Genomic DNA, 144,179 nt, shown 5'->3' on the forward strand with positions numbered 1-144,179 from the left:
ACAGGGCTGAGTTGCGTTAGGAGCACAAAAGAAGCATCATCATCATCATCATCATCATCAGCCTGGTTACGCCCACTGCAGGGCAAAGGCCTCTCCCATACTTCTCCAACAACCCCGGTCATGTACTAATTGTGGCCATGCCGTCCCTGCAAACTTCTTAATCTCATCCGCCCACCTAACTTTCTGCCGCCCCCTGCTACGCTTCCCTTCCCTTGGTATCCAGTCCGTAACCCTTAATGACCATCGGTTATCTTCCCTCCTCATTACATGTCCTGCCCATTCCCATTTCTTTTTCTTGATTTCAACTAAGATGTCATTAACTCGCGTTTGTTCCCTCACCCAATCTGCTCTTTTCTTATCCCTTAACGTTACACCCAACGTTCTTCTTTCCATAGCTCGTTGTGTCGTCCTCAATTTGAGTAGAACCCTTTTCGTAAGCCTCCAGGTTTCTGCCCCGTAGGTGAGTACTGATAAGACACAGCTATTATATACTTTTCTCTTGAGGGATAACGGCAACCTGCTGTTAATGATTTGGGAATGCCTGCCAAACGCACTCCAGCCCATTCTTATTCTTCTGATTATTTCCGTCTCATGATCTGGATCCGTCGTCACTACCTGTCCTAAGTAGATGTATTGCCTTACGACTTCCAGTGCCTCGCTGCCTATTGTAAATTGCTGTTCTCTCCCGAGACTGTTAAGCCTTACTTTAGTTTTCTGCATATTAATTTTTAGACCCACTCTTCTGCTTTGCCTCTCCAGGTCAGTGAGCATGTATTGCAATTGGTCCCCTGAGTTACTAAGCAGGGCAATATCATCAGCGAATCGCAAGTTACTAAGGTATTCTCCATTAACTTTTATCCCCAATTCTTCCCAATCCAGGTCTCTGAATACCTCCTGTAAACACGCTGTGAATAGCATTGGAGATATCGTATCTCCCTGCCTGACGCCTTTCTTCATTGAGATTTTGTTGCTTGCTTTATGGAGGACTACGGTGGCTGTGGAGCCGCTATAGATATCTTCCAGTATTTTTACATATGGCTCATCTACACCCTGATTCCGTAATGTCTCCATGACTGCTGAGGTTTTGGCTGAATCAAACGCTTTCTCGTAATCAATGAAAGCTATATATAAGGGTTGGTTATATTCTGCACATTTCTCTATCACTTGATTGATAGTGTGAATATGGTCTATTGTTGAGTAGCCTTTACGGAATCCTGCCTGGTCCTTTGGTTGACAGAAGTCTAGGGTGTTCCTGATTCTATTTGCAATTACCTTAGTAACTACTTTGTAGGCAACGGACAGTAAGCTGATCGGTCTATAATTCTTCAAGTCGTTGGCGTCCCCTTTCTTATGGATTAGGATTATGTTAGCGTTCTTGCAAGATTCCCGTACGCTCGAGGTCATGAGGCATTGCGTATACAGGGTGGCCAGTTTCTCTAGAACAATCTGTCCACCATCCTTCAACAAATCTGCTGTTACCTGATCCTCCCCAGCTGCCTTCGCCCTTTGCATATCTTCTAAGGCTTTCTTTACTTCTTCCGGCGTTACCTTCGGGATTTCGAATTGCTCTAGACTATTTTCTCTTCCATTATCGTGGTGGATGCCACTGGTACTGTATAAATCTCTATAGAACTCCTCAGCCACTTGAACTATCTCATCCATATTAGTAATGACATTGCCGGCTTTGTCTCTTAACGCATACATCTGATTCTTGCCAATTCCTAGTTTCTTCTTCACTCTTTTTTAGGCTTCCTCCGCTCCTGAGAGCATGTTCAATTCTATCCATATTAAACTTCCTGATGTAAGCTGTCTTACGCTTGTTGATTAACTTCGAAAGTTCTGCCAGTTCTATTCTAGCTGTAGGGTTAGATGCTTTCATACATTGGCGTTTCTTGATCAGATCTTTCGTCTCCTGCGATAGTTTGCTGGTATCCTGCCTAACGGAGTTACCACCGACTTCCATTGCACACTCCTTAATGATGCCCACAAGATTGTCATTCATTGCTTTAACACTAAGGTCCTCTTCCTGAGTTAAAGCTGAATACCTGTTCTGTAGCTTGATCTGGAATTCCTCTATTTTCCCTCTTACCGCTAACTCATTGATCGGCTTCTTATGTACCAGTTTCTTCCGTCCCCTCCTCAGGTCTAGGCTAATTCGAGTTCTTACCATCCAGTGGTCACTGCAGCGCACCTTGCCGAGGACGTCCACATCTTGTATGATGCCTGGGTTAGCGCAGAGTATGAAGTCTATTTCATTTCGAGTCTCGCCGTTCGGGCTCCTCCACGTCCACTTTCGGCTATCCCGCTTGCAGAAGAAGGTATTTATTATCCTCATATTATTGTGTTCCGCAAACTCTACTAATAACTCTCCCCTGCTATTCCTGGTGCCTATGCCATATTCCCCCACTGCCTTGTCTCCAGCCTGCTTCTTGCCTACCTTGGCATTAAAGTCGCCCATTAGTATAGTGTATTTAGTTTTCACTCTCCCCACCGCCGATTCCACGTCTTCATAGAAGCTTTCGACTTCCTGGTCATCATGACTGGATGTAGGGGCGTAGACCTGTACAATCTTCATTTTGTACCTCTTATTAAGTTTCACAACAAGACCTGCCACCCTGTCGTTAATTCTATAGAATTCCTGTATGTTACCAGCTATATTCTTATTGATCAGGAATCCGACTCCTAGTTCTCTTCTATCCGCTAAACCCCGGTAGCACAGGACGTGCCCGCTATTTAGCACTGCATATGCTTCTTTCGGCCTCCTAACTTCACTGAGCCCTATTGTATCCCATTTACTGCCCCCTAATTCCTCCAATAGCACTGCTAGACTCGCCTCACTAGATAACGTTCGAGCGTTAAACGTTGCCAGGTTCATATTCCAATGGCGGCCTGTCCGGAGCCAGTGATTCTTAGCACCCTCTGCTGCGTCGCAGGTCTGACCGCCGCCGTGGTCAGTTGCTTCGCAGCTGCTGGGGACTGAGGGCCGGGGTTTGATTGTTGTGTTCATAGGAGGTTGTGGCCAAGTACTGCACCAGGGTGGCCAATCCTGCTCTGGTGAGGGAGTGCGTTACCGGTTCTGGTCACCGGGATCAGGCCACACTCCGGGCCTGTTTGTGCGATTTTATCAACACGCGGATTTTTTTTAATCCGGTGGAAAATTGCCGGCACCGGGATTCGAACCACGGACCTCTTGCATGCAAAAGAAGCATATGCAGTGCTAAAAAGTGGGCACATCCTGTGCTACCGGGGCTTATCGTATAGTTTATTACTATACGAGGGAAATGCATATCTTCGCCATGACCATCCGCACGGGGACCCTCTTAAAAAAATTATACTCTGTTATGTATGGCCACTCATGTGCAGGTCATAAACTACCAGGTTTCTGCAGTTGAGTGCCATCTGTGCGGTTTAACCGGGCTCAGACTGGTCGACTTTGACGGAACGAAGATGGCACCACAGTATGTTAAACGAGGCGTACAACTCCAGAGGTGGCGAAGAGGTAGAGTATCCACCTCGCGTGCAAGAGGACCGTGGTCAGAATCCCGGTGCCACGCAATTTTCCACCGGAACAAAAAAAATCCGCTTGTTCACCAAATTGCATCAACAGGCCTTGAGGGCGGCCTGATCCCGGTGACCAGGACCGGTAAGGCACTCTCTCACAAGAGCAGGATTGGCCATCCTGGTGGAGTACATGGCCACCAAACTCATATGAATACAACAATCAAACTGCGGTCCTCAGTCCCCAGCAGCCGCGAAGCAACTGACCACGGTGGTGGTCAGATCTGTGACATAGCAGAGGGTGCTAAGAATCCCTGGCTCCGGACAGGCCGCCATTAAAATCTGAACCTGCAAACGTTTAACGTTAGAACGTAATCTAGTGAGGCGAGTCTGGCAGTGTTATTGGAGGATAGTAAATGGGATATAATAGAGCTCAGTGAGGTTAGTAGGACAAAAGAAGCACATAACTGCTAAGAAGCGAGCACGTCCTGCGTTTCCTGGGCTTAGCGGAGAGAGGAAAAATAGGAGTCGGATTCCTGATTATTAAGGCTATAGCTGGAAACATAGAGGAATCCTGTAGCATTAACAAGAGGGTGGCAGGTCTGGTTGTGAACTTAATAAGAGGTACAAATTGAACCTCTCACATCCAGTCATGATTACCAGGAAGTCGAAAGCTTCTATGAAGGCGTGGAATCGGCGATACCTAAAGTCAAAACAAAGTGCACTATACTGATGGGCAACTTCAATGCCAGTGTAGGCGAGAAGCAGGCTGCATGCAAGTCCGTGGGGGAATATACATTGGTTCTAGGAATGGCAAGGGAGAGTTATTAGTAGAGTTTGCAGAACAGAATAATATGCGGATAATGAATACCTTCTTCCGCAAGCAGAATGGCGAAAGTGGACGTGGAGGAGCCCGAATGACGATACTAGAAATGAAATAGACCTTATACTCTGCGCTAATCCTGGCATCATACAAGATCTGGACGTGCTCGGCAAGGTGCGCTGCAGTGACCATAGGATGGTAAGAGCTCGAATTACCCTAGAACTGAGGAGGGAACGGAAGAAACTGGTACATAAGAAGCCAATTAATGAATTAGCGGTAAGAAGGAAAATAGAGGAATTCCAGATCAAGCTACAGAACAGGTATTCAGCTTTAACTCAGGAAGAGGACCTTAGTGTTGAAGCAATGAATGACAATCTTGTGGGCATCATTAAGGAGTGTGCAATGGAAGTCGGTGGTAACTCCGTTAGGCAGGATACCAGCAAACTATTGCAGGAGACGAAAGATCTGATCAAGAAACGCCAATGTATGAAAGCATCTAACCCTACAGCTAGAATAGAACTGGCAGAACTTTCGAAGTTAATCAACAAGCGTAAGACAGCTGACATAAGGAATTTTAATATGGATGGAATTGAACATGCTCTCAGGAGCGGAGGAAGCCTAAAAACAGTGAAGAAGAAACTAGGAATTGACAAGAATCAGATGTATGCGCTAAGAGAAAAAGCCGGCAATATCATTACTAATATGAATAAGATGGTTCAAGTGGCTGATAAGTTCTACAGAGATTTATACGCTACCAGTGGCACCCACAACGATAATGGAAGAGACAATAATCTAAAGGAATATGACATCCCACAAATCATAGGAGGAGGAGGAGGAAGAGGAGGAGGAGATTACGGAACATGTTGCAGTTTACGCATTGTGGTCGTTGAGTTACCGAGCCGAATCTACTAAGAATGAGTCTCCAGAACGACGTCAGTTCGCAAATGTGCGGCAACGAACTACCGTAAATGTACACTGTTCTGCTACTTACTTTTTTCACAAGATGCTTTTTTTCTGCACTGAAGAACAAAGTACCCAGAACGTCCTTGTGTTTCATTCCACACTTTCTCAAATTATATCCAGACTAGCACTGTGGCGGCACGACTATCACCTCCAAAGCAGGCGAAAAAGATGGGCTCACGTGCAGGTAGCGCGAGAAGAGAACACACTTGTGCGCTCGACCTGAGTGGCCACGGTGTTGGCTGCCTCCGAGATGTCGCTGCATCTTGGCTGGCCGGCCTAAATAAATCGTGGCTACGGTTACGGGATACGAAATACAAAGAAATGCTTACGAAGCTGCACCACATGCCACATGCGAAGGTGTCATCCGAAGAGTGGACATTAGAGACTCGCAAGCTATGATAACAAGAAGTATCGTGCATGACTTGAACCCTCTTGCGCTGGCTCTTTGACTGGTTAGCTCGTCTTAATTATTTATAGACCACGAAGTTTGAAGTTGGTTGTCATTGCTAAAACATTTAATGGGCCACCTCGGCCACCGCATGCCTCGTCCTAAGGAACACACCTTGAAGCTAACATGAAGGCGCCGATGCATTGCCACGCTAGCCGCTGGCTTCAAGCTTTGCAAAATCATCCGGTCTTGCGCTTTAATGCTGCCTCGCTGAAGCTAGCTAGCGTCCAGCCACATTTTTCTCGCTCTACTGTGCCGACAGGTACAGGCGTATGCTCATTGAACATCTGAATTGTGTTACTCAGAAACATGCGATGCCAACTCGACAAGGTCGGGCTGCACGATGGTGCCGCTCTACTTCGGCAACTACTACCAAACTCACCACAAATGGCTTCATGTCGTAGTTGGTCTCCTTCGCCTCGACATTCGAGCTGCTTTTCATGATGCTGCAACTTATCTCACCACGGTCATTACAAGACACACGACCATAACACAAGTTTCTCTTGATCTCACCAGTGAACGATTCTCGCCAAATACAATGCGTGGTGTACCTTGATTAACATCGCAGACACTCAATATGTGCTCCCACCTGTTTGCTCCAGCCATTTCCGGGAGCCTCTTGTTTAGACCGCCTGGATTATCGATATTTTTCTATACGGACTCCTGAGGTTGACCCCAGTGGGCTACCACAGGATTATAACCAATGTTAGGCTTTGACATGTTACAATAAGGTGAGGCCTCGTTTTTTCAGTGCTGCCTCTGATTGCCACTTTTTCTTAATTTTACTGTCTTCCACCATGGCCAGCAACCACTTAAAAACGTTTTTCTAAGGTCTTCAAAGAATTTGGGCCCGTGCGCCACAAGAAGAGGACTTCAATGAACCACCCACACAAAAACAGTCTAACAAAGTTATTGCACAGCCAGTGACATGACATCCACCTACATCAACTCCGAGCATATAATAATTGGGATATTATGCTTTTTATTGTCGCATTTGCCTGCAGAATTACCGTTCCGCGCCTTATTGCTCGTATATTGAAGAACTTCTACTACTACACTCGACACTACCTTCTTTATTTTTCCAATTCAGCGAGCACATCCCTTTCTGAAATATTAGTTTCTCGTATCGCTCACTATCGTGTGCTAGCAAGGCGACATACAGCTACGGCTCAAAAAGAGTGGCAGGCTCTCTGCGAGGAGCGCCGTCGTGTCACCTTGTCCAGGCCCAGCCGATGAAGTCTTTCTGCGGACTCCTACCTGAACAAGAGGTTTACATGAGAAAGCCAATCACGATTACCTCGACCCTTCCATTATATTCGAAAGACATCCCCAGTGAACTATCGCATCTCACTGGTCTACTCATCCTCAACTCACCATCGTCGTGTATATAGTGCAGATATTGCTCACGTCTCAAGAACGAAATCTTTGAACCGTAAGTATTAAAGCAGCTGGTTGCGGACAGGCACCACGCATCAATTACAAGGGGAATTTGGTGTACACGCTGTTTAGGTAGTTTTTTTATTGAGGCACTGAGCCATGCTCCATGAAGCGCACTTCCGGAAGACAGCATTTCTTTATGTGAGCTTCTCGTTGTATTTTAATCATTATGACCACATATGATATTCATCATCTGACTTAGTCGTTGAGCTCCTGAATAAAAGCCTCATATGAAATAATTCCTTACTTGGTATAAGCAAGCGGTAAATTCAAACCGAGGAGTGGGCAGACATTATAGACGTGTGTAGAGAGGCGATTCATTAAAGAGAGCCGGTCGTGACCACAGCGTTAATAAAACCGCCAGGAAATAAAAAATGCCTCCAAAAGAGCGTCTGCCAGATACATCCAATTTTACTGCAACCAATGGGATGCAGGGAAAAGACGAAGGGAGGGGGGGTATCAGAACAGGTTGCCTCGCCGACCCTTGCTGCTTCACGTTATGCCAGTTCAGACTCTTTATTGCGATAGCAATTATATGGACCCTCAAAGCGTTATTTTACCCTCAGCGTCGGTGTCGCCGTGAGGTTCCGCATAAAGATTAGGCGCGCTAAATCGTCGCTGCGTGCCGTGTACTCTATGTGCGAACGAAAGTGCGTGGGGTTGAGCCGGTGATCGTGGCTTATTTCGGCTGGCCGCGCCTCCCGTTGGACCGTGCATCAGCGCACGCCCGCCGAGGCCGCTGTGCCTTGAAAACCATCTGCGAAACGTGCAATATCTGCCACGCTCTCTGTTTTCGCTTAGTTCACTTTGATGCATGCGGCAGCACGGAGTTTAATTCACTCGCTGCTGCTGACGCGCTTACTCGCTTCGACGTTCTGACAGCCGTTTTGCTCTGTGATCGAGCGATATGTGTTCATGTTTGCTTGTGAGCGCGCGATACTACGTACGTTATTTAGTTAGTATGCCTATGCTTACAACTCTACACGGTCAATAAAGCTACTGTGCTTAATTAGTACAGCTGTCCACTACCGCAATCGAAGGTTCGCCTTTCGGGCGAAACGGCGACTTTTTCCCTGAGTAGATTTATTCGCATGAGCGCGAACTCAAACTGCAGATAGAATTTTACCCTGCGAAGCTCACTGGACAGTGACCGACCGTCACATGCAGTGTTAGCACGTGACGATAGCTTGGAGGTGTGAGCGTGTCATTACATTAAACTGTTCACCAAAATAGCGTGGGAAATCAGGTCACTAGTATGTTCTATGAGCGCAGTGTTCCCATATCGCACTCATGTTTGGCTGACCCTCCACTATACCCACCCCATTACGAAACCAAATGCTCCGGTTGCTGCATGAGCTGCAATTGCACATCGGCAATGACGAGAAAAAATTAAAGACTAGGTATTTGGAGCCAAGTATTGTTACCGATATATGCTTACAAAACAATTCCTTTCGTGGGTCACCAGACGGGTCATCTCTTCCATGAACATGGCGATGGCCTCATTGGGTCGTTGCTCTCGTGTTTCCAGCAAAATTTCGGCACTATCTTTTTAGATAACGCTCGTGAAAGTCCTCAGAAAGTTACTGCCGAACAGGTCCCACGCTGAAATGGTGGACTCCCGCTTTTTGAACCAAGTCCTTGAATCAAGTCCCTGCAAATCCTCTGAAGTACACATGACGTAGCTTATCCTCAGAGGTGCAGTTGTTGAAGACTCGGATCCCCTCGCAGGCTTTCATCCACCTTTCCGGATCCAGCGACGAAACTCCATGGAAGGTAGGTGGCTCCCTGGGTTATGAAAGCACGGTGACGATCGCTGAGGCTGCTATTGTGGTTGTCGAGTTGGCCACTATCTTCCTGGTCGTATCGGGCACATGTCCTTGCTCTAAGGGCAGTCCTTGCAGTCTGCGAATAAGTCGTTGGCCCTTGGCGACGTTGGTATTGCATTCGGGGTTCGGGCTTGGATCGCTGCTTTGCAGGGGCGTTCAACACATGAACACACTATCATATCCACAATATGTAAGGTAGTAATGGCGGTAAAACACACAGCAGCATAACTGTGAATAATACTACGCAATTCGCATTGGGTATGCAATCAGATTACACACGCGTCGGTAACAACAGACAACACATAGAACCGCCAATTGCATTCCAACAGGTTCCAATCATGCCAGCATGTCTTCTGCTGAGATATAACTTCAAGTTATTAGCAGCTCAAATGTAGACCCGAGAAACGGATAAATGAGTACACGTGTCTATATTATCTCATCTTTAGGCAATCTATTTTCCTTGTTCATAGTAAACGGCGCTAGCGCAGTGCCGTTCCTATGATATGTACATTTTACGTAAATTACAGCAATTGTTTTAACACCCCTTAACAACCATGTAACATTTTTCTCTCGTAATAAATTGCTATATTACCAACTCATTAACACTACACAAGCGCCAAGTCAGCTCGGGCCAACGTTCGATACATATTGGGAGTTCCTGGCCCAATGATTACGTACGTATAACAGTGTGGTTCCAATATGGGCTGTGCGATTTTGATTCCTTGTCCAATGATGACCTAAGACAAACAGCGTGAATCGAACATCGGCTGGACTACTGTGATAGAGATCTAAGGCTAGCACTGTTTGCAGACGCAACAAACAAAATTAGCACTGTCATTCAAAAAGGCGGGAATTATTGCACAGACATAGAAGTGGATTTGCCAACATGAGTTCATAAGCTGGCTTTCTTTTGAAAAACACAGGGCTTGAAGTGAGGAAATGGGTTGTTCCTGCTCTATTTAGAAGTATTTGTCTACGACTTACTAAGCTAAAGTTAAGTTTTAAACAGTCAATACAAACGAAAATCTGGGGGTTCATGCGCCTAAGCCGCAATGTTATAGTAAGGCGAGTGGTTGGGGGGGGGAGGAGGGGAAGGCTATGGATTTATCCTAACCACGTGTGGTTCTTCACGTGAACCCCATGCATGGTACACGTTCGTTTTTGCACTTCGCCATCACCGAAATGCGCTCCTTTAAAGAGAAAAGTCAAAGCACAACGTAGCAAGCAAAGGAAGTCGTATATCGGACAAACTAGCCGCTGCTTTATTGATCGTGCAAGGAAACATGCGTTCTCAATAATAATCAACGGTACTGCGAATGCGCCTGCACGTTGTATATTTTGCACGTAAGTTCCGCGGCTTTGGAGGATCAAGATTCTGGGGAGAATTGAGAATTGCCCTGCCACAAAGCTGATTTAACAGTTTTATATCGCCTCAAGATGAATCGCATATGTATTAGTGAAACTTCTATTTTTTTGTTCAGCAGCGCAGAAAGGTATCGTGTGGCGACGTAATCATCACGCTCCTATTCCAATAGATTTGCTTGTCTCTGCAGGTGTAGGAAGCCCCTCGTATGGATGTTTCTGACAGAACGCAAATTTAGTGAAAAATTTGCTCTTGTACATGTCAATACCCTCTCATCCTTGCCTGTCTTTCGCATAGTGAATTTACGCTTTCTTTCAGGCTAGCTTTCCGTCTTTCAGCCCCAACCTCCCCTTACCCCACACATCCACGTGAGCCTATTCAGCGTTATGAATGAAGCGCTCTGGCAGCTCTGTCGAACTGGCTGCGAGGTCGGGTGACCATTGTTCCTCCTGTCTGCCTCCATCGCTGCCGCCAGAAGAACGCGGAGGGGTTAGATCCGATGGGGCAGAGTGTGGCGTTTACGTCGCTCTTTTTATTCACCCTTTCCTTGTACCATTTCCTTCTAGGCATAGCTTCGCACACCTACTTGGTGGAGTGAGTGTTTGCAGTCTTGTCCTTCTTGTCAGCGCACTGCTATCGACAAAAATGCTCGCTTGCGGTCGTCATTCCTACTGCGGAGCCTACATCTTGAATTACGCAGCGAAATTGCCAAGAATTTTTTGTTAGAAATAATTATAGCCAAAGGCAACATCTAGAAGAAGGGCGACGCTGGTGGCCACCGTCTTCAATTTGGACGAACTGGGAAACACAGAAGCGTAGATCTTGGAAAGAAGCACCGATTGCTTTTGCGCACGCTCTAAGTTTTCTAAGCGCCAGTTAGAGCGAATTAGGAATTAGTGGCTTCAGTTGTGCGTTCTACAAGCAAGATCGCTTTAATGAACTAGGTTTCGCGATAGTTTTGGCTAAAGATTTATGTCCACCTACTCAAGCAGATTATAGTGTTGCCTTAGTTCCATGATTTGTGTGCATATTAGTGTTGAAGTTCTAACATTTCTCATAGTTTCGTTAGCGCTGAAATTTTTTTCCATTCATGTTGCTCTGCACTGCATCTATCTGTCACGGCATGATGGATAGTGGCGATTCCAACATTTTGTTGCGTTTGCCTACTGTAATCTTGTGGCGATGATGTGCGCATTATAAATTTGCGGTGACTAGAAATTAAAAATTTTTATTTCTACTGATCACCTTTCAAATGTGACAATACATATATTCGAATACCCTTTATTTAAGTGAATACAATTTCATAAAACCACTAGATCATTCGCGAGCTCTCTGTAGTTGCGCACCGCAATCACTTCAGGAATAAGCAGGCAGTCAAGAATAAAATAGTCGTCTTCAGTGCTGGGCCATGCTGTTATCGCATTAAGTGAGCGCGAAGCCGCAATAATCACTGAAATAGACTGTCTTACTTTATTCTTTTCCTGCAGGATTTTAGGTGTTGATAAGTTTCCTGTGCAGATTCATGAACTGTTCCTGAACAGAAACGCTGTTAGCTGAATTAACCATTCTTTATGCTGTACTAGGATGAATGGTATAAACCGCTGCCAACCCAAGCATTATTACGTGGTATATATAATACTGAAGCAGCTCTGTCCTAATGTGGATTGCCTGTAATTACCTAACTTCTTTTATTAACAGCTTTTGAATAGTGTCCAGCGTAAGAAGCATGTAAAACTCTGTGAATTTCAACCAGATTCCACGACTCTGATTTTATCATCCCATGCGTCGTTCCGCATTCAATGCGGTCGTTTCGAGGAACCGCGCTTGAACTCCCTGTTCTATGTCAAGTCTCACTTTCAGCAAGCAAGCGCGGCAATATTATCTTCTTTCCATGTAATAAATGCCTATTTTCGCTAGTGATTCCTGATGCAAGTTGTCGGATATCGCATGTAAAATTTTGCACGAACACCGCGTTGTATCTCAGATATTTAAAACTAGGCTTTTTTATCTGGTAATAGGTTTTGTTGGAATTCTTTAAGAATAGTGCTACGTTGACTAGGTTTGGGTGTAAACGATGCGGATGGATCCTGTGCATTTTGTGTTTTCTAAATATTATTTGTTACACCTGCACTAAAATATTCTATATATGTTGAAATAGTAAAGAGTGTTCCCTGACAAATATCTTCCAGCAAAATTTTTTTATTAACCACTTCGAACACTCGGCTCAAAGTGCAATTCTTGCACTGTGGTGATTTTTCAACACGAAAATATTGTACGTCCACTTGTCATACCGACACCTCTGATAAGATTTCTTTTTTATTTTCAAGCGCAAGAATCTCGTCCAAGTAGGGGGAAGCCGCTCGGGGAAGTGGAAATAAATGCAATGAAACCGCTGCGTTTTCGCGGTCCTCAGGGGCTTGACCCGCCCGCTCTCAACTGAGCATTGACCAACCGACCATTGACCGACGTCAGCTCCCTGCCATGAAAGCCCTGGCCAGCCTACTGTCCTGGGCACCTGGCCTAATATCAATCCTCAGGGCCCTGCCTTATTCACTACCATCCATCTAGCTTCACGAGAACTGACTCGTTGGTGCTTGCTTGTATATAAACTGTTTCTACATAACACAGTGTCACGCATTTAGCCCTATAAAAAATCCGTTTGTGCTAATTTATCGGTAAAAACTGTTATACAAGTGCGTTCCACTTTTAGTTTATTACTATTGGCTAGTACTGAGGACTTCCACATGTTGGCAGAATATATTTCTGTAGAGTTTTGCTAGTGACAAGTGATGTAGAAACCATGGGGAGGATTGCTATAAAAATTTCACTAACAAAAGTTTTGCCGTAATAAGGACTGTGTACACTAAAGCCACCGTATTTGCAATATTCGTAATGCAAAGGCCATTGGCTGAAAGCTGGCATTCATAGTGGCAACGATATGGTTCAGCGCTGGTACAACGCTAGCAACACTATTAGTGCTGCATTGGCGTAATTTTCGTCTAATCTTGGCTTTAAGTATGTTCCACCATTGGATTGGGTTGCATTTTGCCAATATGCCAATGTTGGTTGAAAATTCGTGCGAATTTCTGCCAGAAATGGACCGTGCTTGGACCATTGCTGGTGTGCTGCTCAGGGAGCATGGGGTCCTTGGTCATACTGGGGTCTTGGGTCAGAATACAGGTAATGAATCGTCACCTTCATGTCTTGTCCAGGAATTTGTTTCATTATTCTTGTGATACTTGAAGTCACCGTTTCCATCCTCGAATGGTTAAGCCTGTTAAAAAAAACTGGTGTCTGCAATGGCTCAAGCACTACTCTTCAGGTAATATACGCATTTTATGTGGTCTTAAGAGGGAAAAAATAAATAAGTTGGGCTCTCAAGCAGCGAGAATTTCACGCTTTTAATGATTACCTAATGTTACTGAACTTTGACAGGGATGACGTGTTGCTAATTTCGTCTGCCCCTTAGGCTTGCGGCACGGTTTAAAAAATACCTTCATTCGCTCAAACTCATGTGAATTTTCCATAAAAAATTTCCGGCAATTTTTATATTTCATTCCATTTCACATCACCACGTTTACTCAAAGAGGCGACGCGAGCCAGGAAACCCACTGTTTCGTTTGCGTCTACCCGCGGTAAATCGGTAAAGGCTCATTCACACTAGGGAAACACGACACCGATCTCGGTCAGCCAACTGTCAGTGACAGCGTTTTTTCCCCTTTGTGTCGGTGCCTCTGTTACACTGTACCGATATCAAGCTCTCCGCCGACCATCAGTAGATTGTTTGGCGTCGGTACAGTGTGACACAGGCGGCGACACGAAGGCAAACACGCTGTCGCCGACAGTTGGCAAACCTAAGTCAGTGTCTTGGCAGCGTAGTATGTATGAGTCTTGAATACATAAGTAAGCTGACACAATCGGCACACCTGCAAGACGAGCTGCAGGCGTGCGCAAATTATGCCCAACAGGAAGCCTACGGTATTACCGCAGCGTGCCTGTCCCTGATGCATGTCTGCAATGCATGTTTTCTCGAAAAAAATTGTAGATGTAAATAGAAATGGCCACATGATATTTTCCTAGCTCTCAAAATACATGTAGGAAACAAGTGAGAACAGCCACAATAAAATTGTGTTCATCATGAAATTTATTTTGGTGCTAGAAATATCGTATGATTAATCCTTAGAAACAATAATTATCCCTTTTAATGAAGAAGAGTACTCCGCTACAACTGTGGCAGTGATCAGGGCAACGTCCACATTGCTGAAAAAAAGAAAGAAAGCACGTTCATAATATTACCCACATATTTAATACTTTTGGAGCCGAAATACGGCATTTGTATTTTACAGAGATTATAAGATGATAATTATTTGCGCTATATAATTCCGACATCCTCCACAAAATTCAATCGGCTTTTTCACAAGATGACCGGCAATCGCTAGAAAGACAGTGCTAAGGAAATGTTTGAATTAAACTACTGTTGATATTGTAATAATATATTGGTGGATGTAAGTAAAACAGTCCGTCATTCTATTTCTGCTGAACAGCACAGATTTATTTTCTTCTTTGTTTTATTTCGCAGTGGTATATGTGCCGCAAAGTTTGCATCTATTATTTTCCTGAAGAACTGTATTTCACGAGGTGCATTGTACTTCACACGCAGAGAAGAAAACTTCCACTTAGCCGCTAAAAACTGGTTTTTGTTTTTCTCCAGGCGGGAAAGCTATCGAAAAGTTATCCTTAGGGGCAACTAGAGAACGTAAAGAAATTACGGTACTAGCAATCTCAGGGTTGCTCTCCAGAATAATGCCATTAGCATTAAGACAATTTAGTGACACATTCTATTGTCATTGTCGACGTGCGCCATGCCGCGCTCATCTCCATATTGGCCACGCCACCTATCGACGGCACGGATAAGTCGGTACTTGGCACGCGTTTCTATATATATTAAAATAACGCCATCCGGATATGAAGAACTAAGGATAAAAGCAGGCCAATTCAGGCTGGTACTTCCAAACAGATATGCGGCGTTAAATTGTAGAGATGAGGATGAAATAGCGGCAATGAATAAAACCTGACAGGTTGGCGTCAAACCCAGCAGTTGAAGTGGGAGGTAAAGCACGAAGACAGCTGGTGGTTAAGGTCTCCTAAGTAACGAACGACTTAATAAAGAAGCAACAAAAAATCAAGCACCCAACTGAAGAGATCACATAGAATTTGCGGCATTGTCAAAAGTAGTTACCAAGGAGAAAGTAAGAGATATTCAAAAATATAACGCGGGAAAGACTGAGAAAGCAGTAAAAACATGGACGCAGCACGATATCCGTAAGACGAGAACATGGCATAGTACAAACAAGATGTATACACTGAAAGATAAGCAGTGTATTATCATGATCAGTTTCGAAGATCCAGTGAAAACAGTGGAAGAGATCTATGGTGACCTGCAGAGTACCCAGAGCAGCCACGCTATATCCATTCGTAGTACTGATGAACAGGCCACAGGGACCCCTTCTAAACCTACCAATGAAGGTACATGGACCTTACAAGACATGAAACGGAGAGAAGACGGAATAGGGGTTCATTTACCTAAAGATGGAGGAGATACGCTTGAAAAGCTTGCGGCGCCTTAAACGGAATGTCTCAAGACTTGAAGCGGGCCAGAGAATTGAGGCACTATAACATAAAACTATTCCGAACTTTTCTATTCTAATTCTGCAACAGACCTCCGCGATTGGTCAAAAACTTTTTGGACCAACCACACTTCACCCGCCTGTCACGTGACGTCAAAAAACCGCAAGAACTCACGCGTCAAAGTAACGTGTACGCGTTAAAAATCCGTTAATATGCCGAACAAAACCGAATTTTCTTCTGAATAACCGCAGGCTGCACTGTTCCGAGAGGAATAAAAGATGGCAGCCGCTGATCGCTCTGGCACTGGCTACTCGCACCTGCCGGAGAGAATAGCTTTATTTGTGTATTATAAAACTTTTTGCCTGGCTGTGTAACGTTTTCAAGCACTTTCGGCATGTTTATGACCCCGCTCTGCCAAGTTTTCTTTGATGAAGATGCGTTTTAGCGTCATTCTTAAAGGGACACTAAAGCGAAACAATAAATCAGTTTAGACTAATGAAGCATTGTTTGAGAACCCTGCAGGCAGTCATTTCAAGAAAAATTGCTTGAGTATTAGATGAGAACATGAAGGTCCAAGTATCAGTATTTGAATTTGGTGTCAAAACCCCATCGCCGGTACGTCAGCGTCACGTCAGGGATTCCAAAGTATGTTTTCGCATTTGGGCCGCGTTGGCTGAATAAAGGTTCCCGAAACTTGCCAAGTTTAATATTTGGTTGCTTTAGAACACAATGTCGTCAATCTGTACCTTTATATAATATTAGGCGCTAGAAGATGCCATCAAATTCCAAGACGTCACAGCCCCCAGGTGCGGGAATTTAAGTAGGCGTCGCCACCCGTATTTCGTTCTTGCGCTTTTTCTGGATTACCAAACGTCTTATCGTTGTAAGAGCGGTGTTTTCGGTGTTATATAACGGTAATTTACTGATGCAAAAGAAATCATTTGTCGATTTAGTGTCCATTTAAGCTTCTGTTGCTTGCCGCCGTGATTTTCGGCCAGCCACCGCAAGCTACGTAAGGGAAGCGCACCAATCGCAGATGCCGCTACCAGCCACTTCTTCTGGTTACCTACTTTCAATGCAGTGACTCGGCCCCATCGAGTCCTTCTCCACTTGAAGGTGCTCCTTGCCTCTTGTCAGCCAATTAAATAAGACAAGCCCCTCAGTGTAGGCAGTGCTATTCGTTCTTCAAGCAAACAAAAGTGACCTCCTATGAACAAGGAGAGCGTTTGATTGGTCTGTTCTGACAACTCTGCGGTTGACCACCCGATGCTTGGGTCGGCGGTAAAGCAAATTTGACATCAGGAGGGTGGAATACAAACATATTGCAATAGTTTTACGTTATAACATAGCCAAGTGGTTCTTCTTTTCTATTTTATGGGCTTTTCGTCCTGCAGTAAAAAAGACAGCAGGCCTATGGGGCTTAATTCGACCACAACTCTTTCCTAATTAGTGCGCTTTTCTTTTAGTTGTTTTTCTTGCACAACGCGTTCACGTGCCGGACGCTCTTCGGCGTTGTCGTCTTTCACCTTCCAGCACGGAATTTGCCTCGGCGCGTGCACTCCTTGTCGTCTGCTTCTGACCGTTCCGATCCCCGCACCATGTCGCGCACCACACAACACATAGGTCCCTTTTTAACAAGTTTTTCTGAAGAAAAACTGCCGCTCAGTGCACTACATAGTTCACAACACTACAGTCATGGTCCGTTCGCATGAACGCGCTGCATGGTTCCATGGCACAGTTCACTGAACATACACATAAAACCGTTAAAGGAAAACACAATTCAAAGAAAACAGAGCAAGTGAAAAAGAAAAAAAACTAGCCCGGTAAACCTTGCTATGGTAAAGGTAACATCAAGAGGCGTATGGTTGTAGTCCCCCCTGTGTTTTACTTCTGTAGTCCGCCCTGCGAAGTTCCGCACGGTGACTTTCTTGAAGGCCATCGCAAAGTTTGATCGCTCCTACACCCGGGCCCTCATTTGTTGCGAAGGTAGGTATAGGGGTGTCCGTCTCCTCCTCTTCCACCACGATGAATGATGCTGACTGTGGGGAACTTCCCGATCCACGCTCTACATAGCGCTTCAGCATGTTGATATGGAACAATTTTGTAGTATGTCCCAAGTCCAACCAGTAATTAAAGTAGCTTTTTTTTCCTGTGACCACGAAAGGCCCCTTCCAGTGCATCAACAGTTTTTTGCCGTCGTTGGAAGCAGGATAAGGGCACGGTCACCAACTTTCAGCTGGCGTATCCTACTTCCCCGGTCGTAGTAATTTTTCTTGGTCGTTTTACATCGCGACAAGTTCTCTTGCGCCAACCATAGTGTCTTTTCGAGACGATCTCGGAGATCGAAGACATACCCGTATGTGGTCTTGATTTCTTCGCCTAGGTGGTCTCCCGTCCATAGTTCCTTAAGTAGACTGAGTGGGCCTCGGACGTGTCGACCATAGATCAACTCGAAAGGCGAAAACTCTATGCTGGCTTGAGGCACTTCACGATACGCAAACAAGAGGGGTGCTAGTAATCGGTCCCATGACTTTGGCTCTTCTTGGCACATCTTGCGTAGCATTTGTTCCAACGTGCCATTAAATCGCTCCACCAGACCATTACACATGGGATGGTACAGCATCGAGCTTAGATGTTTGATAGCCAGCAAGTAATATATCTCTCTCATTACGTCCGATGTGAAACAGGAGGCCTGATCGCACAGTATCTCACGTGGAAATGGAATGTGAGAAAATATTTCTATCAGTCCTTCGGCCACCGTAGCCGAATCGATCGACGGCAAAGCTATCGCATCTGGATATCGTGTAGCAAAGTCCACCAGGGTCCGTATGTATCGGTTACCCTTATTTGACGTAGGCTTTAAGGGCCCAATTATGTCCACTGCCACTCTTTTAAATGGAGTGTCTGTTAAAGGCACGCGACCAAAAGTGCCTTGCCCACCTTGCTCTTAGGATGTGTTCGCTGGCAAGTGTCGCACGAGCGTACGTATCTTCTCACGGCTTCTTGGACTCCCGGCCAGTAGAAGGATTCCAGAACCCGATCAAAAGTTCTCTTAATTTCTTGGTGCCCTGACATAAGGCTTTCATGTGCCAAAGTGAGCACTTGGCAGCGTAATCTTTGAGGTACTACCACTTGTTCGGTCATTTTGCCCGAGGGTAGCCGGTAACGACGGTACAGCACTCCCCTTACTACTTCGAATGAGTAGGATGCTAATCCTTTGCCTTGAAACACTTTACCCACTTTGTTCCTGCAAGATTCTAAGGTCTTATCTACGTTCTGGGCCGTGGTAAGATCCTTCCTGGTTATTTGGTTATTTTCAAGGCGCTAATATTGATCGGGGATGTTTTCGGCTGTCGGGCTAGGCTCTTGATGCCGACCAGCAGACCATCCGGGGAATGGTCTTCTTCCTTGGTTCTTTTCTCACTTCCTATACCATCTTCAATGGGTTTCTTCAGCCTTTCTGTCCAGGTTTTATCTGGATCATGAGCTTCTCGTCAGCCTGGTACATTCCCGATAATAACATCATATAAAGGAGCTGTCGTACACTTGACAATCGACGTACCAGAAAAATAAAGTGAAAGAATTTCAACCTTAGCCTCGGGAACTTCAATGCTGCTGCCATCCGCCAGGACAAGCTTAGCGGTGGTACCTGTCAGAGCCTTGTCTGGTACAAGGGAACAACGCACGACCAGCGTATTGCTTCCCGTAACTCGCAAGACTGACGCGGTCTCTCCGAAGATGACGCCCTTTAGCACTGGCATCTTGCGTGCTACGGCCCTTGTGGGCGTCTTCACCGTGCTAGCTCTGTCTTCTTGTTCAATGACTACTGCGTTGGAATCTTCCAGGCGCTCTTCTGGCGAATATAGGCAAGACGCCTTTTTGGTGGACCATTTTTCTTGATGCAGGCTTTGACAACGTGCCCGGGCTTACAGCAATATCCGCTGTGCGGTTGCCTCAGCCTAGATTGGCAGTCCTATGCCCCATGACCCAGCTTTCCGCATACGAAGTATCGCATTGGAACTCTCTCGGATGAGCTTCCGGTTTTCTCCGTAGGGGGAATGCCTTCCGATTTCTGCCGGAATACTAACAAATTGGGCTTTCTCTGAGCTTATAAGAAATTATCGGCAGCTTCGGCCATGACATCTAGATGGCGGTAGCTCTGCTCGCGCAGGAAGAGTCCTAACCGATGATGACAGTTGTTCAGGAACTGCTCCCTCACCACTAGGTTGCGAAGTGCCGAATACTCCTTTTCGGTTTTGGACATTTCCACCCACCGATCAAAGAAACTCAGCAGCCTAGTTGCGTACTGCTTTCCAGTTTCGCCATCTTGGGGTTTGCTCTGTCAGAACTTCTCCCGGTAGCCTTCCGCTGTAAAACGAAAACGCTGGAGCAACGCCAACTTGGATTTAGCGTAGTCGAGGGAGTCTTCCGGAGATAGACGTCCAAAGACCTTCAGAGCTTCTCCGCTCAAGCATAAGCTTAAAGCCATGGCCCATTTGTCTCTAGGCCATTCTTGTCCGGTAGCGACGCTTTCAAACCTTTTTAAATTGGCATCCAAGTCGTCCCGGCTTTCATTGAATCCCGGCATTAAACTGTGAGAATTCACGCTGAATGGTGCATTCCATCCAGACCCTCGGTCAGCTGTTCTTGCAGCATCCGTTGCCGCCAGTTGAAGGCGCAACTGAAGCGTTCGCTCCTCCAATTCTAGCTGCCGTTGGCTTGGTTCACCAGGATTGCCCTCAGCTTCCGCGACTTTAAGCCGTAACTGTAAATTCTTTTCCTCTAATACAAGCTGCTGCTTTTTAGCCTCGCGATCCGCTGCCCGCTCTTCTGGCGCACGCGCTTCCTGCTCGTTCAACCTAGCCTCAACTCCGCACCTTCTAGCCCCATGCGTTCGGCTAGGGCTAACAGGTCTCGTGTGCTTGCAGCCATAGTTCCTAGCCTTTAGAAAAAAATGCTAACGAACGGCTTCGTCCTTATCGCGCACGTCAATTTGTGATGCCCAAATATGGAGCACGGTTCGTGTACTCAAATGTTTTAACGGTTCCCTTAGGCGGAGCCTCCGAGAACCCAATTGAGGACAAAGTCGTTGGTTTCGAACACACACACAAAGACTTTTAATGAAACTAGAAGCATAAAATAAATTATATAAAGAAATAGAAAGAATAAAATAAACACTCAAGTAGACATCATGGCGGTAAGACACATTCGGGGATAGTGTGAAGCTAACTAGTGCGCGAGTCCGGGCTTGCAACGGCCGCACGGAAGCATAACAGTCTCGATGCGGAGACGCGGCGACAAGTTGGCGCAAGGAGTTGCGCCGGTCTCACCAAAGGTCGTGGTGTAAGTTGACTGACCGGGCGACCGGAGCGCGCCAGCTCTGGCTTGGACAGGTAAAGCAGGCGGCTTGGCGGCACGAGCAGACGGCGGTGGCGTTCTGGCCGGGCAGCTGGGTGTAGAGCTCAGGCCAGTAGCCCGACTGTTCTCGTCCTGCCCACGGGCGCAGAAGCTTACCGGCCTTGAGGAGCTGGCAGCACGCTCGAGTAGTCGGGCGACCCACAGGAACGGGCTGGCAGGAGGCCCCGGTCGGGGGAAGTCCTGGTGGCTCGGGTCCGGAACTCGACGGCCCGTCTTCAACTCCCGATCCGGTGGTTGACCTCCTCCTGGCGTCGCTTCGTGGATCTCTTCCGGCGTCTCCCATGCGTCTCTCCGGCGTCTCCTCTGCGTCTCCCCTCTTCTGCCAGCGCACCATGCTTTTTAACGCGATAGCGTTAAGGAGCTCGTGTCGCAGAAAAGCCGGTGTCGTCGGCGTCGGCGTCGGTGTCGGCGTCGGCGTCCGCGGCGTTGGCCGTGAGCGATAAATCCCGGCAGGCACTTCATAAATAAAAAGCAACTTCCAAGATGGGCTGGGTGGGAATCGAACCAGGGTCTCCGGAGTGTGAGACGGAGACGTTACCACGGAGCCACGAGTTCTATGCTTCAAAGCGGTACAAAAGCGCCTCTAGTGAACGCGGTGTTACCTTAGAAACGAGCTGTTTCTAAGGCTCAGGCGTGCGTCGCTTGCTGAGGCGCACATTTCGTTGTCGCGCCGAACGCTGCGTTGCTCGACGCTCACCGCGTCCGATGCGGGGCGCGTAGTCGCTGCGCCGTAGCCCAATACCCCTTGGCGGGTCGACGGGAACGCTGTCGCGTTCCACTCTTGAAGGCGAAGCTTAAGCGTCCTCCAATTTTTTTTCATCTCTCTGGGCGATTAGGCATTCTCCGATTGGCTGCCTGACGCCCGTGGTCTTTCCTAATAGGTTTGGTTTTCTTTTAGTTGTTTTTCTTGCGCCGCGCGTTCACGTGCCGGACGCTCTTCGGCGTTGTCGTTTTTCACCTTCCAGCACGGAATTTGCCTCGGCGCGCGCACTCCTTGTAGTCTGCTCCTGCCTGTCCCGATCACCGCACCATGTCGCGCACCGAAGAATGGTGTCCATCATTTGCTCGAAAGTGGCAGGCGCATTGCAGAGGCCGAACGGCATGACGGTAAACTTTTACAGCGAATCAGGCGTTACGAAGGCTGTCTTTCGGCGATCGGCCTTTGCCATTGGCACTTGCCAGTACCCGGAGCGCAGATCCAGCGAGGAAAAGAATTCCGCTCCCTGTAGACAGTCCAGGGCATCGTCGATGCGCGGCAGAGGATAGACATCGTTGCGCGCTATTCGGTTAAGGCGGCGATAGTCGACGCAGAACCGAATGGAGCCATATTTTTTTAACGAGGAGAACCGGAGATGCCCAGGGACTGTAGAGGACTGGATGATGCCACGCTCCAGCATGCCATCAACGTGCTGGTCGGTGATACGGCGTTCAGCAGCTGACACACGATACGGACGCTGGCGCAATGGTGTTTGTTGACCGGTGTCAATACGGTGAACGACTACGGACGCTCGGCCCAAGGATGGTCGGTCAATGCCAAATGAGCAACGAAAACTTTGGAGGAGCTTGATGATTTCTTTGTGCTGCGCAGGCGTGAATCCTGCGTCGACGTCACGAGCGAACACGTCTACAGGGGCTTCAGTCGCCACGGGAAGAGCGAGGGAAAAAATCGGATGTGATGTCGTATCACCAAACGTGGTGGCCCATAGAACGCAATCGAGAGCTTCAGAGGTACCCACGTACTCGCCGAGGAGTAGAGATGATGGGCAGGCGGAGGGATTTCACACGCAAAGGGCAGGAGAACGGTCGCAAAAAGGCGACAGCAAACGGAAGCAGCAAGTTCCGGCGGCGTGTACAAATGGCCGACGGTGTTAACAGAACAGTTGAGTTCACAGCAGAGTTACATGACACAGGAACCAGAGTGGCGGAAAAAGGGGCGATATCGATGTCAGAGGCGGCAACAACTTTAGGAGAAGAATGGTCGTCAGGGTCCAAGCGCGGCCCTGATAACGTAAGTTCGGCACGAGCGCAGTCGATAAGAGCTTGATTGAGAGGTAGGAAATTCCATCCAAGAATAACGTCGTGTGAGGAACGAGATAGGAAAATAAATTCTATAACATACATAAAGCTTTGAATGACAACCCGGGCTGTGCACGACGCTGACGGCTGAATGCGATGCCAGGTAGCCGTACGCAGAGAAAGAGAGGTAAGAGGAATGGTCAGTTTGTTCGAATTGCGGCAAAGCTTGTCACTAATAATAGAAACGGCGGTTCCGGTGTCGATAAGTGCGTGTACAGTGACGCCGTCTACGGAGAGTTCAATTTCGTTCTCCGGGGCAGAATCAGGCCTTGAAATGTTCGACGTAAATGCAGTTCTTGCCTCTGGAACTGCGACTGTTAGTTTTCCTCTCGTGCTGGGCTTTGTCGGCGAACCATCGGCGAAATGGATCGGCGACGTGGGGAAGGTGTCCGGCGGGCATCGAAAGGGAGGCGACTGTAAGATGAGTCAGGAGGAAGGTTAGATGGGTCCTGACACGGAAGTCGAGCAGGTCCGTAGCTTAAGGCGCCCCAACTGTCAGGTAAACGGGGGCTGCGACGGCGGCAGAATCGTGCTACGTGGCCCGGAAAATTGCAGAAATAGCATATTGGCTGGTTGTCGGGTGTACGCCACGGGTTGAAAACAGGGGCTCCAGCGGCCGAATAAGGGACGACAATCGGGCGTGTAGGTGGCGGTGGCACATTGAAGGTGCCAGTGACCCGGTAGGCATCAGGAGCCGGAGGAGCATAAGGCAGGGCGACAACGTCAGCGTACGTTACCGGTCCAGCTGCAGGCTGCGAAGGAGAGGCAGATGGCAGTGCCGCGGCAACTTGCGTCTGAATGACGTGGCGAAGCGAAGGAGCCAAGGTTGTCGACAGCTCGGATGTGCTGATCGCCAGAGTTGGCGCACGACTTCCTGGCGGATGAACTGCTTTATCTCCGGAATTAAAGAAGAAATGTCGGCAGCGTCGTGGCCGAAATCCAACGGAGATAGTTCCGCGGTGTCCTGTTGAACAGCGCGTGTTGACGCACGCTGCTTGCGCAGCTCGTCGTGCTACTGACAAAGCTGTATGGCCTTGGCAATCGTCAGCGGACTCTTCGCGACGAGCATCTGGAAGGCATGGTCATCGATGCCTTTCATGACGTGCTTGATTTTGTCAGCTTCGTCCATAGATGAGTTGACGCGCTTGCAGAGCGAGAGCACGTCTTCAATACAACTGGTGAATGTCTCCTCTAGGCGTTGAGCTTGACCACGCAAGCGCTGCTCAGCGTGAAGCCGGCGAAAGGCGGAACGGCTGAAGACCTCTGCCAAAGTTGTCGTGAAAGCCGACCAGGTGGTAAAATTGGCTTCATAATTGCGGAACTATAGGTTTGCCACGTCAGTCAAGTAAAAGGTGACATTTGTGAGCTTGGCGCGGTCGTCCCACTTATTACAGGCGCTTACACGGTCATATTCGGCGAGCCAGTCTTCCACGTCGTGGTCGTCTGTGCCGCTAAATATAGCCGGATCGCGCTGCCGGCTGACGCCAGAGCGGACGATGGCCGGGGGCACGGGAGCAGCAGCCTGGGACTGTCCCGGTTCATCCACTGCAACAGCTGGTGGTAACGTTCCACTGCGGAGTTCCAGGATGTCGAAGAGATACCCAGCACCTCCAACAAATGCAACGGGGGTGTTCGCCTAGCAGCACCAGTTATAGGTTGCAGCGGTAGGCTTAAACAGGGCGGCGCTGTATCGTAACGGGGAAGCCAGCACTTTTCCTTGTCTTCTTCTCTTGCACCAGGACACCAGCACTATGCCCAGTGCCCAGTGTTTCAGTACAGCTGCTTCATTTCAGTCGTGTGCTCAATGAGCGTCGCCTTAACATTGTCATAGGGCCGGTCGACAGGCTGGGAGAATAGAACATCGCGAACAAGTGCAGCAGTAGTAGGTGGAAGTGCTCCACCGGCGTGGTCGACCATGTTCAGGTGCGACCTCAGGCGGTGGCGACGTTAGAAGGATTCCATAATAACGAACTGAAGTTCCCTATACGACCAGAACTCCGGCAGCTTGCGTGCAGGGTCCTCGGGATCGCGGGGTAGCGGCGTTGACGGCAGTACTTGATCAGGAGAAACTGAGGTCATGGCGGACTGGATAGAAGGTGGACTGCGAAGACCCCGAAGCTCGAGCTCCTTGCTGTGACGGGCCAATTTAAGCCTCTGAGGCACCCGCAGCTGAGGGCGATGGCGCGAAGTCTGGAGTCAATAATTTGTGGGTGAAGAAAAACCAGTCATACGCAGGCGCCTGTTGTCCACAAAGTATATTTCGAGCCAAGCCCGCTCATTCAGGTGGAAGCCTGATTCCACCGATTCCACTGCTCGCGCATCCTCAGCGCGCTGGGCGTGTCCTCGTCGTCTTTTGTGACCTAACCATTGTTGCATGCAGTAGTGCGCTACAAAACCAATGAACCCAGACTGTTGATCCCTTCCTGAGAAAAAGTGGGGGGATTGTGAACGATTTGTTCTGCGGCGAACTTTTTCATGGTTTATCTGCACTATATCTACAAAACCTTGCCAATTGTAGTAAGCGTTTTACTTACATATGTTCTGCACGATTCTGAACTGATTCGTTCTTCAACCATAATCTCTCTGGCGCCTGTTCGGGGACGAGATTGGCAACTGAAAATGCAAAGATACGTGTTATCAAAAATTGCTTGGGATAGCATGATAAACTTAGTACTGGCCCGTGTTGGTAAAAATGCGCACAAGTGGTTTTTGTAAAGGGTACGTTATGTTTTATACACAGTTAGCTATATACGCCCGCGCGCCATCGCTCCTCTGAGGCTAAGGCTTTGCAGTTTTGAGAAGATCGATCCCATCAGCGATGACGCAATATTTTTGGGGCTTGATTGCAAAAATGCTTTACTCTCATGCATTCAGCGGACGGTAATGAAACCGCTTCTGGCAAAATTATTGGTGAGGCCACCACTTCGGCATGCGCCTTAATCGGGTAAATGTTATGGTTCTGTCAAAAGCAAACAGCTCTTCAAACAAAGCTTTCCAAACAATTTCACACATCTTTCATCATAGAACACGTACGCAGAAAGATTTGACTAACTGCGTCATTTCGAGCAGGCACTGTTTTCAGTAAGGCTGCGGCTTCAAGATATTTGTTTCCACAGCTTCGCTATGCAAATTTCGAATTCTGAAATCGCGAAACAGTGCAGTCGACCTATGTTGACTTGATGGTCAGGATGAAGCCAGCGCTATTTCCCTTTTTTTGGAACTGGCCGACAAGATTAACTTTACGCTCGGTGATACATTATCGGGCAACCACACAAGCTGTGCGCACGAGAATGCCTGTTATGCACTATTTGGAACGCAAACATTTCGCATGCGGTTGAACTGATCTGAACTGAACGAACTCATTCTTCAACGACATGATTACATTTCATTTATAGTGCAAATATATATATATATATATATATATATATTATCATCATCATCAGACTAGTTACGCCCACTGCAGGGCAAAGGCCTCTCCCATACTTCTCCAACTACTCCGGTCATGTACTAATTGTGGCCATGTTGTCCCTGCAAACGTCTTAATGTCATCCGCCCACCTAACTTTCTGCCGCCCCCTGCTACGCATCCCTTCTCTTGGAATCCAGTCCGTAACCCTTAGTGACCATCGGTTATCTTCCCTCCTCATTACATGTCCGGCCCATGCCCATTTCTTTTTCTTGATTTCAACTAAGATGTCGTTTACCCGCGTTTGTTGCCTCACCCAATCTGCTCTTTTCTTATCCCTTAATGTCACACCCATCATTCTTCTTTCCATAGCTCGTTGCGTCGTCCTCAATTTCAGCAGAACCCTTTTCGTAAGTCTCCAGGTTTCTGCCCCATATGTGAGTACTGGTAACACACAGCTGTTATACACTTTCCTTTTGAGGGATAGTGGCATCCTGCTGTTCATGATTTGAGAATGCCTGCCAAACGCACCCCAGCCCATTCTTATTCTTCTGGTTATTTCAGTCTCATGATCCGGATCCGCGGTCACTACCTGCCCTAAGTAGATGTTGTCCCTTACCCCTTCCAGTGCTTCGCTACCTATCGTAAACTGCTGTTCTCTTCCGAGCCTGTTAAACATTACTTTAGTTTTCTGCAGATTAATTTTCAGACCCACCCTTCTGCTTTGCCTCTCCAGGTCAGTGAGCATGAATTGCAATTGGTCTCCTGAGTTACTAAGCAAGGCAATATCATCAGCGAATCGCAAGTTGCTAAGGTATTCTCCATCAACTTTTATCCCCAATTCTTCCCACTCCAGGCCTCTGAATACCTCCCGTAAACATGCTGTGAATAGCATTGGAGATATCGTATCTCCCTGTCTGACGCCTTTCTTTATAGGGATTTTGTTGCTTTCTTTGTGGAGGACTACGGTGGCTGTGGAGCCGCTATAGATATCTTCCAGTATCTTTACATATGGCTCATCTACACCCTGATTCCGTAATGCCTCCATGACTGCTGAGGTTTCGACTGAATCAAACGCTTTCTCGTAATCAATGAAAGCTATATATAACGGTTGGTTATATTCTGCACATTTCTCTATCACTTGATTGATAGTGTGAATATGGTCTATTGTTGAGTAGCCTTTACGGAATCCTGCCTGGTCCTTTGGTTGACAGAAGTCTATGGTGTTCCTGATTCTATTTGCGATTACCTTAGTAAATACTTTGTAGGCAACGGACAGTAAGCTGATCGGTCTATAATTTTTCAAGTCTTTGGCGTCCCCTTTCTTATGGATTAGTTTTATGTTAGCGTTCTTCCAAGATTCCGGTACGCTCGAGGTTATGAGGCATTGCGTATACAGGGTGGCCAGTTTCTCTAGAACAATCTGACCACCATCCTTCAACAAATCTGCTGTTACCTGATCCTCCCCAGCTGCCTTCCCCCTTTGCATAGCTCCTAAGGCTTTCTTTACTTCTTCTGGCGTTACCTGTGGGATTTCGAATTCCTCTAGGCTATTCTCTCTTCCACTATCGTCGTGGGTGCCACTGGTACTGTATAAATCTCTATAGAACTCCTCAGCCACTTGAACTATCTCATCCATATTAGTAACGATATTGCCGGCTTTGTCTCTTAACGCACACATCTGATTCTTGCCTATTCCTAGTTTCTTCTTCACTGTTTTTAGGCTTCCTCCGTTCCTGAGAGCCTGTTCAATTCTATCCATATTGTAGTTCCTGATGTCCGCTGTCTTACGCTTGTTGATTAACTTAGAAAGTTCTGCCAGTTCTATTCTAGCTGTAGGGTTAGAGGCTTTCATACATTGGCGTTTCTTGATCAGATCTTTCGTCTCCTGCGATAGCTTACTGGTTTCCTGTCTAACGGAGTTACCACCGACTTCTATTGCGCACTCCTTAATGGTTCCCATGAGATAGTTGTTCATTGCTTCAACACTAAGGTCCTCTTCCTGAGCTAAAGCCGAATACCTGTTCTGTAGCTTCATTCGGAATTCCTCTAGTTTCCCTCTTACCGCTAACTCATTGATTGGCTTCTTGTGTACCAGTTTCTTCCGTTCCCTCCTCAAGTCTAGGCTAATTCGAGTTCTTACCATCCTATGGTCACTCCAGCGTACCTTGCCGAGTACGTCTACATCTTGTAAGATGCCAGGGTTCGCGCAGAGTATGAAGTCGATTTCATTTCTAGTCTCACCATTCGGGCTCCTCCACGTCCACTTTCGACTAACCCGCTTGCGGAAAAAGGTGTTCATTATCCGCATATTATTCTGTTCTGCAAACTCTACTAATAATTCTCCTCTGCTATTCCTAGAGCCTATGCCATATTCCCCCACTGACTTGTCTCCAGCCTGCTTCTTGCCTACCCTGGCATTGAAGTCGCCCATCAGTATAGTGTATTTTGTTTTGACTTTACCCATCGCCGATTCCACGTCTTCATAAAAGCTTTCGACTTCCTGGTCATCATGACTGCATGTAGGGGCATAGGCTTGTACCACCTTCAATTTGTACCTCTTATTAAGTTTTACAACAAGACCTGCCACCCTCTCGTTAATGCTATAGAATTCCTGTATGTTACCAGCTATTTCCTTGTTAATCAGGAATCCGACTCCTAGTTCTCGTCTCTCCGCTAAGCCCCGGTAACACAGTACATGCCCGCTTTTTAGCACTGTATATGCTTGTTTTGTCCTCCTAACCTCACTGAGCCCTATTATATCCCATTTACTACCCTCTAATTCCTCCAATAACACTGCTAGACTCGCCTCACTAGATAGCGTTCTAACGTTAAACGTTGCCAGGTTCAGATTCCAATGGCGGCCTGTCCGGAGCCAGGTATTCTTAGCACCCTCTGCAGCGTTACAGATCTGACCGCCGCCGTGGTCAGTTGCTTCGCGGCTGCTGGGGACTGAGGGCCGGGGTTTGATTGTTGTATTCATATAGGAGGTTGTGGCCAAGTACTGCACCAGGGTGGCCAATCCTGCTCTGGTGAGAGAGTGCGTTACCGGTTCTGGTCACCGGGATGAGGCCGCACTCCAGGCCTGTTTGTGCAATTTTCTCAACACACGGTTTTTTTTTGTATTTCCCGGTGGAGAATTGCGCGGCACCGGGACTTGAATCACGGTCCTCTTGCACTGGAGACGGATACTCTACCGTCCCCGCAGGAGTTAAATTAAAAATTGAATTATGGTGTTATATATATATATATATATATATATATATATATATATATATATATATATATGTGTGTGTATATATACGCTTACCATACCACTGCCTTTGCGCACTTCACGCCTTCTTAGCGTGCAAGGTGAGAGCAGCTACGGGTACGCCTTTATTGTATTGGCGAAACCTGAGCGACCGTCCAAAGGCGGTCTTTCATTATCAAAATAATGCATCCATTTGTTGATACCTTGTGGCTGGGGATATATTGTATAGCACATAACAGTTCAACAACGCAGAATGTAGACGAAAGTGTACATTCCGTGTTTTCGCTGTCATCATGTACCTATTCCCATAAAAAAAAAGATTTCAAGTGCAGGAGTGTCTGATTTCTTACCTCACGATACACAGGGTAACAAAAAGAAGAAAAATTGATGCTCTCTTCATATTGCAGCCTCTTCTGACTTGTACTGGCATCGGAAACACATGAGAAAAGTGAGTTTCACAAACCTCTTCTAAATAAACCAAAACCACAAACTTTATTGTGTCGCAGGTAAAAACTCACTCGTGGAATAAACATGCAGCACGAGCAGTAGTGTTGCTAAAGAGCACGTCCTTAATAACTCTCACTTGTGAATTTTGTGCTATATATTTTAGCTGCAGTAACCTAAACACAACGCAACCATTTGCACTTCGCTCCATTGTGGGCCACGAGTAACGCAATTCTTGTTTTTTTTTCTTTGGACACACAGCAAATTTCAGAAGTCGCGTCCATGAGCTTTTATAGACACGAATGAATGATACTAGAGTGGGCTGTCCCACCCAAAGTTCTAATATAAAAGCCCGGCTGCTGCCAAAGTGGTTGGTACCAGTTTAATTACCCATGATTACATTCGTTTCCATTTCATCTTTCGACAGTTACGCGAAGTTAACCGAATATAGTTTAGTGGATCTTGGAAAAGGTAGTGATTTCTTTGTATCATGAATAACCAAGCAGTAACCATGTATCAGCTAATCTCTCCGTATATTTGATCTCAACGGAAGCGCACAAATGAGTGCCCTAAGGAGTAAATCAATGTATATTAAATTTATTAGCTTGTCTAGATAGGTGCCAAATTTATTTTCATTTATCTATTTTTACGTACTGATTATTAAAGGGCCAACACAAATGAACAGAGTCTAAGCAAATAAAGCTTCTGAGTGTTTCAGGAAATCTATCCAAATTTCCTTTACCAATCAGATATATTAGATGTGTAAATGATTTCTTAATTACTAGACGACAGCATCATACGTCTAAAGCATTACGCACTTCATGAGGCCGAAAAAATCACGTGCATTTGTGAACGCGCAATACGATCCCAATAGAAGACTTCGCGCTCGCCATACAATGAGCTCACCGCCGTTTCTAGAGATTGGATGAGCTGACGCTTGTTTATTTTATTTTTTTGTCCAACGGGTTGCGTTTCTACCAATTTCACCCTGAGAAGCCGGATTTAACAGCTAATGAGCGCATTTGGGACTTTCATACCAGACGCCCATTAGTGGCGGGACTGATTTTGTCTCACAAGTGGGAGAGAAGCAAGCAAACGTCCTTATAAAGGTTCGACACCGGCAGCCAAAAGTCGCCCGATGGTGTGCCGAAAGATGCGATGTCTCTCATTGCTGTCTACTATGGAAACCACATTTGCGCCCTTCGGCTGCTTAGTTCCGCTGTTCTGATGCAACAGGCCGTAATGCATTTCGCTGCAAGAATTATTACCATCCCCTTTCTACATTCACTTCAACTCAACCATTGACATCAATCTATTAGCTCTTGCAGGTCGAAAGTGAACTAGGAATATTTACATTATTGGTTGTGTATATATGGAGATGCTGATTTTTCGAATTTATGAATCCCTCGTTATGTAAATCCAGAGAAAATCATTCATTTATCTCACCTTCGTTGTTTTTTAATGAAGTTGAATGCGCATTTCGTTAAACACCCGGTATAAGAGCACAGTGCAGTTTATGGTACCAGTCAACTAAGACAAGCAAACCAAAACAACTCTCGCCAAATTCAACCCCGCATAAATTAATTTAGCTTGAGGTACAAATGACGGAGAGAATTGGAAGTTACATAAAAAAAACTTTCTATGCGTAATGACCGCATTTTAAGGGGCATTCTGTTTCAGAATTATTTATTCTACAGGAGAAGACGTTATTTAAATAGGTCCATCCCTTATTAAAAGACGCATGTGATTGCTATGTGAGAGTTTCTGGGATATGATGCTTCAGTGTACGGTAAAGTTTTTCTGGAAAGAGGCACCAGAATAAATTGAAAGAATAGTGTAGAAGTTTTATGCACCCAAAGATGTGTGGTTAAGAAAGATTAGTGACACCAAGGGATCCAAGAATAGTGTAGGGTAAAAAGTACCTATTAGCATCGTTAGATGTACAAACAACGTTTTCCCGCATCAAATATATACTGTTTAACTTTACAGTTTTATACAGACTCAAAGTCGTAGAGATTATGGTGTGACTTGGGTGTTCCTTAGCCCGCTTTTTTCGGGCGGACTGATTGTTGTGAGTAGCTTAGATATGCGATCTTTGCGGCGTTTCGTTTCAAGTCGCGTACAGCGATGAGACTACCACAAGTTGGTTGTTTATAGAATGGTGCGATACTTATATTCCGATCACCACTATACCATTTTGAGCAATAAATGAGTCGTTTATTAGCAACGACGATCACTTATAGAAAACGCGTAGCTACTGTCCTCTAAAAGTTTATCCTAAATTTGTCCACGAACCAACGCCAAACATTAAAACTAGAATTACTAGAATAATAATATATATATCAGGTGACATGGATACCTTGGCTAGAACTCACATACCTGCGTAAGGACGAATTCAAATGGAAACTCTCTTTAGGAGGTGACTGATATTGAAGAGAAATTTGTGAGCGCTAAAGCGCTAAACCTCCCGGCACTCCAGAAGTATCAAACAAATTCAAAGAAATAATGAAAATTCTTAATAAAAAATAAAAGATAGAAAAATACAAGACTTCTTTATATATTGGCTTAGGTAATCTGGTAGGTGCATTATTCATATTTTTTGTCAGCACTTTAGCCACTGTCACCACCTTCTGATTACGGTATAAAAAACTATTTTATCTGGTATAAATATTCAGACATTTTTAAATATGTTTGTATACCATAATCAGAAGCTGGTGACAGTGGCTAAAGTGCTGACAAAAAATATGAATAATGCACCTACCAGATTACCTAAGCCGATATATAAAGGAGTCTGATTAATAAATTCAGTTAGCCGAGCGTTGGTGCTGAAGCTGTGTCAAAAACTAATATTTTTTTTTTCATACGATGCACCATTAACATAAGCTGCTGCCAACAGGACTGGCGGCGCCCGACTTTACGCCATACGTTTTGTAATGTGTGGAATTTTCCAGGACACGTGCCTCACGTGCCACGTCGCACCAAGTCAGCCCCGCCTGCTGTTAAAAACACGTTCTGCTGTGATTGAGTGCAACTCTAAACTTTGCCTTCGCTTTCAATTACGAGTAATAATCTTTCAGGTGAAACGGTCAACGTCCTTTTTAGTCGAAGTTCTCTCATCGTATTGAATAACTGTGTGTCCCTCATTGGCTGCTACTACATAAGATCAGCGCCTGATCGTCAAACTGTAACGATTCTAGATCGTATCTGTTTCTGTATAGTTCTGCCTCCCGAATGAGTCGTCCCTACAACAGACGTTCTTCAGCTTTTAAATGAACAACAACCTTATCTCCACCGATTACAGCCTCTAGGTCTCGAATTGGCATAACGTATCTTACTACAGCTCAGATCGTTATACCGTCTGTGCTCCTACGAAGAGTATGTCAGTGTGATGCGCGTACTCAGCTGCCGGCAAGGAAGCGCCATCGTGGGCACCTCGCATTCCCTACAACGTCCCATTGTCTAGGCTTATAAAAGTTTACACGCTTTGGATCTTATCTTGTCCCACAAAAATAATACTCATCTGCTTTGTTTGCGTTTCCTTTCTTGAAAACTCAGCGCCCGCTATTTTCCTGTCGAGAATGCCGTGTCACGCTGAGGACAGGCAAGCCGTTCGTGACTGAAGTACGGGGCTCACAGCGTTAAAACGGAAAAGTGGGAAAGACAGATGACGATTATCGTTCAGGGGTAAGATACGATGAAAAAGGTGTAAACTCTTTTAACAGTGCAGTTTCGTAGTGCAGGCCTTGGTGAATTTCGCCTCCTTGCCCGCAGTAACAACAAAAGCCGCAACGACGCTGAGAGCACTGAACGTTGTTCTTCATGGAAGAGTGACGTGGGGCAACGGTGGGCATACGAGGTTGGGGTGGTTTAGGGCGGTATTCCTGTTTACATCCCAATGAATGATGTCAGCAACTTAGAAGTGCTGAGGCTGCCACGCGGTGAACATCGTCAGCAGCTAACCACGAGCAGTGCCTCTATTGTTCGGTCGACCCCAGTCGTATCGTACTTATGGGGCGGCGACGCAGTCTGGCATCATACAATGTAATAAGGCGAAACCGTCCGCTTCTCTATCCCCCAGATGAAGGCAAACCTAGGACATGACATGGTGGGCGTGTTGTAAAAGGCCATCGCCTTTATATATTGTCAGGTTCTAGTGACGGTCAACACTACACAGTTAAATTGTGAATCTCGCAAATAATCTTACATTGGGCAAGCCTGTGCCCACAAAAAACAATTGATGCTGGAAGCACCAAAATGGCGGCTAGTAGAGTCAATTATCTTCGAAATGTAAGTACGAGTCAAGCGCGTCGGCTCTGGGTGTACCGTGCATGTACAAAAACTACAAAAACGCAATAGCGGGAAATGTCATTGTGTGGGTACGCTAAAAGAGCAGAATCATTGCCAAGAGAAATAAATACATCAACATATTGATTACACCAATATGTTAACAGAGCCTAGAAACTAAATTGCCGACAGATAGAGGCGAGCAGAATTTGCGGTTTTAAGGTCTTATCACATTACACACTTTTGTGCCACGCAGCTGTTGTACATCTCGCCGTCCATTCGAGTACCGTCACAGGCACTCTTCCGCACTGGTGTGTAACACGTACATCTGTGGCTATTAGCACTGCACATCCAATCTGAATACAGCGAGCTTTCTGACTCTGGAATTGGTTGCAGCGTTCACAGAAGTTTTCACAGGCAAAAACGATCGTTTTGTCGACCGATATATTAAGAGCGATGCATGGATGAAACACATAGACACTAAAGAGGAAAATATGCATGTGTAGCATTCGTGTTGTGTGTTGGATCTCTACATAAAGCTCATCGCAAATATTTCGCACAGGCGTTTCTATATCTGAAGTGTACCAAACTGTCTCATTTTACTTTCAGCTCACCAAGCGCTACAAAAGCAGAATTAAGGCGTGACACATTTTCACAATAGGCTGATAAGCTAAGCAACAAGTGATGAAAAAAAGAGTGTTTTCTGCAAGTGCTGCTTGCATAGCACAGTATGTTTGTAAATCGGGCACTGGGCGCGAACACGGGATTATCTGCATAATAAACAGAGCCATTTTTCGCACTGCACCGTGAGGCTGTTAAATATTTTTGGTAACACATAATCCTACGCTACATGGAGTATTTCTAGTGAAAACAAAATCTGCTGCTTACCGTTCTTGGTATCGTAAATGGAGGACCAGATCAACCTACGAACAACAATCGCCTGTAATACCCGATTGCCACAGTGTTATTCCTATAAGGCGACTATTTATAGCCCTTTTTCTTTTCAAACAGCCCATTTGTCAGTGGTGGCGTTTTCATTTCTCTGAGGAGAAAAAAACATGCATTGTAATGACGTAGAAAGATGGGCGAGCTAGAAAGGATGCATACTTGGTAGCCAGCTCGAATAAAATAAAACGTGTCCTGCTTCCTTGTGCCTTTGTGTCTCCCGTTGTTTTCACGCTGGCTAACACGTATGTTTACTGTAGCTTTGCGTCAGCCTACCTCGAGATATACTTTGAATACATTGTAATGCTAAAAAGACAGAGAGATACTTTTATAAGAATATCAAACATATGATAATAATTATTATTGATGTAGTTGCAGGTTATATTTTTACCGTATGTTTAAGATTTTTCCGTCTACACCAAATATTTGAGGAAAAGATTGTTTCGCCTGTTCAACACACCTTATGTGCGTCGTTTGCGTTTGAAATTGGCACGATGACATGCGCATTTGTTTTATCTCACATAAAGAGCAGGAAAAAAAACATTGCATTCGGGCCTTTTTATCGTATAATTACGCGTATTGCTGACCAAACGATGCCACAGTGTACCTGGCCCTATATTTTATTGCACAGAATGCGGCGACCACACAGGTAGCCTGTTATTTTGCTGTCAGTGCGCTGTTGCTGGTGCCGGCTCTCCAGACGGTACCTCGAAGTCTCCCCTACCCAGGAATATCGTTATGTCTCTCCCGAGTAGGTGGGTAATACGACGCCTGCACATGGCACTAACATATCTTGCCTTCATTGCACTGACAAAGAAAGAGCACGAACTTATTCGCTCGGCAGCAGAGAAACGTTGCCGATAGGCGTTAAAAGTGCCGAGAAGCAGCTACCCGCGCGCCGCCAGCGCGAAAGCAAGCATGGCGGCTCTGCCGAGTGAGTTCTTACCCTCACGTAGGAGTTGCTTGACTAGAAGAAAGGAAGGACCATGGCTTAACCTATCAGGTTACTGCGGCTAGCATTCTTCGCTTACTTCCGACGTGTTGAGAATATCTATCTATCTATGTATCTATCTATCTATCTATCTATCTATCTATCTATCTATCTATCTATCTATCTATCTATCTATCTATCTATCTATCTATCTATCTATCTATGCATTCTCTCGCGCTCTCATAAATATTAATATCTGCATCTTATTACACCACAAAACAATTCACTACAAAACAGTTCCGTTATTCATGAAACCTTTCTCTAGAAACCCTGAATGCTTCCTATTACGTAGGAGTCAACTGCCATCCAGTCTGCAAATATTTTTGTGTGGTGCTACCTAAGCAACGCGCCCGCATGTGAGTGCTCACTTATCTGTGCTATCAAATTAACTACCAAAGCAGCAATGCTGTGCGGAATTATGTTGTGCTGGATCCAAAAAAAGGTTATGTACCACAGTGTTGTAGGATAAATCCTAACATTCCTGTATGACCAGGTAGTATCCCTTTGTGACTGGTTGGTGTTGGGCTGCTGAGCACGAGGTTGCGGGATCCAATCCCGGCCATGGCGGCACCCGTGTAATTAGATTTATGTGCACGTTAAAGGTCTCCAGGTGGTCGAAATTTCCGGAGTCCTCCACTACGGCGTGCCTCATAATCAGAAAGTGATTTTGGCACGTAAAACCCCATAATTTAATTTTAATTTTTTGTGACTGCTTCTTCTCAGGCGTTTCACCGAGTAAGTTGTCACCGTTTGTAAAGAAAACAACACTCTATATATATTCTAAAACATTTCATATAAAATATCCATTGCCACCATAGCCGAATCAAGCGAAACCACCATACAGTGAGGGAAAGATAAGAGCAAGTCACCTGCGGCTTTATTTGCAATGCATAAATGATATGATTGAAAAAAAGAAGCGGGTGGAAAGCTTCTTCAGAAGTCACAGGCGAGGATTTTCAATATGAGCAAATATTCGTACGCCTTTAACAACCTATTGTAACTAATAAAGTAATGATGAGCTTCAAGGCGTGTATGTGAAGCAAGGAGGAGATTTAGATAGCGTTTCTGTTTTATATTCGTAGACAACAGAACTGTCTACAGGTACATGTGTAGTGGAAGAGTCCAACCTTCTTATCAAAATATAACGCAAGCTTTCTTTACAAATGGTAATTCCTTATCTACAAGTTATATGTTTTCGAGGTGTACGCTCACTTTGAACGATTTTGTTAGTTAATTTTACTCAGTTGCCATTAGGGGTTGGTTCGAGAAATTCCTTGCGAGAGAGTAATCCTCGGTTATGGTAGTCCACCAACCATGAAGTACTAAAACAGACGAAATAGCCATAAATACCTGCTTCTTTAGAATGAGTGCCTTCCGCTGGGAGTTCAACCGAAATCTTCATTATTACGCATGGGATGCTCTGCCGATACAACTAAGGTGACGGCTGTTTCACCTTGGATATTTTTTACGTGTACAAGATCTGACCATGGACTGTTGGGCCATCGCACTCAGGGCATGTTGCGATAACTTATGTATGCACATGGCTCAAGTGCGAAAGAAAAGTTCCTCCCGTTCCGCAATTCTTTCGTGCGACTCGCTTAAATCCTCACTGCAACGTGTGAGTATATATTGAGCAATGTAGGTGGTTTGGAAAATTATATCATAAGCTAGCGCGACGACAGAGATTTGCCGAGACATCTAACGTTTCGATAGATATTCCTGTCTGTTACAAATAAACAATCAATTTATTGCAATGTGTGGTTAGCTTTTACTTCGCTGATATAATTAGTTAGAACTGGCGATTAAAGCTCATGTTCGGCGTTTAGCTTGATATGGTGAGGTCACAAGTGCTCTATAATTCAAAAAAGCATTAGTATTCTCAGCACACGTGTACCTAAAGTGACATGGTCCACATTAGCTTAGCATAATTTCTAGGTAACAGCGCCCTGGAACGCATACCTACATTCTACGATATGCACGTGGTCACATGTTAAGCTAATCTTGAAAATCACGTGATCATTGTGCATGTCAATTGATTTCGCCTACGCCCTTGATCTGCCTAAAAGCTCCACGCAGAAGCTGTGAAATTCAAGTCAACGAACCTAACCACCTCAATATCTTCGTTTTGTAGCTAAGCGCTTATCATTCACCCACTCAGTTCTAACGCGCCGTAGTTTTTGTTTTTGGTATTGCGCAAATAAAATCTATAAATCACCATCACGTACATTGGCGAAGTTATTTACTGAAGCTCTTAAAGATGTCCACCAATTGAACCTACTTTGTGAAAGTGTGGACCCGTTGTGCTAAAGCTATTAAATTTTGTTTCCTAATGAAGTAGAAAACAATAACATACAACTATTTACGAGTACTCTCCTAATCCTGTGTGGACCACTGATCAGTGACGCAGCGCAAAGATCACCGATGTGAAGGCAACTGTTCCTTCGTGATAGTCACGAACCCAAGATTCATAAAGCCTATGTTAGCTCCGCACATGCAGGTTCTAAATAAAATTACCGGCGCTCCCGTAATTGAAGGTAGGTGTAAGCATAGAATGGGCATCGGCAAACAGATTGACTGGAGATGACATTTAAAATGGATGTAGTGCATGTCCCCAACTGCACACCCCGCCACACAACAACGCACCGCGCCACACTTTGCACTGATCTATATGGAAGCTGCCCAGCTGAACGAATAACACCGGCTGAAGGTGACACAGCAGGTAGTGAAGGAGGCCAGGAAGACAGAGCGCATTGTGCAGCTGGAATAAAAGTGTCGAAGGAGGCGCCACGCAGCTTGGCGCCAACTCTCGAGGCGACGCTAAACCCGCACTGCGGAAGTCACGAACACCGGCGTTCAAAAGAGCACAGAGAAACATGTGTCAGCGCCAAAATAATACAATGAAATGTGTGGAGCTCCTTCTGCCTTTTGAACGTCACAATTGCAAATAATTAATAAAATATCAGCGTACCATAAGTTACAGCTTGAGTGCCATTGTGGACGAACATTAGGAACAACTCAGAAGCAATATTTTATGTATCTGGTTCGGGCAGTAACTAGCGTACGTAATGCGGTCTTGTAGGAGGGGTTGGAGGCCAGAGCCTGCATTTCCTTGAGGTTTGGCTGGCTGCCCGGATTATCTCGTTTTGGGATGTTCTCGTTTGTGTGCCCGGATTAGAGTGTACTAGGAATAGGGCAGTGAAGCGATCGTCGGGGGCTGCGCCTGGACAGAGCTCGCACAGTGGGTGGCGGACGTAGCGCGGCGCTCTAGTCGCCGACTACGCTATTCCCCTTGACAACACGTGCGCGAGATTTCGCGTAAGAGCGCTGTTTTGACTAGGTACTTCTTTATTTATTGTGTGTTTTTCGACACAATTCGTGTATGAACTGCGACTCCTTACTTCAGCAATTGGTAAGCACCGACTGAACCATTGCTACGCCCCTGGATGTAGCACTGGATACACTCGAGCGGACGCTACAAAGAAGCCCTAGCTTTTCAAGACACTTGCGGACCGTGAACGACGGAGCCTATGGAAGCGGAACTTGCACATAGCGGATAAACCACTTAAGGCCCATTCACACTACATGAAATATCAGGCGAGCGAAGCGGATTCGGCCGCTTTTGACGCCGAGGAGGGCGGAAAGCGGCGCGGTGAAGGCAATTGGTCCAGGACCCATTTTTTCCGCTTTCGCCGCCGCCGCAAGCAGCGTTTTTGACGTACATGCCGAGCTGGTGCGCCGTTCGAATGCCTGCGCAGGCATGCACGCGCGACAGTGATGGCACCGCGATAGTAGCGCAGTGTTACAATAGAAACGTTTCTGTGCTACAACGGTGAGCGTAAAGTGTTTCTAACGATTCATGATCTGCGGCGACAGCCGATGCCTAGCAATTATTGCCGCGTGCAACGACGGTTGTGTAGTGTTCAGCCAAAGAAATAACGGCGGATGACTATTGCAGCAGAGCACAGTAAATAGCCGTTAAAAATTATCGGAGGTGCTATGCTGAACGGCTCGAAAGAGCGTGATTGAAAGCGAACAGTCCATGAAATCGGTTCATTCTATTGACAACCTGTCCAGCCTGTCCCAACCTATCTCGCTCCAGCAAGGACGGGAGGACCCACCACCATCGCCGCCGCGATCTTGGTTGCTCAGCCCGTCGCAGCTCTTGTAGCATAGCCATCATTGAGATGCCGAGGGGAATCGTGACAATTTCTGCTTCTTCCGACATTTCCTTCTCTTCTGAAAAGCTCGCAATCGTGCTGTGCTCAGTATCTCGCAGCTGGAAGCCCAGCAACTGCACAATACAAGCAGAGGCAACAAAAGCCCGCGAACGAAAGGCACTCACGTGAAGTCTCGTCTCGTTCGCGAAGTCGCGAAAACAAAAGAAACTACCGCAAGATCTCGCTGTCGTCGCGGAAAAACGAGAAGCGGCGGCGGATCCGCCAATGCGCGCGTCAACAGATGAGAACACGCTCTCTTTTTTCCGGCGAGCGAGTCCACTTCGTTCGCCGAATTTTTGTAGTAGTGTGAACGGGTCTTTACGGAGGACTGTGCAGTTTGCGAACTACACTTTGAGCCACACTGTGTTGTCAGGGACTATGTACATGTAATTAACGGCGAAGAAGTTCGTCTACCGCGAGGAAAGCCTACGCTTTCGTCAGACGCTATGCTAACAATCTTACCGAATGCCCCGGCGTACTTAAGCAAGCGCGTGATGCCGAGAAGGAACGAGAGAAAACGCAAAGCTGAAGAGATCAACAGACCAGCTAAAACGGTACTATTCTCGGGTGCTGCAGAGCGTCAGACTGTAGACGAGAGTACCGACGTTTGCAAGACAGTTTGTGTTCACGAACAGAAAAGTGATGTAAATTCTGCCGTGACTGTCGCCGCGCTTCAGAATGTAACCCCGCCTCATAAGCACTGGGTTCCGCATAAGATGCACGAGGCGGAATGAATTTGTTTCATTTCGTGCACCATTGACGCCGTCACAGGCGAAGTAAGGGTCGACCGGACCGTATTTTGCACAGAGGATAGCTCTGGTAGTTTTTGTGTGAGGACAATTTTGCCTGGTAAGCTGGTGGCAGAATCATCGCTGACAACAGATCAGGACGCAATGGCTGCTTTGCAACAGGCCAATGAGATGTATCTGTGTAAAGGTGCTGCTGGGAACGAAGAGGTACTTTTGATCAGCAGTCTTACAGACCGATTGCGTAACCAAGTAGAATACAAGTGGAAAGCCGCTTTCAGCATGAATTGCCTTGGTGGAACGACCAAGGGTGGAACACCGCGCGTTGCATGCAAATATTTGAGAAAAGCGCTTCTGACCTGCCGGTCACGTCTCCTAAGTTGGAAGTCGCCAAAAAGTGCGCAAAAGAGAACATCGCAGAAGTTGCAAGCATGCACGCGCAAGAATAAACGCCTTACGTCGAAGATAACTAAGCGCTGCGAAGATCTTAGTAAGATGAAAGCCCATAGTGCTGCGACCAAAGAAGAAGTGCTTGCCGAAAAGATTAAGCATCTCTCATCGAAGTAGCAGCTTGCTGTTCGGAAGTGTTTTGAAGCTTCAAGGAGGAGAAGTCCACGCGGGAATATCTACAAGAAAGAGTGAATTTTGGAGTGCGCACTACTTAAAATGCGTAGCCCAAAACTTTACAAATACATGTGAAAACAGGCAATTCTAACCCTGCCAAGTGAAACGACTATACGGAAGTACACAGTTGAATACAGGTGTGGTTACGGGTTTCATGAGGAAATGCTTATCGCACTAAAAAAGAAAACGATGCCACTGGATGAACTTCACAGGTATAGAGGCATTATCATTGATGAAATGAAGCTCTCCGAGCACCTTTCAGTGACCACAGGATTGAAAATTGAAGGTTTTGTCAACCTTGAAGTGTACACACCCGAGGACCAAAAGACCTTGCTGTGCAATAATGGCCTTGTTGTAATGTTTGTGTCCTTTGTAGGAAGTTGGACGCAGGCGCATGGTGTTTTTGGTAGCCATGGAAATATCAAGGGTGAATTGCTAACGGAAATTCGGCTTGAAGCCACAGTACTCGCCGAAAAAGCTGGGCTTCTTATTGAGTTTAAAACGTGTGATGCAGCCTCTTGGAATAGGAAGATGTGGAGAGTTTTTAATGTAAAGGCATCAATGAAAGAAGTTATCTGTAAGAAGCAATACCCAGTTGACAGTAGCCGCTCCTTTTATTTATTTTTTCTGAGTTCCCTCATCTTGTCAGTATCCACAACCGGCTTCTAGGCACGACATTCAAGACAACGGATGGACACGTTTCCTTACAGTTTGTGAAGAAAGCCCTCACAATTGACAACAGTGCACTTGCACTGAGGGCAATTCGTGGCATATCAACTGTTCACGTTGCACCGAACAACTTCAAAAAATGAAAGTGAGTTATGCTTTTCAGCTCTTTGGACAGGGACCTCTGCAAGCATTCTTTCTTTTTCAGACAAAACTGGAGAGAAGCTGTGGCAGCATAGAAACTATTGCAAAATTCTTTCCAAGAATGAAGTCGCTGATTGGTGGAATAACTTCTAGGCATCCAGCAGAAGCTCTCGCAACCAATTCTACCAGTGTACAAAAGATCCATGATATGCTTGAAACTATGAACACACGGGAGCGTCACAATGACAACAGGCATTTTCTCAGTGACTCAATGGCAGGACTAACGATAACACTGACAAGTATGACGATCGAGCTTCTTGACTACTTGAGCAAAAAAGTGGGATTAAATTATTTGTTAACATCAAGGCTTAGTCAGGATAAAGTTGAGAACTTTTTCGGTATAGTCTGACTTTCGTCGGGCTGCAACAGTCATCCAACGCCGCAGCAGTTACTACCGACTGTTCATTGTCTTTCGTTTTACAACTTGGCACGAAGCGTCAGGGGCAGCATTGTAGAGGATGATGGGATCAACTCTGTTCTTGCGGCAACCGACAGAGAAGAGGGTGCCGCTAAGGGAAAGCTTTGGAAACAGTAAAGTTGTACACAGAGTAAATTACGGAGGTTCTGACTACATCTTTGCCAGCAGAAAATGTTGAACACGTGTATTATGTGCAGAGAAGCGAGTCAAGATTAATATATTACATTTCAGGCTATGTGACAAAAGAAGTGCGTGCTGCCGACCAAATGTCCTGATTGCATTGCCCGCCTTTTGCTGTCAACTGAGCAAGGGCGCTTGTTGGCTGCTTCTGCCTTTGTGCAGCTAAAGGATCAGGGTTGTTTGTTGCACCCTTCTGTTGAACATTTTACATTTATTAGACGCCTAGAGGATGTTTTCAGTAGTTGTTTCTCAGGTAATATGGTGCACAGCGAGAGTGTAGTGGATATCCTGGAGATGATTCATTCTGCCATGCCCTTAAGTATTGGTTGCAAAGCGCACGCAGAATGCTTGACACCCCCTGTTTTCGGCGTTTATGTCACAGCCAGGCTCCACTTTCTTGTAAAGGGGCTGAACAAAGCCAACACCTCCAAGCGCAAGTCATCTAAGCACTTGAAGTTAAGCAGGCTGAATTGAGTGCATGTTAAACCAATAATTTGAATGGTATGCCAGCATTACTTAGTGAAGGCTGCAGCTTAATTAACATTTGTATTGTGTGTACAGCACTGTTCCTTATCTGTATTGTGAATTTCTTCAAATCTTTCAGTGGGTGTCGCTTTTCATATATTTGTACTTATTTAACCATGGCATTCCTAAACATGTTTGTTTCTATTGTGTATATTTTATTAAGTTCTCAATTTTGTGATACCATGGAAAATCTTTTAATGTACTTCTAATATCGTTGTAGATTTGCGTATGTTAATAACTTCTGCAATGTCTAGACCTGGAACATTTTGTATGTTCGTGTTGTGCGTTCTAATAGTGTGTGATTTCTTCCTTATACCACGCAAGTGCGCAATAAAACTTTGACGATAATCATTATGTGTTGCACTTTTTTCATTTATTTCGTCTCATCTATTCATACCAGTAAACACTGCGCACGGCGTGTACCATCATTTGCAATCGGTGCAAGAAAGCATCTCTGCATCGCGGTTTTGGCTAAAATACAGAAAGAGTAAATTTCAAACGCTATAAAAATTCATTTCACTTAGCGGGTGCGTCCTGGGTGCTAATGAATGAAAGAAGTTGCGGAAGTAGCCTTTAGAGTCCACATGCCGCGTTGGCTTCGATGCGCGCTTCCCCGCACTCACCGATCACAGCGCCGCCGCGATAGTCGCGCAAGGAGCGCGGTCGTTCCACTCCTAAACCTAGCACACTGTACGCGAATAATAACTCTGGCTTTTGGTTGAAGTTCCCTTGAAGGTCGCCGATTTCGGGAGCTGAAAGCATTTCATGCTTAAAAAAACGAGTTCTAGAAGGCCATTTTTCAAGCAACTTTAAAAACTTGGAAGTCGTTACAAATTTCCGGCTGTTCTGCCATGGCACGGAATATAAAAGATACCGAAAACCCACCAGGAAGTTGCTGCATCTCGTGATACAACTGCTAATATATGAGCATCTCTCATGGCCAGGGCAGCGAATATTGACCATAAGAGTTTATTTCGAAGATCATGGTGCATTTGTGTTAGAATCTTGCAAACTGGCTAATAAAGCACAAAGGCTGCCACAGTCGTTACAATCTCATTGCAGTAACAAAAATCAGAAGTAATGGGTTGAACTTGCTTCATCGCCATCTCAGCCATTATGACGTGAAGCCAAAGAAAGCCCAGGGGAGATTATCTATAGTTCAGATGAATGTGTCAATGCAAGGCTTCCGTTCGTGACAGTTTGCTATTGTGTTGTTTTTCTTCATGCTGCGGCTACTGTTATTACTGCTGTTGTTGATAAATCCCATCACTTTCATAACGCTGTCTAAATATAATACATATTCATAGATTTTTTTTTCAGAAATCACAACCAATTGTATATGTCCACCACTATGAACTCTAATGATACCGCTATACCTGGCATCGAAATTAGAAAAGAAACGTTCAACATTGTCACAAGAAATGTAGCGTCCATCTGTTTGACCTGTCTGTGTTTTAAATTCATAGAGTACATATGTTTCTGACACGTTCCCGATTATTGTTGATTTATGCAATCCAAGCCAGCTTGGCTTTCAGAATGTCTTCTCCAGCGACTCAAGAATGAAAGTATTTATATGCAATGTACTATCGGCGTCAAATGAAAGTTGAACAGCGGAGCGCGTGGACCAAGCATTAGTGAAGATATAGTGCGCGCCGTCCAGTCATCACCATTGACAGGCGCGCACATCCGGTTTGGCCGCACTGCGCGAGGTTTGGGAGTGAAACCATGTCAAACGACCAAACGCGCTCGGTATGCCGGCCGCCGTCGCGGCTGCCAGCGATACCGCGCAGCGCAAGTTTGCCGATCGAAAGAAAGAATGTGGCGCGCAAGCTGCAAACCGCGCGGGCGAATCTACCTCGCGATGACGGTGCAAACTGCACAACGCGCACCGCTGTTCGCGCCGACAGCGTTTGTTGTTTCGGAGATCTGTACGATAAGACTCGCCGTAAACTGCAATATTCTAGCTGAATTTTTATTTTTCATTTTCTCCCTTTCAAATGTAAGAACCAGAACAGAAGCGACATTATCTCACTAGAGGGGGATCGCGCAGTGCGGCCAAACCGGATGTGCGCGCCTGTCAATGGTGATGACTGGACGGCGCGCACTATATGTTCACTTATGCTTGGTCCACGCGCTCCGCTGTTCAACTTTCATTTGACGCCGATAGTACCTTTCCTCATGTTGCATCGCAAATAACTGTTCATACTTTCTTCTTAGATTTTCTAAATGCATTTGTCGATGTTTTCCGCAAACGGGTCTCTATGGAAGCCTTACACCTAACAATCACCCATATATTGTTTACTCAATAAGTCACTTATTTAGGTATTTATAAAATTTTGACTATGTTGTCTCCTTCGCTACATCATCTGTTGGTAGAGGCTTACCCATGGAACTGCTAGGAGCGGACGTAGAAGGCACACATCAAGACTAAACGAAAGAAGATGGAGAAGGCTGACGTGGCCTGGGAGAAGCCAAGAGTGGCAAGGTGTAAAGACGGAATAGTTGAGCAGAATGGTGACAACAGCGCCGTCGCACCAGCCTGAACTGATCCCCTCATGCACCGCGGCTACGCACCATGAACTTCTTTAAAATGAGCGCATAACAACAGTGGCCTTTCTACACTACGGATACAAGTCCACCTTCAAGCTGCCAGTGGCCACCAGGCTACGCGAAAGGACAGCTCCCAAGGATATAGAAAAGCGCGACATGGCATTTGATTCATTGTGACATTAACCGGGAAAAGCCAATTGGATAGCTTAGAAACCCTTGAAAGGTAAGCGGTAAATTGCAGCGCCCGAAGTCGCGGGAGTTGAGTGAAAGTAGCCATTTATCCAGGTTTACGTTTATTTGATGTGGACTAGTGTATTGTGGGCTAATAATATAAATATTTCTTGTGTGTCTTTGCCTAAACTGATGTCCCGTTGCCGAGAACTGTCTAAATAGTGGTGGGCCTGCCAGGATTCCTATCGCTCCGGTTGCCGAGCAGTGCGAGGCATGAATTTAGACAAGTAATCTAATCTGGAGGGTAAATACATGTCTCAAGGGTGAAGAACTTGAGAAGGCCGAGGGAAGAACTTAGGTAGATGAGAAGTAACATTATGGGGCCGAACGACGAGTACAACTAGTTAAGGGTAAAGGAAAAATGAGATAGAACTAAAGTTACTACTAATGAAATCTAACGCACAGAACTGAGTGGGTGAGACAGTTTGCCTTTGTCAAAATAAGGGTTCATTCGCGCGCAGATGTGCCCGAGAAAACTAATGTTGCATAATAATGAGAACAAGGTCGACCTCCATGCATACCTAGAACGGTTCAAATGGACAGCCCTTGGTCAGGTTTGGAAATAGAGTGAATGGGCAATGGCGTTCAGTCTTTGTCAGGAGAAGCACATAGTATGTAAGGAAGAAGGCCAACTTCAGAATCATTGAACTATGACAACGTGAAAAGCACGCTACTGTAGACGTTTATATTGCCAGCGGAAGGGTTCAAAAAAAACTTCAGAAATACGAAACCGTATCACGAGGAAACGGCTAAGCAGTTCGCATCACGTCTGTGTAACCACTTCGTCACGTAGGTAGATACGTCGAACACGGACAATCATATGATGGAGTTACAGATCGCGTAGTAACGAAGCAGTTCATGACGTTCTGTAGCCCGAAGCTGACAACCTTTGTGAATTAGCGACACCTAAAGAGTATAATACAGTAAGCAATTTGTGCCGACCAGCTCATAGAAGCACAAGGCTTAAGAAGCTCAGTGAAACTGATGGAAGAACGTTATGAGGCACAAGGGTCTTCTCGCAAGGAATGGGTTGCCGGTACAGAGAGAAAGCCGCCTCAAAGGTATGTACTCCATTGCGCCGTAAACTGCAGGGTGGGCGCTGATTGCGGGCAAGCGCAAGGCTCTGAGATTAGGAAAAGCACAGCAGAGATGGTGGACATGTTCAGAGTCGAAACGATTAGAGTGATCCCGTCGTGGCCATTGCATCGTCGTTATTGCAGATTTTTCATCCCATTCTCGACAGGCCTTCGTCGTAATACAGCAGTCGTTATGCATACGTTGTCACAGCGACGTTGTGATGCTGTCTCATTCGCTCCGTTCTGGTCATTCTAACATCATCGTCTAACTCTCGTCATGCGGTCGTCGTCATAGCACTGCCTTCGTGCCGTCATCATGACGTTGTCGTTCCTATACTGTCAACACCATTGTTGTGCACAGTCTTTGCGGTCACGCTGTCCTTTTAACATCGTCATAACTTCACTAACGTCATTCCACTATCAGCATGCCACCACCTAAAGGCTGTTTTCATCGTTCCATCCACGCCAATCATTCGTCATTCTAACGTAATTATACCGTCGTCATTTAAACATAGTTATGGCACCGTTGTGATGCTAAGGTCATTGTATTTCTTGTTGTCAGTAAATTGCTATCATGGATCCGTTGCTAAGCATCGCTGTGATGCCATCCTACTCAGAGTAACATTGTCATTCCGGTTTCCTCATCCCGTTCCGCCATGGTGTCGTCGTCATACTACTATCCTCATGTCGTCGTCATCAAGTTCTAATTGCTATAATATCGTCATCGCTAAGAAATGACATCTGAATGCCGTCATGCCATTGTTGTCTTACCGTAATTGCTCCATCGACGTAATCCTTCTTGGTCCATCAATTCTCGTTCATGCCTCGGCGTCATAGAGCCGCCTTCGTTCCTGCATACTAATGGGATACCTTGGCAACGGGGTGTCATAGCAGAGTCGGACGATACCGCACTATTTCTCATATATGCGAAGCAAAGGGTGGCTAAAAAGGATGACTGCAGAGGTAAAATGAAGGTGGACTTGAGGAGGAACAGGAAGATGCAAGCAACTGGCGCCTCCAGCTTTGCAGACGCATGCTGGCAATGGCTCTGCCCGAGCGTTTCCTTATATCGTGCTGGACTAAACATGCATATGAAAAACACTTCATTGCACCATATAGTTCATTCGGTATCTAATGAGTCTATATACAGCATTATGCGGTCCGTACAGATAGCAGTTAGTAGGCCAAATTCACCACCCCTGGACTATATCAGTTTCCATAAAAAGCTTTAAAAGGGGCAAAGCATATTTCTCCAGATAATCCAATGTCCTTGAGGGGCGACCATTTACTCGACTGCTGCTCATGCAGTCACATTCTGTTTCAGTATGTCAAGAAGAGTCTTGCAATCTCTCAGACCACCGTATTCCCATTTTGACATAGAACATCTCTTTATAGAATGCACAGAATGGCTCCAGGAATATGGTGTGCTCAAATGCTAATCGTATTGCCGCCGGCTGTCATCGTGAGTTCAGTTCCCCAATATTTTTTTTTACATAGCCTCAATAGACTGCAATAGGTTGGGCGTTTGCTTACGGTTTGCTTTGACGGTGTGCTTCCATTGAAACTCCCATTACGTGCAACGAAGTGTTTATTCCCGCCTATCAATTAACAAAATATTCACTGTGCATATAATTAGCTAGGGAAATTTAGCGACATACAGTATTTCTGAAGTCACGTTCACTTCACATTTGTAGTAGTCATTCTGAGATTTTCAATTAAAAAATCATGGAGGTGATTATCTCCCGCACTCTTTCTTGACCTGAGTGGCAGTTAAAACAACGTATTCCAAAAAGACATCCTAGACACACTTTTGCAAATGAACTATGAGGGTAAGTATTTCCATGGATCCGAAAATACTTAACTCAAGGTTCCTTGCTTGTGCACACGTATGATGGTCCGACTACCAACCACTACACATGCCGTGCCGTTCCCGAAGGTGTTGTTCATCATCATCATCAGCCTGGTTACGCCCACTCAGGGCAAAGGCCTCTCCCATACTTCTCCAACTACCCCGTTATGTACTAATTGTGGCCATATCGTCATTGAAAACTTCTTAATCTCATCCGACCACCTAACTTTCTGCCGCTTCTCTGCTACTTTTCCCTTCCTTTGGAATCCAGTCCGTAACCCTCAGTGACCATCGGTTATCTTCGCTTCTCATTACATGTCCTGCCCATGCCCCATTTCTTTTCCTTGATTTCAACTAAGATGTCATTAAATCGCGTTCGTTCTCTCGCCCAATCTGCTGTTTTCTTATCCCTTAACGTTACACCCATCATTTTTCTTTTAATAGCTCGTTGCGTCGTCCTCAATTTAAGTAGAACCCTTTTCGTAAGCCTCCCGGTTTCTGCGCCATACGTGAATACTGGTAAGACACAGCTGTTATACACTTTTCTCTTGAGGGATAATGGCAACCTGATGTTCATGATCGGAGAATGCCCGCCAAACGCACCCCATCCTATTCTTATTCTTCTGATTATTTCAGTCTCATAATCCGGATCCGCGGTCATTACTTGCCCTATGTAGATTTATTAACTTACCACTTCCAGTGCCTCGCTACCTATCGTAAACTGCTGTTCTCTTCACGAGACTGTTAAACATTACTTTAGTTTTCTGCAGATTAAATTTTAGACCGACTATTCTGCTTTGCCTCTCCAGGTCAGTGAACATGGATTGCAATTGGTCCGCTGAGTTACTAAGCAAGGCAATATCATCACCGAATTGCAAGTTCCTATAGTATTGTCCATTGACTTTTATCCCCAATTCTTCCCAATCCAGGTTTCTGAATACCTCCTGTAAACATGCTGTGAACAGTATTGGAGAGATCGTATCTCCCTGCATGACGCCTTTCTTTATTGGAAATTTGTTGCTTTCTTTATAGAGGACTGCGGTGGCTGTGGAGACGCTATAGATATGTTTTAGTACGTTTGCATACGGCTCATCTACACCTTGATTCTGTAATGCCTCCATGACTGCTGAGGTTTCAAATGAATCAAGCGCTTTCTCGTAATCAATGAAAGCTATATATAAGGGTTGGTTAAATTCCGCATATTTCTCTATCACCTCATTCATTGTGTGAATATGGTCTATTGTTGAGTAGCCTTTACGCAATCCTGCCTGGTCCTTTGGTTGACAGAAGCCTAAGAAATTCCTGATTCCATTTGCGATTATATTAGTACATACTTTGTATGCAATGGGCAGTAAGCTGATCGGTCGATAATTTTTGAAGTCTTCGGCGTCCCATTTCTTATGGATTAGGATTATGTTTGCGTTCTTGCAAGATTCCGGTACGCTGTAGGTGATGAGGCATTTCGTATACGGAGTGGTCAGTTTTTCAAGACCAATCTGCCCACCGAAAGGTGTTGTTCTAAGCATCAAACACCGGTATGCATCAATAACCGGCCAATCTCCTACAAGAGAAACTATCGATTTTGGCTGTGATTTTTCACCGGGAACAATCCTGGAGCCTCGACTACCCATAGCTACTTCGATCAGCCTAGCTGCCCGCCGCAACCCGCAGCTACTTCTAGATATCGGCCTAGACCCTTCCACTCTGATGGCCGTTAACAAAGTCTTCGTTGACATTCTCGTCGACGCTCTCTATCAACTATGCGTCATGGGACTGGTACTGCCGAAGGTAACTGATTAGTGCAGATCTCTATTTTCGCCGCAAAATGATATTCATGTATGTGTTGAGAGAGTCAGCCGCACTACATATATAGCACTCGTCAATAACGGGGCCGTTGTTTCCGCCTCCAACGATAAATACTCAATGTTAAGACACGCGAAAAAATTGAGGACAGAAAGGAGCACGTTTTGTAATTTGTGATGATTCTGTTTATATCTAGCGTTGCAATACTTCCAATGGTTCTTTTGTCACGCCAGTTTTATGTAACATATTTTTGTTGCCTATTCACCGAAAGGTCGTTTTGGCCGTTAACGATACAACGGGGCTATATGTTTTAAGAATGTGGATAATTTTTAGTCATTCTAAAATCTAACCTGTCTGCAATGAACTGCAATGCAGTCGACCGCTATTAGCGCCATTTAGAAAAAAAAACATGGGAAAGGGATTTTCTGTAAGAACAAGCTTCCTTTACATGGCGAGATTTAAGTGTAATCTTTTCCGGGCGACACATATGCTGCGCGTAACAGCCGCATTCACGCAAAGATCTAAGCTAAGCTTGTTAGGCGGCCAATAGCTTACATGTGTCTTGAGGCGGCATTGGTGCGACCTGGTTCTCACAAAATGCAGGATGTTTTACCAATCAGATCCCATGACTACGGTCTGTCGGATACCCTTGTTCTTTAGTGGTTGCAGCAGAAGAAACCTTTCAAAAGTTGAACGCATTGGGGAAAACCGAGCCACTAATGGGAAAAAACGCAGCTAATTCTGCACATGCATAAAGTGGTCCATAACCCAAAGAATGTGGCCAAAGGTAAAAAGCACGAATAGCTTTTTCGGCTCCCCGGAAGCTCGCTGCCTTGAGTCCACACATCTTAAGGCCGTAGCAGCGGAGCTTATGGGGGAAAAACCATGCAAGGCCGGGTTTGACTTACGTGTTCGGGGTGGTGCCCGTACTTCTACTTAAGTGCAGCAGGGCTTATATCGGCCAGGCAGGCCAGTGAGTGACAGGGCAAGAGAACACAACTGTATATTAGCAATGCCATTAAGGCACATTTATCTCTGCAGTTATATTCCTGCCCTTGCGGGTCAGATCTTTCCAATATCTACATACTTGGAAGAAGCAAAGATACCTTAGCACGAGAAATACTGGCGGCGGATTTATTAAAATGAAACGTGACGTCCATGTGAGCGATGCGTTTTTGGCTTTACGGAGCACAGTACGACCGTTTTGGAAAATATGATTTGATAAAGATGCAAATTTGTTTAGGTATACTATGAGCAAACCTACGAGCGCAATTTGCCACCTTCCCCTCTAAATGTGATCCTGCCTAACTGCAACACAAATATCTGCAAGGTGCATAATAAGATGAACGAACTAAGCAAGCAACAAGAATTGCAAGAATTGCAAACGCAACTGTAATATTTGCGCCAGATGACGTGTTTGCTCAAAGCAAAAGAATTTTTCTCCTGCTTCCCGCCCATTACTGGAGTGATAGGTATCCCCACTCCCTCACACAAACGCGACAGCCATACCAGGGGTCCTTTAATGTGTGGTGCGGTATTTTTGATGGAAACATCATCGTACCCTACTTTCTCACAACACACTAACGACGTAACGCTGCGTCAACGACATCCTCGAAGGCCCCGTGAACGACGTCTGTGGTAACGTTTCCCTTGCACACCTTCGGAATATCTGGTTTCAACACAATGGTGCTCGTGTGCGTAGTAGTAGTAAGTCTCGAGCGTGACTCGACAAGCTTTTCCCTGGATGGTGCACTGGCTGGCTCGGACCTGCTTACCCTTGCCTGCAAGGTCGTCGGACATGACACCGCTTGACTTCTTCTTTTGGGGCTACGTGAAAGATCATGTGTATAGCAGAGAAACTAACAAACCGGACGCCCGAAAGACAAAAATAAGCAGAGTCACCCGCGAGATCCCAACGTAGCGGTGAAGGCTGGAACAGCACAAGTGTTGGAAAGAAGCAAGTACTCTAATGGCTTCAGACGCTGATCTGTTTGAGCACGTGCTCTATTTGGCAGTGAAATATAACCGCTCAAAACTGGTGTAAAACGCGACTGTTTAACGGATTTTCATGAGGTCACCCTATTCTTACATTAAAAAAAACTTGCACTAAAGATGGAATAGAAAAAAAAGCTGCTTTACTTTGCCTCTTTTCCAAAGGTCAAGAGACTGAAAGGGTGAATGCCTAAGCCAGTTGCACCTTTGGAAGTTTCTTTGTGTGCGGCTGAGACGTCTTACGTGATTCTGGTTTATTTATTATTGAAATAAACGCCTGCATAACTAGTTTTTGTTCTCCCGAAAGCTGCCTTTTTTCGTGTTCTTTTGCACGCTGTTTTATCTTCATTTGGTATTTCTTTTGTAACTTTCTTTCATGATACGCGAAGTTTGAAACTATCCCAACTGCCTCATGATCGAGCACGTTGATTCACAGTGAAGGAAAAGAACTAGGATGCTTGCCAGCATTTATGCGACCTGCGTGGTGAGCAGCGTGTCAACAAAGTACGTCAAGCAGAGAGTCAGAGAGGCTGTGATTATTTCATGGGTCGCTACATTAGAAAAGAAACCAACTACCTAAGAGAAAAAACAAGATCACGAAAGAAACAATTTATGATAACTCAAAAGGCAGCTCATTACTTCTCGAAGCGAGATCACGATGCCTTAAAACAAGCACTTATAAAGCGAGATATAAAAAGGAAGAACAAGCCTGTGCTGTGCTGCGGTAATGTTAGGCAAACAATGGAGCAAGTTACATTAGAATGTGGAGATATCTGTCCAACGGTCGATTTAGGCATCCCTGACCTCCTTGAAGCCCTTGGGTTCAGCGAGGGCAGGGGAAAAGTAAACACGTTCACTGTAGAAATTAGTAAGCGGCGATTGATAGTTTGGTAGAAGAAAAGTGGGGAAACGACAAACAACGGAGGCATTCAAAAACAAAGTTCACATTAAAAGTTCAGAAAGTTTTGTAATGGAAAATAATCGCTCTTTTTTTTCTTTTTCAACCTACGTAGGGCATTAGGTAATATATTAACAATAGCCCGGTGGCGCAACCGTCCACCCAGTTCCAAAGGCGATGGTCTTAGCACCCATCCATCCATCCATCCACCCATCCATCCCTCCATCCATCCATCCATCCATTCATCCATCCATCCAAAGACGCATCTTCTTGCTGGAGCAAAGCTACGGACACGATGGAGGATGTTTTACTAATATGTGAAGATATCTGCCCAGACTTTGATTTTGGACATCTCCGGCCTCCTTGAAGCCCTTGGCTTCAGCGAGAGAAGGAGGAAAGTAAACACGTTACAAGTAAGCAGATAGAACGAATTAGTAAACAGCGCCTCAAGTCATGCTTTTTAGAAGCAAGATTGTTTTAATGAACTATATTTCATGATACTGTTAGCTTAAAATTTATGGTCAGCTACTCAAGCACATTTTTGTGTCACTTTAATTCTACGATTAGCGTGTATATAACTGTGTGTGTGTATATATATATATATATATATATATATATATATATATATATATATATATATATATATATATATGTGTGTGTATATGTGTATGTATATATGTGCATAACTGTGTGTATATAACTGTTGAAGTTCTAACATTTCTCACACTTTCGTTGCTTCGTTAACATTGAATTTTTTTCGATTTATGTTGCTCTGCATCTATCTGTCTCGGCACAGTAGGTGGCCGCGATTGCAACGTTGTATTGCGCTTGCCTAATATAACCTTGGGGCAGTGATGTGCGAATTATAAATTTAGGTTGACTAGAAATTTAAAAGTTTTTTATTTGTACGGATTACACTTCAAATGTGACAATACCAATTTTGCAATGCCCTTTTTTTAAATGAATGGACTTTCATAAAACCGCTAGATTGTTGTCGAGTTCTCTGTAGTGGCGCAACGCAATTAGTTCTGGAATAAGCAGGCAGTCTAAGGTAAAATGGTTGTCTTCAGTGCTGGAAAATGATCATATCGCACTAAGATAGCGCAAAGCCGAAAGGATCACTCAAATAGACTGTCTTATTTATTTTTTGCACGCGGCAATTTAGGTGCAGATAAATTTCTGGTGTAGATCCATCAACTTTAACTGAACTGAAACGCTGCGAGCTGAATTGACCATTCTTTTATGCTGTACTAGGATGAATGGTATAAACTGCTGCCAACATAAGCATTATCACGTGGTATATATGCTACTGAAATAGCCCTGGCTAAGGTGGAGTGCCTGTAATTGCCTAAGTTCTTTTATTAACAGCTTTGCAATAGCGCCCAGTGTAGAACACATGTAAGTATCGGTGAATTTCACCCTAATTCCAGGACTTTGACTATATCATCCCAAGCGTCAATGCAGTCATTCCAAGGAGCCGCGCTCATTCTTCCTGTTCTATGTCAAGCTTCACTTCCAGCAAGCGAACAGGGCAGCACTTTCTTCTTTCCATGTCATAAATGCCCCCTTTTGCTAGTGATTCCCGATGCAGTTTGCCGGATTTCGCGTGTGAAGTTTTTCCCGAAGCCCTCTTGTATCTAAAATATTTGAAACTAGGCTTTTTATGCGCTAATTGTTTTTTTTTTGCAATTCTCTATTGGAAAGTGCTACGTTAGCAAGGTGGGGGTGTAAACAATACGGACGGATACTGCGCATTTTGTGTTTTCTAAATATTCTTTAAACGACAAGGAAGGGAAGTCAACTGAGGGGCCTGTTTCTATTAGTCATAAGAAGCCAACAAACACTCACAACAAGGACAACATAGGGGCAATTACTTATGCCTAATAAATGAAATAAAGGAACGATAAATATAATGGAAATGAAAGGGGATGAAAAAACAACTTGCCGCAGGGTGGAACCGAACCCACAACCTTCGCATTTCGCGTGCGATGCTCTACCATTTGAGCTACCGCGGCGCGGTTTCCCCATCGACTTTCTTGGGTGTTTATGTGTCCTAGTAGAACCCTAGGAGTGTAAGCCAGCGCCACCACTCACAGACCTTGGCGTCGCCAAGCTTTGTGAGTGGTGGCACTGTCTAACGCTCCCAGGGTTCTACTAGGAAGCACACATACTCACGAAAGTGGATGGGGAAACGGCGCCGCAGTTGCACACTTGGTAGAGCATCGCACACGAAATTCGAAGGTTGTGGGATTGTTTCCTACCTGCGGCAAGTTGTCTTTTCATCCACTTTCATTTCCATTATATTTATACTTTCTTTATTTCATTTATTAGGCATAAGTAATTTTCCTTATGTTGTCCAGGGTGCCAGTGTTTGTTGGCTTCTTGTGATATGACTAAATATTCTTTGTTGCACCTTAGCCGAAATGTGTCATATGTGTTGACATACTAAAGAGTGTTCCCCGACAAATCTCTTGCAGCAATATTTATAGATTAAGCCTACCGAGCACTTGGCTCACACTTCTATTCTTTCACTATGGTGATTGCAGTATGGTGATCTACACGAAAACATTGCACGTACATTTGTCATACCAACATCTCTGATAATATTTCTTTTTTTTCAACCGCAAGAATATCCTCCAAGTAAGGGGGAAGTCACTCTAGGAGGTGGCAACAAAGGCAATGAAACCACTACGTTCTCGCGGTCCTCGGGGCCCTGACCAGCCCGCCGTCATCCGAGCCCTGACCAACCAGCCTACCGACGTCAGCTCCCTGCCCTGAAAGCCCTGGCCAGCCCACAGTCCCCAGCATCTTGCCTAACTCCTATCCTCCCCCCCGCCCCCAAGGGCCCTGCTTAATCCACCAACATCCACCAACACTATAAAACAAATTTACACCCTTTGGGTCGTAGCTTGCCACACAAAAATAAACGCTATCTGTCTTGTCCGCATTTCCTTTCGTTAACGCTGCGAGCCTGGTACTTCCCAGTAATGAACAGCATGCGCGTTATCAGTGTGACATAGCATACACGACAGGAAAGGAGTGCGCGCGGCGTTTTCAAGAAAGGAAACGCAAAAGGCAGATGACTATTATTCCTGTGTGGCAGATATACACCCCCAAGGGTATACCTTTGTCTAAGAGAAGGATCTGTTATAGGCCCTCTTCTTTTTTTATATTAACATTAACGACTTACCCAATGACGTTTGTTCAAACATTTATCTTTTCGCAGATGACTGTGTTATCCTCCGTGAAATCTCGGACAAATCTGATAACAAATTCTTACAAGACGATATAAACGCTATCTCTAACTGGTGTGACGTATGGTTAATGCAACTTAACGTAAGTAAATGTAAATGTATGCGTGTAACTCGCAGCCATATTCCTCCACCGAACTATTGCCTTAATGATACTCCGCTGGAGGTCATAACATCGTATAAATACCTAGGCGTCCACATAACCTCATCACTTTCCTGGTCGTTGCACATCGACAACGTAATTAACAATACTAATCGCATGCTAGGTTATCTTCGCCGAAACTTTTCTTCTGCTCCTACATCATTAAAATTATTTCTATACAAAACGCTTATTAGGAGTAAAATGGAGTACGCTTCATCCATCTGGGACCCGCACCTCGAAACCCTTACTCAATCACTCGAACTAATCCAAAACAATGCCGTACGTTTCATTCATAGCAACTATAGCCGTACATCAAGCGTAACTGCCATGAAAAACTCTTTGCTGCTTGCTCCTCTCTCAGCCCGGCGTAAGTGCTTTCGCCTTGCTTTATTTCATAAACTATATTTCCACAATTCGTACCTACGCGATAATCTAATATCACCTCCTACCTACATTTCCTCTCGCATCGACCATAGCCATAAGGTTGGAATCATTCAGTGCCGCACCAGAACCTGTAACGAATCATTCATTCCTAGGACCTCTCAGGAATGGAACCACCTTCCCGGCGCAGTTGTCGCAATCAAGGACAACTCAAAGTTTCGTTCGGCCTTATCAGACATCATCACTCCCGGATGCAATTAACTAATCACATTTGTTGTTTATTGCTGCTTTGTTTATTTACTTGTGTATGTTTTTTTTACCCACTCCCCTCTGTAATACTTCGGTCCTGAGGGTACAATAAAATAAATAAATAAAAAAGAGTGTAGCTTCACGAGAGCTGACTCTTTGGTACTTGCTTGTAAATAAACTGTTTCGACATAACCCTGCGTCCCCCATTTATCTCTACGGAAAATTCCTGTTTGTACTAATTTATACGTAAATCACCTGTTATCGAAGTGAATTCCAGTATTATATTATTATTATCTGCACGTATACACGATGTCTGCATCTTGCCATTATATATTTCTTGAGTTTTCTTATTAACAATCGATGCAGACACTATGGGGACAATTGCTATCAAAAATGCCGCTATAAAATGTTCGCGGTAATAAGGGTTGCGTACTCTAAAGCCACCGTATTTACAATATTCGTAGTGCAAAAGGCATTGCCTCAAAGCAGGCACAATAGTGACAACGATAAAGCTCAGCGATGGTACTACGCTCGAAACACAATGGCTGCTGCATTAGCATAACATTCTTCTAATCTTGGCTTTAAAGATGGGCCAGCTATGCATCTGGTTGTACTTTGCCAATATACCAGCCTTGGTTGAGGATTGGGGCCAATTTCCGCCAGAATTGGAACATGCTTGGACCATTGTTGGTGTGCCGCCTAGGTAGCATGGGATCTTTGGAAAAGCTTGGCTCTTGGGTCAGAACACAGATAACGAATGGTCAGCACCATGTCTTGCCCAGAAATTTGTTTTATTATTCTTGTGATCCTTGAAGTCACCGTTTACATCCTCGAGTGGCTAAGCCTGTTAAAAAATGGTGACTGCATTGGCTCACGCACTGCTCTTCAGCTAATGTACGCATTTTGTGTGGCCTTAGAGAGGAAAACAAATTAGTAAGTTCAGCTCTCAAGCGGCGAGAATTGCGCGCTTTTAATGATTACTTCGCGTTACTGAACTTTCGCAGTGATGTCATGTTGCTAATTATGGCTGCCCATTAGGCATGCGACGCGTTTTAAAAAATGCCTTCATTCACTCAAACTAACATGAATTTTACTCAAGCAAGCGACAAGTTCACTCACAGAAGCGACGGGAGCCCGGAGACCCATTGTGTCGCCTGTGTCTGCCCACGGTAAATCGGTGAACGCAGATTCACACTAGAGTAACACGACACCAATTTCGGTCTGCCGACTGTCGGCGACACCGTCTTTTCATTTGTATCGGCTCCTCTGTCAAACTGTACCGACGGCCAACTCTGCGCCGACAGTCGGCAGACCTAAATCGGCGTCTTGGTGGCGCAGCGTGAATGAGCCTTAAATACATAGGTAAGCAGGCACAAGTGGCACACGTGCAAGATTGGCTGCAGGCTTCGCAATTTTTCGCAATAGGAAGCCTGCGGCTGTACCGACACGTAGCTGTCACTGATACATGTCTGCAATGCATGCTTCCGTAGAAAAAAATTCTTGACGTAAATTGAAATTGTCACATATTGTTGAAAGGCTTTGAAAATACATGTAGGAAATAGGTTAGAACCGCCACAATAGAGTTGTTTTAATAATGAACTTTATTTTGGTGCTAGAATGGCAGTATGAATATTCCTCAATAACAATAACTATCTCTTTTAATGAAGAGTAGTATTCCGCTACAACCGCGGCAGTGATTAGGGCAACGTCGACAGCTCTGAAAAAAAAAGCAAACGTGTTCATGAGATTAAACAACATATTTAATACTTTTGCAGCGGAAAGATGGCATTTGTTCAGGTATATGTATTTTGCAAAGATTAGAAGGTGAGAAATACTTTCTCTACGTAATTCCTACATCGACCACAAAATTCAGTCGGCTTTTTCATGAGAGAAGCGACAATCGCTAACAAGATAGTGGAAAGAAATTGTTTGAATTAAAGTACTGTTGTATTGCATATTATTCTGGTTGTTGTATATTGAATTAAAATATTGGTGGATGTAAGTAAAGCGGTCCATCATTATATTTGTGGTGAACAGCACGGATTTATTTTCTTCTTTGTTTTATTTCGCAGTGGCAACATGTGCCTCAGAGTTTGCCTCTGTTCTTATCCAGAAAAACTGTATTTCAAACGGTGCATTGTACCTCACACGCAGGGAAGAAAATTTACACTGAGCAGCTGAAAACTTTTTTTTTCTTTTTCTCCAGTCAGGAAAACTATCGAAAAGCGATCCTGAGGGCCCACTAGAGACCGCAAAGAAATTACGGCATTAGCAAGCTCAGGGTTGCTCTTCACAATAATATGATAAGCATCGAAACAATATAGTGACACACAGCACTGTCATCGTTGACAAGCGTCATGTCGCATTCACCTCCATATTAGCTGCACGACCTATCGGCGGCGCGGAGAAGTCGGTACCTGGCACACGTCTCTATATCTATTAAGCCAACGCTATCTCGATATGAAGCACTAAGGATAAAAGAAGACCAATTCAGGCTGGTGGTTGCAAATATACGACCTTAGATTGCTGTTATCACGATGAAATAGAGATAATGAAGGAAACCTAACTAGGCTGGCTTCAATACCAACAGTTGAAGTGCGAGATAAGGCACCAAGGCAACCGGTAGGTAAGCACTCCCAAATAACGAAGAATCTAACAAAGAAACAACAAAGTACGAAAGTGCCCAACTGAAGAGACCACATAGAATTCGGGAATTGTCAAAACCTATCAACACAGAGAAACTGAGGCACATTAAAAAATGTAACGTCACAAACACTGAGGAACAAGTAAAACCATGTACGCAGCACGACATGCATGAGAAGAAAACATGGCAAAGGACAAACAAGATGTATACACTGAAAGATAAGCAGAGTATTATCATCAGCGGTTTCGAAGATACAGTACAAGCAGAGGAAGAGATCTATAGTGACCGGTAGAGTACCCACAACATCCATGTTACGTGAACTTGAAGTACGAATGAACAGGATACAAAGGCCCCTTCTATAACTAGCGAGGAAGTTAGAAGGGCTTTACAAGACATGAAACGGGGAACAGCGGCGGGAGAAGACGGAATAGGAGTTCATTTAACTAAAGATAGTGACGATATCATGCTTGAATAGATTGCGGCCCCTTGTACGGAATGTCTCACGACTTCAAGGATGCCAGAGAAGTGGATGAAAACCAACAGTATATTATTTCACAAAAAGGAAGACGATAAGGAATTGAAAAATAATAGGCCCATTAGCTTAGTTCCTGTATTCCATAAAGTATTTACGAAAATAATTTCCTATAGCAAAAGCACAACAGTTGACTTCTGTTAACCAAGGAAATACGCTGGCTTCAACAATAGATACACTCTAATGCATAACATCCGTGTCATCAAAGAGGTAATCGAGAAATCTGTAGAGTACAAACAACCTCCCTGTATGGATTTCATAGATTATGAAACACATCTCATTCAGTAAAGATACGACCTGCCATAGCGGCATTGCGTAATAGAGGAGCACAGGAGGTATACGCGAATATCTTCCAAAAATATCGAGGAAGATTTCACAGCTACCTTGATTCTCCAAAAGTAGACAGATACCTATAAAAAGGGGTCCAGCAAGAAAACACAATCTCCCCAACGTTATTTACTCTATGCTTGGACGAAGTAGTCAAGCTATTAAAGTGGGAAGGTTTAGGAGCGAGTATCAACGGCGAATGTCTCAACAGCCCTTGGTTTGCAAATGATATTTCCCGGTTTTGCAACGCTGGGGACAAAGTACAACAAATGGTTGAGGACCTTCACAGAGAATGTGTACCAGTGGGGTTGCAGATTAATATTCAGAAGACAAAGATAATTATCTGCAGAATAGGAAGGGAACAAGTGTTTAGAATCGCCAGTCACCATCTAGAGTCTGTGAAGGCGTACGTTATCTCAGGTCAATTACTCACAGGGGACCCTCATCATGCGAAAGAAATTTACAGAATAATAAATATGGGTTTGTGTGCATACAGCAGACATTGCCAGATCCTGACTCAAGGCGTACCATTATCACTAAAAAAAGCGTACAATCAATGCATTCTACCAGTTGCTAACATATCGGGCAGAAACTTGGAGTTTGACAACGAAGCTCGAGAAGAAAAATAAGGATTGCACAAAGAGCGATGGAATGAAGTAAGGCGCAATGTTAAGAAACAGGAAGAGAGCAGTGTCGCTCAGAAATCAAACTGGGATAGCCTAGATCTTATTGTCATTTGAAAATGCAATTAAATGCGTGGCTCTACTACCACAAAACACCTGAGACCACCGGAGCTGGGGAATGGATAGTAAAACAGTGCCAAACCGCACTCTTAGTCTAACTTTTGCTTTTCTTCCCGCAGCTCCACTGGTATCTGGTGTTTGCGATAGGAGAGCCGCACATAATTTTTATCCACTGCAAGAAAGAAGACCGCCGAAGTGAACGCGAGGGTTTTCATCGGAGAGAAATGACGTCACACCACCTATGTCACCGCCACACCGCTCCTTGTCCCCTGCTACGCTCTACCCACGATCGCCGCCTCGTTATGCTGCGCAATCCTATTTTTAAACTGTGCTTTCACTCTTTAGCAGCTCTCTCTCCTCCAGGTGGGCGAAGCTACGGACGTCGAGGGAAACCCAGGGAGGTTTCCCTCGAATGGAGCTGGGCAGGCCATGTAATGAGCACGCTAGAGGACGGGTGGACCATTAGAGTTACAGAATGGGTGCCAAGAGAAGGGAAGCACAGGCGAGAATGGCGGAAAGCTAGACGGCGTGAAGAAATCAGGAAACTCGCGGAGCGCAAGCTCGGATCGGTTGGTGCAGGACAGGGGTAATCGGAGATCGCAGGAAGAGGCTTTGTCCTGCAGGGGACATAAAATACACTGATAATGCTGATGGTGATCTGAATATATATGGTGTGGGTTTGATTAAGGTCAGCACCAGATGAATTTTTTTACCCTTCATTAGCGAATGTTGTCTACATGCAGCATACCATAGATAGCTCTTCTAGAGCGAAGCTGTATATGGCTACTTCCAGGAAAAAATTGCCTGCGTCTATCAGGCAGCGTAGATGCAGAATTTCTCCGTATAGGTGGGCCGATACCGAAGATAGTACATTGCCGAGCAGATCTGAGGCGGATGTGAAGCAGGCTTTAAACCCTCCACCAAATTGCAGATCAGAGTCGTCATGCGGCTCTGATCCTGCAAACTTGGAACGTCTCACGGGAGCAATAGCAAGGGTACAGAGGCAGTTTCTGGGGAACCGCTTTTGTGTGCCTTGTGTTGTGTGTGACAGTGTGTGCTTATCGTGTGACCTCACAACCATTAGACACTGCTTGACGTCGGCCAACGCAAGACCACCTTAGCTACGGTGAAGCAGTGTGTGCTATCGGAGTGCGGTTTGGTGCTTGTCTATTCTGCCTGCCGGTATACGCTAGTAAAAAGTGTCGTGCCGCTTTTTGCAATAGTACACGGGTATGAATACTCCCGGTGCCTAATCATCTTCCGAGGCTTAACGTCTTGGAGGAGTGACTAGCCACCACTGGCCTTCCATTTTTGTGCATACGTTAATTTGAAGCACGGCAATGGGCAGTACGCCATTAAGGGGCCTTCATGTACAGCTTCGTTGGTCATCCACCTTCGCAGAGTGGAATGGCATTGAATGTTTTACAGCGAAGATTTGTACGACTAAGATTCAAGGCATTTTTGTTCTCCGTGAACAAAAACTATCATCATTGGTTCATACCCTGTAAGCATTCATGCTCCCGCATGCAAGCGCAAAATGCAATGGCTCATAACCCCGTAAGGCTGAGGCTGCAAACACTTACCAAAGTAAAGCGAATAGTACTTAAATTCTTTCTAATCACGCATGCAACATAGAGAACACCATGTCCACAACCGTCATCATCAACGGCTCATACCTCCGTGAGGAATGGCTCATACCCCGTAAGAAAGCAAAAAAAATGCAATGACTCATAGTCCCGTAAAATTCATGGCTACGCACTTTGCATAAATTAGCTGCGATTACACTACGCCTATTGTCGTCGGTGATTTCAATGGCGATGTATCGGTACCGAAAAGGGAGCGGTTTACGCGTTCCCCGTTGCAGACACATCGTTCTTGATTCCACACCGATCCGGCCCAACCGACCACACAGCAGCGTACATGCATACATTTGATATTATCAAAGAATATGGTTGCAGTTGCGAGGTATATAACGACCACTGATCAACACAATAAATAAGTGTGAGTACCTTTCGTCACGATGACCACCCATCAAGACAATAAATGAGTTTCTAGCTTTGTTAAAAATTATGTGTCACCTCCGTGTCGTGTGCTAAACAGCTTCGCAACAGAAGCACGTTCACAGAGTGAAATGCCTGATATTCATTGTTTCTCTTGCTGAGTTTCGGTAACGAGTACAAAGTTTGTGGCTAAATGTATTTGGTGGACACTTAGTTACTAGCAGGAGACGTCATTTCTAGATTCAGAGCAGGAGCAAACGACTAAGTGTGGCACACATCTTGTCTGCTTTAAACCACGATCAGAGGAGAGAAACCTATGCGAGAACTCCAGGCGCAGTAAGGTCACATACTTAGCGCACCTAAGAGATGAGATGTACACCTGAGGTTCCCATATGAGAGCTGGCTACCCGAAGTCCCAACAAAGTACTATGCTGGCTGCTGTGAACACAGCTTTCATATTTCTGCCAAGTGTCCCACTGGGGCTTTTTGAATCTTTTGTTGGTTATACTTAGTGCCAATGTACTTTGTATATATAGATAAAATATAAAGGTTGTTTGACGTAGTTGTATGTTCTGTCAAGGAAGGGTAGAATGTTTTTGTCACTGAGGAATGACACATAACAACTACACATACAGAGTGACAGAAGCTGCCGTTGAAGTGGCTAAATACAAACAAACACTCAAGAAAGTGATCTACATTATCAAAGCTGACTAATCGTATTCAAATACACATCAATATAGTTCTTGCAGTGTCAGTATTTTTACAATATTTGTGCACTAGCCGGTATTATTTACATCCCAATGAGACAGCCTCCGTTAACCGTATTATTCAGAAATATTGTAACGGAAGGATCAAAGAAGAGAGACGAAGCAGATCGGATATGCGGGCTGCTGCGTGTTGTTGGTGGTCAGGCATCTTAACTACTCTGACTCATCCTGCATATATATTGTAAATATAGTCTTTCTATACTCGCAACATCCCCGAAACATATTGGTGGAGGTGCGGGGCACCACGGGTGGAAACGGAGCTCCGCAGTGGATGTCGCATCCCCGTCCGCACCATGAATGACGGTGAGCACGCGGGGTCAACGTCGTTGCCGCCTCCAACGTCACCGTCGCTAGCTACGTCGCTGTCACCTTCGGCTGTGGTTGCGACACCCAAGGATCCTGGACCTTTCTGCGGGACCGATGGCGCCGACGCAGAAGAGGGGGTGGCTATGTAATAACGCGGGAGTGGAATCAACAGATGGGATCCAAGGCTAATGCTAGCTAACCTGCTGTTCTACTTGAAAGGCGCGGCGAAGGTGTGGTATGAAAACCACGAAGAGGGGCTAACCATCTGAGACCAATGCAAAGATAAGCTTACAGAGTTCTCTGGCAAACCAGCCGGCCATAAAGTTGCCGCAAAGCAGGAACTGGCCTCCCGTGCCCAATCCTATGTCTCGATGTGCGAGTCCTATGTCTCGTACATCCAGGAGGTGCTGGTACCTTGTCGTAAAGCTGATCATGACATGACAGAAGCTGAGAAGGTCGGGCGCATGCTAAAGGGCATTGCTGCCGACGCCTTTAATCTCCTGATGTGCAAAAGTTGCTCTACTGGTGATGCTATCATCAAAGACTGCAAACAATTCGAGCAGGCCAAACGCCGACACGTCTTGCACGCATTCAAGAGACTCCCCAATGCTGCCGCAACGTCGACGTGTGAAGATCAACCCGCGCAGCAGCATGCATCACCATCAGAGGATGTGGTGCGAATCGTTCGACGTGATGGTGTCCGCAGATTTCTGTTCGAGTAGCCCTGAAGCTACCGCTTATTCCGTTCCTCTTCTACAAGCCATTGTTCGCCAGGAACTTGAAAACATTGGTTTACATTCTGTATGTGCTGTAGCCAATCCCGGAGCTAATGAACGCACATATACTATATTCCCTCCACCCCGACGCTTCTCTCCGTGTTATCGCAACCCGACTGAGTGGAGAACTGTGGACGACTAGCTAATGTGTTTCACTTGTCGCCGAATTCGTCATGTCGCCCGTTGCTGTCGCAACTCGTGATCCTGAACACCTCGCACGCCGACCAACCTGAGCCGTTTTGATGGAAATACTCGCAATGTTTTGTCCACCATCGAGTATAACAGCGCCGGAAACACTACAAGGAACACGTGGTACAGTCGCTCACCATCGCCGCGCGATCACCAGTCTCGTTCACCGCAAACACGTCGTCCATCTTCCCGTTCACCTCAACCACGTCGCCTTTCGTCCTCTGTGGCGTTTGTCCGCATCCTTCCGGAAAACTAAGAAAAGCAGCCCTCGGAGGTGGTGCTGCATTGCCTACTACCGCAGCAAATCCTCTGTCTGTGTCCACAAGGAGAAGTGTAATTGACGTTAAAATAGACAGTATACCTGTCCAAGCACTCGTCGACACTGGAGGCCACGTACTTGCGATGAGTGCTAGCCTACATAGATGTTTAAAAAGGTCCTCGCCCCAGCAGCTGCCGGAGTGCTTCCTGTGGCCGAGGTCGGCGTGCTGGTTTTTCTTGGAATGTGTAGTGCGCGTTTAATTACAGCCGGCCGCCCTACTTCAGTTCTCTTTGCTGTGATCGACAACTGCCTTCACGAGGTTATCCTTGGATTGGACTTTTTATCCACTCATTCTGCTCTCATCGACTGCGCGACCAGCGTTCTTCGGTTAGAACTGCCGCAACTCGCCGATGCTCCGAGTACCACCCCAACACACTTTTGCTAGTTTCAAGATGTGCGTCGCTCACCCGAGGTAGTTACTTACGTCACTTTGGAGGCCAAGTCACAGGTTCTTGACGCTGAATATGTGCTTCTCCCGGTCATCGACATGCTTTTGAACCGGAACGTTGCTGTTCCCCATACGTTGGCCACGGTTGCTAATAACGACGTCGTTCGACCGCTTCTGAATTGCAGCCTGTGTCGTCAAGTGATTCCGGCCGGCATGTCCTTGGCCAGCATTTCTAGAGGTTGCGAATTTCACTTTGGGAGTGTGAGTGCCGAGATTGGCTTATTAGCGCTAATTGCAGCTGACAGCTCTGGTTCTTTAACGAGTGACTTCGTGAAATAATTGCACCTAACCTCACCTCTGCCCGGCCACGGACATACGGCCTCTGCTTGAATCCCACTGTGGCATCTTTGATTTCGGCGACAAGTCTTTAGGCCAAACATCTGTTGTTCACCAATGTATAAACACTGGAGACATGAATCCTATTCTTCGGCGTCCCTATGATGTATCGCATGGTGAACGTCGAGTCATCCAATCAGAAGTGGCCAAACTGCTCCACAAAGGGGTTATCTAGCCATGAGCCAGCTCTTGGGTTTCGCCTGTTGTCCTTGTGAAAAAGAAACATGGTATCTGGCGTTCTTGCGTCGATTATCGCCACTTAAACATGATCACGCGAAAAGACGTCTACTTACTGCCACGCATCCATGACGCCCTGGACTGCTTGCACGGAGCTAAATACTTCTCGTCCACCTATCTTCGATCCGGCTACTGGCACATTGTGCTGATCACCGTGCTGGGACACCTCGTTGACGCATCCGGTGTCCTGCCAGATCCGGAAAACGTTCGCGCCGTACGCAGTTTCCCTGTGCCACGTTCTGCTTCTGGACATATATACATATTCACTGCTATTTTTCCTCATGTTAGCATTCTTTGAGAAATTCACCCTGCAAACAGTATAAGTTTAACGAGAATTGCATTAGCGCCATCACGGCAGGCTAATGTGGAAAGCACCTTCAAAGAATACCGTGGTCTTTGTTTTCGAAAAGCAGTACTTCTTCCTCATCAACTCAATGTCATCTTCCAATACAAACGTCTCCGCTGAAGGGTGTGCATCCCGGACAGCTCAGCAAGTCAAAGTTGTGGGTCGAGACACTTGGGACACCATTAGATCGACACGTGGCGGGAAACGGCGCTCTCTCGCCTCGCGTAATGTTCAGATTCGGTATGTCATTGTGCCAAGTCTCCCAACTGCCGGGAAAGTTCCGCTGTATCGAGACGAACATAATGACCAATCCTCTTCGACTGTTGTGATTTTCCAGCAGGCCTAGGTCCTCAGGAGAAAAGGTGACTGCGCCGATATGCTCGTTTACACGGGCAGCAGAGGCATCCTGTGGTTTTGGCAATAATTTCTGCCGTTTAGGTTAGTATTCCGTGGAGTCGTGGGAAAAGCGTATCACTAGGAAGGCGGCGGTGATGCTCGCGAGAGTTCCGCAGGAGGTGCTCCTCAGAAAACACTGATTTTTAAGAAAAGAGCAAGTGAAAAGCCGATTTCCATGTTGTCTCTTGGCAAGACATGTTCAGCGCAAAAATAAACGCTGATAGGTAGACGTGACAGTCAGTGCGAGTTGTGCGCACATAACAAGGTACTAGGTTTGTTAAGGTGTGAGTATTTCAGTCTAACAAGGCATTTGTTGGTGCGTGACACTAGGAAGTTGCGGCTTGCTGTATTATATAGATTTAATGGTACCTGTGAATACTGTGAACATGATTGGTGCACCTCACTCTTTATAATTCCCGTATGGTGTTCATTTGTGCCGAAGGACGTTCTGGTTTAAAACGCTAACAAGATGCGTGGCAGACGTACCCGGAACCACTTTGACTTTCAAATGAATATGCTAAATTAACGGTTGAAATAATCGCATACCCTTTACCATGTAGTGTTCTAAGAAACGGACCGAAGTGATCGATGCCAACATCACAAAATTCTACCAGATAGAAATATGGTGCACAAAAGGTCACGTTGGACGAGGTGTAAGGTTCCGTCAGATGCACGTGGAGCAAGACGAAACGTTACAGACCACGTTCTCACAGAGTTTCTGCCACGAAAATATCTCCTAAATTATCTCCATTGCCTTGGGGATAAAAGATTGCCAATACCCAATAGTGCATCTCAAATAGAATGAAAAAATGAATCAAGAAAGATCGGCGAATGTCGAATCTGTTATTGAAACTGAGAACATTAAAAAATTCTTGCTTGCAAACTTTTGATTGATTATTGCTGTTTTATAGTGCAAGGGCTACAACGGCCAAAGAGCGCAAGTACCGATGTTTAGTACTGCGGTATAATGCTAAAAACATGACTACAGGTATAGTGGATTGCGACTCGTGTGATGAGCTGCGATGGCTGTAAAACGCCTTGCATTTCCTTGGGAAATTTAGGTTGATCATGTAGGATTTCGGGTAGTGTAGAGAAGGTGAGTTCAAAAGCGGTAAGATATATTCTTCAAAAAGTTCACACCATCAAGATAGCCCAAGAGCCGGTTGAGGGAAAACGTTGGCGCTGCCGATAGGAAAAACCCAGAGTGCATGGGTAAGATGTTGCGGTAAAGTTCAGGAAAGTATTTTTATGGCGAAGCTTTTATGTCAGGGCATTGTATAAGAACATGTATGGCTGTGAGTTGACTTCTACATCTGATGCAGACCAGTGGACCGATACCGGTTAGCAAGTATCAATTTATTGCATGTGTGTTCTCTTTCCTCAGTCACGATATAATTACTTCCTCATGTCTACGCTAGTGTACAGATGTTTGTGTAATGTAGGGTTGGATGATGTGGCATTTGTTATTATTTGATGTGTCACAAGGGGGCTTCTTGCCATGGGCGACACATCACTCCTAGAGCAACAGGTTTCATATCTTCATATCACACATAACTTACATCTATATGTGACCTTAGAGCGGCTCAAGTAACATTTGAGTCTACCGCTTCATTATAAGGTCTACTAGTATGTTAGGGTATCCAGCAAATTTCAACATGTAGCCCTCTATTTTAGGCTAAGGATAAGGTCCTGATGAGAGTGTTTATGACCGAATTCTTTCTCTGTTTTTTTAGATGTATCGACCAGACCACACCTAAGGTGTCTATGTACATTGCCAATTGATATAGTTGTATTATTTCTTTTACTGCGAGAAGTATAGCATGAGCTTCAGCAGTGAACAAACTTGTGCATAACTTTAATTTTCAATGGGCTACAAAATGTGGACCTCTTGCCACACATGATGTTCTTTTAGCAGGTTTTGAAGCATCAGTGTAAAATTCTAGGTACTTGTACTCACTCTGCAGTGATAAGAAATGTGGTCGTACAGTTCCCTGAGGTGTATTCTTTCTTTTTGTTTCTGTGAACGAGAAGTCACATTGTATCGGGGCTGATTCCCATGGTGCTGCTAACTCTTCAGTGTTATGTGGGTGAACGTCTGACAGCACTATGTTATTTTCTCGGCATAGCGACAGTGCTTTTAGTAGATGTGGCTTCGCTAACGTTGGCCGCTTTGCAATGACGGCTAGCGTTTCTGTGCTCTTCATAATTTATAACACGGGTATTCTTCGTTGGAGCTAATCTTAAGTATGTACATAAAGCTACAATGCTTACATTGTCGGTCAAGAATTCACTGATTAGCTCCTATGTTCAAACTTGCAACAGGGCTAGTAGGAATGCGCCTAGGGCTAGTCGCACGCAAAGGTTGTGTAGAGGATCCAGAATTTTTAAGAAAACGTGTACATGATTGTTAAAGGATGTTCCTGTAATCAATGCGCGTTATATTCAGAGAGTTATAGAGAAATAGCAAGCATTTCTTGTCAATTCCCCACGACTGGTGCGAAATTATTTTAACGATGTTCATAATTCTTAAGCATTTGACTTTTATGTTTTTATATGTTCACCAACGAGAGCGTATCGTCCAATATAACGCCAAGAAATTTCTGCTCCTCCTTTATACTAAGCACATATCCGTTCATCGCAATGTTTGGTTCAGGTTGTATGCCTCTTTTCCGTGAAATTAACATACGTGTCGTATTTTTTTCATTAAAGCGAAAGCCATTCTTTTCAGCCCATTTAGAAAGCCAGGTCTTTCCCAGCTGAATTTGCCTCTGGCATATAGACAGGTTGCATGATTTAAAACTTATATGTATATCATCTACACAGACTGAGTATGATATTCAAGGTGGCAGCGTTTTTCGTAGAGTGTTCATTATTGTAGTATCTTTAAAAATATCACGCAGCTGAGCACTCCTTGTGGTACACCGTTTTCCTCCACGAAGACTCTTTACATTGCAGTTCCCACCCTTATTCTATGCTTCCGTTAAGACAAGTAGCTTTTTAATATGCTAAACATGTTGCTTGACACGCCATGCGACGCGAGGTCTTGCAGTATGTCACGCCTCCAGATAGTGTCGCATGTTTCTTCCTGATCAAAATATATTGATAGCCAATATTGTTTATGAACAAATACGACTCGTATATAGCTCTCAAGTAGGACTATGCTATCTGCTGTGCACCTTCCTGGTCTAAAACCGGCTTGGCGGTGATCCAAAGTTCCATTGTTTTCCAAAAAGTACAATAATCGGCGGTTTGTGATTTTTTTCAAACACTTTACATACACAGTTTGTTAAAATGATAGGTCTGCAACTGTGTACACGGGAGGGGTATTTTCTTTGCTGTATAATTGCAACTACTATAGCTTCCTTCCAGCAGGACGGGAATTGAGCACTGGAAAATCGCATATTCCAAAGAATACGCTATCACTTCTGGACCTTTTCCTTGCAAATGCTGCCGCTGTCCGCCCCAACCCAAAAATTCAGGTTTGTGAAGGTATATCAGACCACAATATCGCGTACCTTTCGTTGGAAGTGAATTTTGCCCCATAGACTGAAAAACAAGAAATTCTCCCAGTTTTCTCGCGTGCCAGTGATATTGACGTATTGAACACTTTTGTGAATTTCATGCCATGTGTGAATCAAACGTACTTTTTAATATTGAAATATGGGGTGACTGCAAGCTCCTGGTTCAAAAATGTATCCGCGACATTATACGAGTGAAGCAAAAGGTTATGTCGAAGTGCAATCCTTGGGTAACAAAATAAATACTACGAATAGAACGGAAGCTGCAAAAAGGCAACACAACAACACAATCAACACCCAACTGTTCCCAAGAATATAGCCAACAATCGCAGCATCAGTAAGTGGACGCGCTCCACCAGCGTGGTCGAACATTTTCAGCTGCGAACTGAGGTGGTGGCGAGGTAACAAGGATTAGATGATAACGAACTAATGTTCCCGAGTCCGACGACCAGAACTCAGGGACCTTGAGACCGGAGACCTCGGGGTCGCAGGGTTTTGGCGTTGACGGCAGTACTTGATCAGCAGAATTCGAGGCCATGACGGACTGAATAGAAGGCGGACTGCGGAGGCAGCGGAACTCGAGGTCCTTGCAGCGATAGGCCCATTGAAGCGGCTGAGGCACCCGTAGCTGGGAGCGATGGCGCGAAGTTCGGAGTCAATAATTTGTCAGTGAAGAAAAACGAGACAGATGCTGGGGCTTGTTCTCCGCAAAAACATGGCTAGCCAAGCCCGCTCAATCAGGCGGAAGCCTGATTCCACCGATTCCATGGCTCGCGCACCGCCAGCGCGCTGGGCATGTCCTTGTCGTCTTTAAGCACCGCACCATTGTGGCATGTAGTAGTGCGCTACAAAACCAACGAAGCCATACTGTTAATCTTTTTCTGACAAGACGTCGTTCGATTATGAACTAATTGTTCCCATGCGAAGTATTTCTGGGTTTACCTGCACTATATCAGCGTTACCTTGCCAAATGTAGTAAGTATTTTACTTACATATTTTCTGCACGTTTCTGAACCGATTCGTTCTTCGACCATAACCTTTCTGGCGCCAGTTCGGGGACGAGATTGGCAACTGAAAATGCAAAAGTAGGTGTTATCAAAAATTGCTTGGGATAGCATGCAACAGTTGAAACTGGCCTTTCTTGGCATAAGTGGGCACAAGTGGATTTTTACTGGGTACGTTACGTTTCCTCCACAAATACTCGCTCGGGCGCCATGGCACCTCAGATGCTAACGCTTCGCAATTTTGAGCGGACTCGGTTCCAACTGCGATGGCGCAATTCTTATGGGGCTTGATTGCAAGAACATTCTACTCCCATGCCTTTAGTGCACGGTAAGGAAACCGATTCTGGCAAAGTTATTTGTGAGGCCACCACTTCGGAGCACGCCTTATTGTGTATTGTGATTAGTGTTATACATCGTCCCCCCGGCTCTACTCTTAATGTTCTTCATGCTGTTTCAAATTTCATGAGCGAGATCAACATTGCTTCGTCGAGTTTTATCTGCATGGGTGACTTCAACGCCCCTGGCATCCACTGGCCATCATTGTCTGCAGTCGGTCGCGACACAGCTATATGTAAAGAACTAATCAACATTTCCTTGTCCTTTGGTCTCACCCAGGTTGCTCCTACTGCAACCAGATTAAATTCCGTCCTTCACTTAGTTTTTTTAAGCGCTAACCGAGCCGAACGTGACTTTTCTTGCGAGGTAATTGATGGTATTTCAGACCATAAAGGCGTTTTAGTGTCACTCTCCTGTCCAATTTCTAAATCCCCCTACACGTTTACTAGTTTCCCTGATTTCACTCGTGCGGACGACAACTCCATTACTGATGCCTTATCTTATCATTTCGATATGTTTAGTGCACTTGCAGATAACCAGGACGTCAACTGCCTTGCTAATTACTTTGAGCATCTTGTCAAATCATGTATCGAACGTTTTGTGCCCATTAAAACTAAGAAAAAAAATTCTAACATTCCGTGCATGACTCGCGATATCTTGCATTTGTCCCGTCGCGTTCGAAGATTAAGGCGTTCCAGAAGAGGCACTGATCCCATGGCGTTGGATAGATTTCTTAAGGCAAAGAAAGAACTCAATCTTATGTCGCAAAATGCCAAGGATTTCTTTTTTCGCGTTCACCTGCACTATTTGTTAAGAACTAACCCACGAAAATTTTGGTCTTCTATTTTACCTCGCGATGCTTCATCCACTTCTTTCAGAATAGATAATGACGTCACCAACGACCCGGCGGTGATATCCGATGCATTCAACAAGTATTTCCAATCCGTGTTTGTTTCCGATAACAACTTCATCCCGACACTTACCAATATAGTTTCTTCTGAAGCAATCAGTGACGTTGAGATAAACTGCGAAGGCATCCTCAACCTTATATTAAGCCTGGATGTTAAGAAATGCACCGGTCCGGACGGGATACACAACGCGTTCCTTGTTCGTTATTCGTTGTGGTCATCAAAATATTTGTCAGTCATATTCAGAAACTCCTTATCATCCTCTACTGTACCTTCTTCATGGAAGTTAGCCAAAGTGGTCCCTCTTTATAAATCTGGAGATAAGCAGTGTTTGACGAACTACAGACCAATTTCACTGACGTCACAGTCATGCGAAATTCTGGAACACGTCATTCATAAGCACATCACGCCTTTCTGGAATCGAATAATTTACTGTCTAACATGCAACATGGGTTTAGGCGTGGTTTTAGCACGTTAACGCAGCTAGTTGAGTTCACGCATGACATTTCATTTAACCTTGACGTAGGCAACCAGGTTGATGCCATTTTTATAGATTTCTCGAAGGCATTTGACACCGTTTTATATTCTAAACTTATTTCTAAACTTAATGCTACACTGAATAATCCTCATTTATTAACTGGATATTAAGCTTTTTCTCATTTCACTCCAGTTCGTCTCTTACAGTTCGACTGACTCCGCTACTGTTGATGTAACATCAGGTGTGCCCCGAGGCTCCGTCCTTGGGCCTCTTCTTTTTTATTATACATAGACGATTTGCCACTTCACTGCTCTTCTAACATCCGTCTCTATGCTGATGACTACGTTCTATATGAAGTGATTAAATCTTCTAATGATCATTATCGCCTTCAAGAGTCGTTTTCTAGGTTTTGTGATTGGTGTAACATTTGGCAAATGAACATTAATTTCAATAAAACCGTTCTGATGTCTTTCTGCAACAAATCTTCCCCCTCCCTTTTCAGTTGCTCGTCCAATGGCCCTACAGTAGATAAGGTTTCTGAGTATAAGTATCTTGGTGTCATTTTCACGCATAACATGTCATGGTCCAAACACACTGACTACATATGCAGTAAAGCACTATAATAATTAGGTTGTTTGAGGCGAACGCTAACCCGATCTCCTAAAGACACAAAGTTACTAATGTATAAATCTCTAATCCGCCCTGTTCTTGAGTATGCATCTGTAGTTTGCAGCCCGCATAAGCAGTTAGAGATTAGTAAACTAGAGGCTCTACAGAAAAAAGCTGTGCGATTTATATGTCATCATTACGATCGAAACTTTTCGCCCTCTTCAACACTTTCTTCCTTGAACCTAAACACGCTCTCTTCTCGTCGCCGTGTCGAATCACTAAAATTCTTGCATTGCATTGCCAATTCTTTAGTTAGGCTCTCAAATGATAATTACATTAACTTCGCGCCGGGATCATCAACGAAAACTCATCATGACCTAAACTTAATACCCTACTACGCACGTACTAACATGTTCAAGTTCAGCTTTTTTCCCCGCTCAATCGAAGACGGGAATTCATTACCTGGATCCATTCGCTCATGCTCATTCCAAATTTTTGCAACCTCCATCCCAGATGCATTATCATGGGTATAGGTATGGGCATAATCAGGCATGGATATGCCTGGCAGCATTTGTATAGCTTCTTGTGTATTCTTTCATCAGTGCTCTTTTGTAAAGGTGTTCACTTGTATTTTTGTGTGTTTTTCTTTCATCTGTGCTCTTTAAAAGTGTTCACTTGTGTTTACCGCTGTATACCCCAAGGCATTTTCTGTACATTTCTTAACCCACTCCTGCTATAGCGCAAATTGCGCTGCAGCATGTATAAATAAATAAAATAAAATAAATAAATAAATCATGTAGAAGTGACGGCTCTGTCAAACGCAAAACATTTCAAATAATTTTAACTATATTCAGCTATAGAAAGCGTACGCAGATAGATTCAACTAAAGGCGGCATTTCGAGCTTGCACTGGTTCCAGCAAGATCGCGGCTTCAAGATATTCGTTTCCCCAAATTCGCTATGCAAATTGCTATTTCTGAAATCGGCAAACAGTGCAGTCGACGTATTTTGATATGATGGTCAGGATCAAGTAAGTGTTTTTTTTAACTGGCCGACCACAATAACTTTATGCTCGGTGATACCTTATCGGGCGCCCACGTAAGCTGTGCACACGAAAATGTTTGTTATGCACTATTTTAAACGCAAACATTTCGCATGCGGTTAATTCTAAGGCACTCATTTTTAACAGCATGATTGCATTTCAGCTACAATGCATTGAACGCTCCTTCCGAACATTTAAAATTTTCGTAATTTTCCGTCTGCAAATTGCACAGTATGCCACCGAATTTTAAGTCGCGTCAATGTCTTCATTGTTTGCCAAGTATGAACGTATTTCACACTCCTGCCCTTGAAGGAGCTTTGTTATAGTAATAGACAACGCGTCATTTGTCCTACGCAGTGTATCCGCAACCTTGCCCCCCTTACTCCTCTTCAACTCAACCGTAATCTAAGCTTCATCGGTCAGCTCCCTAATAAGTACCGCCACTTTCTTTCTCTTAATCTTTCCCCAGGGTCTCCAAGTAATTTTATACTGTTCCGTAACCTTTTCAAAAGTTTGATGTAAGTGCACAAGGTTCATGAGAGGCGCTCGCGTAGCTAGAGTGACATCATTCGATCAGGCTGTGATTGTCAGGACTCCGCACTCAGGCTAATTTTTAACCAGAAATGTGCCTCTTCCACAATTAGCCCAGCATGTTTGCAGAATCAGTACGAAACGGCTAGCTTAGATAAAGCAAATAAACGAGAGATGCGCTTTCGACTAAATTATGGGCTATAGCTTTAAGCTATAGACCTCGTACCAGCTTTCAGGTTTAAGTCTAATCTTTTCATGGCCCACATAGGCTACGCGCAATAGCTGTATTCACGCTAAGAGCTTTTAACGTCGGACTGTGCGTATATTAAGCTTGATAGGAAGGCGATAGGTTGCATGTTTCTTAAGGTGGGGTTGGTGAGACTTCGTTCTCACAAAATGCAGGAATATCTTAAGTATCAGGTCGCATGACTACGGTCGGTCAGATACCCTTGTTGTTTTGTGGTTACAGGAGCATAAAACTTCTTTCAAAAATTGAACGTATTGCGGAAAACCAAGCCACTAATGGAGAGAGACCCGCATGTTGTTCCGTACAACGATAAAGTGGTCCATAACCCAAATAAAGTGGCCAGCAGGTACAAAGTACGTATTGTTTCTTCGGCTCCGCGGAAGCTCGCTGGCTTGAGTCCGCACATCTTAAGGCCGTAGCAGCGCAGCCTATGGGGGGAAAAGCATGTAAGGCCGGGTTTGACTTGCGTGCTCAAGGTGGTGCACCTACTTCTACTTACGTGCGGCTGGGTGTATATCGGCCTCGCAGGCCGTTGCGTCAGTGATAGGGCAAGAGAACACAACCTGTCGATTAAGATTGAGATTAGGGCACATTCGTCTCTGCAGTGCTATTCCTGCCAAGGTGTGCCAGATCTTTCCGCTATCTACATACTTGTTAGAAGCAAACATACCCTAGCACTACAATAGTGCCGGCCTATTTATAAAGATGAAACGTGACGTCCGTGTCAGCGATGCGTTTTTGGCTTTAAGCAGAACATAACACCACTTTTTGGATTTGATAAAGAAGCAAATTTGTTTCTGGTTATTGTGAGCAAACGTACGAGTGCAATTTGCCACCTTCCCCTCTGAATGTGATCGCATCTAACTGCAACAGACTAATGGCGTTTTTACTGGTCGATGTGGAGCGGCCGCCGAAATCCTCGAGCGATCGCTCGGGTTTCACAAATCCGAATCCGCCAGCAGACCGCAAAAACGCTCCGCGACGGATCACACAGGAAGTCTGCGTACACGTCGCACGAACCGGTTCCGAAAACCATGCCCGACTTCCATTCTGTACGTTTCCACAGCGACCAAACTCGCCGTCCCCCGTGGGTAATTTGACCGTGGCAGTTGCATAGTCCGTCATTTTCATGTCGCGCCTGCAAGGATTGTGTATGCACAACGTGCATAGAAAGCTTCGTACAGCACTTGCGTCACTTCGTGATCGCTGTCGTCCCAGCTCTCATCGCTAAACGCGAGCGCTGCAGCAGCACCGAACGCAGCCATTTTGCGAAACAACACAATGTAGTGCGTACCAATCGGGTACCGATTTTGCTTGAAGACGGAAGTGACGCGTGCTATTTCCGCCCGAATCCGCGCCTCGGTGGCGGAGCAAGGGAGAGAGATCCGGCGCGGAGCGAGTTGATCCCAAACGACCAGTGGAACGCGCGAACCCGCTCCAGATCGACCAGTGAAATTCGGATTCGTTGCCGCGGAGCAAGAAATCCTGCTCCGAATCGACCAGTGAAAAACGCCATAAGATGAACCAGCTAGGCAAGCAACCACTATAGATACGTTACATCAAAGAGAATATTCGTCAAAAGCTCAACGAATTTACTAAGTCAATTTGTAGCACGGCACTCTCAACTACTAGCGCACAGAACATTCATTCATCAGCCTCGTACATGTTCCACGCCTTCATCAAAGGCGTTATATTATCTGATCGAGCTTTAAAGGAAAGCTTTCTTTCCCTCTTCGCTACCCAGCGAAGACCGCGAATGTACGTATACAATGCATACGCAATAATAAAATAATTATTTGATCTACGAAAAAGCCCTTAACAGAAATAAAGTTTACCACTTCTGGCACGATGCGATGTGCCATACGAGACAACGATAATAGCGAACCGCCTAAGAGCTTATGAACAAAGACGTACAACTATGCCTCAAGCAAACACGCCTCCTAGTATGTTCTATGGACTGCACAGATAAATAGCAGTGGTGCAAATCACCACTCTCGTATTAGAATAAAGGCTGAATAATATATACATCGACGCCAACATCACCGCTAATTATCGTCAACCAAAGAAACAGCATGCGAAGCTTCGATTACATCGATTTCCGCAGTGTGTGGGATCCGCACGTTTTTCGTGTTGCCCATCTGCTCTTACGACCTCCACCCTCAAATGGGACTTTCTGCTACATTACAAGGTCGTCATCGGTAGTTGTCGTGCGGAAGCGGAGCTATCCATCGGCCGGTGGTTCTCTTAGTACTAGCAATAGCGAGCTCTTCGTCGATGCCGACACAAAAATATCCGTGGAAACTTCTGGTAGTAATTGTTGACCACTCCGGTGCTGCGGAACCAAACACCACTGTATTATTTACGCCATCTAACGTGTTTGCGCAAAAAAATAATTTTTCTCTCGCTTGCCGCCCTCACTAATACCTATCGGGCCACGGGGGTGTTGGTCTCCGACCACTACCCACACCCGGTTGTTTTACAGAGTAGAGATGTCCTTAGGATGTGTTCAAGCTGTCGAATGCGTTGAAAATATTGATTATCCTGAAGACTTCCCCCGTTGTCACGTTGATGTCATCAATACCGTGCCTAGCCCACCGCATTAAACTCCCACATCGGCGCTGATATTTCTCCAGCTCATCGCCACCAACATCTAGCTATCCTTTAAAATTTTGTGTCCTTGGCTGTAATTCGTCCTCACTGATCCACGCGGCAACTTTGTCCCATAACATCGACACTCGTCCGCAAGCCCCACGGCGACATCGTCCTTAACCCGTTTAAGCGTAAAAATAAATAAATTGACTTTGCCCCTTCGAGAATTGAGTTGGCATAAGTTCAAGGTTGATCTGGTCCACTCCAAAAGTTCACTTGGCTCACACCCAATAATTTCAGTGGCCCACTCCTCAAATTGACTTTTCACCATTTGAAAATTAAGTTGGCGCACGTTCAAAACAGACCTGGCTCACTTTCAAATTGACTGACTCTCTCTCAAAATTTGGGTGGCCCACCCCCAAAATTATCTCTGCCCAATTAGAAAATTGAATTGATCCACGTTGTAGGTATTGATCCACGTTGTATTTATCAACGTAGCTTGTATCCTACCATATCCTGAAAAAGGAATACACTCAAATTCAAGAATGGGGTGGACTAAAGTTTATATTCCGAAAGTAGCTCTACGCATACGTATGTTTCTATTACTGAACCGGCGCAACAATGCCATTACACATTCATCTTTAAAAGAATTTGATACGGTTTCCTGCTTCCGGTTAAGCTTGCCATCATACGTTAGGTCTAGGTACCTCAAAGCTGCAACTGGCGGTATCGGTTCATTGCGATAATGGAGAGAAGTGAAACTGGGATTTCAGATTTGAAACACAAGTACGAAGCATTTATGGGCGTTAAGCGAAAGAATCCGTCCTGCCAGAGCGTGAGCTTGGACTAATATGATTGCAAAGTTTGGCATAACGTATTCCTGCCCAGTGATATGGAGAAATGTGCATTATCATCAGAATATAGATAGAGTTGCACCTGCTGGCGAACCGGGACAGAAGATAACAAATTAACAAACAAAAGTGGTGAGGGAACTGATCCCTGCGGTACCTGTCTCGTCTGTTTACATGCACCCGATGTCGCCCATCTTGTAAACAAAAGAATTCTCTATCCGAAAGGAAATCTATCCATGCCTATAAGTAGTCTGTAACAGCAGAGCTAGCGCATCTAGAAAAGAAAATTTCATATTCGAAGCTGTCAGATGCTTTTGCAATATTGAAAGCTACGAATCTAAGCATGAAGTGAACAACGTTGGAGGGATGGTGTCCCTATGCCCGACATATTTTCTTGTTAGGTAATCTTATACTACTCCTTTGGAGAAAGAAGTTAGCTGTACAATCTTTGTAGATGTTTTCCAATGCATTCCCGTACGTCTTCTATGCTCTTTGATCACGCAATGGCTCCGTGATCGCTCGTATCTCTACGGAATGAAATGCCTTTTCATATTCTATTAGCACAATATATATAACTTTAATATACTCTCGCAATATCTCAATTACCTGATTCAATTGCACGATTATCGAATTCACAGGACAAAACCAGTTCCGAAATAGTAATATTCAAATTGTCTGTCAAATTGCGTTCGCGTTCCATTTGCTTTTGTGCTTCAATGCATCAAACGGCATTTTATTTGAAAAGAACTAAGTGGAACAACACCGAGTTTTTACCTTAATTATTGCGCCACGCGTATCGAAACAGGCACCATCCTCAGAATGTGTTCCGTGTGTAACTTACTAGTTACAATTCTTAGATTGAAACATGTGCCTTAAGGTAATTAACTGAAAAGGTAATTATTCTAGCACATTTCCGAATTTCATGCAAGTAATGACCATCTTATTCAGTTATTTATCTGGATGACTAGAACTGTGCGATTTGCCACAGACAAGTTCTTATTAAATTTGGCTGAGCTTAAACAAAAGAAAGCTCCCCACCGAATCCTTCGGCTGCTTTTACTATATCATCGAAAACGCTGATGACATCATTCTGCTTAACTTTCACAGCATTTACCTTGTCCTCTCTCATTAAAAGTTGTTTTCTGGCTGTTTTCATGCCACGGCCATATTTTACTGCTTGTTCTCCTTTTGCGACGTATAATGTGCAGGGTGGTATCTCCTAAGTTTAATTGAATTCTTAGGAATTGCTTGATGCAGATAACATATTTCTTGCCCACGTGCCTCTTTACTCAGAGGCCCACATTACTTGCACGAGGAATTGAAACATATTTCCCTAATTAACAAAAACCTGCTAACTAGCTTCCGAATTATTCGTTTTACGGCACGCATTACAATTTACGAATTGTAGCCGGTGGGTTACTAAGGCGCATGCACTTTGAATGAATTTCCAGAATATGAGCCAGTTTGGAGATATGTGGCATCAATCTTACCTTATATGCAGTGTTCTTCCACTTGTTTTTTTTAACAAAACGCTCTTTTATAATATTAACCCCAAAAGTAAGATGAAGAACATCCATGCAGTTCGCCCACACTTTCGGAAGTAAATATCGAAACGGTTGTCATTCTTGAAATTTATTTCAAGTAGATACGCGTTGCAAGTTCGCCGGCTACAATTGGCAAATTGCGTTATGTGGCGTAGTGTAATTCATTGAACAGTTAAGTAGTGAAGGCTTGCTAAAAAGTGGAACATGTGTTTCTGTTCCTCGTGATAGTTATGTCCACCTCTTCGAATCATGTATTTCAAGAACAAGAATATGCCAGCTGCCACAGGCGATATAGATACATATATATATATATATATATATATATATATATATATATATATATATATATATATATATATATTTATATATATATATATATATATATATATACGAATATCATGTGACCCGCTTTCCGCACTTCACGCTCTCTTAGAGTGTTACGTGAGAGTAGCTATGCGTACGACTTTCTTGCATAGGCCAAAACTACGCGACCTTCCAAAGTCAGTATTTCATTATTCAAACAAATACATCAGTTTGTTTGTGTCATTCTTTGTGGCTGGGGATATTTTGTACAGCGCATAACACTTCCGTAATGCGGAATGGAGACGAAAGTGCACATCCTGTGTACACGCTGTCATCATGTACCTGCTCCCATAAAAAAAGTTTGCAAGGGCGGGACTGCCTGATTTCTTACCTCACAATATACAGGGCAACAAATAGAAGACAAAATGTTGTTCTCTTCATAGTGCAGCCTCTTCCGACTTCTGAAAGAAACCAAAACGAAATCGGGCCTTTATTGTGTCGCAGGTAAAGATGCACTTGTCGTATAAACATGCAACAGAAGCATTAGTGCTGCTAAGGAGCCTTTTCTTTATGACTCACTTGCCACTAGTTAAGCACGCCAGGTTTTTTTTGCTGCAGTAACCTAAACAAAACGCAACCCTTCGCACTTCGCTTCATTCTGGGCCACGAGTAGTGCAATTAGTTATTTTTTCTTGGGGCACATAAGAAATTTCAAAGTCGTGTCCGTATTGTTTTATATAGACGAATGGATGGTACCAGAGTGAGCTCTCTCACACCCAGCTGCAACATAAAAGCCCAACTGCTGCCAAAATGGTTGGTACCAGTTGGATTACCCACGACCACATCAGTTTACAGCTGATTTTTAGATAGTTGAACGAGGTTTACCGAATATAGTTTAGTGAATCTGGGAAAAGGTGGTAATTCGTCTGTATGATGAATAACCAAGCTGTAAGCATCTATTAGCTAATCGCTCAGTATATTTTATTTCAATACAAGCGCAGTAAAGGAGTGCCCTAAAGAGTAAATAAATATCTAATAAATTTAGTAGCTTGTCTAAACAGGTACAGAATTTATTTTTATTTTGTCTATTCTTACGTACAGATTATTGAAGGGCCAGCGCATATCTGCAGAGTCTAATGAAAAAAATATTCTCAGCGGTTTATGAAATGTATTCAAATTTCCTTCACCAATTAGAAATATTAGATGAATAAATGATTTCTTCATTACTAGACGACAGCGTGACACATTTAAAAAATTACTGCAGAAGGTCGAAAATATATTACGCAAATTACAATCATTCATTTATGAACGCGCCATCTGATCCCAATAGAAGACCACGCTCACCATGCTAGGAGCTCATAACCGTATCTAGAAATGGTTCGAGCTTTGTTCTTGTTTTTCCTTTTTCTTGGCCGGCGCGTTGGGTTCCTAGCAATTTCACACTGAACAGCGGGATTGAATAGCTAATGACCGCATATGGGACAGCATTACAAGACGCCCATTAGTGACGAGATTGATTTTGTCTCACAAGCGGGAGAGCACCAAGCAAACGTCTTCAAAAAGCTGCGATATCGGTCGCCAAAGGTCACTTGATGGTGAGCCGCAAGACGTGAGGGCTCTTACGGCTGTCTACTATGGAAACCACATTTACGCTAATCGGCTGCTTACTTCCGCTGTTCTGATGCAACAGGCCATAATGTATATTACTGCAAAAATTATAACCGTCCACTTTCTGCATTCGCTTTAAGTCAAATATTGACGTCAGTCTATTAGCTCTTGCAGGTTAAACGTTATCTAGGAATACTTACATAATTAATTGTGTATCTACTGGAGTTAATGATTTTTGAGTTTATGAATCCCTGATTATATTAATCCCGAGAAAACCATCCGATAATGTCAGTTTTGTTATTCTTAACGATGTTTAATTCGCACTTCGTGAAACACCCGGGATAAAAGTACTGTGCAGTTCATGGTACCAATCAACTAAGACAAGCAAACGAAAACAACTGCCACAAATTCATCGCTCGATAAATTTGTGTAACTCAAAGTGTAAATGTGGGAGAGCATTGGAAGTTGGCTAAAAATATTTTATGCTTGAGGAGCGCATTTTAGCAGGTATTCCGTTTCAGAATTCTTCGGTCTACGGGAGAAGGCGGTATTTAAATAGGTCCACTCCAGATTAAACTACACATATGATTGGTATGTGGCAGTTTCTGGTGGATGATATTTCAGTGTACTGTAACCCTTGTTTTAGAAAGATGCACCTGAATAAACTGAAACAATAATTTAGAAGATTGACGGACCCGACGTTGCGTGGTTTAGGAAGATTAGTGACACCAAGGAATGCTAGAAGAATGTAGGGTGAAAGTACCTATCAGCGTCGCTAGATTGACGCCGCATTACCATATACGCCAAGAATGGAGAATCAGTCAGGCAGATGGAAACTATTAGAGTGCTAGGACTTCACATGCAAGCGAATGGATCTAATTGCAGGATGATACAACATATCTCTAACAAGTCAGAAGAAGTCAATTACCAACAGGTATAAGGGGCTAGAAGAAGACAGCGTCATAAGATTGGTACAGGCATTCGCCTTTTGCCACTTCTCGTACATGGCAGGCATGCTACAATGGACACAGGCTGATAAGAACAAGCTAAACGCTTTAATCAGACGACTTATAAAACTGCACTAGGACTTCCCATCAGCACGGCCAATAGCTTATCGCGCCTAGGGCTCCATAACACACTAGAACAGATAGCTGAGGCTCAACAGGTGGCCCTCCAGGAGAGATTAATGGGGACACGACCAGGGAGGGCGCTACTTGAAGAAATTGGCGTAGAAATTAACAACCACACGAACGAAGCAGAATTATTAACAAAATTGCAAGCGAGGCTACGAGAAACAATAAAGATGACCCCGTTCCCTAGGAAGGTGCACCCGACACATAACCTCGAGAGACGGAAGGCAAGGGCGAAGGCACTCCTTCAAGACATAGATCAACATAAGCAGCAGGTGGTGTTTGTTGACGCTGCCTGAGTTAAAGATAAGGATGCGTATACCTCCGTTGTTGCAATCACTCAAGGTAGCATACGGGAGGCACCACCGTCTATATCAAGGACCCAACACTAGCAGAACAAGTAGCAATCGCCTTAGCCATCCGGGCTAATCGGTGGACACATACTTACAGAGACTCTAGAACAGCCATACGCAACTTTACCAACGGATATGTGACACCGATAGCAACAAAATTACTAGAGAAGGTCAACAGTGAAAGGATTGAAATCCGCTGGTTTCCTGCACATCTCGGGGTGGTGGACGGAGCTCGGAGAAACCTCAATGAGGTGGCAAATGAAGCAGCACGAGGACTTTCTAGCCGTGCTCTTCAAGACCGAGCAAGTTACACTTCACCCGGGGAACACAGCGATCGATTATTAACGTATAACAAAATCACGAAGCATTATTATTTAAGCAGAAGCGAATACCTATTGCCACACGGTAACCTTTGCAGAGCACAAGCGGCCACATTGCGTTTGCTGCAGACAAGAACATACCAAAGTCTAGATTTTATTAACAAGATCTATCCGGAGAGGGAAACTCAAACCAACTGTAATAACTGCAATGACATCATTACTCTTCACGACATGCTTTGCCAGTGCCCCGCGGTCTTCACAGACTGTGACAAGGAACAAGAATGGTGGAGGCAAATGCTACACAGTGAATCACTCACTGACTAATTACGGGCAGTCCAGAAAGCCCGCGATGTGACTGAAGGGCTCGGACTGCCAGTCCCAACGTGGGAGCGGCCCGCGTCAACCTAGAGTTGACCTTCAGGAGCCAATAAAGTTATTCATACCATACCATACCAGTGGTTTGTCGTGAAGATTACGGTAAGACGTGTTTTCCTTAGCTCACATTTTGTGGGCGGAGTACTTGTTGTGAGTAGCTTAGATTTCTCAACTTTGTGGCGCTTTGTTTCAAGCAAGGTTACTAGGATGATACTACCGCAAATCGGTCGCGAATAGAATGCTGCGACACTTATGTTCCGATCGCCACTGTGCGATGTTGAAGCATTAAATGAGTAATTTAAAAACGCACGACAGGTGATTGTAACGGCAATCACCTGTCGTGGGAAACGCGTAGCTAATGTCCTATAAAAGTTTATTAAATTTGCCCACACACCTAGACCAAACATTAAAACTGGAATTATTAGGACACTTATATATATCAAGTGATATGGATAGGTTATCTAGCATGCAGGTACAAGGATAACGACGCGTTGTACTTGGAAACTCTGTCTAGGAAGTGACTGATACTCAAGAAAATAATGAGAGGTCCAAGTGCTAAGCCTTATGGCACCCCAGAAGAATCAAACAAGTTGAAAGAAATATTAAAAGGGATATCAAAAAGACGACTGAGTAATTATATGACATAAAATTTTTTATACTGTAGTCAGAAGCTGGTGAAAGTGCCTAAAGTTCTTACAAAAATACGAATAATACACCTATCAGACGACTAAGGCCAATATATAAAGGAATCTGAATGACAAATTCCATTAGCTGAGCGTTGGTGCTGAAGCTGTGTCAAAAACTAATATTTTCTATCATACGATGCACCATTAACATAGGATGCTGGCAACAAAACTGGCAGCACTCGACATTAATCCATACATTTTTTAACGCCTGGAATTTTCCAGGGCTTGTACCTCACGTGCCATGTCGCACCAAGTGATCCACGCCTGCTGTTAAAAACACGCTCCGGTTTTATTGAGCGCAATGCGAATCCTTGCCTTCCCTTTCAATTAACGAGTGATATTCCTTCATTTGAAACGACTAACGTCTTTTTTTAGCGACAGTTCGCTTACCGTATTGAATAACGACTGTGTGGCGCTCTTTGGTTGCTACTGCGTAAAATTAACGTCTGATCGTCAAGCTGTAACGATTCTTCATCGCATCTGTTTCGGCATAGTGCTGTGTACCGAATCAATCGTCCCGACAGTAGACGTTACTAGGCTTTTAAATGAACAGCAACCTCACCTTCACCGATTACTGCCTCTAGGTTTCCCATTGGCATAACGGGTGTTACTATAGCTCAGATTGTTATACCATCTCTGCTCCTACTAAGGGCATGTCAGTGTGATGTGCGCACTCACCTGGCTCGGAGGCGCCATTGTGGGCACTTTCCATTCCCCTCAAGATCTCAGTGTCTACACTCTTGAAAAAGTTTACACGCTTTGTGTCTTATCTTGTCCCACAACAATAATACTCATTTGCTTTGCTTGCGCTTCTTTTCTTCAAAACTCAGCGCTCGCTATTTTCCTGTCGAGAATGCTGTGTCACGCTGAGGACATGCAAGCGGTTCGTGACTGAACTACGAAGCTCACAGCCTTAACGAACGGAAATGCGGGCGATACAGATGACAGTTATTGTTGTCGGCCAATGTATCACCCACAAGGTGTAAACTGTTTGAACAGTGGAATTTCGCACTGCATGCCTCGGTGAATTTCGCCTGCTTGCCCGCAGTAACAGCAAAACCGCAACGATCCTGAGTGAACTAAACGCTAGTCTTCATGGAGTAATGTCGTGAGGCAACGGCGGGCGTACGATGTCTGCAACTTAGAAGTTCTGAATAAAAACAAGAACAGCGGAACCCAGGACGAGCGAGTAAAAAGGGCAGAGCGCTCTGTCCTGTTTACTCGCTCGTCCTGTGTTGCGCTGTCTCTGTTTTTATTCTAAAGATGAAACAACCAGCCCCAATGAACACAGCCCCAAGAACTTCCCAGGCTGCCACGTGGGGAACACCATCCGTTGTACGGGTAGTGCCTCTATTATTCTGTCGACCCCAATAGGATCGCACTGGTAGGGCTGCGACGCTAGCTCGCATCATACAATGTTACAGGGTGAAACCATCCTGTTCTCTAGCCCCGTAATCGGGGGAAACTTCATCTAGGATATGGCATGCTGGGCGTGTTGCAAAATGCCACCGCTTTTGTATGTTGTCAGGTCCCAGTGAAGGTGAACAGCAGTAAAAATGTGAATTTTGACAGTAATCTTACATAGGGCAAACCTGTGCGCACAAAAACAAGAGACGCTCGAAACACAACAATAGTGGCTAACAAAGTCAACTGTGTTCGAAATCAGAATTACGGATAAAACTCGTCCGCTTTTATACATGAGTCGTCGAAGGTTACAGTGTAATCGCTGGTTGCGGCTTGTCTTGCAGGAAATACTACAGATTGTGTTTCATGCATACATTCAGATTAGGTTCGTTTACCGCTTACGATGGATAGAACCAACGATAACTTTCGAAAAACTTCAGTTACAGATAGGTGCATCTAGAGGAGAGTGATCAAACTGCAACACAGATTGACTTTTCAAAAATGTTCACCAAGAATATGCACAATTTAAAGGGGTGTCACTATAGACACATATTGCTATGTTATAGCTAGGCTCGAGTATTCCGCAGCTCTTCAACCACTTGTTATTCTACGAAGTTAGTGAACCGTTTCATGAAAGTGTTTGGAATGTGGTAGAAACGACCGGACAAGTGGAGCAATGCGTTTCGCTTCATCGCTACAGCAAGGAAATTAGTTGTTCACAGTTATGGCGAAATATTTGCTGTCAGACACTCCCTGAATTGCTAAAGCCAATGCTTTTGTGCTTCTAACGGGTCACATAGTTTCACAGCTTCCTCTGGGCGTCTCCTACATGGACAAAAACACAATAGCGCGAAATGTCATGCTGTGGGTACGTTAAAAGAGCAGAATCATTACGAAAAGAAATAAAAATATCCATATATTGATTACACTACTACGTTAACAGAACATAGACACTAAATCGGAGACAGACAGCGGCGAGCACAATTTGCGGTCCCAGGATCTTTTCGCATTACACACTTTGCAGTTGCTGTACATCTCACCGTCTATTCAAGTACAGTCACAGGCGCTCTTCCACACTGCAGATCGTAAACGTAGACCCATGTCTATTAGCAATGCGCATCGAATCTAAATAAAGTCAGCTGTCTGACTGAAATTCGTAGCAACGTTCACAAAATTTGCCATACACAAAAGCTCTTGTGTTGAGGACCAGTATGCTAAGAGCGATGCATGGAGTGAACAGGTAGACACTAAATATGAAAATATGCATGTGTAGCATTCGTGTTGAGTGTGAGACCTCTACCTAAAACTCATCGCAAATATTTGGCACATGCATTTCTATAAATGAAGTGTATCAAATTGTCGCATTTGATATTCAACTCACCAAGGGCTACTCAAACTCGATTAAGGCGTGATGGGTTTTCGCACTTAGCTGATAAGCTAAGCAACAAGTAATGAAAAAAATTTATTTTTGCAGGTTCAACTTGCGTAGAACAGTATGTCCGTAGAACTGGCACAGGGCGAGACGCGGGATTATCTGCATAACAAATAGTGTATTTTTTGCACTGCACCTTGATGCTGTGAAACATTTCTGCCAACACATGATGCTTCGATGCATGAAGTATTCCTAGTGAAAACAAAATCCGACGCTTACCTTTCTTGGTATCGTAAATGACCGACCAGACCCACCTACGAACAACAATCGTAACACCCGACTACCACAGTGTTATGTCTCTAAAGGGACTATTCATAGCCCTTTTTCTTTTCAACGGAGCCCATTTATCAGTGGTGGCTTATTCAGTTCTCTGCGCAAAAAAAAAACACCGTTCATTGTCATAACGCCGAAAGATGGGCGAGTTAGAAAGGATGCATACTTGGTAACCAGCTCAAAATATTAAACCGTGCCTTGTGTCCCTCTACCTGTGGGTCCTGTTATTTTCACGCTGGCTAACAAGTATGTTTATTGTAGCGCTGCACCAGCGTGGGTCGAAAAATACTTTGAATACATTGTAATGCGAAAAATGCAGAGAGATACTTTTGCAAGAATATCAAACATATAATAATAATTATTATTTTTCTAGTAGTTATTTATATGTTTTAACCTAATTTTTATAGATTTCTCCTTCCACACCAAATAGTTGAGGATAATATCGTTTCGTCTGTTCAATACACATTCTGTACGGCGTTTGCTGTACAAATTCCCGCGATGACATGCGCATTTTTCTTGATGTCACATAAAGAGTAAGAAGCGAAACATTGTTTCGGGGCCTCTTTTGATCATGTAGTTGCACGTATTGCTGACCAATCGTGGCCAGAGGGTCCTTGGCTTTATATCTAATTGCACAGAATGCGGCGGCCAGACCTAAAATCAGTTTTCTGCATACATTTCCATGCGGCCGAATGATAATGCAAAAGAGTGCAGTCCTTCTTGTTGAAGAAGCGGCAGAAATGGCTTATAGACATTAATTTATAAAATGAACAGTTAGTGAACTGTGGGGTGGTGTGTGTGTCTCCTGACACCTCTAAACTCTTTTTTTATTATTATGGCCTTCTTACTTGGGTTCAACCATAGCAGATGTCAAAATTTTGCTGTTTAGCCAAGCTTCACATTATTTTCCATAGCAAGGGCAAGATGCCATGCTTACCAAAAGGGTAAGGGCCACCCCGGCCCGCAATCGAAGCAGATATACTTCAAGAAGAGTTATGTTAAGAAGATGGATACAGTCACACGTGCGGCTAAAGCACGTATGTCTTATTCGAACAATCAGCTGCACCCCTCCCCTTCTTCAGGCGTGGATGGAAAGGCAATTTCCATTTTATCAGGTGAAGAAAATCAGGGGGTGCTCTTGTTGGATATACTCTCATAGTGGTTGTTACCACGATGCAGCACTCAGAGGATTTTCGTGAAATCCAATGATATGTCCAGCCTATGAAACTCTTCATATATAAGCATTGTTTATGGAATTTGTTCGAACTGAAATTGAGTGTTGAGCTGGTTGGCACATATTTCCACGACGTCAGTCAAGTTGCAAACTGCTATGATGTCATCGGAGATGATATTAGGTCAAGCTGTAGAGACTTGTTTTAGTGACGTAGTTGCAAGCCCCCGCAGGGGCGTCCGCCTCAGCAGGCGTTTGGTGTGTTGCGACACCACGTACCCGAGCACACGAGGGTTGGACCCTCCCGCGTGTAGCCGTACGCGGCTTAGCCGTGTCTGGGGAAAGGGGGATCCTGGAGGTTCAGCCAATGCTGGGTGTTTGGGCCTTTAAGGCCCCCCGGCGGAGGCAACACACCTCTTCGGCCTCTGCTTCACATAGACGGCACCCCCGGGCTGACCCACCCAGGGGAAATCGGTAGTCGCCTCTTCCTGTCTGTCTCATCTCAAACCTTCGTCTTTATCTCTCACTTTATATCTTTCCTGTCTTCTTCTCTCTTCCATTTACTTCCTGCCTCCACGGCGGCAAGGGTTAACCTTGTGTGGATATCCTACCTTGGGTACACCATATTGGGTTATAGTGATGGCGTACGGCTGGCGTCGTGCAGGCTTGGACACAAGCTCTGCCGCGTCCCCCTCGTTGGGCTCCGTGGTTGGCGGTCGGCGCTGTTGCCGAACACGCACACTTTCCTATGGCGGCTCAAATCTGTGTTGTCCATGATCAGCGTCTGAAAAGATGTCGCACCGAAGTACCATTTCAATTCTCCTTTCGAAGCAACGCTCCATCTTTCCCAAAATACTATGTAGTCCACAGTGAAAGCAACACGCCTGTTAGAAAACTCTCTCCATTCCTGGTAGCCAAATGCCTGAAAGATAAAATCGGACAGACATACAAAGCCTCCAAAATGTCTAGCTGGGACCTCCTCCTAGAACTGAATAACAAAGATCAAGCAGATAAGCTGTCTGAACTTACCAGTATTGGCGAGGCGACAGTGACTGTTTCAGCCCAGAGAACACCTAATACAAGCAGGGTAGTAATATCTGAAGAAGACTTTATTGGTTTAATCGACGAGGAACTGCTGGAAGGTTCCCTGGAACAAAATGTCACCAAAGTACAAAGAATAGTAATCCGCAGAAACGACCAAGAAATCCCCTCCAAACATGTTATACTCACCTTCGGAACAAGTGTAATGCCTACTTCACTCGATGCAGGTTATGTTAAATTCAATGTAAGACCATATATCCCGAACCCCAGACGTTGTTTCAAGTGTCAAAGGTTCGGACATGCTTCACATGCATGCCGAGGCCAAGCAACCTGTGCTAAATGCAGCTCAAATGATCACCAATCTGGCAACTGCACCTCTTCGCCACATTGTGTCAACTGCAAGGGAGATCACCCAGCTTATTCGCGGTCCTGTCCTTGCTGGAAAAAAAAAAAGAAGTCATTGCACTAGGTGTTAGAGAAAAAATCTCGTTCTTCGAAGCCAGAAAAAGACTGTCGTACCTTCCCCGAAGAAGTTATGCCGATGTGACGCAGGCGGGGGCAGCGTCACAGAGGCCTCCGGAGTCCTCCGAGCCCACGCGCAGTGGTGCTGCAGTGACTCCTCCCGCCCCCGTGGTGGAAGCAGTCAGTGCTGCTCCACGCTCTTCGACGGCCCTGCAGACACCAGTCCCGCAGGGCCCTAAAATCAAACGAACCCCAAGGCCCGAGGCACGTGTCTCGGCGCCTAACTCTCGGTCCTCCAGCGGCTCAGAGAGAGCGATGGAGGTCGACACAGAAACCCCGGTGTCATTGACACCGAAGGGCAAGCGCTCTCTCGAGCGCGCTAGGAAGGACAAAATCCGCATAACAACTCAAAATAAGAAAGCTTTAACCTAAAGGTTATCGCCCATTTGTATTAGCCTTTTTAAATACATGTCACCGATACCTCTCAATTTTTCCGTAGTGCCATTTCTTATCTTTCCATTTTAAGATGGCTTTTATCCTCCACTGGAATTGTAGAGGGCTCTTACGCAACTTAGGAGACATTAAAGACATGTTAATAAACTTCTCTCCTGTGGCCCTGTGCTTACAGGAAACAAACCTGGGCGAAAAACACAAAAACATTTGAAAGGTTTCACTTTTGTACGGCGCGACCGTACTCAGGCGAACCGGCTGTCAGGTGGTGTAGCCATTGTCCTGTCAGGTGGTATAGCAGCCAGAGAAGTTCCTATTAACAATCACATAGAAGCCATTGCTGTCACCGTTTTAGCTCACAAAACCATCACCATTTGTTCAGTATACATTCCGCCGCATTCACATTTTACGGTAAGAGACCTAGAGTTAATTTTAAACCAGCTACCTGAACCATTTTTAATAGGCGATGATTTTATTTCACATAACACGTTATGGGGTAGTAAAACTACTGACAACAGGGGTCAAACGCTTGAAGATTTTATCCTAAGAAATGACATATGCCTTTTAAACACCGGTGCGGCGACTTACTTGTTCCCAAGCACAGGAGCTACGAGTTCCTTAGACATGGCACTGTGCTCTCCATCTCTCTTTGGCGATTTTCAATGGAGTGTTATTGACAACCCCTATGTCAGTGACCATATGCCTGCTATTATTAAGAGAACATCTCCTTCTCCTACCATACCATTAAGACCACCCCTTCGGAAACTCCATCTAGCAGACTGGTCTCTCTTTACAGAGAAGGCCACTCTGGATAAGATATCAGATGAGCTAACAATAGACGAAATGAATGAGAAAATCACCGCCTGTACTCTTGCTGCAGAAGCAGAAACAATCCCACAATCATCTGGCTTCCTAAGAAAAAACCTAAAACCCTGGTGGACGAATAAATGTACGCAAACAAAAAACTACAAAACGGGGCGTGGGATATCTTTCGGCGATACCCGCCCCCCAACACAAGATAATCTACTCTCTTTCAAAAAAGCAAAAGCAAAAGCCAGGTACCCACGCAGACAAGCCGAAAGACAGTCCTGGAAAGATTACATCTCATCTATAAACAGCTCAATAACGTCCAAACGAATGTGGGATCAGGTTCGTAAGTTTAGAGGCGACTACGCTTCTTACACTATCCCCGTACTATCACCTCCAGGCACGCAAACAAATACAGAAGAACAAGCAGACATTTTAGGGCAACATTTCCGTGATATATCAAACTCAGAGAACTACTCTGATTCATTTCTAAAGCATAAGCAATTAGCAGAAAAACTAAAGCTTCCGACCACAGGAAGCTCAGAAAGGCTGTATAATGCCGCTTTAACACTTCCAGAAATCAACAGAGTCCTTACTAGCGGCAAAAAAAAACAGAACCCGGTCCGGACAGGGTACACAAGGCAATGCTAGCTCACCTATCCCCTAAAGCAGTTGAGACCTTGCTTCATTTCTTCAACATAATCTGGAAAACGGGAAAAATGCCCAAAGAGTGGAAGAAAGCTATCATCATCCCGTTCTTCAAAGCTGGAAAACATCCCACAACAGCAACCAGTTATAGACCCATAGCACTCACAAGTTGTCTTGCAAAGTCCTATGAAGCCATTATCAACATAAGATCGACATACGTCCTTGAAACAGAGAACATGCTAGATAACCATCAGTATGGATAGAAGAAAGGTTGCTCCACAGCAGATCACCTAGTCCGGCTAGAAGACGAGATACGTGCGGCCTTTCTACGCAAGCATTATTGTCTGACATTTTTCTTTGATCTTGAAAAGGCGTACGACAGAACATGGAGGTTTGGTATCTTAAGGAACTTAGCAAATTTAGGAATCCGAGGTAGAATGCTGAAATGTCTAGCCGATTTCATGTCGGACCGAACATTCCAGGTGCGTTTAGGAACGGCGCTGTCACGTTTATTCATTCAGGAAAATGGTGTGCCACAAGGATGCGTACTAAGCACAACACTCTTTATAGTAAAAATGATCTCTGGCAACAAAGTCATTCCCTCCTCTGTTATGCACTCCATATACGTCGATGATCTGCAAATAGCGTGCCACGCCTCAAACTTACAAACATGTGAAAGGCAGCTCCAGATAACAATTAATAAACTAACCGAATGGGCTGAGAAAAATGGCTTCCGCTTCTCCATCCAAAAAACCGTTACAGTGCTATTCTCGCAAAAATGAGGATTGTACTTAGAGCCGGTTCTAAAATTGAGTGATGTCGCGCTGCCGGTAAAACAAGAATATAAATTCTTGGGAGTAATCTTTGACAAAAAACTAAACTTCCTAGCCCACACTAAAACCCTAAAGATTAAGGCAAATAAAGCATTGAATATCCTGAAAGTTTTCTCTCATAAGCACTGGGGTTCCGACCGAACCTGTCTTTTACGTATTTACCGGTCTCTTCTGCGTAGCCTTTTAGACTATGGCTCCGTGGTTTACGGGTCAGCCAGGCAGTCCCACATCCAACTACTTGATCCAGTACATAACCTTGTATTGCGACTGGCAAGTGGTGCCTATAGAACGTCACCCATTCAAACTTTATATGTTGAGTGTAACGAACCCTCATTACAGCAGCGCAGAGCATTACTACCATTCTCTTACCTACTCGGAATTCAGTCATCACCGCAACAAATATGCTACAACATCCTCACACAGTGCAACTCACGCTTACACTGCACAAATAAACCGAACATGATTAGGCCACTTGTCCTGCGGTACGAGCAATACTGTCGGGACTATGACATCCTCCACGAAGTCCTCCAGGTTGCCAAGAAACAACAACGGTTGGCCCCATGGTACAATTTCACACAGTTGTGCGACTGGACACTAACACATTTAAAGAAAAGAAACACTCCACACGAACACATCATACAAGAATTCCGTGCTCTTCAGGACAAGTATCAAAATCACAGGGAATTCTACACGGATGGCTCCAAAACAAAAGAACACGTGAGTCGTAACAAAAAACTGGGAAACAAGTATCCGTCTACCAATACATGCTTCTGTTTTCACTGCTGAAGTTTATGCTGTATGGGTTGTAGTTAAAAAGATTATCACTGACAAGCACAAAAACACAGTAATATACATTGATTCCTTAAGTACACTGAAGGCTCTAAATCTAAAATCTGAGTGTGAGCCCCGGTTAGGGGACATACTAAACATGATCGCTCTTAACAAATATGGGAGATCAATCCGCTTCTGCTGGGTACCAAGTCATGTTGGGATACCTGGTAACGAATCAGCCGATAGATGTGCATCGATGGCAGCATTAAAAGACATAATAAACACAACACTTCCACATAAAGATAGTATCTGTGCCATTAGGAAGGCCTTAACGTCAAAATGGCCACACGAATGGGACCATTGTAGAGGAAACAAACTATATCTCACTAAACCGGTACTTGGTGAGTGGAAGTCTTGCTACCATCAGGAGCGCTTCTTTGAAGTAGTTCTATGCCGACCACGCATTGGGCACACACATCTCACACACAATTATCTACTTACAAAAGAAGACATGCCAACATGTGAAAAATGCCAAGAACAACTAACAGTCATGCACATACTACACAGATGCACACACATTGAAGTACAAAGACTAAACTTTTTGCACAACCTATATCAATTGCACATACCTTTACAACCTGCTTTAATTTTAGGAAATGATTCGATAATCCCATTACCTGACCTGCGTAACTTCCTAGACGACACTGGCTTTTTAAACAAAATATAGATTAACACGGCCTTTCTCCTCTTAAATAGTACTATAAAACACCTCGTGTTTAGCGCAGCATAGCCTTAGCCGCTTTTGCGCCACTAAACCACATTTAACTAACTAACTAACAGTAGTTGCAAGCGTCGGATACTGGGTTTCGTGTAGCTGACGAAGTCCACTCGTCGTCCACCTCTCCAAACTGCTCAGCGTCTGTAAATCGCACACTATTTTCTACGGTACAAACGCTCTGGTGCATCAAGTGGCTGCTTAATTTCGCGAAGGCTTGTTGTCAGATCGGTAGTATTAGAAGTAGAGCGACACTGTGCTTATGAAGTGGTCACGGTAGATCTGGGAACGGAGCGTCTCGCCCTATGTTTAGCAGCCAATTTATCGTGGCACAACTTTTGATTGTTGCTTAGACTTTATAAATATGACTCTCGAAGGCGGTGTAGTTGATGCCACATTGATAACAGTTGCCCTGAGCTTCGGTTTTAATTCACGCTAAGATTGGTCGTTTGTATGAAATTTAATGAAGAGAGGAGCAGACAATTGGCCGTCCGTCTGAACGTCTGTTTACTTCTGCTTCGTTGTCATCTCTCCTCGCACTGGCTGTCCGAGCGCCCCTAGGCCAAGTAGGCACTCCGTCTTCAAGCACCTCAACGCAGCAACTTTACAGCGTGGCTTGCAAATTCACAATACAGCATGCACACAACTTCTTCAGGGACTGAAGTCGTCAATGGTGAGCCATCCATCGCGCAACCAGTTCCTCTGGCGGGCGGTACTGGCTGTTGCGCGCTGGTCACCGGTCTCGCCGACGTTTAACGTCGCAGTGGGTCTCATATAGCAGAAGATGCTGTAGAGGGAACAGCCGCTTTTTCTTGCCGTCGGATACTTCTCCGCAGTGTTAAGGCTGCCTTATCGAGGCTTCCCGATGCACTCGAATCAGCTGGGCTCTATGAAAGACCGTGTGCCTTGCGCCTATGAGCACTTGAGGTTCTTGCGATGGCTTCTTGTAGTTGCAAATCGCGAACCTTGCTGACTCTTGCGCGTGCAAGTATCTTCTTGATGAGGGTGACCTTAGCCTCCTTAGTCTCCTTCACTTCCTTCAGCGAGGCCCCACTAAGCGCGCGCCAACAACCACGTGTTTGGCCAATGACTCCATGGAAACTGTAACGTAACACGGGTCGGGACCGTTACTCCTCCGGCGATCCGTGGGCATATCGGTTTCCTGGAGTGCTAGCGTCTCAAGTACTAAAGGAGCCGGTGCCTCCGTGTACTCCGGCGTTGATGAATTCGGAAGCCTATTCATCGAGTGCTCTGGATAGAAAGTGGTCACGGTGTCTAAAAGTGATGGTGTAGAGCCGGATGCCGGCGCAGAGACCGAGACCCGTGGTGGAAAAAAAAAGTCTAGCGCAGAGCAGACTGCGAGCCCGTCTACAAAAAACTTGCCGGGACCAGCTGCCGCTGCGAGACAGTGCCGCTCCCGAGCTTCACTGGATTGCCGCCGCAACGGTTCGGCTGAAAGAGGCTGCCAAGTCAAAGCAGCAGTGATGGTCTACCACGTGTTTACGGCTTGTGGTGAAGCCGATGGCGTTGCATTGTGATGCGCCGCCCAGTGGTGGGACGACACAGGAGAAGTGGTCGTCATGTGCCTCCCACCGTCTGAGCTGCAGCCATTGGCGACACCCAGTTCACCGGCCCTGTGCAGCGGACCTCTCTGTCGGAGAGCTACAAGGCGCACTAGCTGCAGCATCGAAGTTGTAGCCACCATTAGCGCCGTGCACAGAGTCGTACTGGTCGGACTTGGCGAAACCATAAAGAAGCCAGCTGAAAGCAGCTATCAGAGCTGCACTCCATTCAGGCCAGGATCCCTGCTTGACGCCTTCGTAGTTTTCCCATGCATTGGCGGCACCGCAAAGTTGTTTCGCTGCAACCAGCCATTTTTTGTGATCTCCACAAGTATCACTATCACCCATGGCATTGATAATGCGAACCCAACAAATAGCGTCGTCTTGAGAGCCGCAAAACGCTGGTATTTCCACGAACGCCGGTTGTTGGAAGTCGCAGCGGCTCATTGGCGGCAGGCAGCCTGTCGAGCTTCCTGAGGAACCAAGGACGGCTGCACGGATAATGTGGTCGTTGCGGTAGTCATGGCAGCCAGTTCTGCCATCAGGGAATCATCGACGGCATACCTTGGTGGCTTCCAGGTCGAAGTAGTGCCTGGCAGGACGTACTCGCCAAGGAAAGTGTGGACGGGGTCCCTAGGCAGGAAGGACCCGGCACAAGAACATCAAGGACACAGATAAGGGTGGAATGCCTTAAGGCAGGTTACTTGTAGACTGCGCTATTGTAATGAAGATAGAAGCAGACAATGGGCCATTAGCCAGATTTTGCTTGGTGCCTACGGATCTGGCTCAACTTTCTATGGGGGATCGGCCATAAATCGGACTTGTTTACTTCTGCTTCGTTGTCGTCTCTCCACACACTAGCTGTCGAGCACCCCTAGGCCATGTATGCGCTTCGTCTTCACACAAAAAAGATACGTAGTATACGCTATATGCCGGAAACCACACAGGAATTTCCAGCTAATTTTGTCCCCATTGTATCTTCTTTAAGTGGCGCCTTAAATGAGAATTGAAGGGAAGCAACAATGCATTGAGATTAGCCAGGAGTAAACCACGCGCTGCCGTTCAAGTTTCTTGTTTCGTCGACGAATATATCAGATGAGAAAGTGCGCTTTTCTTCTCGCGTACCTCAGCATTGTGACATATATCAATATACCTACGAGAATAGGAGTTCAGCAGTTTATGCTCGCAATACTAATTTCTCGTGAATTGAGATAAACGAAAATTTGCTCTTTATTGATTACTGCGGTCATAGCGAGCAAATTCATCCTGCGATGAGCAAATAACTACAGAAAGAATGCAATGTACTTGTGCCGGTGAATTGAGGTCAAAGCTGCTACCATTAAAACTGCCATTTGGAGCTTCTATAAAACTGCCATTTGCCATATTCAGAGTAAGACACAACGGTTGAGCTATACCGAAATTATACATATTTGAAGCCATCGAGAACACCGACAACACAAAAATACACAAGACAAGGGTTGTTCAACACATGCGGTTTAATAGAAGTCAAACATATAACAGAAAATGAACTGCGCTTGCTTATTGTCGTGTGACATCAGCAGCGGTCAAATCTAAAACGCAGCAGATGGTGTTAAGAATCTCTGGACCCGGAAAGGCCGCCACTGAAGACTGAAACTGGAAACGTTCTACACACGAGCCTTCTCGAGTGAAGACAGCTTAGCAGGACTCTTAGACGAAATATCAGGCATTATGCGGGATATTGTTAATTTTAGTGAGGTGAGAACTGATGAGGCTTATACTGTGCTGAAAACCCGCCACGTCTGCCGCTATGAAGGAGTGCAAGATAAGAAGCAATGAGGGCTAGGATTCCCCATTCATAAGGACATAGCCGGCAACATTGACGAATGCAACAAATTTGATGAGAGCCTATCAGTATTTTCAATAATGCTAAATAGAAAGTGCAGAATAAGGGTAGTACAAACCTACGCTCCAACCTCCACTCATGGTGATGACGAAATAGACCAGCGTTAGGAAGATGTTTAATCAGCGATGAGAAATGTGTGAACTCAGTATGCTCTAGTGATGGGCTACTCCAATGAAAAAGTGGGAAAAAGCAGACTAGTGAACAAGCAGTTCGGCATAGCATCGATTCTAGGAACACTAGAGGAGGGTTGCTCATAGAATTGGGGGAAAGGAATAAGCTTCGGATAATGAATGCCTTCTTCGGGAAGAGTAGCAACAGAAAACAGATTTAATACTTTCCGCGGATACCTGCTTAGTGTAGAATGTAGAATTATTAGCAAGGGCAATATAACGTGATCATAGCTTAGAGAGGTCTAACATTTACATCAATATGAAGAGTGAAAGAATAAAATAGGTCAAGAAAAAACAGGCCGACCTACGCGCAGTGAAGGTAGAAGCAGAACAATTCAGGCTGGTGCTTCCAAACAAATATTTAGCCTTATACCAGAGGGCTGAAGATGTGACACAGATTATGAGCGATACCGTAACTCGACAAGCTTCAGAAGCAGCAAATCAAGCAAATGAAGTAGGAGGTAAGGTAACAGGGCAACTAGCAGGTAAGCTCTCGCAAATAAAGAAGGACAACATAAAGAAACGACAATAAATGAAAGTGTGCTACTCAATATATCAGATAGAATTCACGGAAGTGTCAAAACTTATGAACGAGGAGGAAGTAAGGGATATTCGACATTAAAACGGGAGGTGGACTCAGGAAGCAGCAAAAAATGGACCCAATATGAAAACAATGAGAAGAAATTTTGGCACAGGACAAACCAAGATGTATACACTGAACGATAAGCAAAGTAATGTCATCAGTAATTTCTACGATATAGTAAAAGCAGCCGAAGAGCTCTGTACTGACTTCTACAGTATCCAGAGCAGCCGCGCTATCTGCTTTCAAAATAGCGATGAAGTTAGAAGGGCCTTGCAATATATAAACCGGAAGAAAGCGTCGGGAGAAAATGGAATAGCCGCCGATTTAATCAAAGATTGAGGAGCTATCATGCTTCAGAAGCTTACGGCCCTCTATACGAAATATCTCATGATTTCAAGGGTTCCAGAGAACTGGAAGAATGCCAACACTAAACTAATCCACCAAAAGGGAGAGAATAAATAACTGAGAAATTATAGGCTCATTGGCTTACTTCCAGTATTCTATAAAATATTCCCCAAGATAATTAAAATCGGAACAAAGGCAACACTTCGCTTCAGTCTGCGGAGCGAACAATACGGCTTCAGGAAGGAATATTCTATAATAAATCACATCCAAATCATCAACTAGATAATCGAAAAAAAGCCGCAAGGTAGAATCAACCTCTTTATGTGGATTTCATAGATTACGAAAGAACATATGATTGACTACGAATTCCAGCATTCACAGAGGCACTACGTTATCAAAAAGTCAGGGAGGCATACGTGACTACCCTGGAAAATATCTACAAAGATTTCAGAGCTACCTTGGTTCTCCACAAGAAAAGTAGGCAGATACTTATAAAAACAGGGCTCAGGCAGGGAGGGAGACAGCCTCTCTAATGGTATTCACTGCATGTGTGGAACAAATATTCAGGCCAAAAAACTTGGAAGGCTTAGCAGTAAGGATCAACGGCGAATATGTCAGAAACCTTCGCTTTGCAGAGGACACTGTTCTGTTCAGCAACACTGGGGACAAAATATAAGAAATGGTTGAGCACCTTAACAGAGAATATCTAAGAGTGGGGTTGAAGATTAATATGCAGAAGACAAAAATACTGCTGAATAGCCTGTCCATGAAACAAGAGTTCAGGAACGCCAATCAGCCGTTAGAGTCTGCAAAGGCGTTCGTTTACCTAGGTCAATTACTCACAAGAGACCCTGACCATGAGAAGAAAATTGGCAGAAGAATAAAAATGGATTGGTTTACACACAGCAGGCATCGCCAAATCCTGACTGCAAGCTTACACTATCATTGAAAAGAAAGGTGTACAATCAATACATTCTGCGGGTGCAAAATGTATGTCTATGGGGCAGAAACTTGGAGGTTGACAAAGAATCTTGAGAACAAGTTAAGGACTGCGAGAAGAGCGATGGAACGAAGAATGTTAGGCTTAACGTTAGGAGACGGAAGACAGGGATGTGAATCAGAGAGCAAACGAAAATAGCCGATATTCCAATCGACATTAGGAGTAAAAAAATCGCAGTTCCGCAAGAACGGCGAAGCACCGATTGGGACAGCAAATTAGTAGATTGTAGTGCCAAGTATGGATAGTAGCTTCATACGCCGTAAAAGCTTGTAAAAATTCGCTTGCTAACTAAATTAACAATGATAAAATGTGTAAGCGTGGCTTAACGGGGACGTCGCAATACGCGTAATGCTTCAAACGCTAACTTTAACCTGCCCAGATGTCGCAACGTGTATTGCGAAAGATTATTATAATTTAATGGAAATAAAATTTGGAACATGATCCCCCTTTAAATAAAAACAGAGTGTATATATATATATATATATATATATATATATACATATACGAGCGTGTGTATATGTGTGTATATAACTGTATATATGCGTAAATAGATGTGATTCTTAGTATTTTTGGCCTGCTTTTTTATGCTCTAGCTCACCTGCGCATATTTGTTGTATATTGCATTGGACCGGCCACTAGCCATTTAGGCTATCGGCCCAAATATTCCTTTTACTTATACTTTCTGATGTTCTTGAAAAATAAAGTTTCAGTTTCAGTCACAAAAAAAACACGGAGACAGCACTGTCATTGTGTGTCTGCTTCTTTCTACTCCCTTGTTGAGTCGTGGTTGCACATTCTATCATGTATTCAAACCAGCTAGCACGTTAACGTGTCTTAACTAAGTGAACCAGCACGGAGCCACGCGCGCACAGGTAAACATAAACACACGTAGCTCGATGACTGCGGAAGCTGTGTGAAAACGCTGGAGTTGGGAATCGTGTCAGCAGCGCCGAACAAATTCACCTACGTGCATCTGCCGCTTAAACGCGTACGAAACGTAGAAAGCACCTTGTGTCCCAAGTGATTTACTCACTTGAGCCATTAGGTATTTCATCCTGGTCGTGATGCTGCCCTGTTTGTTCGATCTTTGCCACTTTAGCTTCGTCATCTCACTTTGATTGTGCCGTCGTCGTGCACGTCTTGTGTATTACACTGAGTGGCGCAGCGTGGGTAATAGGTTGAATCATTGCGTATGGGCCTGTGGTCAAAATTCCGTTGTGGTTGTTGCATCGTCGGCATTCCAGCTTTGTCATCAGACTATCGGCATAGAGTCGTCATCGTCCCCCCGTCGTCATACAGTCGTAATGAATTCCTTGTCACGTCGCCATCGTGACGCTGTCGTGGTCGTTCGATCGTTGTCATTGCAGACCTGTGCACTGACTGTCGTCGTATTGTCGTCGTCATGGATTCTAATCCTACCCATGGATCCAAGTGATCTAATTCCTTCGGCCACTTGATATGTGCTTGTGGTCATGATAACGTCGTAGTCATTGCATCATCGGCATTCCAGCTTTGTCACCTGACTCTCATCATGCCATCGTCACAACGCCATTGTTCTCGCACAGTCATCACCGTGCTGTCATTGTCACACTGTCGTTTTATCATTGTGATTACTTTGTGATTACTTCAGCACCGTCATCCTATTGTTCTCATGTCATCGCCGATATACTGCATTAGTCGTGCCATCGACTTCCACCTCTAATATTCAATCTATCGTAACCACACTGTCGACATTCAATTGTGAATATACCTCCCTTGTCATGGTGTCATCATCAGACAGTCGTAATTATGCATTGTAAGTCCAACCGTCCTTGTCATGCACTCGTGGTCATACCTTGTCGTCACACCAACTTCGTCATGCAACTCCCGTCATGCCGTAGTCGTCAATGTCATAGTCATCAATACGACATTGTCACTATATATACGTCGTCATTCCAATTTCCTCATGCTGTTGTCACATCCTACGTCATCATATCACTGTCATCGGCATACATTCATCGTCATAATTTCGTACTGATGCCGTCGTAGTCATTATATTGTAGTCATTTTAACTGCGGCAATCTACTCTCTCTACTCCGCCGTCGTGGGCTACTGTCGTCACACACTCGTCGTCATACTGTTCATATCAAGCCAGCATCAACACGTTTTGTCTCACCATGGTCATAACTTTATTAATACAATTCCATTGTCATCAGCCCGTCGACCTCACACCATTTTCGACAATTCATTGACGTCATTCCTTGCCCGTCACATTATCGTACTCGTGCTCTCATCATTGGATTGTAATTATGCCGCCATTGTCATGCCATCGTGGTCATTCCAACGTCTTCATCCAGTTCTGGTCACCGCATCGTCGTCATCTCATTGTCCTCACGTCTTCATTGTGAGGCTGTTGTCTTTAAACCATGGTTATAATATTTCTACATCTCATTGTTATCACGCAGATTTGGTTATACTGCCTTTGTCGTCACATAAGTATCATTCCTTCGTTGTTCCTACACCACTGCTTCGCCGTCAAAGAATTGTCGTCATGCCACCATGCTCATCGGTTACCTAGGCAACGGCGCGCGATAAATAAGTGGGACGATATCAGACTATGTGGCCTGAAGTGGAAGCCAGAAATGTTTCAAAAGTAACTCCAGACGGGCTGAATAAACGTCGCCTCAGGAGCATGGTCTGTCGGTATATTGCAAATTTTTTTATTCGCATTGCCGTTGATAGACATCGTTACACAAATTCGGCTGAATTTTTAGTTTTGTTTTTCCTGCATCTGCAAAGAAAAATAATCTGCAAGGTTTGCATCTAGCAGATACATGAATTATTTAGCTTCGTACGAAAAAGACGGTGCTAGTTTTATATGCAATGGTTTACATGCAAATTTTGCTGTTCAGCCGGCAACAAGTAATCCTACTGATGAAGTCCCTAAATACTTTCGTATTTTATGCACGGAAAATGGTAATTAGCAACCACACGTACGTTATATTGCAGCAATAGGGGCAGGCGCACACGTAATTCGGTTTACAATGCACAGATGCAATTTACGGTCGCCCCAGATTACGGTGTAGTAGCTTTCAACACATGTATCGCATGCATATTTGCCAGATGTTCCAGTCACTGTGTTTCGTTCCGTCGAGGTCATATAGGCGAAATTCGCAAACATCTTATCACTGAACGATGGTCACTACCAATTTATCAGAGTCCACCTGCAGTAGCCTTAATGAGCAAGCACGCGTTCCTTATCAATGAATTCAGTTCGGGTTGCTTCAGTACAAACTTGCCTAAATAAGTAAAACCTCTGCCCAGGCATTGACAACATACTTCGATTAATTATCTAACCGGAGTTTTATTTTCTTTTACCTGAAGTGGCCTCGTTTCAAGGCCTGCAAGTTATGTTGTGGCAACGGTTGTTATTCCCTTAACAGTCCCGCTTGCACTAAAAAGTCTTACTAATTAGTTCTTATAGAAATAGCAACTTCTTCAGATCTTTTCAATTATTGCTAATAATTGGCTCTTCGTGCTCGTGGCAAAACTAGCCAACAGCTACAGGTAGCAAGGGGTGATCCCGCCATCCGGTAATGCTGCAACGTAACTGAAACATGCATCGCGTCATTCATATTCTGCAATTTCGTTCGACGTGCGTCTTTCTTTTTTAATCCGGAACGTTATGTGTACACCTCAGGGGAGCTTTCGTTCTCGTCGTCAGCACTGGCGTCAGAATCACCACCATATTTCATTTAAAGTACAAGTGCTGTGTTAGCGGGAGAAAGCCTGGGATGGCTCGCCGTCTTGCTGCGCCTCCAATACTCTTTTCCTTAAGAAAGGAGCCCAAAGAGAAAGAAATCGTGTTCTAATCGTGTGAATAAATTGACGGGAACGCAATTGTTAGTTAACTATAGACGTGATACGCGGCGCCTCTTGCTTTGCCTGGATTTCTCCAATGTGTTAAAGAAGTTAACCTGCCAGGGAACCCGTGGTCGAACTGCTATTTGGTGATCATGTTCTAATCGGGTGAATAAATTGACGTGAACTTTAACTTAGCAGGCGCTTCGCAAAAGAACTAAACCTTCGCTGGAGAAATACGACGCAGCGAATAAGAAATCAGAAGCTTCTGCCAAACGTTCGCTCCATGAGTCTAAAAACTGGTATTTAGAACTGCTTGCTGTGACTGTCTCAAAAGCCAACGTTTCTAGAAATTTTCCTATTTTACGTTACCTATCATAGTCGCAAAAGCTATTGTTCCCCACACGATACCCAGCGTTAACAAAGCTTCGCTTTGTGCGACACAGAACGGGGTAGATCGCGCCGCTGAAGCGCACCTGTTTGGCTGAATAAGTTGCTGCGCAGCAGCGCAATTGTTAGTCAGCTGTAGACGTGATACGCGGCGCCTCTTGCTTTGCCTGCATTTCTCGAATGTGTTAAAGCTAAGCTGCCAGGACAACCCGAGGTCGAACTGCTATTTGGTGATCAAAAGAAACCTTTCGAGAGCACTAATGATTAAGTTACGTAAGGTTGCGTTTACGACTTTCTAGGAGAAGACGACAGACGCCGTGCTTATACCTAACCCGTCTATTGCCATTTAAAGCTCCTTGCGACTCATGCGGTGATAAATGCAGGAGCGTTTTACACGCTTTTAACAATTTAACGCTTGCACAATATCTCGTGCAGTGTAGACAAGCAGTTTTCTTACCATGTCGTGCACTGGTGGTATATTTTTTAACAGTGTCCATTCTTCGCCAGGAAATCTCTGAAAGTTTATTGCGTAATTTCTAGTAGTCTCTTTGCTACCTGCACTCATATCGGTAGGAATTTATTGCATCAAAGCTCCGCTAAGCGAGCCTTCGGCCCACGTCTCTAGGTAGAGATTTCAGTTCGCCGGGTTAAGGCAACGAGCTGCGGCATGGGGTGCTGCACTTGTTCTCAAGCCAACTCGCTTATGCAAAACCGCAGCCGTGGCCTCGTTGTAGAGCACTCCCCTCGGCTACGGAAGGTTGCGAGTTCCATTCCCACCGCCTCCGGGCACCCGCGGGCTCAAATTGGCACAAGCGTGCCCCAGCCTCGAGTTCGGTTTTCTTGAGCGGTGATACGTTCGGGAATTGGCTCTGCAACCTAAATTTTTCTTGGAACCTTTGTGAGCACAAGAAAGGAGATTCGGCCATCATTTTCCATGTGGCACTCCAAATGGACATATTGAGGCGGGGACGCCTTCTGGTTGGGGATAAGCATCAGTTTCCAGACGTTGCTCCCGTGATAGCCGAGCACCAGGCCGAAAGCGCGCTAGTACCTGTTTTATCGGTAGGTACCCGGCGGCAGCACTTGCCTCAAACAGCCATGGCTGATACCCTTCAACAAGGCCGTCTGTGGTTCGACAAGACACACCCAAAGACAACTGAAATATATATTGGGCTCCCTTTCAAGGTGTGAGCGACCCCCGAAGAGCCGACCACAAGGCCAGGGAATGGCTGTACGCATTAAAAAAATCCAGTGGCTTTCTAATGGCGCCAGAATTTTAGCTTGGTACCTTCCGCATGCGCGGCGGACGATCTACTGCAAGGCCCCCACTGCGGTGGGGTCTACTCATACGCTTGTGCTGTGACTACATGACCAGCAGTTTTTCCTCCACTCATGCCAGTTTGCCCCAGTGTCCATAGCAGTTACTCATTTTTCCCGTTAATATGTGTATTCACTAGCTTTTTTCTTGTCGTTGGCCACAGCATCTTCGGTCTAATGCGCCATGAATTCGGCAACTACTTCCTACGAGCAAGGATCTGACGATACCTTCACACACTGATATTGAACGTCCCCCATGTAAAGGACAATGATGTTGAGCGCTCGCAATACGGCTAAAAATTATGCGTGTATGTTTCCAACCACGGGATACTGGTCTGCGTTATAGCCATTGTGTTGTGGTGCAGATGTGCCAACCCGGGCCATGCTTGCTTAATTCACGTCTCCAGGCATCGTCTGCTTAAATTCCAGTGGCGTGCTGGAGCCTTCCTTGTTCACCTCATTCTCAAAATAATTTTCGAGCCTGCATGTTGCGTCTGCCTACACGGCTCTGCTGCCTCCTTATGCCCAGCGGTGCGTCTAATAGTAGCGTTTCGGTCAATTACACGTGTCCCGTCCTCGCGTGGATTTCGATTTACTATGCCGTGATTTGTTTTTCTTCGGTCTTGTTTTCCACCTAAGGTCACATTGGAATTCGCACTTGATTGTTTATGTTGCCTATGGAGTGTATCGCTACCAGCTTGAGCAAGTCCTCGTTCCTCGTGTGCTTTATTAGCCCAGTGATCGCGCGGAGGGTGGTATTATGTAGGTTTTAAATGCGTAAGCATTTGTATGCTCACCCAACGCGAACAGCTATTCTGCTGTCCGGCCGTTCCGTACTAAGATTGCTTCCATGACGGCGCCCACAGCAGCGAGCGATTTCACCTTCTTCCTGCCTCTCGTTGCAATGCGAGTTACGCGGTGAGAACACAGAGCACTCGCCGCACTGGGCCGCCATCGCAAGCCGCTTTCAAGATTGGGACCCACGCGTCCCTCTTCAACGGGAACTCAGCGGCGAAGACATGGAGCACACAAGGCGGTAAGCAGTCCGTGTTCTCTGTCTCCATCGCGGATCGCTTTCGAAATGAGGCCATAAAGAAAGAAGTTCGACAGGGGATACTTGTTGAAAGCTCGCAACAGGAAACACGTCATGCCTAGTGTTAATCGCATCCGTCAGTTGACGTGAGCGTCGGGAAAAGAAGGAACGTGAAATGAACTTACAAAGTTTTATTAGAGCCTTCCAGTTCAACATCTTTACGAACCACTCCGCTCCAAGTTGCCCCGCTAAGCCACAGCGGAGTGGTGGATGATTTTCAAGATTCAGTTATACGTTTAGCATAGTGGAACGGACCTTTCGTGGTTGCAGCACCCTCTGGCCAAATGCAGGGGAATGAAACAAAATAAAAACTCCCATTTACCACTTTTATAAAGTAAAACAAATGTATATATATATATATATATATATATTATTTGTCCATGAAGTATCTAGACGTGCGCTTGTAATGCGTCACTGGTTCACTTTATCTAGTGCAAAAAAAGCACCGTCTTGGGGAGCACCACGTGATAGCCAGCGGTCTTGTTTTCTGCATCCAATCCAATCCTCTCTTACACCAACGCTAGCCAACGCACTGCAGAGCACGCTCCGCTCAGGCAGCTTATAAGCGGACCGTGTTTATCACTCCGCTAGCCGGCTTGCGGCTAAGTGGAGGGCGCATGTGCATTCGCGCTTCCGCTCCGCTGCTGAGCGGAGCGTAAAAACGCCAAACTAAAACACTCTATTTTTTATTCTTTCCCGCTAAAACTAAAAACGTTTTGCGTATAAATGTACTTATTCTTCGTGACTTATTTTTCTTGCGTTGCCTAGCTACAAGCTAACGGCACGCCAGGCGCGGGAGATGCATGCGCCATGCGCCATGCGCCAGACGGGCCACCGAAGCCAACGAGGCCATTGCGCGGGTGAAGTTCGCCTATTCGGCGACCCGTCTCTTTTGGGTGTAACGAGTTTGTTGGGCTCCCGCCGTATTCTTGCGTTCCTTCTGCTCTTCCACGCGTTCCTTCTGCTCTTCACCCCCATCTAAATGCGTCTGCCGCGACTGGGATCAAATCCGCGAAATCTAGCAATTCGATAGCCGCAACGCTACCACGGCGGACACAGAAGTGATGATTTGACGGTCGACCCTTTCCTTAATGTAGCTTGGACACTTCGGTCCGTTTTATTTAATGGGGCTCCCCTTCTGCATACCATGCGTCGTTTGTCCGCTTGACATATTTCCATGGTGTTTATTTTGAGTAATAGCAGCAACGTACGCAACCGTACCTTGAACTTGAGCTTATACAAAACCCGAAATCCAAAGCCGCTGTGGTATAGTAGCAGCGTTTCCTTGCCTTCTCGCGTCACCCCCTCCCTCCCTTGTATGGGAACTGCCTCTTCTCCTTCCTCCTCTGTACAGCTTTATTAACGTCCCCTCTGGATTCGCCCGTTAGTAGAAAGGGAAGTGTTGCAGCTTCTGCAATGCTTCTCAGGGGAGTCACGGATAATTACAACTTTTAAGACGCTAATGTGGCGACGCCTGGGGAGCTCCAGAGGGCATTGTGCACATTCGTCGCGCTGAGGCGAAAACGAGTTTCTCGCGTCACCTTGCCTCTCTGCCTCGATCCTGTAATGTATACACATGGCCTGAACCGCCTCCTCGACACGGTGTACCGGACAGCAGAAGTCACTGCAGCCGCAGTGGGGAAGTTCAAGGAAGAGTACAAGAAAGCTTCGCTTTAAAAGCAGGTCGGTAGTGTGACGTAGTTAGTTTCGTGTGTAGTGAATCTTACTGCGACAAGTTCAAGACGCATTCTCTTACTCCCAAATGTATTGTAATTTATTTTGTTGCTTTTCGGCATACTTTTGTGGCACGCTCGCCGTGCGTAGCAAGCCTTCCGTGGTGACAGTTTGCCGTATACGAAACCTTAGTGACACAAGTTTGTGACGCTTTCTATGGTCCCGCCAACATATACCTTCTCTCGGTACTCACGCTTGTCGAGACGCCACGAGCGATTACCAAAAGTGATAACACTGTAATGTGTTTTGGCACCGGCAGAATGCGGAAAAGATAACGCCAAGGAGCGCAAGAACCTAGAGCACGAAAATTCCGTCTTCTCAACGACTGAAAACAGACTTTTCACCCACGCATTTCTCTTTTGTTTCAATAGAAGGCATTCTGCGAGCATCTAGAAGGGCCTGGTGAGAGCCTGTGTTGTGGGCACCTCTGTTAACGTAGCGTGCTATCACGTAGGCTGAGGCCAAGTTGTTTTGGAAACGCGCAGTCAGCCGTGCATTTGTGCTCTTAGAGTGCAGGAAATAATGCCCGTAAATGGGGGAATGCTTGGAAATCAGATGTTTTCTTGATAATTTATAGTACGCCTTGGAATGAGTCGGGTATTTTCGACGCCATCTATGTAATAGCGAAATGCTTTTGTTTGTAAAGTCGCCCATTCACCACTTTCGCAGGTTTCTCCTCTACATGCAGCATTCCTATAAGGGCTCAATAACAAAATGACACTTGCTCATTCTTTACTTTTTGCAGCTGATACCGTCTGGTGGAGCTTCGTACATGAACTACTGCGGCTAACCTTGTGCCCAAACGTTGGGTAAACGCACAAAAAGCCCGGAAGGAGCATTTATATAGAGCGAAATAAACATTTCCCCATTTACAAGGCATTTTGCGTCTACTTTATGAAATAGCACGTGGCACAGATTCGACGGAGGCTTGTAAATCATTTAGTTGAACGATTCCGCACTAAACCGTGCGCTATTCAGCAGCAGTAGCAAAAAATAAGCGCCGAGTAGCACAGCTGGCGCAGCGCGTGCCAGCTAGATTTCAAAACGCGCGGGTTCAAAACACAAAGCGGGAAAAGTTAATCCCTGCCGCTTGGTGCGCTACAATCAATACGGCTTCTAGGCTCTGTGTGAGTGTGCGCTCTTGCGGAATTTATTTCTCTATGATAAGGCCATCGACGCTGCTCCAGACGCAGTCACTGCCGGAATACGGGTGATCACGGTTATAAATAATTTGTTTTTGATTTATGATTTAAATTACGGGCTATAACTCGTTGGAGGGCTCGTTGGCTTGAATCCATGATAAAGTGTGTAAGTGCGATCGAACGATAACGTAGAGAGAGACAGATACACAGATATGGCACTCTCTCTGTGTATGTTTCTTTCTGCGTTCTCGTTCAGTCACGCTTACACACTCTATCATGCATTCAACCCACTAGCCTGCCCAACGTGCTTTAGCCCATAATTTGACTTTCTAACAAGCAAGTGACAAAAGCCATCGCGGAGTGCATAAAAAATTGACCGCAGCGATAAAAGAAAAAAAACGCATTTCCGCTACAACGCTGCGCTCAACAGCTGGTGTCACGCTGCTAGGCGGAACGGAGATGCAGTTTGACTCGATCTAGCACGATCCTTAAACTTTCGTTCTGGACTTCACATTTAGGTTCTTGTTTTACACGGCCAGCATGGTTTTCTGCAAAGTCTAAATATAACTAGATCACGCTCTTCAGTCGCAAGGAATATCTGATCAATTTTCTTTACCCACTGAGTTCAACTGAGTCGTGAGAAACAAGCTGCTGACGACAGCTAGGTACTTCGACGCTGCGCCCATCTGCGTTGTCAGCTAGCCTTCAAATCCAGTGCTAGTATTGCAAGCTTGAACAACTGTGCTCGCTTTATCTTGTCAATCACCAAATTTGCAGGGTCATTGTTTCCATGTTTTATGGAATTTCGAAAAAAGAATGTTGCCGATAACATAATTCTAGTCCATGAGTTGTGTAATTCCAAGAGGCCGGCATGGCCAGCAGGAGAAAGAAAAACGCATATTTAAATTTTCAGGAAGAATTCGCTAATTATTTTCCGAAATTAAATTAAATTAAATTATGGGGTTTTACCTGCTAAAACCACTTTTAGATTATGAGGTACGCCGTAGTGGAGGACTCCGGAGATTTCGACCACCTGGGGTTCATTAACGTGCGCCTAAATCTAAGTACACGGGTGTTTTCGGATTTCATTTTCCGAAATTATTACTTTATGACAATTTACGAATTGCAGCCGATCAGATTGCAACGCTCATGCACTTGGAATACATTTCCAGAATGACGCCAATTCTGGGATTTGCGCCCGTAAGCCCGCCGCAAAAATGCATTATTGTTGGGCTTACTTTCTTATCAAAACGCTCTTTGATTCATTGAAGCGCTAAAGTAATCGAAAAGCCCATGTATTTGTTCGCGTACTTTGGAAATTATTATCTAGAAACTGGTGTCATCATGAAAAGTTGGTGCATCTCACAAGCTCACAGACTACGATTCGTAAATTAAAATGTGTGCCGTAAGGCCATTAGTTACCATGTTGTCAGCTGAATTTTTGTTAATTAGTTGACTATGTGCTTTGATTCGTATTGCTAGTAAATTCTCTTTGAGCAATCCCGCTCAAGAAAGGAATTATGGTATCTGCCACAGGCACCTTTTAAAAATTTCATGACACTTAAGACTGACCACCGTGTATGTGAAAATTGAGCCCCGCCGTTGAATCATGAAGGCTACCGACAGCATAGTCAATTGTGTGGCCGCGAATCAGCAGCCAAGATGATCATGGCGCCACAGTGATTGCTTCATGAAGAGATAAAGAAATAATCGAATTCCAGCACCAGCGAGTGAAAGCCAGTCAAGCACAGAATGCCGATGAAATCCTAGTCTAGTCCATGATGGCGTGATCACAATCTCCGCGGCGAAATAAGAACTATATCCTGTAAAATTCATTTGTTTCGCATTGGTGCGATGACCGAAAGTGAGATACTAGATCGAAGGCAAAAGAAGCAAATAACTCTTGGGTCTGAGTAGTAAATGATAACGTTTATTAAATCTGAGTGGAGCAGCACGAAAGGGACGCAGAAAAACGAGGGCGAACTGCCAGCTGAAATTTTGTTCTCTGATACCAGGACTTTGATACTCAAAAAACAGAAGGAAAGAAAAAGCATAAAACAACAATGTTGCCATCGCCGCTCACTAGTCGCGCTGGCTTAGTCTACAAATATGAACTGCGTTCGCGATAAGGCCAGTGAAGGCTGGCTTATGCATGGATATTCTTCACGTGACGTGCTAGCCTATTCCACCTTCATGTGCGTGCGATTGTCTATCTGCGTGAACAGCACTTTCTTTTCTCGAACAATGGGGTATATCCACATTCGCTGTAATGCGGGGCTAAGAAACGTCCGCTTTCATTGTTAACGCTGTTCGCATGTTCGCTCGGACGATCATTCGAATGCCTGCGTGTTTGGCCCACAGAGCATGCGCCGCATTTCAAGGAAATTCTGTGCACAATTCCCAGCACACAGCCCAGCTTACCGCGTTTTTCGAGAAAGGAAACGTAATCTTTTCGCACATGGACGATCGCACGCGCACATTGTGGAAACGGCTAGCATGGCACGTGAAGAACGCCTGTGCATAAGTAAGCCTTCTCTGGCCTTACCAGGAAGGGAAGTGGCACTTCCAGAATACGCCAGCGCGACCAGTGAGCGGTGATGGCATCTCTGTTTTTGCTTCTGTTTTTTTTTTCTTCTGCTTTTTTTCTTCTATTTGAAACCTTGTGTCAGACAGTGAAATTTCAGTTGGAAATAAACGCTTGTCCTCGTTTTTCTGTATCCCTTTTCAGCGCCGCGCTGCACCACTCAGTCACATGGAAAACTGACGAGCACAAGCCATCACCCTTTTAAGCTAAATAAAAGTAGGCATAAAGTTTACAAAAACAGGAGAAAGAACAAACGCACGCAAGTATACCAATCCAGAATCGACTTTATCGAATTACGGAGGTGTCACTTCACTAATTACAGCAGTAAGCAACTTCTATGTCACTCAGCTGCACTTTTTGGATGGTTTTTCTTTTTGCTGTACTCTGATAAGCGGATATAGATGTTCTTCTTGCTACGATTGGACCAGCAGAAAGAGAAAAAGAAATAGTACAATACGCAGTATCATTACGGGCGTAGTACTCATTGATCAGTTCTCTTTTGCTTCAACTACAATTTCTCTCTACTTACTTGCTTCATAATTAGAACGCATTATCTCAGAATGCTAAAAATAATTTGTTGCTTTTTCTATGATAAACCGGGTATTGCGTCCTAATAGGTTGCTGTTAGTCATTTTAGTTGTTGACATACAAAGTTTACGAGATTTAGTGTTGAAATACAAAAAAGTTCTGAGCATAATTAACTGTGGGTGTGCCGACGCACTTATAACCCCAAAAAAGGTTTCCGGTAAATACGTTCGCTCATTGCCCGACTGAGAAACGAGGTCGAAGTAAAAATAAATACCAGGTTTTAACACGCCCAAACCCCTTTCTGATTATGAGGTACGCGGTAGTGAGGGACTCCGGAAATTGCGACCACCCGGGGTTTTTCAACCGGCACTTATATACCCGGGTCTTTTCGCTCCCATAGAAGTGCGGCCGCCATGACCGGGATTCAATCCCGGAACCTTATGCTGAGCAGCCCAACACCATAGCCACTGAGCTACCGCGGCGGGTCTCGAAGTGACAAGTAGTCGATGTTCGCTGTTCCGCTGACCGCGAGCTAGGTGTTCTGCGCGACGATCCCAACCCGTGGAATGTCCAGTGTGCGATCTCGACTCACCAATTACGAAGCAATAGTTTTTCTGTTATCAATTGCAGTATTTGCAGTGAATAACATAATTATGCCAGTGTTTTAAACCGATAATTGTAGGCTTTTGATGTAAAAGAAGAAAGAACTTTGCCTGATTTTCTGTACATTGCATCAACATGTAGTGATTGCGCATTAAAGACGACTCTTTAGAAAATGTGAAAATTGTCATATTGCCACCTTTTCTTTGTTGCTGAGGAAAATAAAGTACCTTGCCGCAAGATCAACAAAATACTGTGGCTTTGCCGCATTCATTGATAGTTTAATGTAAATAGCGTCTCACTGGGCTGCGCAGATACCCATGAACAGAGCAGAAACCTATAAGATACTGCAGTATCGCTACCTTAGATTATTTTTTACAAAGAAAGGGTAAACAAGCAATGACAACGCCTGTGCACCGCACGAAATCTGCACCTGCTATCCCGACGTCGCTGCTTCTTAATGACATGCAAGAAGCTACACTGGCAAGTGCACAAAAGCAGTTCACGTGCCGCTCCCTTAAGGCGATAGGTGTCGCGCAACCTTGCGCGAATAGCTTATCCTGCTGGAACTGGGGTGGGTCCACCTTGGTGGAAAAGCGCATTTCATCTGTCGCTCTGGCAGCGACGAGGCGGCAGCCCGAAAAGTGCTTCGATTGACTGCGTTTCGCATTTCGGAATATGTCGACGCACCTAAGGTAGGCAGGGGAGGCAGTGAAGACGAGCGGCCGCCTGGTTCCAACAAGGGCTGCAGGCCAGCAAAGTCACGGTATCGGGCATCCTCTACTAGAAGCAGGTGCTCCCTCCCGCCAGTATCGAGGGACACTCGAGGAGGAGGAATGGCATCGCCGAGGGAACGCCGGGCGGAACAGCCGCAGCCGCCAGCGCCGCCGATGGCGTCAAGGTCGTGGCGCTCGCTCTTGCCGAGATTTTCCATTGCACCCCGATTGCGCAACCTGATGAGGAATCTGCGTATCCGGCGACGAGGCCTGCCCCGTCCTGTACCGGCGCCAGCGGGTGAGGTGAGTGCCTTCCACGAATATTGCAGAATTTCCGTGCTACCCCAGGTCGCGTATAGTTTTACACCAGCTCTACAGCAGCTGAACCTAAGACGCAGACTGACATCCAACGAGGCCAACGTATGTTGGCTGCTCCTCTTCTGAGCTCCTTTGTCCCTGCCGACAGTGGACACTACTCATTCTTCCCTGCCCGTTTGACACCGGGCGGCTCGTGCTTCCGGGGTCTAGCACCTGCGTTACCACCCACATGATTGGGTCCCGCGAACTAGTTGGTCAACCTCGGTCTTGACGCCGACTTGGCGTTAATTCAAAGAACGAATGTTCATTTCATCCCGTCCTACTTTCTGACGTTCGCAAGGTAGCCCGAATGCTGTTTCTCGTATGTTGGCAACTCGCACTGCGCAACCCTGACAGCCTCCTTAGTGTTGGTAGCTTCTGGACGCACTACCGACGCGCAGATTCGACGTTGACGGCGAAGCTGCTGCCAGTTTACCGTGCTCTTCGGCCTATGCAACAGTTTGAAGCTTCCGCACAGCACCGTGCTCAGTCAAGCCTACATCACGCGCAAGCTTGCCGCTGAGTCCCACCTCGCGTCTACAGCGGCATTGAGCGCGGATATATCTAACTTGCGAATATTGCCGCTCACGCTGTCTCGCGTCTCCACACAACTGGAGCAACCTCTCAACCCCCAAAGACAGAGAGAGTACAATCGCAGAACGGGGTCGTCCGAGCCTGTCTATGGCGCGGTACGGCTCTAAAGGGCTCTCCGCGGGGATCACATCATCTACAGAGGCACTACCTAAGTGTTTCACGTTTGCGGCTGGTCTGGAGCTCTTTGGAGACTCACTTGCGCATCAGTGCAAATGTGCTACGCGGTGGTGACCGGCTTGCTGATGCACGAGCTTGACTGACTGGTGCTAGCCAAATCCAGATTGCGCATTTCAAAGCCCTATCAACAGCTGAATAATATGTCTGCCAAGTTCTCAAGTCAAGAGTAGGCGCGAGTCCCTGAGCGCATCCCTTGTAGAGGCCAAGCACCGTGTCTCGCGACGCTCGGAAGGCGCCTGAGCGCGTAGAAGCAAGCTAGCATGCGCCTACACGCGCTGACAAGTTCCAGTGTGGTTGATGCGTTTTCCTTCTATTGCAGGCAGTCCGGTTATCTCCTGCTATGTTGCAGACAGCACACAACACAGCACCTCGCGCTTATAACAGCGGGGTAGCTGTTGCCATCGGGTAGCGCGTCGATGGGGAATAAAATGGCGCATTACATGAAACACATATTTCTTTACCACGTTATTGGTTTTAGAAAATGTTCGCAGCCTACTTTGTTCTCCAAGTTAATCTTTTTTTTGTCTTTCTTGCTTGCCTTGTAGTAATGTGGTTGCATTGTGTATTGTTGTACAATGGCGTTCTTTGTTATGCGAACGCTAGCTGGCGTGTGTGTTTAGTTTTTTTTGGTAACGAATAGATTGGCCGCCAATTATTTTGGCCCACCCTCGGACACTTCGCAAGCTACACTTTTAACCGTATTGCTCAAGATTTCTTCCCTTACCGTATTTTGTGAAGAATAAGTAACGTTGAACTTCTCTATCCAACATTTATTACGCTGAGGTCTTCCTTGTCGCTCACAATCGTGCTGCACTGCAGTATCCGTTTGCACTGTATAGCGAATGATTTTCTTTCCACGCTTACGTTCGTGCTCCACGTGACATGCCAGTGGCAGAGTCAAGTTCACACCGATGCGAGGGAAATTGCCAAATATATTCGAATGGAAAGGGTGTGGCGCCGCCACCTTCAGCAATGGTTATGTAACCGTCCTTTCATGGAGCGGCGTCGTTAAGGTGAAGGACTTAGCCAAATGGAATAAAGAGGTTATCAAGCACTGCTGGTTGCCAATGCTCGCTGGCCAGTGGTGGCCAAGTGCCATCTTAACCTCACACTTATGCATGCGCCAGTCTGGCCAATATAGCACCGCCCACACTTGAAAGGAATTTGCTATACCACACTACTTTTACATTCTAAGAACTGGTGCACCTGGCGCACCTGGTACGTGCGTCATGTGGTGCACATGGTGCTCTTGTGCGCATCTGGGCACCTTCGCGTGGTTTTCGGTTTTCCGAAACTCATTCTCATCGCTCCAGTTCCTACAATATCTTGCGCCAACTCTGTAACACGACGCGCCAGACTACACCGACAGGCGGGTCTTGAATGCGTCGTGACATAAGCAGCAATGTTGTTCAGATTGCTCTACTGAATTTTTACGTACCGACTTCAAGGGATGCTTCTAACCTCTGCCGGGAGGGAGCTACCCTGCCTGGAGAGTGTCGTTGCAGGGAAAGAGAACGAAGGTGTCTCGAGAAGACGAATATTCTAGCTGCTGCTTCGAAGTAATTTGTACCTCTTCTTTATACGCACCCGTTTACACCTGGGGGATCTGCCTTTTCCCTCCCACAATATTGACGACTATCTTGCCACCATTCCCACCCGCTGCTTGATGTGATCAGTCTTCTCGATAGTGTCACACTATAAGAGCAGGTTTCATTCCCTACAAGTCTAATAAACTTGCAATTTGCAGTGATGTTCTCCGCGACGGACTCCGTTAGAATATTTATGGATTCTAAGCAGAACATGCAATTCTCGCCTTGCATCTACTTACTCTCCCACAATTCTCTCTTTAAGCTTGCTGATTGAGCTTTTAATATGGAACTTGCATAAGCAATCATCCACATTCATTCCTTGTTTTAGTGAGTCATGGTAACGAAACACAGCACGCAGGCGTAGATCCTTAGCACCCAAACTCCTAGATGCACTTCACAGCTATTTGTCCCTGAGCATCCTGTACGAATTCTTGCTTATAGGCACAGTTAATCATTTTCTGATGTTCGTTTACTACGTTCAGTAACAGACATCGATAACCGAAGTGCTGTTTTCAGTTCTTAGTTGCTTTTGATGGATAAAACCCTAGCTTTAAGCGAAGAATACTGATTTTCTTCATGTGTTTCAAATGCCCACATGCAGAAAAGAGTGATATAAAATTTCAATCAACCGTCAATCTTCTCGGCCTCTATTCCCATAATGACCTGATCGAACGTCTCAATTGCTGTGACTTGACGCCTTACTGACAAATTGTGGCTGATTCCCGGCTCATTTCGCTGCAAATTTTTTTATTTGTAAATTTGATCTTTAGGTTTTCAATCCTCACATTGCAACGATTGTTCATTTGTGGCAATATCTTCAGCCATTCTGCCGGTCAGTCAAATCAAGCCACTCTAGGCATTGAGCGTTCTGTTGAGGATGCCCAATTTAATAACTATGTTTCTGATAGCCTAACTGTGCGTTAAAGCCCCTTTCGGAAATATTTAAAGTCCTATCAGAATGGTGCGGTCAGTGTGCTTGAGCCAGAGCCATAAAATTTTTCATACTGTCATCTCCGTTTCTGTTCTATATTTCATTAAAACTTCAAATGAAGTTTGACGGACTCTGTGCATGCAGCAGTGTATATAGGCATATTTTTTATATCAAAGCAGTAGCGTATTTTACAGGAAGAGGCGAGCTAGTTGGTGGTCGATATTGGAATGCATGATATAATCGCACAAACGACAAAGGACAAAGTGACGGATACCACGAGACAACTGTTCCAGATGACGCGTGCGCTTCCGCTGGACTCCGTTAGCATATCAAGTGCTGCCGACCTAATACATATAATAATACAACATAATGACCCTCTCTCATTAGGCACATTTACGTTACATGCGCGCTGAACAAGGGCTCCAGCGACCTGTCTTAATTTACCGGCTGCCAGAAATGCCTATGGTTGAACGCTAATAGAATTTCACGGAGCTCTCATTTGGAATACCATACCGATTGACGTGAAGCAGCATACAATTCTTCCGCCTGCCATGAAGCGTTTCGTGTTGAGTGGATAAGTAGTATATTTGGACAAATGGTGAGCTTGTTTACTGTTATCATCCGTATAATTGAATCATGTGTTCTCTAATATTGCATTCAGTTTTGTTTTCCTTCTGTTACTGTGGTAACCACTTGTTCAATAACGTAGGCACGTCTAAAAGTTGGTCCCGTTACTAGTCAGCCAGGCTATGAGGCCACACAAGTTTTGCAAAATTTTATGTAATGTGAGGGTAATAAAGTGACAATAAAAATCCTTCCGCACATGTCGTTTTGGTCAGTTATTGCAAATGCTATGGGTATTTGACAATCAAAGCTCGAAGTTATTCCATAAATTTTATCTTTGACTGCGTACTGGTATCATGATGTGCCATATATTAAAAAGCATTTGGGTGTCTTTCTCAAACCAGCAACAGTAAAAGACGTTCAACAATATCTGTACGACTACATTAGACATCCCAAAGAGCACGGAGTGGGAAGAAAACACTTCGCATGTTACTTGTTGCCTATGGTAAAGGGGCGGTGGTCCGGATTCACTTTTTAGACGGCATGCGCACTGCAACATATTTTCTTAAGCTCCTTGGGCATTAGCATCCTGTGCTTGCATAGAGCCTACATGTGGTCCTTTAAAACAGCACACTAACTACAGGACAAAAATTTACGCAATTTCATTTATTTCATTTATTTACCCTAAACACCCCACTAGGGGCTATAACATAAAGGGTGGGTGTACATAAAGAATTAATAAAACACTCAGTCACACTGGCAGAAAAGATGGTGGACAGCTGAAAACGACGATATTGCGAGGAAGGCCGTTCCAGTCTTTGGCTACACGAGGGAAAAAAGATGCTGAAAAATTAGGTTCTCACACGTGTACGGGAAACTTGCAGTTGGTGACCAGTGCGAGGAGATATACATGCGGGTGGTGTGATGTAAGGAGCACTGTTAAGTGATAAATAGTAAAGGTCATGAAATATAGTGTTGCTATGCGTCGGTGGAGGGATAAAGCTTGCAGCCCAGATTCCACTTTGAGGGCTGTAACGCTCACTTGGTGAGAATAAGACGGCTGAACGAATCTGGCGGCACGATTTTTGACGCTTCAAAGTCATCTACGAGGCATACTTGATGCGGGCACTATATGGCGTACGCATACTCTAGTTTTGAAGGGATAAGGATTTTATGGCCTAGTAATATGACGTGTTGGGGCGCGTTACGAAGGTGACATTTCATAAAACCGAGAGTTCTATTTGCTGATGATATGACGTTTGTACATTTAACGCATGCCATGAGAGATAATTGGACAAAGTAACACCTAAGTATTTGAACGATGTTACTGCTTGTAGTAGAGGGGAGGCTTCGTTCCGGCCGCGAAGCTCTCCACATCCCCGTAAGGAGCCTGGTGGTGGTCTCGCGCTGACGATGCCCTCTCGGTGAGCGCATATTTCCCCCCTCATCTTTTAAGAGATTCAATACATACAAGCATTTGTCTCGCAAACCAGATTTATTTCAAGGGAATTTTCCACGTCTCAATTATTTCTCTCGTCGTATTCGAGTGCTCATTGCCGTGTTATAGTTTGTTAACGAAGCTTCCCCTCAAGTCTAAATATTGTAAGGCAGTTTGTCGTGTGCGTATCATGGCCACGCATGCTTATATCGCCTTTCCGTTTCTCTACCACGGTTGCGCCTTAAAACCACGGCGCTGCAAGTTTGCTTTCTTTTCCTTCCCTCTTCTCCGCCCTTAAACTGGCTCTCTTAACTACTACACGCAGAGGCAAGAAACAGCGCGCGCTTTAGATCCTATAGATGAGATGAATATTTACAATTATTATTAGGGTTATAATTATATTCGAGTACTGATTGCCGTGGTATAGTTTGTTAACGAAGCTTCTCCTCAAGTCTAAATACTTTAAGGCAGTTTTCCTAGTCTCTAAAGCCGCTCGAGTTCACGCTGCTCCTCTGGCGGCCATTTTTCCAAGAAATTATGCCTTCCAACCACTCTCTCGACTGTCGACAAAAATCGACTGTCGCGGACAACACCAGCCCCTTTCCACATAAGTATGAGGCTCGGAGCAGGAGCTATAGCGCTTGAAAGTAACCGCTGGCTTGACGAACCAACCGACTGAGCTACCTTTCCGGGCAACATTGAAGGATCACGAGTTCAAATCACAAGTTATGTTCCTTTTTTTCCCTTTCTTTTTTTTAATGTCTTTTCCTTCATTTTATCACTGTACGGAAACCCTCCTAAAAGAAAAAATTATATATCCTCAATTATGTGTGGCCACACATGTGCAGGTCATAAATACCAGGTTCTCTAGCCGAGTGCCATCCATGCGGTATAACCGAGCTCAGATTGGCCCACCTTGACTGATCAAATTGGGCACCACTGTAGGTTAAATGAGGCGTACAACTCCTGCGGGACCCGCCGTGGTTGCTCAGTGGTCATGGTGTTAGACTGCTGAGCACGAGGTCGCGGGATCGGACCCCGGCCACGGCGGCCGCATTTCGATGGGGGCGAAATGCGAAAACGCCCGTGTACTTAGAATTTGGTGCACGTTAAAGAACCCCAGGTGGTCGAAATTTTCGGAGTCCTCCACTACGGCGTGCATAATCAGAAAGTGGTTTTGTCACGCAAATCCCCATTCTCCAATTTTTAATTTAACTCCTGCGGGGACGGTAGAGTATCCGTCTCCAGTGCAAAAGGACCGTGATTCAAATCCCGGTGCAGCGCAATTCTCCATCGGAAAATACAAAAAAAACGTGTGTTGAGAAAATTGCACAAACAGGCCTGGAGTGCGGCCTGATCCCGGTGACCAGAACCGGTAACGCACCCTCTCACCAGAGCCGGATTGGCCACCCTGGTGCAGTACTGGGCTACAACCTCCTATATGAATACAACAATCAAACCCCGGCCCTCAGTCCCCAGCAGCCACGAAGCAACTGACCATGGCGGCGGTCAGATCTGTGACGCTGCAGAGGGTGCTAAGAATACCTGGCTCCGGACAGGCCGCCATTGGAATCTGAACCTGGCAACGTTTAACGTTAGAACGCTATCTAGCGAGGCGAGTCTAGCAGTGTTATTGGAGGAATTAGAGGGTAGTAAATGGATAGTAAACGCTGCTATTCACAGCGTGTTTACAGGAGGTATTCAGAGACCTGGATTGGGAAGAATTGGGGATAAAAGTTAATGGAGAATACCTTAGTAACTTGCGATTCGCTGATGATATTGCCTTGCTTAGTAACTCAGGGGACCAATTGCAATGCATGCTCACTGACCTGGAGAGGCAAAGCAGAAGAGTGGGTCTAAAAATTAATATGCAGAAAACTAAAGTAATGCTTAACAGTCTCGGGAGAGAACAGCAATTTACAATAGGCAGCGAGGCACTGGAAGTCGTAAGGGAATACATCTACTTAGGGCAGGTAGTGACGGCGGATCCGGATCATGAGACGGAAATAATGAGAAGAATAAGAATGGGCTGGGGTGCGTTTGGCAGGCATTCCCAAATCATGAACAGCAGGTTGCCATTATCCCTCAAGAGAAAAGTATATAATAGCTGTGTCTTACCAGTACTCACCTACGGGGCAGAAACCTGGAGGCTTACTAAAAGGGTTCTACTCAAATTGAGGACGACACAACGAGCTATGGAAAGAAGAATGATAGGTGTAACGTTAAGGGATAAGAAAAGAGCAGATTGGGTGAGGGAACAAACGCGAGTTAATGACATCTTAGTTGAAATCAAGAAAAAGAAATGGGCATGGGCAGGACATGTAATGAGGAGGGAAGATAACCGATGGTCATTAAGGGTTACGGACTGGATCCCAAGGGAAGGGAAGCGTAGCAGGGGGCGGCAGAAAGTTAGGTGGGCGGATGAGATTAAGAAGTTTGCAGGGACGGCATGGCCACAATTAGTACATGACCGGGGTTGTTGGAGAAGCATGGGAGAGGCCTGTGCCCTGCAGTGGGCGTAACCAGGCTGATGATGATGATGATGAAATGGGATATAATAGGGCTCAGTGAGGTTAGGAGGACAAAAGAAGCATATACAGTGCTAAAAAGCGGGCGTGTACTGTGTTACCGGGGCTTAGCAGAGAGACGAGAACTAGGAGTCGGATTCCTGATCAATAAGGAAATAGCTGGTAACATACAGGAATTCTATAGCATTAACGAGAGGGTGGCAGGTCTTGTTGTGAAGCTTAATAAGAGGTACAAATTGAAGGTGGTACAAGTCTATGCCCCTACATGCAGTCATGATGACCAGGAAGTCGAAAGCTTTTATGAAGACGTGGAATCGGCGATGGGTAAAGTCAAAACAAAATACACTATACTGATGGGCGACTTCAATGCCAGGGTAGGCAAGAAGCAGGCTGGAGACAAGTCAGTGGGGGAATATGGCATAGGCTCTAGGAATAGCAGAGGAGAATTATTAGATTTTGCAGAACAGAATAATATGCGGATAATGAACACCTTTTTCCGCAAGCGGGTTAGTCGAAAGTGGACGTGGAGGAGCCCGAATGGTGAGACTAGAAATGAAATCGACTTCATACTCTGCGCGAACCCTGGCATCATACAAGATGTAGACGTGCTCGGCAAGGTACGCTGCAGTGACCATAGAATGGTAAGAACTCGAATTAGCCTAGACTTGAGGAGGGAACGGAAGAAACTGCTACACAAGAAGCCAATCAATGAGTTAGCGGTAAGAGGGAAACTAGAGGAATTCCGGATCAAGCTACAGAACAGGTACTCGGCTTTAACTCGGGAAGAGGACCTTAGTGTTGCAGCAATGCACGACAATCTCATGGGCATCATTAAGGAGTGCGCAATAGAAGTCGGTGGTAACGCCGTTATACAGGAAACCAGTAAGCTATCGCAGGAGACGAAAGATCTGATCAAGAAACGCCAATGTATGAAAGCCTCTAACCCAACAGCTAGAATAGAACTGGCAGAACTTTCTAAGTTAATCAACAAGCGTGAGACAGCGGACATCAGAAACTATAATATGGATAGAATTGAACAGGCTCTCAGGAACGGAGGAAGCCTAAAAACAGTGAAGAAGAAACTAGGAATAGGCAAGAATCAGATGTATGCGTTAAGAGACAAAGCCGGCAATATCGTTACCAATATGGATGAGATAGTTCAAGTGGATGAGGAGTTCTATAGAGATTTATACAGTACCAGTGGTACCCACGACGATAGTGGAAGAGAGAATAGCCTAGAGGAATTCTAAATCCCACAGGTAACGCCAGAAGAAGTAAAGAAAGCCTTAGGAGCTATGCAAAGAGGGAAGGCACCTGGGGAGGATCAGGTAACAGCAGATTTGTTGAAGGATGGTGGTCAGATTGTTCCAGAGAAACTGGCCACCCTGTATACGCAATGCCTCATAACCTCGAGCGTACCGGAATCTTGGAAGAACGCTAACATAATCCTAATCCATAAGAAAGGGGACGCCAAAGACTTGAAAAATTATAGACCGATCAGCTTACTGTCCGTTGCCTACAAAGTATTTACTAAGGTAATCGCAAATAGAATCAGGAACACCTTAGACTTCTGTCAACCAAAGGACCAGGCAGGATTCCGTAAAGGCTACTCAACAATAGACCATATTCACACTGTCAATCAAGTGATAGAGAAATGTGCAGAATATAACCAACCCTTATATATAGCTTTCATTGATTACGAGAAAGCGTTTGATTCAGTCGAAACCTCAGCAGTCATTGAGGCATTACGGAATCAGGGTGTACATGAGCCATATTTAAAAATACTGGAAGATATATATAGCGGCTCCACAGCCACCGTAGTCCTCCACAAAGAAAGCAACAAAATCCCTATAAAGAAAGGCGTCAGACAGGGAGATACGATATCTCCAATGCTATTCACAGCATGTTTACAGGAGGTATTCAGAGGCCTGGAGTGGGAAGAATTGGGGATAAAAGTTGATGGAGAATACCTTAGCAACTTGCGATTCGCTGATGATATTGCCTTGCTTAGTAACTCAGGAGACCAATTGCAATGCATGCTCACTGACCTGGAGAGGCAAAGCAGAAGGGTGGGTCTGAAAATTAATTTGCAAAAAACTAAAGTAGTGTTTAACAGTCTCGGAAGAGAACAGCAGTTTACGATAGATAGCGAAGCACTGGAAGTGGTAAGGGAATACATCTACTTAGGGCAGGTAGTGACCACGGATCCGGATCATGAGACTGAAATAACCAGAAGAATAAGAATGGGCTGGGGTGCGTTTGGCAGGCATTCTCAAATCATGAAGAGCAGGTTGCCACTATCCCTCAAAAGGAAAGTGTATAACAACTGTGTGTTACCAGTACTCACATATGGGGCAGAAACCTGGAGGCTTACGAAAAGGGTTCTGCTGAAATTGAGCACGACGCAACGAGCTATGGAAAGAAGAATGATGGGTGTGACGTTAAGGGATAAGAAAAGAGCAGATTGGGTGAGGCAACAAACGCGGGTAAACGACATCTTAGTTGAAATCAAGAAAAAGAAATGGGCATGTGCCGGACATGTAATGAGGAGGGCAGATAACCGATGGTCACTAAGGGTTACGGACTGGATTCCAAGGGAAGGGATGCGTAGCAGGGGGCGGCAGAAAGTTAGGTGGGCGGATGACATTAAGACGTTTGCAGGGACAACATGGCCACAATTAGTCCATGACCGGGGTAGTTCGAGAAGTATGGGAGAGGCCTTTGCCCTGCAGTGGGCGTAACTAGGCTGATGATGATGATGATGATGATGATGATGATGATGATGATGATGATGATGATGACTGCTTGTATAGGTTCGTTAGCAATTATGTAGGGGAATGTAACGGGTCGCTTTTGGCGAGTAATGGAAATAAGTTTATATTTAGTCAGGTTGAGAGTCATTAGCCACCAGTCCCACAATTCCTGGACACGGTCTAGATCATGCTGAAGTTTTGCTGTGTCGTAATGGTTCGAAACTCCTCGGTAAATTAGTCGTCAGCGAACGTTCGGATTTGGCAAGATAAGTGTTGAGGCAAGTCGTTAATATATATTCGAAATAGGAGAGGACCGAGAACAGAACCTTGGTGTACACCAGATGTTACACGAACAGGGTCAGAGGTATGATTATTAAACAAGGACGTGTTGGGATCGGTTAGACAAGAAGTCCTTGATATAAATCATAACGTTGTGGTCCAGGCTAAACTGATTTAGTTTGAATAGTAATTGTTGATGCTATTTTCTTAGATTAGGCAAAAGCGTTTGATAAAATGCCGCATCAGTTTGCATGTGGGTGTCGAGGTCAACATGCAAGTCATGAATGACGATGGCCAGTTGGGTCTCGCATGAGAAGCCCTTCCGAAAGTCATGATGAGATGGATGGAAAAAGTTATTTTTATCGACAAATACTATGAAATGAGAATAAGTGACATGTTCCATGAATTTCCACGGGACAATTGGTAATGATATGTGGCGGTAATTTAGTGGTAAATCTTTGTTACCTGATTTGTAGACAGGAACAATCTTCCCCACTTTCCAATCATTTGTCATGTGAACTACAAAGAGTGCATGAGAAAACGAAATACAGATACGCAGTAATGGCATGTCTGGCGTTCTTTAACAGCTTGGAATTGATTTCGTCAATGCCTGTCGATGGAGAAAGCTTAATGTTATCTAACAACTATAAAATTCCATCATGAGTTATTGTGATAGCAGGCATAGCAGACAGAGACCTAGCCGGTGACGTAGGCAAGGATGCGCTGGGTTCTGTTGTGAAAAGTATGCTAAAAGCAATGTTCAAGGTGATAGCGCATTCGTGGCCCCCGACGGTTTCTCCCAATTCGTTGGTCAGAGTGATAGCGCTTGATTCGATAGGGTTGATGACTTTCCAAAATTTCCCCGGGTTATCACTTAACAATTTCGTCAAGTCATTGTTGGGAATTTGGTACTTATTTCGCAGAGCAACCAGGTAGGCATTCTCGGCAGTATAATACCGCTGCCACGCATTAGACGAGGCTCTCACCTTAGCAGCACGAAAAAAGCGTTTTTTCTGCCTTCTAATGATTTTAGTGTCTTAGTGAACCATGACTTTTGGTGGTTTTCACGGGCAGTAATCTTAGGAATGAATTTGTTGGCGCAGTCATGTATTTTGCATTTCAATACCTCCTAGCTCTCCTTGAGAGGCATGCTGTAAAATTGGGCTTCAAATAAAGGGAAAAATTTCTAAGCTCGCTGTTAATTGCGTCATAGTTACCTTTTTCATATAAAGGGATTGTTTTCTTGCGTTTTTTGCACCGTTTAAGGCAGAACGAAAACTCCGCGTTGATAACATTGTTATCACAAATGTTTTGAAGGTAAGTAATGTGATAAGCTCACAGGATTCCTATTTAGTACAAGATCTAAGATATTAGTACTGACCCTAGCCACACGCGTTGGTTCCCTTACTGAGTGAGGTTGGTATTCAAACATACTTCTATTAAATCCTTTAATTCTCTGTGGTTCGCACCTGGGGAAGCTAGTTTCGTTAGTCGCTACCGGGATAATTGAAAGCTCCGAATAGCAATATATGTGAATTTGGATGCGCAGTACCGAGATCACTTAGAATATTGTTCAGCTCACTTGAAAAGTTGAAGTATGCGGAGCCCTGTAGCGAACACCAAGTAAAACGGATGTAGTGCACCGATGAGTGATAAATTAGCCATAACATTTCTAGATCAGAGACGATGCGTAATGGTGTGCACGATAAATTAGGGCCCACAGCAATCATAACAACGCCCCCTCGAGTGCATCTGCTGTATGTTTTGTTGTGTTGTGTGCTTAGTGTTGTGTGCTGTATGTTGCAGTAGTGCATCTGCTGTGTGTATTGCTAGCCCTCAAGATTCGTAGGCTGGTACCTCACTATGATCTGTATTTTTTGCAGGGCTCTGCTATGGTAGATGCTTCACAAGGAACATCTTCGGGCCCAGTAGCCTCTGAGCGTTCTAGTTTCCTTGGCCAAGTGTGGAAGCTGCTCACATGCGTTTCACCACGCCAGAGAGGCAGCGCTCAAAGTTCAGTTGCAGAAATTGATGCGATGTTGGCAGAGCCTGCCGATTCTGACAGCATCGGCGAAGGAAGAGCACCTGCAGACTCCGGTCAATCTTGGAGTGGACCACAGGTCAGCGGCGTTCCAGGAACGGCGCAGGTTGACCCACTAAATTTAGCAGGAACCAGTGGTGTTAACGTGGCAACAATGGAGGAGGTCAGTACGGACTACAACTGGAGTGAGTCAGACAGCATGGCAACTGCACACGGGTTAGCACAGGACATTAGTTCCGACAGCCCACTCCACAAGCCTCAAGACGCAGACCCCCAAAGTATTGTGGCATCATGCAGTTCGACAAGTGGCAGGTCTGAACCAGCGGAGCCTTTAAAAAGTCTTGAGACTCAGCCATGTAGCGACCAATCAGCTTTTACTGATGAACAAACGGATACGACTTTCAGTTTTGCGGTGCCATCCGTGACACTCGCTCTAGCACCAAATCGGCCGAAGCCTATATCACTCATCCCCGAAATCCATCACCCGGAAATACCTCCAATTACTTCCGGCCATCTTTCCGCAGTGATAGCCGACCGAGTGAATAGGGCCAGGAGATCACTGCGCCAGCTCATAAACATTGGTCCATTCAAGATCAAGCCGGTAAGTGAACGCATATCCCGGAACATATTGCTGCCTTTCTAAAAAATGTGACGATTACAGGGCACCGTTTTAAGTGAATTATCGAATAATATCACTGATATTTCAAAAATCATTATTAATTTCAACTTCAGGTTATGTAACCCGCCGTGGTTACTTAGTGGCTGTGGTGTCAGGCTGCTAAGCACCAGGTCACGGGATTGAATCCTGGCCACAGCGGCCGCATTTCCAGAGGGGGCGAAATGAGAAAATACCCGTGTACTTGGATTGAGGGGGACAGTAAAGAACCCCAGGTGGTCCAAATTTCCGGAGTCCCTCACTACAGTGTGCCTCATTATCAGATCATGGTTTTGGCGAGGGAAACACTATAATTTAATTTCTTCAAGCCATATGTCATCACAGAGAATTATTTTTGTTTTCGCTAAAGGTCGCTGGAAGCTTAGTCAAATTATGGGATGTTTCAAATCTTTCGTGTTTTCGCTACAGCGTTCGTCACGGCTTAAATTCTTAATGAAAAAACACTTTCACAAGGTTTGGTGCTTTTAAATGTACTATTTCTTAAGCGAAATGATTGTAATGAAGCAGGCAATCTGTTATTGGATGTTGGCTTACGATAGCTCCTATCTGAAAATGTAGAGCTCGTGGATTTAGGCTCACTTATACAACCAGAAAACTGCCAATTGGGGACACGCATGCGTTGCAGTGTGCCAATCTCATTCTGCGTTAATTCTTCGCTTACTGATACTGCGTTGCGTTGCAAATTCACGAAAGCACACATTTAAAGCAGCCCGTACTATGTCTGCAGTAGCGCAGTGTGACCGCTAGTCGCTGTACATCTGGGGCGTGTTTAAGGAGCTACTCACAACACGCCACTGCACTAGCGTCTTGGGAAGCTTTAGATAAGCACTTGGTGGCTGGTACAGGTAGCTCAGAGTAATTTCGCATTTTCTGCGGCACGTGCCTGAAGCGTAGCAGAGGGTTTGCTTAATCCTACGTCCTTTCACTGACTATCAACATTAATGTGCCGTCGTTAGGCAGCGCCCTCAAATTCAGCCCCGTCATCGCCATAGCACAAAAAAATGAACTGATTCCATCACTGTATTTCTCCGCCAGAAAAAAACATGTCCAGCTATTCATGTTATTAGGATTGCAATGCGATTCGAGATAGTGAGCTTTGAGCGCCTATTCTTCAAGTAGTCAAACAAGAAATGTCGATGCCGTATCTTCGTACCGACACCAGCCTAAAGAGCAACGAAATTGCACAAACACGCCAAAGGAAGAGCTCACTATACTAAACAATTTCATGATGGAAGCGCAAAAAATACCTTTACAACACAGCAAAGGTTACAAACGAACGTCGACAGAATGTGCAATGAAATCAAGTGTGCCCTAGCGTGTTTTAGGCTCAATTGCGATTCTGACTGATGCCACCACGGTAATGTGCAACGGGGACCTGGTGACGCTTGATACAGCGTTATTGCGTCACCGTTGCATTTTGCTAGCTGTGAATCGTTTCAGCGAAACAGATTCTGAGAATGGTATATTCAGTGTCGGCAGGCAATGCGGTAGTGACCGATCACGCTATGTGAATTGAACAGCATATCGCATTGATACGCGCTGCACAGGGCACACCACAGTAGTTGCTGCTCCTGTATTGAATCTGTTGAACACGAGAGCATTGCTCAAGTCTGCTGGTAATTCTCATACCGCCTTTTGTCATGTTCGGTGAACGTAGTTTCCTTTTATGCGTGCTTTCCGTGGCGCAATGCAACTTTTCATGGTATTTGTAAGATGTATTACTTACAGCAGTAATGGCAAGAGGAAATGTGCAGCTGCAAGCCCGGCTTATTTTCTTATTGAATGTATACCTAACTGACCATTTGTGGTCATCTCCTGTATAAAATATTGGCATGCCGCCCGTGCAAAAACTTGCATTTTGCTTTCGCGTCTTCGAATGCCTAATGCTCAGTGTAATCTAATAAATTGGAAGGGTTGCATGCTACGCGGCAGTTGTAAAGTATTGAGCGATTAACAAGTACCCGCCACTACAAATGACAGGTAATAGACAAATAATTTCTAACTAGAAGCTGTCGTTAGCACCTTGGTGTACCATTTTAGGACGGCAGGTAGGCGTATACCCCCGAAATTCTACATTACTTTTACGTGCAATCCTCCGTTGCACTTCCTATATTTAGGTAAGAAGCTAGATTGCTTATAATGTAGGACGCTCGTTGTTCAATCGTATACTCTTAACGTTAGATCCCTATGGCTAGTGCACGTAAATTGCGAATCGCCATTGCGCACATATACCTGCAAGAAATGTCGGTTCAATCAATGAGCCATACATTAGCTGCTGCGGAATAACTTGCGCTAGTTCTGTTGCGGTAGGAATAACTTAAAAAGCTTAGGCTAGAACAGAATTCAATGTTATTTGAATATATGACTGATACAGTAAATATATTTGAGATGGACAATTTCGACTTGTCATTACAAGCTGAAAAATAATTTAAGGTTATAGCTTGGAGTTCTTGTTAACGCCGGTACATTGAAAAAAGTCGGATAATAGCCAGTAAGGAAGCGGTTAGGTTGAGGTTATTGCAATTGGTAAAAGCTCTGGGAAGAAAAACTTCAGAACGATGGTCTGAACACTGACAACATAATAATAGCTTAAATCGTGACACGCATAGGGCTCTTGCGATGCTTCTTGGGATATCACTGTGGTAAAAACCGCGAATTTAATTTCAAGGATACCAGACATTCGCAAGCATACTACATCGAAATACCGTTAATTGTCTGGTCACTACTTCTTTAGCACTTGCGAAAACAGTATAAATGCGGAACCGTGGGATAGCAATAATATAAGCAAAAATCATATTCCCTTGCCACCTGCTTTGGATCCTGCACTTCATTTCTATGACCATGAAATGTATATGAAACTCTATTGAACCATGAACGCGCCTGTGTGTTTTATACTGTTTGATTGGTTGGCTTGCAGTAGTTAGTTCAACATTTTGAGTTAGTTTACCCTGTTTTTTCCTCTGTTTTCGATAGAGTAAATCAGCGTATGCCGTGCTACACTATCATTTGCAATGCTCGCAAATCTCGGCATTGTTTGCGTAGGTAGCCATGTGTCAATAAACCTAATTACTCTTCAAATGTCACGCAACTGCCAAATGATAGTAATCTAATGATCTCGCTAATAGCGTTCTAGGCTCTATGTAGCTAATTTGGACGTTGACTTAAGGAAAATTAAGCTTCGATTACTCAGGAGTGTTTCAAATGGCTTCATATAGTTTAGAATCGCTCTTCATTATGCTTTCTATCAAATCGATTGACGGCTTTTCTACATCTTGCTCAGCAAGATCGTTGGAATTTCCGCACCAGCAACGCCATGCAATCTCTGCAATGATGACTTCATTTTACCTATTTGTCAAATTTGAACATTTTTGTGAACCATAAAAATACTTTCACTCGGTACATCGTCAAAACTAGCCTATAGCGTTCCAGCACTTAAGTGAAACGGTGCCAAATTAGCGCCCTGGCTGACTCGGCAAAATGTTTTTTTAACAGGAGCTTAGCGGACACGAAGCGTCTGTGATGTTGAATTTTGCAATCTGACGTCTACGCTGTTTTATTGTCTCGTACAGTTTCAGATGCTTACGATTGCATGAACGCTTCGAAAGCGTATTTAAAAACTATTACAAGCAATCCTTCCTCTCGTGTCGGGTTTGCACTCACAGAAGAGAACGTGGCCGATTTCAGAACTTCAAGCACAGCTTGACTAGCCAGACACGCTATGTTGGAATAATCTGCAACATTCCACGTGACAGTACCGTACCGAGACTGCAGAAAGCATGTGAAGGTGCCAGCCACAGCTGAACATGCACTAGACCAGCTTGCTTGCACAGATTATGTTATGCAACGCAATACTATATGAGGAAGCTTCTGCATGCTTCCTGACCTGACGAACCTTGCTTGGTGATTCTCAAGAGGCAGTAGAGGAACAGGGTGGCTTGCCGCGAAGAGTGAATCAAATGTGCCCTGCACAAAAGCAACTTACCCTTTAACTCATTTGCGAAGCGACTGCTTTCCTGCAAACCATGTGTATTACAATGGCTAGTATTCATGCCAGCAAACCTGCAGACTAACTTTGCTTTGTATTACTAAAGAGAGTTGGCAGCAAAGTTGGTAACTAGAAGCCAAGTGCGTAATTTGTGTATTTAAGATGTTTTAATGTCAGTTGTAAAAAGATTGCAACTTTTCACTTTCATTCATGTTTGAAGTGCTTCTGTGAAAATTCACAAAACAAATGTTAAGTTATCGGAGAAAAAATCAGCGCCTTACATCCATTCAATTCACCAGTGATGCTATATTTTCCCACAGAAAATAAGCACATTTCTTGCAGTTAGGCAAGAGGTAAATCGATGCTAACTAACTTGATAACTGTGTTGATAATCATAACGAGGTTTTTCTTTCGAGGAACCCGAAGGGCTTTTCTTTGTAGCAATTGCAGTGATTGCGTGGATGCCTCATATTCGTTTATTAATCAAATGTTCATGAAAATTACGTTCTAACTTCAATACAAAGTATGAGCCGGAATCAGCGTTTTGTTTTCCTTAAGTGTTTCAAAAACAAGTTTACTCAGCTTTATTACGTCTCATCAGAACCAGCAATTTTCCCACTCATATTAATAAAATTACGTAGCAACTTACTATTCGCGATATTATGGCAGCCTCGGATAATTACATGCTGCCCACGTTGAAGCACTGGACAAAAGCACATTATGTTGAACAAAATGCCGATTATTCACACGAACCATTTCCATCTGTCTAGATATTATGACTTCTCATGTTATATTCGTTCGCTTTTTTTCGGCAGGTACCTCTTCCTGAGGCAAGAACATTTTCACGGCGAATGTGGGAAGTCTGTCCCCGATATTACCGACGTCAACTGGCTGGTGCAGAAAAATTGAACGACCTTGCAGAGCGACTCGGAAGTGACTCGTCTAGCTCTGCACACGTCGTTAAAAACCCCATTTGCACCCACGATGATACAGTGGCGTGCTGGCTGTTAGGATACCAAGAAATCATCTGTTCCATTCTCGTAGTCTTGAATTATGAAGTGGTCGAAAACGAGCGGCAGTGCCTTACTCTCCAGTACTTTGAAAGCATTTTGCACAGCCGATACGCACCCACTGAAGACAATTTCGAAAATTTGGAGGCTCTCACATTCCTCTTTTGGCTTATGGAGAGGCATCGCTGTATAGACAGTATATCTATGGGACATATTCACGTTACTGAGCCCCTAGGCGACATTAATCTCCTCGACATGATCAAATTTGCAGGAAAACTTGTTACCGCTCGGATAGGCGTTGGCTCGCATCGTCTACCACATCAACATGGGATATTTGGTGATATAGAGCGTGTGTCTTTCACTACGCTGTTTCAAGGCATTAGTACTCTTCGTGAACTGCATTTTTTTGGACTTAACCTAGATAGAGACGATTACAAAGAGGGAGAAATTCTAGAGGTGATTGGTAACAATCATTCACTTAGAACGCTACATTTCCTTCGCTGTGTTTTTTCTCGGCGGCTGATATCAGACTTAGTTGATATAATTGCAGCAAACGAGAAACTTGAAGATGTCCGGCTAGACATGAAAACCATTGAGCTGTTGCTTTTACATGATCAAGCATTAAGTAAATTACATAAATCAAAAAAGAATCTTAAGCGGCTTGCTGTTAGTCTTGAAAATGGGCTGAGTCATTTCTTGGGTACAATGGCATTAACCAGTCACCTCACGCACCTAGAAATACACAACCATACCGAAAGTGGAACTTTAGAGGGACTTTCTGGTGCCCTGAGTCCTACTTCTTCCATCAGGCACTTGACCATTTCTCTTGATTTGGTGGATCCCCAAGCGATTGGAGACATGCGCATTGTCCGAAAGTTCACCAAAGCCATTGAAAATACTAAGTTAAAAGTGTTGACACTACCTAACTCCGTCTTCGCACTACACATCATTAGGCTTCTAGGCGACGCACTGGCAGCGAACACAGAAATGAGAGAGCTGGACCTTAGCGAGGCACATCTGAGATGCGACTTGGCACTTGAACTCGTGAAACGCGTACTGAAGAGGAACAGGACCCTCTGGGAACTCAAACTGGGAGAGCTACGCTCTTTTCTAGTGGCGGGTGAAAGCGCGGAGCGAATTGTGTCTTCGCTTGATGTGCTACACTACATCGTAGAAAACACTCCCGTTCTTGACGAAAATGCATCGCCAGAATTCGGACCAGAAGCGAGCAATGAAGGCCACGTCTGGATATCAAAAGTTTATTATGCGGCAGAAGCGCAGAAACTCCTGCAACTTCTGTGGAAGGGTGTGGTGTTCCGTAGAATTGAGCTTGACTTCAGCCATAAGTCCGAAAGGGATCAGGAATGGTGTGAGCTTTTTCTCACCTCTATGGCGAAATACCAGACGCTTAATATAGAAGTGTTTTCATTAAAGACAAATGAATGCATAAAGAACTACGTAATGATAGGTTTAGAAAAGCTCATTGTTCAAGCCAGGAGTCTGACTGCCGTGACGGTAGAGCTCCCATACGAGTCGAAAGAACAGATATGGAGTGTGTTGCTCGGAGCCCTGGCTCTTAACATTAATGTCTCTGTAGTGAGGATCTCTGGTTTCACTCGAACATCTTTAACCTGTGCCTACTTCCGACAGATGTGTGCTACAAACCGAAGCCTACGACAGCTCGAAATCAACATAGAGCAGGACAAGGAGACGTTAATTCAACAGCTACCTGATCTGCTTTCAGAATGTTACACTCTGACAGAATTCCAGCTGACTGTAGGCAAATCAAGGAGCTGGGAACCTGTTAAGTTCATGAGAAAGCTACTTAGGAGAAACCTCCTGATGATCAACATGGGAGTGGCAGCCATCATAAGACATAATGCGGCTCCTCACGGAGGTGGTCTAGCACCCAGTGAGTGGCTCGGTGGCCAAGGAAGTGCTTGGGCCGTGGACGCAGCAACAAAGCACCCTCAGCTTGAAAACATGGTAGCGAGAGCGGCAGATTGCTCTTTGGAAGTGGCCACTGGCATGGTGCGAGACGCACGGTTGTCTGTGAAAAATAACATACTAAGGCGTGCTACAGTCTTCAAAGGTGAACGGCCAATACAAGCCGACCGAATGCAGACGGCGGGGTTCCACAGACTTGACGTGGAATTAGTACAGAGAATTTCACGTTGTCTGAGCTCGTTCGATATCAGATTGCGTAAATCATCACGCACGCTCCCGCCACAATGCCTGAGCCCTTCGTGGTTAAAATGTGCACGTTCAGAATGGACGAACAGGACGGAAAACCTAGCGAAACTTCGGGATGCATATTGTGAAAAATTAAGACGAACAGCGGCATTCCCTGGTGCTCCACAGGCTAATATAGCTGCCAGAGGCCTGCAAGAGGTCCACAACCATGGTTTGGGCGAAGCGGCAGCTGTGCGCGAGGTTGTTGGCGGCGGTCCGGAAGCCGCAGGCCAAGACGGCGCAGCCCATGGTGACGCATTTGCTATTATGGATGCCGCAGCCCATCAAGTTCAAGACGGTGAACTCGCTGTTGAAGAGGTCGGTGATCGAGTAGGCGACCATCAAGTGAATGTAGTGGATATTCTTGGCGTAGACCTATTTATTGAAGGTGAGGCTGGACATCACGCAGACATCCCAGATGAGGAACTATTCGGCGATAACGCAGCTCGGAATAATGTTGTGGTTCTAGTGGAAGCTGGCGATGAGCGTGCAGTTCGAGGAATTGCAGCTGGTATTAACGACGCCGGAGTCCACGACGACGCCGGAGTCCACGACGACGCCGGAGTCCACGACGACGCCGGAGTCCACGACGACGCCGGAGTCCACGACGACGCCGGAGTCCACGACGACGCCGGAGTCCACGACGACGCCGGAGTCCACGACGACGCCGGAGTCCACGACGACGCCGGAGTCCACGACGACGCCGGAGTCCACGACGACGCCGGAGTCCACGACGACGCCGGAGTCCACGACGACGCCGGAGTCCACGACGACGCCGGAGTCCACGACGACGCCGGAGTCCACGACGACGCCGGAGTCCACGACGACGCCGGAGTCCACGACGACGCCGGAGTCCACGACGACGCCGGAGTCCACGACGACGCCGGAGTCCACGACGACGCCGGAGTCCACGACGACGCCGGAGTCCACGACGACGCCGGAGTCCACGACGACGCCGGAGTCCACGACGACGCCGGAGTCCACGACGACGCCGGAGTCCACGACGACGCCGGAGTCCACGACGACGCCGGAGTCCACGACGACGCCGGAGTCCACGACGACGCCGGAGTCCACGACGACGCCGGAGTCCACGACGACGCCGGAGTCCACGACGACGCCGGAGTCCACGACGACGCCGGAGTCCACGACGACGCCGGAGTCCACGACGACGCCGGAGTCCACGACGACGCCGGAGTCCACGACGACGCCGGAGTCCACGACGAGATCTTAGAGCACTTGCTTCAGTAATTAGCTGTGTTTAAAGATAGCCACGAGAAGCCATTGGAAAAAGGTGTCAACTTGATAGTCCTGTTTACTCCGCGTTCAGTGTGCGTTTATAGGGTAGTTTCACACCATATATTTACGCTTCAAACTGTGTCCGCAATCAAGGAAATGGATGTTCAGCGAAATGCTTCGCCTTGCTCAAGAATCATCTGGGTACCCTTAGATAAACGACACATTGGTCGACTTAGTGAAACAACCAGACCTGCATCTTGCATGATTAGATTAGTCGGTTTTTCACCTGCTGATTTATGATTGCCCACTTCACAATAGGCTAGTCTGTTTCGATCCGGAAAAGTCACTGTAGAGGGCCCTCTATTTGCTTAGGCATGTTAAAAAAATTGCTGCGAATGTATTTCAAGCATGTAGAAGCACATCCTGTATGCACAATGTGGCACCATTACTCCTTTTAGATTGATGTGTTATGGAAAGAATTACTGTTCAAAAATAAAGTGGAATTTGACTTGTAGTGTTTGTATGCTGTGTTTCCTATCCTGTGAATTAGAGTAATGGAGCATTGCGCCCACAGTAGCAGAGAGCACCATAGCAAAACCTTGTACTGAATTTAGTCGGAATATATAACAATCATTTTCTGAGTCAGAAGGAGCAGGCAAATGACACACAGGTTTTATCCCACTAACCAGACATTTGTCTTCTTCAAGGCGAGAAGAGAACGCCACTTGTCAAGACGTTGGGTCCTGCTTTCACCTTGTTCTCTCCCGTCTTCCCTTTGCTTAACCAGGTATTTCGTCACTGCTGGATCATAAGGCAGAAAGCGTCGCACTTTCTGAGCATGGCACTGGGCACCTACCGGCACATGTGAAACGGAGTATTTACTTCTGTGCATCACATGAAATATCCGTGATTTTACGGGATCAACTTTTCTTCACGCACAAATTGTAATATTCGCCTATAGCAGTTAACGTAATAATTCACTAAACTATACAAAGGCGGACAATACTAAAACATGAAACCCAAATACACATTGCAATAATTATGGGAAAATTGCTAATCACCTACCTAATAATTTAATTCATGGGACACGTAAATTCATGAGTTGTAACTGGTGAACATGCAGGGCGTATCCACTTCGAATTCATTTCCTCAATGTCGAAAGTTCGGCGACACATGCAATGGAGCTCGCCATAAAGATGCCGTGTTCCACTTCAAACAACCTTCTTTAGGCAATGAAGATCAAAAGTAACCGGAATGCGTATGTATTTCGCCCCACACTTTTGGGAAATATCTAGAAAATAGTGTGATTCTGGATATTCATTTCAAGTAGTGACTACATGCTGAATCATCTGGCACAATTCATAAATTGCAATATGCTGTGAAATGAATTACGAAGTTACATTCGTCTAATTAAATATAATTCACAATTGTGTCAAATACCGCAGCTCAAGGACAACATATGTTTTCTACCACAGACAATATTACAAAGGAGATTTATTGGGGTTCGTAGCGACCGCCGGTCCTAAGATGCACCGAGCAGTTCCCGAGCTCGAGCCTCTGCTGCGCGCTTGATGCTGCCGATGCTGCTGACTCTGTGCGCACGTTCGTGATCTTCCTTACAATGACCCCGCGGAAATAAAGGAGCCATCCTGGCGACTTAGTTTTCTGGAATGACGGTAGAATGGTAATACGGCCTAATCGCTGAACGTGAACGACTTCGCTGTTACGACGTCGCATGTCGGACGGCAGCGTTATCGGCTCAACCAGGTAATTAGCGGGTGACGTTCGCTGGAGAACGCGGTATGGCCCGTCGTACTTCCGAAGGAGTTTTGAAGCGAGCCCAGGCGTGCGGTGTGGCACTAACAACCAGACGAGAGCGTCCGGGAGAAAAGTGGGAGTCGAGTTCTGGGCGTCGTGAACGGCTTTTTGACGGTTCTGGTCGTCCGAGGTGAATTGGCGGGCCAGCTGGCGACATTCCTCGGCGTGTCTGGCAGCTTCCGAGATCGGCAGGCATTCGGATAGGTCCGGCTGGTAGAATGGTGTCAATTGTGTGCGAAGGGTGATGGCCGTAAAGAAAGAAAAAGGGTGAGAATCCGGTAGTGGCCCGAGTCGCGGTGTTGTAGGCGTAGGTGAAAAACGGAAGAACTAGGTCCCAATTAGAGTGATAAGTGAGACATACATGGCGAACATGTCACCAAGAGTTCGATTAAAGCGTTCCGTGGTACCGTTAGTCTGGGTGATAAGCAGTGATTTTACGATGAACAATAGCGCATTCAGCAAGCAGCTATTCAATGACCTCAGATAAGAAGTCGCGGCCTCTGTCGCTTAATAGTTCACGTGGACCTCCATGACGAAGGAGAAAATGCCGGAGTATGAAATTGGCGACCTCCTGCGCTGTAGCATTTGGTAGAGCAGCAGTCTCCGCATAACGGGTTAAGTGGTCCACCGCGACTATTATGCACCTGTTGCCGGTAGGAGTCAATGGAAGTGGCCCGTAGAGATCTATGCCCACGCGATCGAAGGGTCCGGGTGGGAATTGTAAAGGCTCGAGTTCACCGGCCTTATGACACTTATTGGCCACGGCGGCCGCATTTCGATGGGGGCGAAATGCGAAAACACCCGTGTGCTCAGATTTAGGTGCACGTTAAAGAACCCCAGGTGGTCGAAATTTCCGGAGTCCTCCACTATGGCGTGCCTCATAATCAGAAAGTAGTTTTGGCACGTAAACCCCAAATATTATTATTATTATGACACTTATGACAAGATCAAACGAAATTCCGAACGAAATTGTACATTCCCCGCCAGTAATAGCAGTGTCGAAATCTTTCGAAGGTCTTGAAGACTCCCGCGTGGCCACACTGAAGGTCGACGTGGAACAAGGAGCAGAGCTCTGATCGCAAGATCCTCGGAATGACAAGTAATCAAGTGCGTCCCTCTGGGGCATAGTTGCGTCGATATAGTAGCTGGTCTCGAATCGCAAAATGAGGAACTTGGCGCCGAAGCGTACGTGACGCCGGAACTTTCTCCGTATCCGAGAGAAGGTCGAGCAGAGGTGCAGTCGAGGGATCATTACGCTGTGCAGCTGCGATAGTGTCAACGTCCAGAGAGGATAATGTTCACTCGAAGGAGGAGTCGTGACTGGCCTTCGGGGGAAGCTGCGATCGGGATAGCGCGTCAGCGTCGGAGTACTTTCGCCCGGAACGGTAAACCACGCGAATGTCATATCCTTAGATTCGCAATGCCCAGCGGGCAAGGCAGCCCGATGGCTCTTTGAGCGTCGACAGCCCAACATAGTGCGTGGTGGTCGGTCACTACGTCTAACGATCGGCCGTATAAATATGGGCGAAACTTGCCAAGCGCCCACACAATGGCCATACGCTCTTTTTCTGTAACGCTGTTGTTGGTCTCCGCCTTGGTTAACGTGCGACTCGCGTATAGGACGACGTATTCTGTGTGGCCAGTTTGACGCCGTGCCAACATAGCGCCAAGGCTTACACCGCTCACATCGGTATGGATTTCGGTTGGCGCTTGAGGTTCAAAATGGCGAAGAATGGGTGGCGTCGTGAGAAGACGGCGCAAGGTTTTGAAGGCGTCGTCACACGCTGGAGACCGTGATGAGAGATCTCTAGCGCCACCAAGGAGCGGCGTGAGAGGCGATATAATTACACAAAGTTTGGAACGAATCGCCGGAAGTAAGAGCAGAGGCCGATAAAACTGCGGAGCTCTTTCATAGTAGTAGGTTTTGGGAACGCAGTAACAGCACGTAGCTTCTCGGGATCCGGGCGAATACCCTCCTTTGACACGACATGGCCTAAAATTGTGAGCTGATGAACAGCAAATCGACACTTCTTCAGGTTAAGTTGCAACCCGTCATTGGTCAAGCAAGTGAGTACGTGCTGGAGGCGGAGCAGCTGCGTTGCGAAGTCAGGGGCGAACACCACACTGTCATCAAGATAGCAAAGACAGATTTTCCATTTGAGGCCACGTAGAACATTATCCATCATTCTTTCGAACGTAGCAGGTGCGTTGCAAAGTCCGAAAGGCATGACGGTGAATTCATACAAGCCGTCTGGCATAACAAAGGCAGTTTTCGGGTGATCGGCCTCTGGTATCGGAACCTGCCAGTAGCCTGACCGCAAATCCAGCGAAGAAAAGAACTTGGTGCCCAGAAAACGGTCCCCGCAGGGGCGTCTGCGTCAGCAGGCGTTTGGTGTGTTGCGACACCACGTACCCCAGCACACGAGGATTGGACCCTCCCGCGTGAAGCCATGCGCGGCTTAGCCGTGTCCGGGGAAAAGGGGATCGTGGAGGTTGAGCAAATGGCGGGTGTTTGGACCTTTACGGCCCCTCGGCGGCGTCAACACACCCCTTTGGCCTCGGCTTCACGTAGACGGCACCCCCGGACTGACCCACCCGGGGGAAATCGGTAGTTACCTTTTCCTGTCCCCCTCTCCATTCTGCGTCTTTTGCTCTTCATTTCAATCTTTCCTGTCGTCTCGACTCTTCTATTTACTTCCGACTTTCCTGGCAACGAGGGTTAACCTTGTGTGGGTGGCCAACCTTGGACACTCCAGATTGGGTTATATTGGCATCGTACAACTGGCGAGGGCTTGTCTTACTCGTAAGACCTGC

The 144,179-nt window shown here is 45.3% G+C and overlaps 1 protein-coding gene and 1 long non-coding RNA gene across 4 annotated transcripts; one reads left to right on the top strand and one right to left on the bottom strand.

The window, feature by feature from the left end:
• Positions 1-14,483: 14,483 nt before the first annotated feature.
• Positions 14,484-90,787, bottom strand: LOC142564523 (uncharacterized). 3 transcript variants are annotated; one of them, XR_012824587.1, is made up of 7 exons: positions 90,657-90,787; positions 83,521-83,590; positions 73,681-73,759; positions 35,755-35,908; positions 30,489-30,561; positions 26,015-26,093; positions 14,484-14,618 (listed from the first exon to the last, which is right to left on the bottom strand). It is a non-coding gene; the product is annotated as an uncharacterized LOC142564523 (long non-coding RNA). The 3 variants fall into 3 exon arrangements; XR_012824588.1 differs by lacking the exon at positions 35,755-35,908; XR_012824586.1 differs by lacking the exons at positions 14,484-14,618; positions 26,015-26,093; positions 30,489-30,561; positions 35,755-35,908 and adding an exon at positions 60,393-60,521.
• A 47,894-nt stretch (positions 90,788-138,681) lies between these two features.
• LOC142563334 (uncharacterized) lies at positions 138,682-139,542 on the top strand. Its single transcript, XM_075673893.1, has one exon. The coding sequence runs from the start codon at positions 138,793-138,795 to the stop codon at positions 139,540-139,542; it is 750 nt and encodes a 249-aa protein (XP_075530008.1). The 5' UTR covers positions 138,682-138,792.
• The last annotated feature ends 4,637 nt before the right edge of the window (positions 139,543-144,179 follow it).

Source organism: Dermacentor variabilis, chromosome 11, assembly GCF_050947875.1.
Source record: "Dermacentor variabilis isolate Ectoservices chromosome 11, ASM5094787v1, whole genome shotgun sequence".
NCBI classification, from domain to species: Eukaryota; Metazoa; Arthropoda; class Arachnida; order Ixodida; family Ixodidae; genus Dermacentor; species Dermacentor variabilis.

What these genes read in the sequence shown, in the direction of transcription:
- LOC142563334 (XM_075673893.1), top strand. Translation starts at nt 138,793, where the DNA reads ATGAGCGTGCAGTTCGAGGAATTGCAGCTGGTATTAACGACGCCGGAG.